The following is a 143,057-nucleotide window of genomic DNA, read 5'->3' on the forward strand; positions in this document are numbered from 1 at the left end:
GATCTGGGAGTCTTAGTCGACCACAAGCTGAATATGAGTCAACAGTGTGATGTGGCAGCTAAGAATGCCAATGCAATTCTGGGCTGCATCAATAGGAGTATAGTGTCTAGATCAAGTGAAGGAATGCTACCACACTATTCTGGTTGGTTGGTCAGACCACACCTGAAATACTGTGTCCAGTTGAAGAAGGATATTGTCAAGTTGGAGCATGTCCAGAGGAGGGTGACCAAAATGTTAAAGGTCTGGAATTCAAGCCCTATGAGGAGAGACTTAGGGAGCTGGATTTGTTTAATCTAGAGAAGAGAAGATTAAGGAGTGACATGATAGCCATGTTTAAATATTTGATGGGATGTCATGTTGAAGAGGGAGCAAGCTTGTTTTCTGCTGTTCTAGAGACTAGGATGCAGAATAATGGATTCAAACTATAGGAAAAGAGATTCCACCTGGGCGTGGTAATCCAGTCAGGGAAAAAGGGAGGCATACTATGTTTAGGGCACCGTTTCCAGCCCCTTCCCCTTTTAGTGGATCCTAAAAAGGGCTGCTCAGTCATGGATACAGCTGCTGAGCTGCTCAACGGCCTCATTCCTTGAGTCAGAACAACTCGCCCATGTGTCGGTTCATGACTAGGGGCTTCACATTCCTGCCACAGTAGCCATTTAGTGATGGCCATGGGGGGAGGGTTGGGGGGGTTGGGTTTGGTTTTTGGAAGACGCCTGTGCGTGAATTTGTTTTATGTGTGTAGATTAGTGCACGCTGACCAACGCACAGTCTTCGCAGTAGGGCTCTGTTCTGATGGCATGAGTAGTCACGACAAACTGGTGGATCCTATCTGCTGCAGCCTTCATCCGCCTTCAGAGCCGTTGTAACACACTGCTTGTTATCACCCGCCTGTTCTGCCGTTGAGGACTTCTTGGATCAATCTTTGTCTAACTCCTTCCCTGTTATGTACTAAGCTTGGATCCTAGAACAATAGGCAAGTAGGATCCTAGAATGCAAGAACTGATTGGCTTGCAGGAAAAGACCAATCAGGCTCCAGGAGGGAAGCAGAATCAGCTAGTCAGACGGGACTCATTGTGTGAATAATGTATATAAAAGCCTGAGGTTTGGGGGGGAATTCAATCACTGTTTTACAAGCTGCAATAAAGAGCATGAAATCACTACAGGACTCTGAGCATATTTAATTTTCTTTGACCTTACCACCTTGGGTGACCCTGCTGGGAGTACGAGATTCCCAATGGCTTCACTCACAAGGGTCATAGGAATGTGCAAGCCCACTCACCATGACAAGTGAGAGAACTGAGATAGATTGCACCGAGCCCTGGTTGTCATTAGACAAAGCGTTCCACCAAAAAGGCTCTGGCTCTGGTTGAGGACAGCTGGATAGGTTTTGGGCCAGGGACCACCAGTAGGTTGCTGTTAGATGAGCGTCACACTCATGGGGGGTGTATTGGAAGATAATTCCCACAGATAAGAAAGGTCACAGACTGTTTAGGGCTTTAAAGATTAGCACCAAAACATTGAACCTGATTCGATACTCCACCTGGAGCCAATCCAGCTGATGAACAACCAACTGAATGTGGGCTCTCCACAAAGTCCAAGTAAGAACTCATGCATCTGCATTTTAGACCATTTGGAGTTTCTGGAGCAGTCTCAAGGGTAGCCCTGCATATCTATCTCTCTCACTCTCTCTCTCTCTATCACATTTATACCCTGCACTCCCCGGCTCAGGTGTACAGCAAGTTAAAGTAGTCTAGTCTGCAGGTGACTACTGCGTGGATCACCATGGCTAGGTTGGAAAGGGACAGGTACGGTACCAATCTCCTAACCTGACATAGATTCAAAAATTCCAGTTTGGCTACATTTGTGACCAATGCCTCCATAGAGACAGAAGCATCCCGGATCACACCGGGACTCCTGATAGCGACTACAGGTGACTATTCCGCCCCATTAAGAGCTGGGAGCTGGCAAACCAAACTGAAATTATTCTGGCCCAGCCATTGGACGCCCATCTTTAATGGATAGAGATTCAGCCGACTCTGTTTCCTCCACCCCAGCACACACACCTAAAAATTGGCCAATATATCCAGGGTAGCATCTGGCAGTAGATCCATGATGTTTGTGGTCAGATCTGTGGTTATGTACAAGATTTTTGAATAAAGGGTGAATTTGGGGTTCCCCAATGCAAAAAGTGTGAGGATCCATGAGGATCCGTGCTTCAAAACCACGTTTTTGAGCCATGGAGTGGCCAGGAAGCTGTGGATCCGTGTTTTTTGTGGTGCAGGCTGTGCCCATGGCCATGATGTGTGATTTGACGGTGAGTTTGGGTTGGCCAATGGAAAATGCGTGAGGATCCATAAGGATCCATGCTTTGAAATCACGTTTTTGGGCCACGGTATGGCCAGGAACCCGTGGATCCGAGTTTTTTGTGGTGCAAGCTGTGTCCCATGGCATGAAGTGTGATTTGACAGTGATTTAGGGGTGGCCCAGTGCAAAAAGTGTGAGGATCCACGAGGATCCGTGCTTCAAAACTACATTTGTGGGCTATGGTGTCGCCAGGAAGCCATGGATCCGTGATTTTTGTGGTGCAGGTTGTGCCCCTGGCCATGATGTGTGATTTGATGGTGAGTTTGGGCTGATCTAGTGCAAAAAGCGTGAGAATCAATGAGGATCCGTGCTTCAAAACCATGTTTTTGGTCCACGGTGTTGCCAGGAAGCCGTAGATCCGAGTTTTTTGTTGTGCAGGCTGTGCCCCTTGGTATGATATGTGATTTGACAGTGAGTTTGGGTTGGCCCAATGCAAAAAGCATGAGGATCCATGAGGATCCGTGCTTCAAAACCACGTTTTTGGGCCACGGTGTTGCCAGGAAGCCGTGGATCTCGGTTTTTGTGGTGCAGGCTGTGCCCCTGGCCATGATGTGTGATTTGACGGTGAATTTGGGCTGATCTAGTGCAAAAAGCATGAGGATCCATGAGGATCCGTGCTTCAAAACCATGTTTTGGGGCCACGGTATGACCAGGAAGCCGTGGATCCGTGATTTTTGTGGTGGATTCTGTGCCCCTGGCCATGATGCTTGATCTGATGGTGATTTTGGGCTGGTCTTGTGCAAAAATCAACAGGATCCATGAGGATCCATGCCTCGGAACCACGTTTTTGGGCCACGGTATGGCCAGGCAGGCGTGGATCTGAGTTTTTTGTGGTGTAGGCTGTGCCCCTTGGTATGATATGTGATTTGACAGTGGGTTTGGGTTGGCCCAATGCAAAAAGCGTGAGGATCCATGAGGATCCGTGCTTCAAAACCACGTTTTTGGGCCACGGTATGGTCAGTAAGCCGTGGATCCGTGATTTTTGTGGTGCAGGCTGTGCCTCTGGACATGATGTGTGATTTGACGGTGAGTTTGGGGTGGCCCGATGCAAAAAGCGTGAGGATCCATGAGGATCCGTGCTTCAAAACCACGTTTTTGGGCCACGGTATGGACAGGAAGCCATGGATCCATGATTTTTGTGGTGCAGGCTGTGCCCCTGGACATGATGTGTGATTTAACGGTGTGTTTGGGTTGGCCCAATGCGAAAAGTGTGAGGATCCATGAGGATCCGTGCTTCAAAACCACGTTTTTGGGCAGTGGTATGAACAGGAAGCTGTGGATCCTAGATTTCTTTGGTGCAAGTTGTATCCCTGGACATGATGTGTGATTTGACAGTGAGTTTGGGCTGGCCCAATGCAAAAAGTGTGAGGATCCACGAGGATCCGTGGTTCGGAACCACGTTTTTGGGCCACAGTATGGCCAGGAAGCCATGGATCCGTGATTTTTGTGGTGGATGCTGTGCCCCTGGACATGAAGTTTGATCTGATGATGACTTTGGGCTGATCTTGTGCAAAAATCATGAAGATCCATGGGAATCCATGCTTCAAAACCACGTTTTTGGGCCACGGTATGGCCAGGCAGGCATGCATCCGAGTTTTTTGTGGTGGATGTTGTGCCCCTGGCCATGATATGTGATTTGACAGGGAGTTTGGGTTGGCCCAATGCAAAAAGCGTGAGGATCCATGAGGATCCGTGCTTCGGAACCACGTTTTTGGGCCACGGTATGGTCAGGAAGCCGTGGATCTGAGTTTTCTGTGGTGCAGGCTGTGCCCCTGGGAATGATGTGTGATTTGATGGTGAGTTTGGGCTGATCTAGTGCAAAAAGCGTGAGGATCCATGAGGATCCGTGCTCCAAAACCACGTTTTTGGGCCATGGAGTGGCCAGGAAGCTGTGGATCCGAGTTTTTTGTGGTGCAGGCAGTGCCCCTGGACATGATGTGTGATTTGACAGTGAGTTTGGGTTGGCCCAATGCAAAAAGAGTGAGGATCCATGAGGATCCGTGCTTTAAAACCACGTTTTTGGGCCATGGAGTGGCCAGGCAGGCGTGGATCTGAGTTTTTTGTGGTGCAGGCTGTGCCCCTGGGAATGATGTGTGATTTGACGGTGAGTTTGGGGTGGCCCAATGCAAAAAGCGTGAGGATCCATGAGGATCCGTGCTTCAAAACCACGTTTTTGGGCCATGGAGTGGCCAGGAAGCCGTGGATCCGAGTTTTTTGTGGTGCAGGCAGTGCCCCTGGACATGATGTGTGATTTGACAGTGAGTTTGGGATGGCCCAATGCAAAAAGAGTGAGGATCCATGAGGATCCATGCTTTAAAACCACGTTTTTGGGCCATGGAGTGGCCAGGCAGCTGTGGATCCGAGTTTTTTGTGGTGTAGGCTGTGCCCCTGGGAATGATGTGTGATTTGACGGCGAGTTTGGGATGGCCCAATGCAAAAAGCGTGAGGATCCATGAGGATCCGTGCTTTGGAACCACGTTTTTGGGCCATGGAGTGGCCAGGCAGCTGTGGATCCGAGTTTTTTGTGGTGCAGGCTGTGCCCCTGGGAATGATGTGTGATTTGACGGTGAGTTTGAGCTGATCTAGTGCAAAAAGCGTGAGGATCCATGAGGATCCGTGCTTCGGAACCACGTTTTTGGGCCTTGGAGTGGCCAGGAAGCCGTGGATCCGAGTTTTCTGTGGTGCAGGCTCTGCCCCTGGACATGATGTGTGATTTGACGGTGAGTTTGGGTTGGCCCAATGCAAAAAGCGTGAGGATCCATGAGGATCCGTGCTTCAAAACCACGTTTTCGGGCCACGGTATGGTCAGTAAGCCGTGGATCCGTGATTTTTGTGGTGCAGGCTGTGCCTCTGGACATGATGTGTGATTTGACGGTGAGTTTGGGGTGGCCCGATGCAAAAAGCGTGAGGATCCATGAGGATCCGTGCTTCAAAACCACGTTTTTGGGCCACGGTTTCGCCAGGAAGTCGTGGATCTGTGATTTTTGTGTTGCATGCTGTGCCCATGGCCATGATGTTTGATCTGATGGTGACTTTGGGCTGATCTAGTGCAAAAATCATGAGGATTCATGAGGATCCGTGCTTCGGAACCACGTTTTTGGGCCAGGGCGTGGCCAGGCAGGTGTGGATCCGAGTTTTTTGTGGTGTAGGCTGTGCCCCTTACTATGATATGTGATTTGACGGTGAGTTTGGGTTGGCCCAATGCAGAAAGCGTGTGGATCCATGAAGATCCGTTCTTGAAAACCACGTTTTTGGGCCACGGTTTCGCCAGGAAGCCGTGGATCCGTGATTTTTGTGGTGGATGCTGTGCCCATGGCCATGATCTTTGATCTGATGGTGACTTTGGGCTGATCTAGTGGAAAAATCATGAGGATCCATGAGGATCCATGTTTTTTAACCATGTTTTTGCGCCCCTGCGCCCCCCCGAAACAGTGGATGCGTGATTGTTTTGATGCTTTCTACAGAGTAAGACATGGTCTACAATATCATGGTGGTTTTATTTAATTTGAATGAAAAAATCATATGAATTCATGAGGATCCGTGTAGATCCGCCTTTTACCTTTTTCCATCAGGGTCCACTCGTGCAGGGCAAACTTAACTATGATTACTCATAAAAGGTATTGAAAAATATGTCTTTCTGTAATAGTTAGCCGTCGATTTGTGTGGGGTTTTTTTTAATTGTGTATATAATTCTGGTAAATCGCTTAGTGTTGTTTTTTGAATGAAACTGAGGTATATAAGCATTTTTAAAAATAAATTTAAAAGTCTATTGCATTCAACGGGGCTCGCTCTCACGTAAATGGGGGTGAAGCAGCCCCACTTAATTAAATAGGACTTACTTCTGAGACGTAGACACGGTTGAGGCTTGCATTGTGAGTGGGGTATCACCCAAATGCGATTTTATATATATAGCAGAAAAAGACTTTGTGGCTCAAAACCTGACACTTAGGTATCCTCACTGAACGCCAGATCCTCACTGAACACCAGCTTGCTTAAGATTTCGCTGCAAGCTCATGGACTGTGATAGTATCAACCCCGCCCCACCCCCTTCACACAGTTTAATTTGATTTGCTTTGACAACAAAGGTGCAAACAAGCTTTTTAAAAACAAACCCTAATGAAATGTGATGCACGAAATGTGATCCAAGAAGAAAAGGAAAGGATGCTTTAAAAAATCATTCGGATTCACTAATTGCTACGTTTGCAATTCACTGTGATCACAAATGGTTGCAAGCCAAGCCTTGCGGTTTATAAAAGCAGATACTTATGAACGCGCAAGCTGAGCTGAACGGCGTTAGGGTGAAATTCATCGTTAAAAGAGGTCTCCTTCCAACGGCCAACTTCCAACATATTTTTTAAAATGTGTTTCTTGTGTTTCTATATACATGCTTAGTTAGGCAAGGGAGGGGGAGGGGCTGCTTAGCCAGATACGGAAATGAAAGAACAAAACATACCTAATTATCGAAAAGGGCACTTCTTTGATTTTATTATATATTTTTAAACTATTTGGGGAGGATTCAAAGCAATCTCTTTAAAAAAGGTAAAAAACAAACATGCAAAGCGAAAGCGAACAAAAAAAGAATTAAAAAAAAATTCAACCGCCCGAACAGGGACTTGAACCCTGGACCCTCAGATTAAAAGTCTGATGCTCTACCGACTGAGCTATCCGGGCTCTGAGAGTGCCTTGTTTCAGGAGTAGTGTAGTGTGTTTTGGCATAGCAAGCCTGCAGGTTCTTGGCACACTGTCCATCCCTTTGTTTCCTCCCGGAAAGGTAAGAAGACAAGAAGAGCCCAGCTGTTGCATCGGGCCAGTGGCCCACCTTGTCCGGCAACCTGTCTTTACATTGATCCAGCCATGGGGCCCATGGGAAGCCCAAAAGCAGGTGGTGGGGAGGAGCTCGGGTGGGGGGGTGCACAGCATTCTCCCCACTTGTGATTCGCAGTAACTAGACCCACTGCCTCCAACAGGGGACAGAGAACGTAGCCACTGCGACTAACCATCGTTCAAAGCCTTCCAAGTTGGTGCCGCTAACTTAGAGCCCTAATAGTTCTGAGATAGAAGAGAGAGACAGCCATTTGCTAACCCAGTGGTTCAATGATTATTATACACATTTTATCAGTTTAAAACTTGAACGGAATTACATAATAACAAATTATTAATACTGCAACACAGCAAAGGGTGGCCAACAACTGTCAGGATGGCCGAGCGGTCTAAGGCGCTGCGTTCAGGTCGCAGTCTCCCCTGGAGGCGTGGGTTCGAATCCCACTTCTGACAAAACCCTATTTTTGGTGCCTTTCCCAAAGAACGGGCTGGAGATACTGTATTCTTCTCCTTCTCCTTTTTGGGCGCACTGTGGATAGCTATCCTTCAATGAAAATTGATTGCGTACAATTCACACACTCCTGTCCGCTATCGCAGTTAATTGCAGTTTTAGTACCCCCAAAATTACTATCATTATTACTGTATGTGACTAAGCAGCTTGCAGATCAGCACAGAATGTAACTGCTTAAATCATTCTGTTTCGGTGTTTTATCGTTTCCTCTCTCTCATTCTCTCCCGTTTTGCCCCACGTTTCGGGCAAATGTGAAATTCGACTTCCTGGTTGATTTGTTTGATCTGGAATGAAGCCTGAAATAGGAATATGGAGTGCTCTATTTATGTAAGCATAATGGCGTGTGTTGATAGGCGAGAGTAAAGTTCAGTAGTGTGATTTCGCCATCTAGCGTTCACTTTCACGATTTTAACATCCCCTATTACATTCAACAGCTATCCAGGAAACAACTCTTTCGTAACTGGCCGGTTAGCTCAGTTGGTTAGAGCGTGGTGCTAATAACGCCAAGGTCGCGGGTTCGATCCCCGTACGGGCCAACTGTTTGTTTTTGGAACCTTTTCCAATGCAATATTGTTAATTCTCTCCGATTTTCACATGCTTTCATTTATTTTTTGACAAAATCCTGCAGGGAGCTGAATGGGAAACTGTATTGTGTAATCCAATGGGTGTTTCTTCAGACGCCTATCTGGTAAATAAAACTAATTTATTTCCCGCTCTGTGGTTATAATAGAGGCCTTCCACTCCGTTGTAATATGTTCATTATATCCGTTGTGATCTGTTGCGTTTTCGGTGTAGGGAGATAATTCAGATTATAAACGCGACGTCATTCCCAAACTTCAAACGAAACAAATACCAGTTAGCTAATTATTTGCTAAAATAGCAATGTTACATCCTGGTCAGGCTTACTGGGACTTTTTCGTGACAAGTGCCTTCTTAGCGCAGTAGGCAGCGCGTCAGTCTCATAATCTGAAGGTCCTGAGTTCGATCCTCAGAGAGGGCATGATATTTTTCAAAAACAAAAAAGTGTATTTCTAAACTAAGATATTTATGCGTAGAGTTAATGCCTTCTTCAGAGGCTGCTGAACACGTCTTTTGTTGACCCATTCTAAGCAGCTCAAAAGAAAGTATAATTTGGGGTGGGGGGTTAGGACGTAAGACGAACCCAGCTGGATCAACCCAATGGGCCCATCTATTCCACCATCTTGTTCTCACAGTGGCCAGACCACGTGAATAAACGCACAAGCAAGACCTGAGTGAAGCAACACTCTCACCCACCAAGAAACTGGTATTCAGAGGCATGTTTGAAACAGCCTCCATGCTTTCTCGTGTTTAAGTGATGTTTTAAGCCTTCCCTGTGCTGAGAGAAGGACCTCCTTTGTCACTTTCACACTAAGCAATAGGTTTACAGAAAAGCTTCTATACAGCATGTACAGATTTAATCCAAGGATGTGGAAAGCTGTTGGCTTTTCAGATTTTGCTTTCCAGATATAATTCCTGCCTGTTGGACATGCTGTTTGGGGTGGATTAGAGTCCCGTAACAAGATGAGAAGGCCACAGGCTCCTCGCCCCTGAACTAAGCCAAACATTTCACTGTGGGTGGGACGCATTTAGATTTTCTCTGCAAAAAGATTCGTATATATCACCCTAGGTAGTAGGACTAAGTCCCCTTCCACCAGATCAGACCATTGGTCAGCAATGCCAATTCAAATACTGTATCTTCATGGCTTCTGGTATGGGAGTCCTTTATTAGTCTAAACCTGTTGCGGCTTCCCCATCCTCCAAAATTTCCGCCCAACGTGGGGCTCGAACCCACGACCCTGAGATTAAGAGTCTCATGCTCTACCGACTGAGCTAGCCGGGCTGCTGGCTAATGGACCTTTTTCCCATCTCTTCCAAGCAGCTGTTTCTCAAAGCAGCTGAAAGATGCCCTTGCTCCCTGTCTCATAAAGGTAGACATGAAAATCACCCATTGAAACTGATCAGCGGTAGATTCAGGGCAAACAGAAGTCCAGCGGTTTGTGTAATTCATCACCATAAATGTGGTGACAGATTATCAGTGGCTTAGACATGCCTGACACTGGCTACCAGTTATGGAAACTAAATGGAACCTCCAGCTTCAGATATGGCATATCTTTTCTTATGGGAGTGGGGCTAGCGAGGAAATACAGTAGCAGTGCTGTTTTAGGAACATTCGCAGGGAAACCAAAATGCTTGTTTACAAAGCTATTGTACTATCAACCTTACTGTATGCTTGTGTACTGTACTGACAAATGCCATCTCCAACTCCTTGAAAGATTCCATCAACCGTGTCTCCGAATTTATTTACACATATCTCGGGAAGACAGGCGAACTAATGCCAGTGTACTGGAAGAAGCAAATATCACCAGTGTCGAAGCAAGGATTCTTCAACATCAACTGCATTGGACTGGTCATGTTGTGTGGATGCCTGGTTATTGTCTTCCAAAGCAACTACTCTATTCCAAAGCTAAAAATGGAAAACGTAATGCTGGTGGTCAACAAAAGAGGCTCAAAGACTCTCTCAAGGCAAATCTAAAAAAAATGTAATATACACACTGACAACTGAGAAACACTGGCCTGCGAGTGCTCCAGTTGGAGAACAGGCTTTACGAAAGGTGTCATAGACTCTGAAGACGCTCAAACTCTGGACGAAAGGGAGAAATGTGCTAAGAGGAAGGCACGCTTGGCAAACCCTCACTGTGATCAACTCCCACCTGGAAACCTATGTTCCCACTGTGGAAGGATGTGTGGATCCAGAATTGGCCTCCACAGTCACTTACGGACTCACTGTTAAGACTGTGTTCATGGAAGACAATCTTACTTGGCTACGAATGATCGCCAAAGAAGACAGTAGCAGTGCTGTTTTAGGGCACTGTTTATTATGGGATTGCTGAATACTTCAGGCTGACCACTGTGGGGAGCAGAATGCTGTGCCAAATAGACCTTTAACCTGACCAGGCTCTTCTGTTATGTCCTCAAGAGCTTTAAACCCTCCCAAATTATATAGTCACTCTGGACCTCTACTAATTTGTATTTACCTCTAAAAACGATTACCCACACATTGGAACTCCTTGCCTATTGACATCAACCAGGTGCCTTCACTGAACTCTTTTCAGCACCCGCTAAAAACATTTTTTTATTTAGGCAAGCCTATTGAGACATGTCAATGTCAAAATTTGTTTTAATTTGGTTTGTTTTTAGCTTACTATTGATTTTAATTATTTGTTGGATGTTTAGATACTTTTAAACTGATAATTTTGTTAATCTTTTTGTGAACTGATTGGATGTTTTACTACAATCAAGTGGTGCATAAATGTTGTGAAATAAATAATTATCTTGCCTCCCAAAAGAAACCCAGGGCAGCAAACACACAAATGATAAAATAAAAAATACACCTAAAAAGAATTCCAAAACAGTATAGGTGTAGACTGGGGAAGAGCTATACTTAAAAGGCTTGTTGGAAGAGGAAAGTCTTCAGTAGGTAGGGCTCAAAGTCAGAGATGGCAGGGACATTGCTAAGTACTGAAGAAAATAAACAGACCTAGAGTAAACCTATTTGCAAAATTAGGGTGACTTCCTGAGTTATGGGGTAGTTACAAGATTTTCTGGGACCTGTATGTTGAATAAAATGCAACATTCTACAAATCAGTAAGACAGTAAATTTCTGCCTGACAGCATTTCCCACATTGCAGAGTGGGGTCTGAAACCGAGCAGCACAGAAAACGCTCAAGAAACTATAGGGCAATTCAAGTTTTTAAAGTAGCAGGAAACAGAATTTACCACTACAGATCTACCTTCAAGTCATGTCCCAAGCTATCTAGTCTCTATAGTTAACCAAAAGAGGCGATGCTTAGCAATATCAGCTCATTTTACTGTGAAAGTAGGTGGCTCTTAAAAGAGCCTTTGGTTTTCTTTTTGGGAAGCCCAATAATCAGTTCTCCGGGGAAGCTCACTTGGAGCTGGTGTACTTGGTGACGGCCTTGGTGCCCTCGGAGACGGCGTGCTTGGCGAGCTCTCCGGGCAGCAGGAGTCGGACGGCGGTCTGGATCTCCCGGGAGGTGATGGTGGAGCGCTTGTTGTAGTGCGCCAGGCGGGAAGCCTCGGCCGCGATGCGCTCGAAGATGTCGTTGACGAAGGAGTTCATGATGCTCATGGCCTTGGAGGAGATGCCCGTGTCCGGGTGGACCTGCTTGAGCACCTTGTAGACGTAGATGGAGTAGCTCTCCTTGCGGCTCTTCTTGCGCTTCTTGTCGCCCTTCTTCTGGGTCTTGGTAATGGCCTTCTTGGAGCCCTTCTTGGCCGCGGGAGCGGATTTCGCTGGTTCAGGCATCTTCCAACTTTCTGCCGACAGCACCGAAGGAAAGAAAGTCGAGTAACAGCCGCGCTGCGAGCTCTCCTATTTATAGGACGCTTATGCAAATGAGGTATCGAAATGCTCTTGTCACAATTGGCTACAATCCTCGCTGACGCAAAAGAAAAAGAGAGGGGCGTGGTCCGGAATTTTGTTCTGCGCGCCGGTGAGCTCTCATTGGCCAACCGTTTCCCGCCGTCCTCTCTCAATGGCTGCATTTCTGAATTCCTTCTGCCGCTGGCGTCCTGCACGATCATTGGGCATTGAGTTCCAGAGGCTGACCAATCAGAACGTGCAGTCTCAAAACCAGGGGAAAGTATATAAGGAGCGGAATCGGGCACAGTTGCTTCATTCAGCATCGGAGGAGTTTGTTTGTGTGCATACTTTCAACGTCATCGCCATGTCTGGACGCGGCAAGCAAGGAGGCAAGGCTCGGGCCAAGGCAAAGACTCGCTCTTCTCGTGCCGGGCTCCAGTTCCCCGTGGGTCGTGTGCACCGTCTTCTGCGCAAAGGGAACTACGCAGAGCGCGTCGGAGCCGGAGCGCCCGTCTACTTGGCTGCTGTGCTGGAGTACCTGACTGCTGAGATCCTGGAGTTGGCCGGCAACGCTGCCCGGGACAACAAGAAGACCAGGATCATCCCTCGCCACTTACAGCTCGCCATCCGCAACGACGAGGAGCTGAACAAGCTGCTGGGCAGAGTCACTATCGCTCAGGGAGGCGTCCTCCCCAATATCCAGGCTGTGCTGTTGCCCAAGAAAACCGAGAGCCACAAGGCCAAAGGAAAGTAAAGCAATAAGAAAGGTGCTAAAAAGTAAAAAAGCCCAACCAACCCAAAGGCTCTTTTAAGAGCCACCTACAACTTCATAAAAAGAGCTGATTTTTCTCTTACTACTTGCGAGATGTAAAATCCCATGCGAAGCCTTGAGGAAGAGTTAGTAATTTATAAAATTATGGTCCTCCCGTTCGCGAGTCTCTTGCTAGAAGGGTTTTACGGCCCCTATAGCAGGCTGCGGTATCTTCCCCGAACAATACATTAAATGTACCGTATATAAAGCTTATAGAGGTTGGTGGGTGTGATTTTTTTTAAAAAATACAGTAACACAAAGAGCTGTACTTTGGGGATCAATGTTTCCAGTAAGAAGGCAAGTTGAATACACTGTTACGGACAGGGAGCTTTGTACATTACTGTAACAAGTAAACGCCACAACTGATACCCAAGTAACAATTTTGAATCTGATTCAAGTTTTCAGTTCGGCACAAAAGTTCTGATGATATAATGTAGCAGAATCTTTTTTCCCCGCTTCCAGTAGTAGTACAGGATAAAGAAAAGGGAGCCGAAGCGGCAGGGACTTAATTGGCTAGTATCTTAGCGCGGGAATTTTGAAAACAGTTTGGACCAATCGTAAAAAGCGCGGGACTTTTGAAAAAAGAATTTGGACCAATCACATACAAGTACGGAAGTTTCCGTCAAAGAAATGCGGCAACTAACCAGGAAATAGTCTCTCTCCCCTCCCCCCCTTCCCCTTTCAGGGAGCACCATAAAGGCTAATAAAGAGATTTTGGGATAAGCTTTCGTGGACCTAACTATTTTTCTGTTAATGTCTGAACTTCTAGAATTCGCTCATCTTCTGCCTCTCCCGCAACATGAAGCTTGTCCCCCCAACATAAATCCTGGCTACGCCCATAGTCATGGTCATGTTGTCCACAGGATCCAAACAAACAAAGATTGCCTCCGACCTATTCGCCGTCAGCTTTTTAACACAATCTTTATGCGCCATTACCTGGGAGGAAGTCTCTTTGAATTCAGCGGGTCTTATTTCTGAGCAACCATGTATAGGATTGCTCTGTGAAAGTATTAAATAGGACAATAGAGTAATTTAAGTACAGTGTAATCCAGAAGTAAATCCTATTGAATTCAATAGATCTTACTCTCAGATTAGGATTGCAGCCTTATTTAGGGTCCCAAATTGTGCGCTTTCTAAATATAGAGAAGTGGTAATGCATTGTACGCCGTCCTTTTGATGTTTGATTGGCAGCTTTTGTATCCTTTCAGATCGAAGCTGCCTAGCTATTACCAGGTGCCTTCTTAGCGCAGTAGGCAGCGCGTCAGTCTCATAATCTGAAGGTCCTGAGTTCGATCCTCAGAGAGGGCACATTTCATTTATGCCCTGCGTGTGTCCTCACCTAAAACATTTTTCTCTCAACAAAGAAAACAGAACACCACGAATTTCCCCGGGTAGTTTTCAAACGTTATTTATAAAATACCCTCTTGCCCGCAGTTTTGTAATCTAGAAGACACAACACAATTGGAAGGAGGTAAACCTCAAATGCAGACACCCTTTTTGTTCGTGTTCTAACACAGAGACATTGGTCAGCGACTAGCTCACCCACCATACAGCTCAAAAATAACCCTAGATGCTGTGATCTCTTAAGTGCCTTTGCAAAACGCGCATCTCCAGTTTAAATAAAATAAAATCCAGAATGAGAGTTGTGCCCGGGATTGAAATAAAGAAAGAAATCCAACCGAAATACAGTTCTTGCATAAACTCTCTTTTTTAGAGTAACGCTATATAGATGGTGATTCAAAACATTGCTTTCAGCAGCCCGGCTAGCTCAGTCGGTAGAGCATGAGACTCTTAATCTCAGGGTCGTGGGTTCGAGCCCCACGTTGGGCGCAGAATTTTTCTCCCCCTTCACTGCTTATTCCTTCAAAAAAACCTTTGTTTCTTCCAAAGCCAACAACTTTTTTTTTTTGCGTTACACACCACACGTCGATCGTTGCTTCAGTTCATTGTACACTGTATCATTATGGTATCTTTAGAGCTGCTTATACAGTATAAAGGAACGTTAAGCTACCTTTTTTGGGGGGAGGGGGTGCTTTTTCATACACGGAAGAAATAATGCGAGAGCCAATCAGGTAGCAGGAAGGAAAGGCAAGGAAATTGTACAGCAGAGTGCTGTAAATAAAACAAAAATGCCAGAAACTGTATTTGGGACGAGGGGAAAAAATATTGAGCTAGCAGAGGATGGTTTCGATCCATCGACCTCTGGGTTATGGGCCCAGCACGCTTCCGCTGCGCCACTCTGCTGCACGGGTATTTAGCCTTCATTAAGATTCCTAAAAACACTGCTCCCGTCTGTGCTTTACATTCTGATTAAGGCTTGAGAAACCTTTCTCACGCTCACCTTGCAGAGACTCCCTGCCTGCTAATTTTGCCTTGGAAGTGAAACCCTTCTGCAGCCACCCGTACAGCGGGACGGGAAAAATAATCCATCTGGAGTTTTGTACGCGCTATGCAACTCTGTATCCTAACCCGCCGCCTAGGAAAGAAACAAGCAAGGAAATCTATTGGGTCAGGGAAGGAATTACAATTCCTTGAGATCTCACCCCAACGGTTCCTCAATGAGCTCCAGGAGGCAAGGTTTCGGATTGCACAGGGCAGTTCTTTCGGCTTGAACCTAAACTCTGCTCCTGTTTTGAGGTGAGGGATGATTTGTGGACACGTTGAGACCCGCAGTGGTTTGGCTACTTTCAGACGTGCGTGTTCCCGTGGAACATGCGTGAATACTTTAAAGTGGGTTTCTTGCACTGATCACACAGTATTGTTTTTAATATTCGGTTGGAAGCCGCTCAGAGTGGCTGGGGGAACCCAGCTAGATGGGCGTGGTATAAATTATTCTTCTTATTATTATTAATTATTCTTCTTATTATTATTACTCTATTGTTTTTAAAAGAATCCTGTCATTTGATTCCTGAGAGGGACTACACGATTATTATTACTTTTACTTGCTTACTTACAAACCCTGTTGAATCAGATCACAGATCCATTTGACCTAGAATCTGCCCCCAACCTCTTCCACTGTGGGGAGCCAGATGGTTTTGTGAAATCGCACAAGCATGGCATAAAAGAAACGAACTTCTGCGCGCCTATAACTTTGGTTGCTAGGCAGCAGGTATATTTAAAGAGATACAATTCCTCTGAACATGGAAGTTCCATTGCACTATCAGAGCTAGCAAGAGCCGCTTTAGCAGGAAGATCCTCGTAGCACGCCGTGATCGTATAGTGGTTAGTACTCTGCGTTGTGGCCGCAGCAACCTCGGTTCGAATCCGAGTCACGGCAAATTGAGGGTTAGGTTTTTTTTAAACCCAGTTCTGAATAAGTGTTAACATGGCACCCTAATAAGTTTATTTATTTAGCAATCTGTATATATCCTTCAACTGAAAGCAGAAAACATCCTATGAAATTAAAAAACAAGATAGGGAATTTTATTTAAAAATAGTAAGAAAAACCAGACATTCAACAAAATTTCTGAACTGTAGATAAAACCAACATATTTTAATAGCAGATATACATAACCAGGTTTCTTTTATTTGGTGATAGCACTTTCTTGTTGCTCATGGCAGTCATTTTTTGCTGTCCCCCCAAGGCATTTTAATCAATATTTATGATTATTTTAAAACACTCACACAAAACCATGGTACAATTATTTTCATCTCCCCTTCCTTCTAGCCACGGAGCTTACTTTTTTTTTATCCCGACCTACATCACAGGATTGTTGCGAGAATAAAATAGGGAGAGGGAGAACGAGCTTGAGTTTGTTGGTGGCAGGGTGTGATAAAAACACAATAACTAGGATATTGTTAGTGTGTGTGAATCAGTTTTAGCTGGTCAGAAATTATTTACTTGCTACATTTGAAAGCACTTTTTATAAACACCAACTTTTCTTGGGTACCTATGTGAACACTGGCTGGCATATGTTGATCTTTATGTGTAAACTAACATGGATGTAACATGGATGTTTCTCCTGTTGTTAGTGGGCTGAGCTCCTCTTTCATTACAGAAGGCACAATTTTTGTGACGTGAACAATTCTTTTATTTATTTTCCCGATAACAGTTATCCTTCAGGTTACAGAGCAGTACCACTTTTCAGACAGGTAAAAATGGTAAATGCAATGGGAAGCAAGATCTGTTGCCATCCTTTGTGGCTATTCTTTATGCCATGGGAAGGCAAACTAAGGCCGGGGGGGGGGCAGATCTGGCCCAATCACCTTCTAAATCTGGCCCGCGGACGGTCCAGGAATCAGCGTGTTTTTACATGAGTAGAATGTGTCCTTTTATTTGTTATGGAAAAATCTAGGTGTGAGGCTGCTCAGTCACCCAGCTCGTCGGGCAGAGCCCACGGGTCCCTGCGGAATAAAGGAAGGGGTCCAGTCAACCCGAGCAAATAGCTGTAGACCAAAGTTTATTGCACAACAGGTTCAAAGAGCAAATTTGAACCCTGAGGATGGGGTGACAAAGACTTTAAAAACTTTCCCACTATATCCCAGAATACAGTTCGTACAGCATCACTGCTACATCATTGCTACATCACTGACATGTCACAGAAAGGGAGGGGTTAACCTTGGCAAACATGTCCAGACAAGTCCTTGGTACAAGATTAGCATAAGCAGACATGGCAGGGCAAGACTCAGGTATAAGAGTAGCATAGACAAATATGTCTTAAGTACCCACCACCCAAAAGTACAATAGAACTTCCTTTGCATGTCTGGACCCCTTGGCAAGTCTGGTGATGAGATTTGGCTTCCATGAGCCCAGCAATTGTCACCTCTGGGAACTTCCTGGAGTCCTTTTTCAAGGGGAAAATAGCTTTGGAATGGAGGGAACTGGCAAAGGAGATGATTTTATATTCTTTTTAAAGCTAGGTAACTTCCCTGAGCTGTCAAGTTGAAAGGATACATTCGGTCATAATATTTGTAATATTTAACTTTAAAGATGTGCCTCCCCCGTAATTTCCATAACATATTTAAAATGCATCTCTGGGTGATAATAATAATAATAATAATAATAATAATAATAATAATAATAATAATAGTTGTTGTTGTTGTTTAGTCATTTAGTTGTGTCCGACTCTTCGTGACCCCATGGACCAGAGCACGCCAGGCACTTCTGTCCTCCACTGCCTCCTGCAGTTTGGTCAGATTCGTGTTTGTAGCTTCGAGAACACTTTACAATGTAATAATAATATAATAATAATAATAATACCTTTATTGTCAATGTACCACCTGTGTACAATGAAATTAACAATTAATTACAATTAAATTATTTGTGGGGCATAGGAATTCGTTCATTTTTTTTCTTTCAAAATATAGTCCGGCCCCCCACAAGGTATGAGTGACAGTGGACCGGCCCCCTGCTGAAAAAGTTTGCTGACCCCTGCTTTATGCCCTCAGGAGTTGCCCAACAGTATTAAGGTTTCATTTGTATCTTTGGACTACAATCCCCATCAGTCTCAGCCACTAGACTGGCCAGGGATGATGGGAGTTGTAGTCCCAAAGATCCAGAAGTCAGCATTTGGGGCAACCTTTCTCAATCTGGGGTCCCCAGATGTTCTTGACCTGCAACTCCCGCCATCCCTGACCAGCCGTGCTAGCTAGGAATGATGGGAGTTGTAGTCCAGTAACACCTAGGGACCCAAGGTTGAGAGAGACTGGTTTTTTGGGGGGAAGGTTGAATTAAAGCATTGTTACAAATAAGCTCCCCCGTCTTGTGGGACGAGCAGTTCCAGGGGCAATTCTAAAGGATTTATCTTCCATAGGATGAGAGAGCTCTGGAGTCTCTCTGAGATATTTGATTTACAGTGGTACCTCAGGTTAAGTACTTAATTTGTTCCGGAGGTCTGTACTTAACCTGAAACTGTTCTTAATCTGAAGCACCACTTTAGCTAATGGGGCCTCCTGCTGCTGCCGCGCCGCCGGAGCACGATTTCTGTTCTCATCCTGAAGCAAAGTTCTTAACCTGAAGCAGTATTTCTGGGTTAGCGGAGTGTGTAACCTGAAGCGTATGTAACCTGAGGTACCACTGTATTTGCAAATTTATGGGCAGATGGATTTTAAGCAGAGGGAGATACGCTCCTCTAAGCCAGTGTTTCCCAACCGGTGTTCCGCGGCACACTAGTGTGCCGCGAGACGTTGCCTGGTGTGCCGTGGGAGGGAGGCGGGCGAGTCGGGCGGCGAGAGGCGGGGCGGCGGTGGTGAGGAGAGGCTGCCCAGCGCGGGGCTCTCGCCGTCTGCCTGCGGCTAGTCATCTGCAATGACTAAGGAAGGCAGCGCGGCAGGTTCCCTCTCCCCGCCTTTCTTTCAGAGATTTATTGCTGCGCTGGAGGGAGCAATGGGATCCGGAGGCCCAGAAGGACAAAGGCAGTTGCCCACGAGTCGGGAGGAGTCTCACTCAAATGGGGCATTGCTCAAAGGGGAACGTCTCCCTCAAAAGGGGAAGAATGTGGTTTGCCCATGGGTTGGGGGGGGGGGGAGAAGACACAGCGCCAGCCACCCGTCTTTTTCTGAGCTGGCTGCTATTGAGCGGATGGCAAGGGAAACAACTGTGGGAAAGACAGCAACCTCCGGGAAATTCTTGGCGTTGGCCTTAAGGCATTCAGAAGTGTGTGTGTGTGTGTGTGTGTGTGTGTGTGTGAGAGAGAGAGAGAGAGAGAGAGAGAGAGAGACCATGTTTATCAGATCTCTCACTTGAATCTGAAACTCTCGAGGGACCCTGTTTTCACACTTTTTAAACATTTTGAATGGATCACTTGTTTAAAATCTCACCACTTTTGTTTATATGGCATTGAAACGCTTTTACTACTGGGCTATGGCATGAAGTATTGTCTGCAAATCCAACCTTTTGGCTTTCTTTCTTCTTCTTCGGGGTGAGGAGAGTGGAGGTAGGTTGGGGAAAAGTTCCCCAAAACTTTAGAAATACTTCCCCAGTGTATATTCTTGCTTTCTTCCAGTGTCCACTGCTACTTACGGTAACAGGGACACCAAAGCTGGCATTTCCAAAGCAAGACTCGGCCCCAGGCAGGATCCTGCAAAGGTTTTTCAATGCAAACTGTTGCAGGCCACCCCAATCTACAAGTGATGAGAGAATCCAGGGGTTCCAAGTGCTTGCGCAGGTTTTGTTTCCCCAGAATGAAGGTCAGTGGAGACTGTGGTGTCTTTAGAACATATGGTTTTATTTACACATCTATGCAACCTGAGCATAAGATGGAGGGGCTCACAGAATTAACCGATCTTCCTTCTCCGTTATGTATGAGCACCAATCAGACAACTGCAAAATGAAAGACAGTAATCAAAGCTTTGGATCCAGCCCAGAACAAGCATGTCTCTAGGTCTCCAGCTTCCATTCTGCTTCTAGCCCAGCTCACTTACATACAACTCTGAGTACCAAAAACACGCACAATCATTTCTGTTAAAAACAAAACCAGACAATGTAAAATACTTTCTTTGTGTTTATTTGATTCCTATTAAAGAGAATTACTTTATATATAGTCAATATAGGCACAGAGTTAATTTTTTAAACATTTTCTAATGGTGGTGTGCCTCGAGATTTTTTTCATGAAACAAGTGTGCCTTTGCCCAAAAAAGGTTGGGAAACACTGCTCTAAGCAGACGGCAGAGTCTGCGTTGCATTAGCAGGAAGCAGCTTGTCCTTCCCTCTGCAAGGCTGGGACGCCATTTTCAGCAAACGCCCGCCTTCCTCTTTGAATCTGTTGTAAACAAAAATTGCCCTTTTCCCTTATGGGGTATCCAAGAGCCCATATAGAGTCCTTACATAGGTTCCCTATTGGTAGGAGAAAATAACAGAGGCCAACCCGAGAATATTGAGAAGCAAAGCAGCTAGTAAGCCTGATCTTTATTGATCTGTTGCAACAGGGTGCTCCCCTCACACGCAGGAGAGAGGAGGAACCCAGAAAAATGGCGCGCAAGGCCTTATAAAGACTTTTGAAATTCCCATCCTGTAGATCAGGACCACCCCCAGAAACATCATACATGCATCACAGAAAAGGCGGTCTTAAAACAGAAATTTGAATGTTGTTTTTCTCCTGTCCTTTATCTCCTGTCTGGCAGGTTACTTGATTGGATTGCCTGGGTAGCCTGGGCAGTCTTTTGTAATGATAAATACTTAGTTCCTGGGCCAGGTCACAGGCTCACACCCTCTTCATATCTTAAATGTGCCATTAAGACAGGATTTGTGAGAAAAGAGACAATGGGGAGGTTTCCCACTTTGACCTTGCAGAGAAAACATTTGCTCAGTTTAGGAATCAAAATGGTTCCAGGTCGGTCTTCCTGTGCTGCTCTATGTACGTACTTGGTTGGTACGCTTATGAATATTACCATATATCTAAGACCTCAAAATTCCTATCAGAAATCCAAACTGCAAACTCGCCATTTCTGGGCCGCCCCCCCTCCCCCGCCCCAAACCACACATCTAGCAGTTCAGAGCAAGCGGAGGCGGCGGCTCCCCGAGTCTGCAGAGTGGTCCTATACTGCCACCTTGTGGCCATAATAGAAAGCAGCAACGGTAAAGATAAAAGGGAATGGGCAGAGACGTGGTTCAGCAGGTTCGCTCCTTTGGATAAACTTTATTTTCATATTTGGAACTACAGCCGATTATAGTAAAGGATTTCCATTTTCAATGCACATGTGATCTTTATGTAGGGTTGTCATGGGTTTTATGTAGGGTTGTCATGTTTCAGAAGATGAAGATCTGGACACAAAAGCTGTTGAGTTTTTTGGGGGGACAATGTTGTTGAGCTTTCCCCCCCAAAAGCACAAAAAAATTGAAATTCGCCAAAAAACAACAACACTTCTGACATGGGTTGCCATACCGCCGGGTTCTCCCAGACATTTTCACCGTTTTGCCAGTGGGGAATTATGCAACGCAGCTATGATAGCCTCCCATTACATCCAGAATTTCCCCGCACTTGGGTCTGTAGCTGTTTCTGGATTACAATTCCCATCATCCCTGACCACTGGTCCTGCCAGGTAGGAGTGATGGGAGTTGTAGTTCAAAAACAGCTGGAGACTCAAGTGTTATAAGAAAAAGACTGCTCTTTTATTCCCTTATGGGGTACCCAAGAGCCCATCTAGACTCCTCTTTTTAGGTTCTCTATGGGTAGGAGAAAATAACAGAGGCCAACCAGAGAATATTGAGAAGCAAGGCAGCTACTAAGCCTGATCTTTATTAAAGCTGTTGCAACAGGGTACTCCCACCACACATGGGGGCGGGGGAGGGGGGAGAGAAGACCTTGAGCACAGTTGTGCAAGCCCTTATATAGACTTTTTAAATTGCCCACCTTCAAACTCCATACCACCCCCAGAAACATCATACATACATCACAGAAGGGGTGGTCTAAAACAGAATCCTGAGTGTGTTGTTTATCTCCTGTCTGGCAAGTTACCTGATTGCATTATCCGGGTTTTGGCCACTCTTTTGTTATTATAATTCCTGAATCTAGGTCACAGGCTCACACCCTGTTCATATCTTGAACGTGCCCTTAAGACAGGATTTGTGAGGAAAGAGACAATGGGGAGGTTTCCCACTTTGACCTTGCAGAGAAATATTTGAGGTCAATTTGTTCAGGACCAAATCTGTGGGGTTTCAGACATGTGGTTTATATATACAGTTATGAACATTTTTTTAAATACATGACCTTAAAATTCTTATGATAAAATGCACTCGAAAGTGTAGCAGAACACCGGCTTTTGACCTAACGTGTTCTAACCTCCCTGCAAACTAATCACTCATTAAATAGCCACTGTCATCCAATCAAATCAGGCTGAATGCTCAATAAACAGGTTGTCTGCCAGTGTGGTGTAGTGGTTAAGAGCGGTAGTCTAGTAATCTGGGGAACCGGGTTCGCGTCTCCGCTCCTCCACATGCAGCTGCTGGGTGACCTTGGGCCAGTCACACTTCTCTGAAGTCTCTCAGCCCCACTCACCTCACAGAGTGTTTGTTGTGGGGGAGGAAGGGAAAGGAGAATGTTAGCCGCTTTGAGACTCCTTAAAGGGAGTGAAAGGCGGGATATCAAATCCAAACTCTTCTTCTTCTGTGTGAAAGTACCTCCATAATACAGTAGTGTCATAACAGGGCATGCACAGAGATTGTGACCACCAACATAGCAGTGGCCCAGATCCCTGCAGGAAGCACACAAGCAAGACCAGGCACAACAGCACTCTCCCCTCCCTCTGGAGGTTCCCAGAAAAGGGTTTTCAGCACTTCTGCCTCCTGAATGGTGCCCTCTATCTAGATCAGGCGTGGGGAATCTCTGGCTCTCCAGGTGTTGTGGAACTACAACCAGTGGCGTAGCGTGGGTTCTCAGCACCCGGGGCAAGGCAAGTAATTTGCGCCCCCTAACCGGGGCAAGGCAAGTAATTTGCGCCCCCTAACCCGTGGATTTTAGCACTCGAGTCTCTTCCGCGCCCCCCCCCAGATGTTGCGCCAGGTGCAGCAGGCCCCCCTGCACCCCCCACGCTACGCCACTGCTCCCACCACAAGTCTTCAGGACAGCCATCTGAAGGCTGGCGCGGGGAGAAGGTCTCTCCGCCCCACCGCCAGGCTTCGGAGGAGGTCCGAGGACAGTGGGGTTCCTGCTTCCTCCAGGAGGGCCGGCCAAACGCGCCCCCCCAAATGTTGCGCCCGGTGCGGCCGGCACCCCTGGCACCCCCCACGCTACGCCACTGACTACAACTCCCATCAGTCCTGGCCATCGGCCATGTGAGCTGCAATTAAACAACATCTGGAGGGTCAAAGGTTCCCCACATCTGCTCTAGATGTTTTGCACTGCACATTCCACCCCCCCCCCCCGAGAATCTTGCCATGCTGGCTGAGGTTCATGGGAGTTGTAGTACGAAAATCCGGAGGGCACCATTTCTGGTACGCTTGTTTTAGACGTCTTGCTGTCATGACCGCTCTATTTGCAGATGAAACAAAACAAAACAAAACAAAACAAAACAAAACAAATAAAATAAATAAAAAAATCCTTCCAGTAGCACCTTAGAGACCACTAATTTAGTTATTGGTATGAGCTTTCGTGTGCATGCACACTTCTTCAGATTTAAGTGCAGAGTATAAACAGAGGAGGGAAATACACTCTGTTAAGCAGACAGCACAGGTCTGCCTTGTTTATTCAGGGAGCGGCTTGTGCATCCGTCTGCAAGGCCATAACGCCGTTTCAGGCGAATCCCAGGCTCCCTTCCACCTCAGATTGCAAACTCCCCGTTTCTCACATGGCCACTCATCTCATGTATCTCATCTCGCAGCTCTCGCAGCAGCGGGGGAGCTTCCTTAAAGAGCGGTCCTGTACTGCCACCTCGTGGCAATAAAAGAAAACAATGATTCAAATCTGCGTTTCTTGCCCTCCCTGTTCGCCCGTTTAAGAAGCCTTCGTAGGGGTTTCTGTACTTTCTGGACAAATTGTGGTGGCAAGTCAACAGGTTTCCCACCCAAATCACTCCACAAAAGCGCTTCAGTTAACTTGCACCCCTGCTCCAGATCAGTTCCTCTTGGATTCATATACACCCACTTAATTTTCCCAAACACCTGCCTCTAAATAAATTAGCTCCAGTCCATTAGGTCCAGTCGTGACCGACTCTGGGGTTGCGGCGCTCATCTCGCTTTATTGGCCGAGGGAGCCGGCATACAGCTTCCGGGTCATGTGGCCAGCATGACTAAGCCACTTCTGGTGAACCAGAGCAGCACACGGAAAGGCCGTTTACCTTCCCGCTGGAGTGGTACCTATTTATCTACTTGCACTTTGACGTGCTTTTGAACTGCTAGGTTGGCAGGAGATAAATAAATTAATTTCCCCTTTAATCATGAAACTACCCAGACCCTGAGATTACCTTCTGAGGCCCTCCTTTGTGTGCCTCCTCTGTGAGAGGTTTGGAGGGTGGCAACAGGAGAACGGGGCCTTCTCTGCAGTGGCTCCCTGTCTGTGGAATGCTCTCCCCAGGGAAGTTCACCTGGCACCTTCATTATACACCTTTAGGTGCCTGGCAAAAACGTTCCTTTTTAACCAGGCCTTTGGTTGATCCAATTTACATCCTATTCCCTTTTAAAATGTGGTGGTTTTTTTTGAAGGGGGGCTATTGGGTTGTTGTTTTTATTTTTATTAGGTATTTTGTGCTTTTATATCTTTATTTTATTCTGTGAACCGCCCTGAGACCCCTGTGTATAGGGCGGTATATAAATTCAATAAATAATTGCAATAATAATAATAATAATAATAATAATAATAATAATAATAATAATAATAATAAATCACCATATTTATTTCCCCAAACCACCTGTAGGCAACATACTATTAAATTAATTCATTTCCCCAAAATTTAATATATTCCCTACTTACTAAGATCACCCCTTTGTTTAATTTTATCTCAATTTTACCATCTGCCAAGAAATACCTGGGCCACTCGGAAAAACCCTACAGAGGGGGTGGGAAACTCATGGCCATGCTGGGCTTGGCTGATAGGAGATTCCTCATCCCTGGCCTATAGGCTTACTCTGAGCAATACCCCCAATTGCGGTCTGCGCCTCCTACCATCCTGGTTAGAGATCATTACTTCTGTACACGGAGCACAATCATCACAGCAAGACTTCTCCCCCTCCTTCTTTGCCTTGCTGTAACCTGGATGGTGGTTATCATTGCACACTGAAAGGGGCTGCACCTTTGCACAATGCAAGGATAGGAATGGTTCATCATCAGCTCAAGTTCTGGCACTGTTGATTTCCATAGACTTATGAAAAATAGAGACACACCTAGCACCCAGCTTCTGAATTGACTTAGACATGTTCAGTGCTTTGCTGTCCAGTCTCAGCTATGCTAAAATTATGGGTCTTTCTCTTGTTTTCTATGGGTAGTTGGCACTTCTACTCCAGAAGGCACGCCCCCCCCCAAAAAAATGGAATCAAAAGTAACTAGGAAGTCTCAAATCCAGGAAATGGATGTGTGACTCTACTCTTTTTATTATTATTTTAAAAATACCAAATCTCTGTGTTGGTCTTCTTGCAGTTGTTTCAGTATTGATAAGTGGATCTTAAGATTCGTTGATTTTGTGCCTTGCTTGGAAACTGACGCATTGGACAATGGACACAAGCTTAGAAAGTGTTTTTTGTTTTTTGTTGTAAACGCAGGAACAGAAATATTGGTATGAAGATAATTTTTAGGACCTGCACTCCAAATTTAAATCAGATTCAACAGTTAGCCCTAAGAGAAAATGAAAATAACGCCAGAAATGTATAGAGATATACTTAGTCTGGATAGGTTTACTACATAAGTCAATGTATAGCAATAAAGAACAGAATATATCAGAACACCTTTCAGCATTCAGAGTTGAACTTTTGATCCCCTTGGCCACTAAAACAGCAACTATTTCATAATCTCAAAACAATAGAACAAAATCCTGAAATAGTATAATTCTATTGCACAGTTCCAGTATATTTACACCTCTTTTATAGTTCTATGCAGATACCAAGAATGTAATAAAACCACAGACTCTTCTATCATTTATGTCTTTCTCCGTATTAGATGTTCTCTGCTGTTCAGCTCAGGCCGCAACACAATAATGTAGCATTTGGGGAAAAAGATGCAGCCCAGCAGGCCAGCACTGGAAGCCAAGATGGAAAAGACTTCAACAGCTACCATATATTTTCCTCTTGTGCTCAGGTAAGTTGGGACAAAGGATACCCAAACACTGCAGAAGACCACCATGCTGAAGGTGATGAACTTGGCTTCATTGAAACTGTCAGGCAACTTCCTGGCTAGGAAGGCCACCATGAAGCTGACTGTGGCAAGGAAGCCCATGTAGCCCAAGACGCAATAGAACATGAGGACCAAGCCTTCGTTACACTGCAGGACTATTTCCTCTGTCATTGTGTGCATGTCTAAATCAGGGAATGGAGGAGAGGTTGCCAGCCACAGAGTGCAGATCCCTACTTGAATTTTGGAGCAAAAGAGGACAACGGAATAAGCCAGTCTTTTATCCACCCATTTCCTTATCCTGGATCCTGGTTTGGTAGCCATGAATGCCAAAACCACCGATATGGTTTTGGCCAAGATGCTGGAGAGGGCCACAGAGAAGACGATGCCAAAACTGGTTTGCCGGAGAAGGCAGGTCGCCTTATTTGGTGTCCCAAGGAACAGTAAAGAGGAGAGAAAACACAAGAGGAGGGAGACAAGGAGAACATAGGTGAGACTTCTGTTGTTGGCCTTGACTATGGGAGTGTCCCGGTGCTTAATGAAGATGCCAAAGACTAGAGCTGTGATCAGAGACAACAATAGTGCAGAGAAAGTTGAAATGATGGCCAAAGTTTCATCAAAGGCTAAGAAGTTTGGAATCTTAGGAATGCATTGATTCTTGCCATTGTTTGGATAGTGATCTTCTTGGCATACAAGACAGGTTTCCATTTCTGGACGGGAGGAAAGCAATGCGTCACAATCTGAACCAGTTACAGCTATTCTTAAAGACAACTTTTGTGAAGAGCCCACCTAGCCTAATATTTTTCTCCAGGGAGCCTTTCAAAACTTCATGCCTGAAACATTTTAAAAGTTAAGTCGTGTTATCAAATCTGGACTTTTTTATGTGAAGGACATATGTTCTTTTTAATTCTTGTTTGCCTCGTTCTTTCCCCACCCCTTTATCCTCATGAATCATTATAGCCAAGTACGTTTCCGAGCACAATTCAAAGTGTTGGTGTTGACCTTTAAAGCCCTAAACAGCCTCGGCCCAGTATACCTGAAGGGGCGTCTCCACCCCCATTGTTCTGCCCGGATGCTGAGGTCCAGCGCTGAGGGCCTTCTGGTGGTTCCCTCATTGCAAGAAGCAAAGCTACAGGGAACCAGGCAGAGGGCCTTCTCGGTAGTGGCGCCCGCCCTGTGGAATACCCTCCCATCAGATGTCAAAGCGATAAGCAACTACCTGACAATCAGAAGACATCTTAAGGCAGCCCTGTTCAGGGAAGTTTTTAACGTGTGACATTTTAGTGTGTTTTTGGTCTCTGTGGAAGCCGCCCAGAGTGGCTGGGGAAACCCAGCCATATGGGCGGGGTACAAATAAATTATTATTATTATTATTATTATTATTATTATTATTATTATTATTATTATTATTATTATTAGAGAGCCAACCCTGCTAATTTTGACAAGACTTTTCAGCTTCTCTCAATAAGCCTTGTTCTTAAAGGAGAATCACAATTTCTATTTTATCTCACTTGCTGGCAGAATGTAGTAACTTCATTTCTTAAAAAAACATATTCTTCAAACTGGTTGAAACTTAAAATTGTATATGTATTATTTATAACCAATGGAAAAAAATGCATAATGCCATCATTAAATCCTTGCCCCGCTTTAATGAGAACAAAATTGCAAAAGAGCTTCTCAGAGATTACTGCAATGTATTGCACTGTTTGATATATCTTAACGTGGCATGGCCTACCCTTCTCATTTGAGACCATCCCATCTGGACATGGAACGCAATCATAGCAGCAAAATTTAACTCCTTCCTTCTTTTTCTTTCCATAACCAGGATGGCAGATGTCATTACATTCTGAAAGCGGTGGCACCTATTCAAATATATTTGAAGAGTTTAATATTCAGAGAACATCTAGGAGCGTTCATCTTACATCAGATAATCTACTAGTAAAGCGGAACACTAATCGTACAAAATACATTCTTCCTAATTGCACAGGTAGCACATTCAGGGTGACAATTACCTAATGTATTAAACATCATCCAAACGGTAGAAGATTAGAATGTTAATACTTAGAATAACCAAGTAGGTTAGAATTCAATCTAATGCCATACCAAAACAGAAATTTTAATCTGTTTTAGTATTTTGACTTTGGTATGTTTTAAAGTAGCTACGTTTCCCCCCTAGATTTTCTTGTTTGGTCTTCTTGTAAAGCACTTTGAGGTTTATGAAACAAACAGTTTATGAAACAAACAGTTTATGCAGTTTATGAAACAAACAAACCAACCAGCCAGCCAGCAAGCCAGCCTCAGGGATTTCACAGAAGAGAATGATGGACAACATCCTCTGACATTAACTGAGTTCTTGTTAGAGATTTTTTTTTCTGGATGGTGCACTTTTAATATTGTTGTCATTTGTATATTTACTGGTAGAACTTTCAGTGCTTCTTAAAGGACAATATCTTCTGCCAGGTGGCTCACAAACATATCTTCATATGAATGTTGGTATTGGAGAGACCTTCTTGGGAGAAAAGCAATGACAAACCTAGACAGCATCTTAAAAAGTAGGGACATCACCTTGCCAACAAAGGTCCGTATAGTAAAAGCCATGGTTTTCCCAGTAATGATGTATGGATGTGAGAGCTGGACCATAAAGAAGGCTGATCGCCGAAGAATTGATGCTTTTGAATTATGGTGCTGGAGGAGACTCTTGAGAGTCCCATGGACTGCAGGAAGAATAAACCTATCCATTCTGAAGGAAATCAGCCCTGAGTGCTCACTGGAAGGACAGATCCTGAAGCTTAGGCTCCAGTACTTTGGCCACCTCATGAGAAGAGAAGACTCCCTGGAAAAGACCCTGATGTTGGGAAAGATTGAGGGCACAAGGAGAAGGGGACGACAGAGGACGAGATGGCTGGATAGTGTGGAAGACAGAAGTGCCTGGCGTGCTCTGGTCCATGGGGTTATGAAGAGTCGGACATGACTAAACGACTAAACAACAACAATTGGAGAGACTGTGCAGTTATTTCCTCACCTGAGTCAAGCCTCTTTGCCATTTGATTCTGTCCTCATCAATGGTGACTTGTTTCCCAGGAGGTGCCTGAGGATCCAGCCTTCCCACTTTGACCCTGATGAAGGACTGATTTGGGAAAGTGACCAAGTTGGTAATATCAAATTCAGCTACTAATTCTCCATGTTCATTAAATGTAATTTCATCTCCAGCGTTGTTGTTGAATGAGATCCTCTGCAGGAATGAATGGAGCTAGGTGGAGAGATATTAAAAATGTATCTGAAGTGCTGTGATATTCTTATTAAGATTGCTCCATAGCTTTCCTGAATGTATTTAAGCGCTTTTCCTTTAGGAGGGAACACGCGTCCACTAGAACCAAACATTCTGCACTATTTCCAACAGTTTGGCAAGTAGGAGGTGCTAACATGAGCTAACTGTACAGGCATGAGAAACCACTTTTTTTTTTTTTACTATTTTAAGGGCTGCCTCTCTCACTGAGGAAGAGACTGATTGTGCTATTTGACAGCTAATTTATCAAAGTTTATTTTCTTAAGTTCTTGCATCTAAAAGTATTTATTTACTTCCAGCTCACATAAAATATCAAAGCAGTGCACAGCATAAGATACCATCAATACTATTCAAAAAGACACAAAATGACTGGTTCATCTAAAACTGAATGTGTCCCCCCCCCGCCCGCTTTAATGTCTATACTTTATCTTCTTCAATTGCTTTTTTACTTTTCATATAAAGAATATATATATATATATATATATATATATATATATATATATATGATGCGGGTGGCGCTGTGGGTTAAACCACAGAGCCTAGGACTTGCCAATCAGAAGGTTGGCAGTTCGAATCCCCATGACGGGGTGAGCTCCCGTTGCTCAGTCCCTGCTCCTGCCAACCTAGCAGTTTGAAAGCACGTCAAAGTGCAAGTAGATATATGGGTACCGCTCCGGCGGGAAGGTAAACAGTGTTTTCATGCACTACTCTGGTTTGCCAGAAGCGGCTTAGGCATGCTGGCCACATGACACGGAAGCAGTATGCCGGCTCCCTCGGCCAATAAAACGAGATGAGCGCCACAACCCCAGAGTTGGTCACGACTGGACCTAATGATCAGGGTCCCGTTACACACACACACACACACACACACACACACACACACACACACACGAAATGGTAAGAAAAGAAAATTATAAGAAAAAGAAAAGCAAACAACTGAATACGCCAGTTGGCATAACAGAATGCTTTACAAAATTAACCATTGCCCCGCTAAATTCCAGAACGTGGCCAGGTTTTCTAGAGGAAAAGAACACTACCGGTACCTGCCAAGGTTTCACATTTTGAGGAGACAGCATATCCGCAAGCACCCTTCTTCTGTGGTTGGATCCAGCTGACTGCATAACATGCAAAGCATGTGCCAAAGCATAGACAGCATTATAGATACTGTAGCTGTGGCCAGTCATGCTCATCTCAAAATATGGAGAAGGGATGCTCTCCAGTATCTCCTCTCCAGTACACACTTTATCAGCGTTCATTGTCTCCGTGGAGTTTGAAACTGAACAAGTGAATGCTTGTTGCCAGAAACTATTTATGAAACCATCTCCATCTGTCCAACCAGGTTTTACATTTTGAATAAATTTTTGGAAGTCTGCAAGCTCCTTTGAGTGAATTGTGAAAGAGATAGCACCGTGGAATATTTGTATATCAGTCCCAAGAGTTTTCTGAATGCTGTGTAATGCAAAATCAATTTGGGCTGTTGTAATCCATACTTTTACTTCAGCGGATTTCTTATATTGAGGAAATAGCCACTGAAACATCTTCAATGCCTTTATAGTACTTGCCAGCCATAAAATCGTCCCAGTTTTTCCGTATATAACAATTGCCTTGGCTTTGCTTGTCAAAAAAGCTGATGATAAAATTTTTGTATCTTTCATCAAATCAAATACGTCACCAGTGAAACGCAGATTGTTTACAACTCTTTCTGTGAATGCTGAACAGATCTCATTCTCAAAAAGCATTGGCTCTATGATCTGCAAGAAATGTTCTCCACCTTCATTATTCATAGTGACGAGCCCAACCCATTTCCATCTGAAATGCAGAAGGAGTTGAATAATTCCCTGGTACTGAAGGGCTTCATTGGGGACCATGCGGTAAAAGGATGGGAACTTAATTAGATTATTTGCTTGTGATTCAAATGAACCATATGAAATCTGAAAAAAGGCAAAGACGTAAGAATGGGAACAAGAATGTGGATCACATTGTCATTTAACTGAATATTTTTTCACAGCGCAATTGTATATACTCCACAATTTTTTTGAGAGCAATGCTTGCACACAAATACACAAACACATATAGTCTTGCTCAACTGTTTCTGAATATATTGATTCCTATTACATTCATGTAGTTTTTATTTTTTATATATTACTGTTTCACCACAAGGAGCCCAGTATAATGCACAATGAAATGTCAGTAAAATATAAAAACACCATAGCATTTACAGCAAATATTAAAACATCTAAAACCATCAAAACCAGAGGTCAGCAACCTTTTTCAGCAGGGGGCTGGTCTACCATCCCTCAGACTATGTGGTGGGCTGGATTTTATATATATATATATATATATATATATATATATATATATATATATATAATGAACGAATTCCTATGCCACACAAATAACCCAGAGATGCATTTTAAATAAAAGCACACATTCTACTCATGTAAAAACACCAGGCAGGCCCCACAAATAACCCAGAGATGCATTTTAAATGAAAGGACACATTCTAATCATGTAAAAACACGCTGATTCCTGGATCATCCACAGGCCGGATTGAGAAGGCGATTGGGCCGCATCCGGCCCCCGGGCCTTAGGTTGACTACCCCTGGTCAAAAATCATTCAAGCAATGTAGCACAACAGTACAATAGCAGTACTGCTGGATGATGATGATGATGATTAATTTATATCCCACCCATCTGGCTGGGTTTCCCCAGCCACACTCTGGGCGGCTTCCAACAAAAGATTAAAAATACATTAAAACATCAGTCATTAAAAACTTCCCTAAACAGGGCTGCCTTCAGTGCCAGATCTGTCTCCACAGTGCCAATGTAGCACCCTGCTTGTGGTTAACGCTTAGCTGGAATGAAATATTCAACGCAGCAATAGAGAAATTAATTTCACCAGAACTACAACAAACAATTTTTTGATTGACTCCTGAACGTGAAGAATGTGGGGGAACTTCCTAGTTTCCCAGGGAGGGATTTTCACAATTGGGACACCAACACTGGAAAAGCCCTGGTCCTTGTTATCACCTATTGGCTATGACGTTTGGTAGGACATTAAGCATGACTCCCCCATCTGATCTCAAACCATGGATCAGTGGGTATTAAGGAAGGTACTCCTTAGTTAATGGGTCCTGAACTGCTTGGGGCTTTGTAAGTTAGCATCAACATAGTAGTAGTAGTAGTAGTAGTAGTAGTAATAATAATAATAATAATAATAATAATAATAATAATAATTTTTTATTTATACACCACCCTCACTGGCCAAGACCGGGCTCAGGGCGGCTAACACTGAATATAAATACAGTAAAAACATTAAAAACAAAACAAAACAAAACAAAACCCAACCCCCCCCCACAGTTGATTAAAATATAAGTTAGAATACAGTTTAAAATGCAGCTTAAAATGCAGCCTCGTTTTAGTGGTAGCCTATAGATCAAAGACATAAGGGGAAGAAAACGTCAAATATTCACCAGGGCCAACTATCCATGCTGGTCCTACATGGGCCAGCAAACAGAGCCGAGGGAAAATTTATATACAAATCCTATATAAGGGGTTCCATAAAATAAAATAATAATAATAAACAAACAAACAAACAAATAAATAAATGAGAGGTGGGGTTAGACTGAAACCAGCCCAAAGGCCAGGCGGAACAGCTCTGTCTTGCAGTCCCTGTGGAAAGGTGTCAAATCCCACAGGGCTGTGATCTCCTGCGGTAGGGCGTTCCACCAGGCCGGGGCCAGAGCTGAAAATGCCCTGGCCCTGGTTGAAGCCAATCTAACCTCCTTGGGGCTTGGGACCTCCCAAGTGTTGTTATTTATGGACCTTAAGGTCCTCCACGGGGCATACCAGGAGAGGCGGTCCCGTAGGTATGATCCCACCTAGCAGTCCCATTTAGCAATCTGTCACATTCAGAATAATCTTTCAACACATATTCTTGAGATCCTCACTATTTCATACACATTGTAGGGTACCTATATTATATTCCCCAAACATTTTCCATATATTTCAGCTGCTTTTGCTTTTCCCCAGGGCATCGTTCCATATTTATGAATCAACAAATTCCTGCTGGAAAGAAAGAAGAAGAATGGATTGCAGTGCCAAGTCTCTCTGTCTCTGATACTCAGGTCTTACCTGTGGAATCTTGTACAGACCCAATATGTCTGCCATGCATGAAGTGGTATCAGAACTCAGTCCCCCAATGACTCCTATTACATTTTTCTGGATGCCACATTGGTAGTTGGGGACAAAGTAATTTGTATCAAAGAGCAGGTCCAGAGTGGCCCTGTAGGTCATCCTTGAATCAGTATAGCTGTCATAGATGTGGAACCCAAGAGTGACATTGGGTAGGATCCTGGGATTCTCATTGATCTCATCAACAGCAAAGACCAAGACCAAGATGTGCTGGTAGAATTTTGTCAGCATTCTGCAAATAAAACGACTTGCTATTTGATGGGAAGATAAGACCAAGTTTCATAAAAAACATTGTTGTCTCCATTTATACACCGCCCACAACTGAGTCACACATCCATCTGTGTTGTAATTGAGGTGATGCAAAGCATATTTCAGGCTGATTGCTAAAAGGAAGACTTGTAGTAAAATAGCTGTGATTCCTTGTATTTTCTTGGTTTTATTCGAAATTTATTTGCAACATAACATAACCCCCCCAATACACAAATCCACCCTCATTAAACGTGAACATAACATACAATGAGCATAACATACAACAATACAAACAACTAAATAAAAGACTTCCTTTATCCTGTATCTGGCCTCCTTATTTGCTTCTTATAAACTGTTTCCTTTATAAATAATTATTAAGATTTTTCTAATTATAACTTAAATATCCACAAAGTCTCCTGCAGACATTAATCGAAACAAGTCCAGGTATGTATTTTAGGGCACTGTTTTGTGAAGTATTCTCTGCATTTCCCCCATGCTTTTTGAAACTCTTGTCTAGTGTGATCTCTAATTGCCTCTGTTAATCTGGCCAGTTCAATATACTCTAACAGTTTGTCTTGCCATTCCTGTTTTGTCGGCACAGTTTCTTTTTTCCAGTTTTTAGCAGTTTGGATCCTTGCTGCTTCCTGCATAGAGGAATATTTTCTGATCTTGCTATACCTGTGTCCGTTATTCCTAGTAGAAAAGCTTCTGTATTTTTCATAAAGGTATACTTAAATATTTTTTAAGCTCATCATATACTGTGTTCCAGAAACTTTTGATTTTTTCACAGGTCCACTAAACATGTATAAGTGTCCCCTCTGTTTTACCACACCTCCAGCACAGATTTGTTTTTGTCTTATATATTTTAGCTATTTTGGTAGGTGTTAAGTACCATCTACAAAACATCTTGATTACCGTATTTTTCGCTCTATAAGACGCACCAGACCACAAGACGCACCTAGTTTTTGGAGGAGGAAAACAAGAAAAAAATTATTCTGAATCTCAGAAACCAGAACAGCAAGAGGGATCGCTACACGGTGAAAGCAGCAACCCCTCTTGCTGTTCTGGCATCTGGGATAGCTGTGCAGCCTGCATTCACTCCATAAGATGCACCCACATTTCCCCTTACTTTTTAGGAGGGGAAAAGTGAGTCTTATAGAGCAAAAAATACGGTAGATTTCCCCTCAATAGAGTGCCATCTAGTCTACCCCCTGAAATGTAGGAATGAGGGGAAATAGCTGTGATTCCTGCATTTCAGGGGGTAGACTAGATTTGTACTCTGGGACCCTCCCAAAGCTGCAATTCTATGATTCTAACTCCGGTGGTCTAAAGGGGAGGTTGGGTGAGCAGAGGGGAATTCTCTGGTTTGTCCAGGAACCCACTTCCCTGCACAATACAGAACCCAGGAAAGCTGCAAAAAGTCCTACCCTAGAACTACTTTTTTCAAAGCAACTGAAGCACCTTACAGTCAGATAGAAAAATATAAAGATAAATGAAATTTAAATGGACCATTTACTTACAAGGGGTTGTCAATCATGACCCGAGAAGGGTGTTCATTGAATAAAACCTTGGGAAACACATAATGGATATGAGACGACATCTCACCAATGAGGAGTTCGCCTGACTCATACCACTCATGATGAATATGTGCAGGATTGCTTTGGGTGCACTTCAAACTATGCTCTTTGCACCCCAGGTTGGGGAGCAGGAACAGCAGCAGCAGCACCACCAACATCCTGATTTCAAACTTTATTCTATGCATGGGCTTTCCTCCCTCTCTGTCTCTTTCCAACATGGTTGCTATTTTCAGCCTGATTTGAATAAGATGGCTTGGTGGCAGCAGAATCTGCCAATGGATTTCTCAAGTGGACATATATCCACTTTATCCTTGATTTGAACATTGTCAGAAAAGCATGCCTTGGATATCAGATAAGTAAACCTGATCTGAAGCTTTAGCTATGTTAGGATTATTATTGATTAAATTTCTCTAGTTCCTCTCTTCTAAAGATCACAGGGCAGTTTACAACATAAACACACAAAATGCATAACATAATAATAATAAATACCACTACCCCCACTACAATGAAAGAAGGAACCTGAACAGCTCAACAGAGCCTGATCACTCTTTTGTTCTTTATCTGATCTGGCCATGGATTACTGAAGTGTTTATAATCATCTTAGCCTTGCTTGCTGATTTTCCCCTGTCTCCCTACCACCTTCTGGAGCTTTGGCTGGGTGAATTGATTACTGTAATCTTAATAATTACAGGGGAAAGAATCACTACTGAAATGCTTTGGGATGATGTAATGCGTCATCATTTGGCGCTCTGCCAAAGGAAACTTATTTGTTAGAGCAGAGATTATGGAGGTGACTGCCAAGGATATCTAGTCCAACCTTCTGCTGATAGAGGGCCTCCACAGCTACAAAACCTATAATACATGACCATCAGAATATTGTTGTGAGTGGTGTGAGATTCCAGGGGGTTCCAGGCACTTGCCCAGGGTTCGTGTTTCCTTTTGGGAATGAAGCATGGTTGAGATTGTGGTGTCTTTACGATATATGGTTTATTAGCACATATATACAACCTGACATAAGGGATGCGGGTGGCGCTGTGGGTTAAACCACAGAGTCTAGGACTTGCTGATCAGAAGGTCGGCAGTTCGAATCCCTGCGACTGGGTGAGCTCCCGCTGCTCGGTCCCTGCTCCTGCCAACCTAGCAGTTCGAAAGCACAAAGTGCAAGTAGATAAATAGGTACCGCTCCAGCAGGAAGTTAAACGGCGTTTCCGTGCACTGCTCTGATTCGCCAGAAGCGGCTTAGTCATGCTGGCCACATGACCTGGAAGCTATGTGCGGACAAACGCCAGCTCCCTCGGCCAATAAAGTGAGATGAGCGCCGCAACCCCAGAGTTGGTCACGACTGGACCTAATGGCCAGGGGTCCCTTTACCTTTACCTTTTATACAACCTGACCCTGCAATGGAGCATCATCACCCCCAAAGGGACTTGTTTTGCGCATAGCCACAGCCTTGGATTATATAGAAATGAAACTTTTTTTTGGAAATAATTTTTACTTTATTTTACAAATTCATTCACATTCAAAATCACAAATATTTAAAATTACACAAGATTCTTCTGGATCTCAAGACCTCCCCCCTCCTCTCCATGGGTTCTTTGTGGTGTCTTTATGATACAGTGGTACCTCGGGTTACATACACTTCAGGTTACAGACGTTTCAGGTTACAGATTCCACTAACCCAGAAATAGTACCTCGGGTTAAGAACTTTGCTTCAGGATGAGAACAGAAATTGTGCAGCGGCGGTGCGGTGGCAGCAGAAGGCCCCATTAGCTAAAGTGGTACCTCAGGTTAAGAACAGTTTCAGGTTAAGAACAGACCTCCAGAACGAATTAAGTACTTAACTCTGTCGGAACTCCGCTTGACCGAGCCGATAAGGCCTCATTTTCCTCCGAGCCGAGCCTTTGAAATCACCTCCGACGTGTTTAATGACCTGAGCCTTTGATAAGGCTCCAAGCCCATTCTATCCAGCAGGGTTCCCAGCACGGGGAAGAATGAGATAGTATGAGCTACATTGTAAAGAGTTTTATTTCTAAACTACGCAGAACAGAAAAGACATCCTCTCTCTATGAAAGCAGAGGAACAAAGGAACAAAGGAAGAAAGGAAACGGGAAACCACTAACGTCCTGTCTCCTTTCCTGTGAGACTCCAATAGTATGGAATCCCAGGAATGTAAACAGAGTCCTGTGACTCCACGCAGCTGCTCAGTGAGAAAGAGAAACTAACATCCCCGAGGTACCATTGTATGTGGTTCATTAACACATATATACAACCTGATATTGTATTGAAGGCTTCACAGCATCAACATCCCAAAAGGGTCTTGTTTAGCCCATAGCCTTGGATTAGATACATATGAAACATTGCCCCCTCCCCCTGTCTCCAGCTTTTCACGTTTTTCCTCCATTTTACATCACTGCCCTCCAAACTCTCTACTCTAAACTCTGGCTTTATCTGTTGAGGGATGGAGCCCCACCCATTTCCCTTCTCACACTGAGCCGCTTAATCCTTCTTAATGACTCATCACCCAGGTGATCACCTCATCAGTAAGGGAGCCTGGCTTATATTTGCTGGACCCTGGGGTTCAGGAAGCTAGCCTGGCTTGATTAACTTTTAACACTTGCTGGATCCAGGGATTAGAGGGACCCCAGTTTAGCACTCCAAACTCATAATAATATGAACAGACCCCCAGCTTACACTAGATTTTCAATATTTTTTAATGGGAAAAAATGACATCTTAGGTTAGAACAATGAAACACAAAACAATGCAACAGAGTATCATGAAAAAAGAACAACACTTTTCTCTATGTGTCTAGTTTTCTACTGCTGGGCTACATCCTTTAACCAATGTAACAACCATAGTTTCATTCCTTCACACGGCTCCAATTCATTAACACCTCTATTATGAGGGTTCATGGTTAACCTACATTTTGTGTTTGTAACTGGATAAGAAGCTCACCAAACCTGCAGTGTACTCTGGGTAATCACCCCCTCTGCTCATGTCTTTCTGACCCTCCCTAGCAATTGCTGTGTGACAGGGGCCTTAATAATTAAATGACTGAAAATGCTGAGTCGCAATGATGATGATAATGAAATACATGAGCAATGGAAACATCCCTGAATGCAGATTTTACAACTCGAGAGCCGTGTCTCCAGAGAGAGGCTAACTCAGTCAAATATAGACACGTAAATTTGGGATGAGTAAAACTATAGCATGCCATGGGGCAAGCCTACCTATGTTCCAACCCATCCTCGTTGCATCACATACATGCCCACTTCTGGTACCCAAAATCCTATAGAGAAGTTCAGATTTTAGCCCTGTTGGTCACTATTCCTATTTCTGGGTCCTGGGTCCAGCATATCCTTTTTCTTTCTTTTGTTTTTCTTTTTATTATTATTAAATATTTATTAGTTAACAAAAGTATGTGCAAAGTCTCTTTTTTCAAGTTACATTTTCTACAGGTCAGTTTCATTTGTTGAGACTTTAGTGTTACATTAGGAAGGAAAAAAAGGGGGGGAGGTGGAGGGGGACCATGGTGGGTGGAGTTGGGGTCTGGTGGCGATGTTTGTCTTTTGCTTAATGTATGTGTGGGGTTTTGTGTTAAAACACCCACCCACCCCACTCACTCATGAAAACAAACCTCACCACAGCCAATCACAAACAAGCAACCACAGCCTAGGCCAACCCCAACCTCTCTCACCACCAAAGGAACACAAGTGAATAGCAAAGAGAACCTACACAAACGACGCTGACACAAAAGTGTCACATCCTTCTGCCCACACAGCTGCAGAAGTTGCTCTAGTCAGTGGTTGGATAAGTAAACTCTGCATTGATCACTATCTTCTTGGGAGCAGAGCTGGCCCAAGACATCTTGGTGTCTGAGGTAAGCCACAAAACGGCATCCCCATCCTCTCCAGGGATACCAACAACATAAGTGAAACTACAAACATGTCTGTTGATTACATATTTCTCTCTATCAGCGGCTTTCTATTGTTGAATTCAGGCCTTTCCAAAATAATGTAACTTTTTAAATTTAGCTTTTTAAATTCATATATCACTTAGTCAAAAAAATACTGTAATACATATATACAACCTGATATCTCATTCATATTAGCTGTCTAATCAGAATAGCTATAGAGTAATGTTGATGTTTCTCTTTCTCTTTTGGAGTTTCAGTTTCTTAAGCTGAACTTTGTACCCACATTAGCTGAATATTTGCCTCAGTTGATCAGAAAGGGCTCTTAAAGGAACAGGCAACCATTTTGCAGTTTAGAAACAAAGCACAAAATTGTTGAAATAGTTTCGTTTGGTCACTTTGTCCTCATTCATTCACATTTTTGACATTTCACTGTAGAATACCAACTTGAAAATCACAGATTCTAATATTATTTATTATTCATCTTTCTTTGTATTAGATGTTCTCTGGTGTTCAACTCAGGCCTCACAAGAATAATGTAGCATTTGGGGAAAAAGATGCAAGCCAGTAATCCAGCACTAGAAGTCAAGATGGAGAAAATCTCCACAGCCACCATGTATTTTCCCCTGGTGCTCAGGTAGGTTGGAATGAAGGAGATCCAAACACTGCAAAAGACCAGCATGCTGAAGGTGATGAACTTGGCTTCATTGAAGCTGTCTGGCAACTTCCTGGCTAAGAAGGCCACAGTGAAGCTGACAATGGCCAGGAAGCCCATGTAGCCCAAAACACAGTAGAACATGAGGACTGACCCTTCATTACATAAGAATATAATTTCTTCACTCATTGAGTGCATGTCCAAATCTGGGAAAGGGGGAAAAGTTGTCAGCCAAAGACCACAAAGCCCTACTTGAATTTTAGAGCAGGAGAGGACAATGGAATAAGCCAGTTTTTTGCCTATCCACTTCCTGATTGTGGATCCTGGCTTGGTAGCCATGAATGCCAAAACCACTGATATGGTTTTGGCCAAGATACTGGAGAGGGCCACAGAGAAGACGATGCCAAAACCTGTTTGTCGGAGTGGGCAGGTTGCCTCCTTAGGTGTTCCAATGAACATCAAGGAGCAGAGGAAACACAAGAGGAGGGACACAAGGAGAATGTAAGTGAGGCTTCTGTTGTTGGCTTTGACGATGGCAGTGTCCCGGTGTTTAATGAAGATGCCAAACACTAGAGCTGTGATCAGAGACAACAGTAGTGCCGAGAAAGTTGAAATGATGGCCAAAGTTTCATCAAAGCCAAGAAAGTTTGGCATTTTAGGAATGCAATTATCCTGGTCTTTGTTTGGATACTTATTTGCTGGGCAACTGAAACATGTTTCCATGTCTGAAAAGACAAATGTTTAGGAGAATTTGAAACTATGAAGAAAATTCTTAAGAATTTTTGTCATCAGGAGTTCACCTAGCTAATGTTATTTACCAGGACAGCTTTCAAAACTTCTAGTCCAAAGACATTTGCCTGAGATATATCAGAAATAAATCTAATGCATCAAATCTGGAATTTCTACATAGAGGACATCTCTATGTGTCAGTGGCCCTCCTCTTTCTTAGAATCACAAGGTGCTCTGTAGTGAAAAGAGAGCAACATTACAGCTGAAATCTTGTGAGCCAAGAGAGGTCCACTGAATGAGACATTCACTCTATCTCCAAACTGCCTTCTTCTTAGAAGTGACCACCACTTCTATTCCATCATAATCTAGTAGAATTTGTATGTAAAATGCATTACATTCCTTTCTAAAAATGATGTCTTCAGGATGTACTAAAGATTACATTTCAAACAATGAGAACAATACAGACATCAAAATTGTAGCCCTTTCACCTCCAGAATTTTAACACCAACAAAATTTTAAGGATCTAAGAATTTGCTAAATAAATTGTGCAGTTTGGTCTATCTTAAGATGACATTTCTCACCCTTTTCACTTGAGTACATCCCGCTGGGACATGGTTCACAATCATAGCAACAAAATTTACTTGTCTCCTTTTTTTTCTTCCCGTAACCAGGGTGGCAGTTGTCATTACATACTGACAGGGGTGGCACCTATCCAAAAATATAAAAATAATTTATTTTTAAAGAAAATGTCTGGGGGGACTTAATCTAACATTAGGGGGTCTATCAGCAAAAGGAGGACCGATAACATGAAACATATGATCTGTATGTGCACAGGTGGCGCATGGAAAAGGTTAAAAAGCAGTTGTTAAGCATCATACAAGCCCAATAAGATTCGGGTAAACATAGTTGGCATAGCTAAACATACAACTTTATTAGAATTCAATAAACTGGCTATGCCAGTTGTAGGAACCACAGCTGTTTCCTTCAGGAATGTCACTTGGTGTCCTTATGACGCAAATCAAGGATTTGGGAATTGGAGGTACTATAGTATAAGTGTTCTGCTCCTACCTGCAGGGTTGTTACTAGAAAGTAATACTAGGAGGGTATTGCTTAGTTCCATGGCTTTTGGGCTGTGTTGGCCCACGAGGTTTCAGGTTCAGTCATCTTTGTGATTCAACATTTATATGGAAGAGGGTCTATTTCCTAGGAATCTGGAGAACAGTGTCACTGAGAAGCAGTGAAGGTGGTGCACTGCTATCTGAAGGTTTTGTTGGACAAGATGGTGGCTGAATCCTTATAAGTCAAAAGTGCTTTGGGTGAGTGGTTTCTCTGTGTCAGATTTATGTGTAGGATCCCTTCTGGGTGGGATTGGAGTCACTGTGAAATAAGACGTTTGTATTCTGGAAGTACTTTGAGATTCCAGCTCATTACTAGGGTCTCAAGTGGCTTCTGTGGTTGTGCTTATGCCCACCTGAGGGTTATACACTAGCTACAGCTATGCCTAGATGTATACCTGCTGCACATAGCATCATACATTTTATTTGAATTATAAGATGTTGATTTTCTTGAGTCAAAACGAGAGTACCCCTAAACATTTTTTTAAGAGAAAAAGCACTGCCTAGATATATACCTGCTGTACATAGCTTCATTCAAACTACAGAAGATTAGGTATAATGTTCATTCTAAGCCCAAGCGATGCTGTAACAAGCTTGGTATTCCATTTGTAACAAGCTTACTATTCTATGTTTAGGGAAGCTTTTAATGTTTGATGGACTACTGTATTTTAATATTTTGTTGGAAGCCACCCAGAGTGGCTGGGGAAACCCAGCAGGATGGGTGGGATATAAATAAATTTATCATCATCATCATCATCAACATCATCATCATCAGATTCCACTAACCGGAGATCTGCCTCTAGGACTTCACAAACAAGAATGGCTGACAACTTTCTCTTGATAGCCACTGGTCATCCTTAATATGAGATTTCTTTTGTGCATGCTGCTCATTTTGTATTGTGGTTCATTTGTTTATTTAGTGATAGACTTACAGTATTCCTTAAAGTATATTGCTTTCTCTTTGGTGGCTTACAAATATGCAATAAATAAAAAGGGAATATTCATACCATAAAGAATATAATATAACACACCAAACAGAATGCAGTCAACATAAGCAGGACAACAAATAGGATGTCTTAAAGTATTGTGCAAGCATGTTCCTACAAGGAAAGCTAATTGTTCAAACAGAGATTATCTCCATTAAAATACTATCCATCTAGACATGAATGTCTTCTTCTAAAGCCCACTTTTCTGTCCCAACAAAAAAATTCCTTCCAGTAGCACCTTAAAGACCATCTTTAAGGTGGTATCTGAAGAAGTGTGCTTGCACACGAAAGCTCATACCAAGAACTAACTTAGTTGGTTTTTAAGGTGCTACTGGAAGGAATTTTTTTGTTTTGACTATGGCAGACCAACACGGCTACCTATCTGTAACTTTTCTGTCCCAGTAAACTTCACATTTAATCAGGTGCTAAGTGAAAAAAAGCCTTCTTGCATCATATTTTATGGGATAACCATGAATGCTGATATTAGATAAATTAATTTCCTCACCTGAGTCAAGCCCCTGTGCCATTCAATCTGTCCATCATTAATGGTGAGCTCTTTGCCTGCAGGGGCCTGAGGATCCAGCCTTCCCACTTTGACCCTGATGTAGGATCTATTTGGGAAAGTGATCAAATTTGTAATATCAAAACCAGCTGCTAATTCTCCGTGTTCATTTAATGTAATTTCATCACCAACAGAGTTGTTGAATGAGATCTTCTGCAGGAATGAGTGGAGCTTGGTGGAAAGAGAATCAAAAGGTCTATAAATTATTATAACATTCTGATTAAGATTGTTGAATAGCTTTCCTAGATGCATTCAATATCTTTATAATTAGGGGTTATAAAGTTTTAATTCAAAGTATAGTTTATAATAGTGTAGAATTGGTAGAACCATTCTTGTTTTCTGCAAATGAAGAAATTTAAACCACACACACCACATATGGAGGAAAAGTTACATGCTGTCATGTTTAAAGACTTCTTTTATGCCCCTTTTACATTTCACTTTTTAATCAGTATTGTGTGATGATATGTTCTTGGATAACTGGGACCAATCAGCACATATGAAAATCTTTGCAGTTGTTACTTCATGCAAATTTCTCATGTCTAAGAGGAAGATGTTCTAAGGATCATATCTGGAGTGGAAATGAGAACAGAAGATTTTTAAAAAGTTAACAGTATTACAAAACCTCCCAATGATTTATGTTCTGCTTAAGGAGCATAGCCTGCAACTCAGTAGGAATCTTCTTTTAGATTTGAGGAGGCCATTCAAAAGCCTCCATAAAAGAAATCAGGTAGGATATGTTGAAGGAAATTCTTTGTAAGCAGGTATTTCTGTCACTTCCTGCTAAATCAAATGACAGACACATCTTCCCAGCAAATAAATTTAAACAATTATGCCTCACCTAAGCAAACTTGCTTGGGATATCTGTTATGACCCACCCCATGGTGACTACGCACCCGAAAGCTACAAAAAGTGTCTAATTAAATGCCATTTGAAATATTGGAAAACACTACTTCCAATTACTTCTCAGCTGCTGTTATTTAGCAGCTATTCAGTCTTCAGCTAGCTGCTAGGTAAAGGTAAAGGTAAAGGTAAAAGTACCCCCGCCCGTACGGGCCAGTTGTGTCCGACTCTAGGGTTATGCACTCATCTCACTTAAGAGGCCAGGAGCCAGCGCTGTCCGAAGACACTTCCGGGTCATGTGGCCAGCGTGATGAAGCTGCTCTGGCGAGCCAGCACCAGCGCAGCACACAGAAACACCGTTTACCTTCCCGCTATAAAGCAGTACCTATTTATCTACTTGCACTTAGGGGTGCTTTCGAACTGCTAGGTGTGCAGGAGCTGGGACCGAAAGACAGGAGCTCACCCCGCTGCGGGGATTCGAACCGCCGACCATACGATCGGCAAGTCCTAGGCTCTGTGGTTTAACCCACATTGCCACCCGCGTCCCTGAGGTAGCTGCTAGTCTGGTGCTTATAAAAGTCTCTCATCCAGAGTTGGTTTAGTAACATTTTAAGAAATATGATAATTCCGTTCTTTGATATTGTATCTATTAAAGTTTATTTCTGTAACTGAATATTTTTCATTCTTTTTTTGTAACTAAATACCAACTCACATAAAATATCAAGTCAGGGCACAATAGTGAACACTTTGTAAACCAAACTCTTTGTAATAGCAAACACTACCTTCCAAGGCTCTATATTCTGAGGAGATCGTCTGCCTGCAGTCTCCATTCTTCTGCGGTTGGATCCAGCCAAGTGCCTATGTAAGGCATGTGCCAAAGCAGACACAGCATTATAGATACTGTAGCTGTGGCTGGTCATGCTCATTTCAAAAAAAGGCGCAGGAAGGCTCTCCAACATTTCCTCTCCTGTACAAGGCTTAGCTTTTTTTGTTGACTTAGTAGAGTCTGTAAGTGAACAACCAAATGTTTGTTCCCAGAAACCTGAGATAAAATCATCTCCCTCTTCCCAGGAAGGATTTACATGTTGCAGAAAATCTCGGAATTCACGAACTTCCTTGGAATGAATTGCAAAAGAGATAGCACCATGGAACATTTGAATATTAACATCAATAACTTTCTGAAGTTCATATAAAATGAAATCAATCTGAGCTGTGGTTATCCATACTTTTTCTTCAGGTAAGTTCTTTTTGAACTGAGAAAATATGAACTCAGATAACTTCATTAACGTTAGAGTAGTTGATAACCATGTAATAGATGCACTGTCTCCATATACAACAACTGCATTTGCTTTGCTTGTTATGAAAGGTGGGGACAAAATCCTTGTATCACGGACCATCTCCAGTATGTTACCAGTGTAACGCACATGGTATTCAATTCTTTCTGTGAATGCTGAACAGATCCCATTCTTGAAAAGCATTGGTTCAATGGTATTCAAGAAATGCTCTCCAGCTTCATTCGCCGGAGTGATGAGCCCAACCCATTTCCATCCAAAATGCAAAAGCAACTGGATAATTCCTTGATACTGAAGAGCTTCTTCAGGAGCCATGTGGTAAAAGGAAGGGAACTTAATTTGATGATTTGTGGCTGCTTCAAATGAACCATATGAAATCTGAAAAAGGAAAAAGAGAACCATTAGAAAAGGATGGAAGAATTAAAAGCAAACCTCTTTATCCCACACATCCCAAATGTAATGATTTTTTTGGGAAAATATCCACCCCCACTTACATAAAAAATACACAATCAATCTTGCTCAATTTCCCATTTCATATGGAGAGCAATTCTAGTTAACATGTCCTGATCTTACATGATCCACTGATAATATGTTCCAAGGATATTATATGATCCCATCTGGATATCCCATTTATCAACCTGGCACTTTTGAATCAATCTTCCCTTACACGCATTAAGCACACATCCTTTGTAACCTTGCCCCTGTCATGCACATTGTTGGAGACCCCCATGCTATAACATCAACAAACCCATACATTTCAGTCCCTTTCAATTGTCCCTGTTATACCACTCCAAAATTATGAATCCATAGACTGCTACTGGAAAGAGAACTGAAGAGTGAATTATAGTGTTACATCTCAATTTTCTGATACCCATAATGTTCCTACCTGTGGAATTTTGTAAAGGCCCAAGATGTCTGCCATGCACAAGGTGACATCAGAGCTCAGTCCCCCAATGACTCCTATTACATTTTCCTGGGAGCCACATTTGTAGTTGGGGACAAAGGTATGTGATTTAAACAGCAGGTCCAGAGTGGTGCGATAGGTCATCTTAGAGTTATGGTAGTTGTCATAGATGTGGAACCCAAGAGTGACATTGGGCAAGAGCTTGGGATTCTCATTGATCTCATCAATCGCAAACACCAGGGCAAGGATGTGCTGGAAGAACTTTGATAACACGCTGTGAATAAAGTGGCATTATTACGTGAGGAAGGTAAATAGTGCACAAAATCTGAGAGATACAGCTTTCGGACTGTTAGGATATATAAGGAGTATATTCAAAGGCAGCAAAGTTAGTAATGAATTAAGTCTTATTGGAAAGAAAGGTCTAATTTTGTTCCTTTAGAATGTTTGGATTGCTCTTTAGTCCAAATCTGCTTTTTTTAATTCCTCAGAATTAAAAAGGGTCAGAAATTTTCTTGATTTTAACTACATCTTCTGCATTTCTGAAAATATTGTTCCTTCTCTTTATACAGTTTCATCTAGAAATATGTAATGTGCCATATGAATGTGCTACGGTTTTTGTAATTATTGCTATATCCGTTTGGCAGCAGCTTTCTCTGTAAATAAAAACTTGTATTAAATGATAATAAAGCTGATGACAGCTGCCATTTTCAATGCAAAGTATCAGGTTTTCGAGAGAATAAAGATACAGCAATGGAGAGTTACACATATTGTACTGTAAATTTCTGTATGAATCTGATCAAACACATGTCAGGGAACATTAGCACACCAACCACACAGCAATGGCGGTGGCAAAGAGTGCTTACTTCTCTGCCACTGTTGCACTGACAAAAAGCAATATGGAAGAGCTTTTATGAGTAGTGAATGGGTATTTGTCATCTGGCCAAGTTAGCATTTCTCTGACATCAGCCTGCTGTAGCAATTTAGGGTGGCACTTTGGGGACAATATCACTCAGAGTCAGACAGTGTTTCATAGCACAGTAGAGCCTGTCAAATGATATCTAGTGCACTCTCTGCTCCACCTTCTCCTCAGAAATTTGGGGTGTTGGCATCCAAAATGCATATGTAAAGGGTTAATTTCAAGAGCTGTAGAACTCTGTGATGTCATACACTTTGTGGCAGTTATGACAGTTATTGCACGTAATTGAAGAGTCTTAACAATGAGAGCAACAGCTATGAACTGTTGTGCTGCTTTCTGCCTCAGAGTTAGCTATGTCTGTCACAGCTTTATCTAAGTTTTAGCTATTTAAGTCTCAGCTACATGCTTTGTATTTAATCTGCAACTGCAAGTATACTGAGTAAATGTTATTGGCTCTTTAAACTTTAAAAAAGAGAGTTTTGCATAGTTTTTATAGGAGAAAAAAGAGAACTAATTGAAGGATCAAACGACCCAGGGCTGACTTTCGCACACTCTGCAAATGTGAACTAGAGTCTAATTCCCACAAGACGTGCATCTGGCAACTTCACTATGTAGCTTTCAGCAAATACTGAAGAGGCAACTCCAGAATCTCCAAGTGTTCCTATTTTCCAGGGATGTCCCTGATAAATCCCGGAATGTCCCACTTTTCCTTCAGATGTCCCTACTTTCTTTGGAGAAATGTTGTGGGGGGGGGTATGGAGTTATCTGACCCCCGAGCCATCTGAAGGCAGCCCTGTATAGGGAAGTTTTTAAATGTTTAATGTAATATTATGGTTTTATATATGTTGAAAGCCACCCAGAATGGCAACCCAGTGTGTTGGGTGGGAAATAAATAGTAAAATTCTTCTTCTTCTTCTTCTTGAATAGGGCGTCCGTATTTTCATCGGAGAAAGGTGGAAGGGAATGAGTCACTGAGTCCTTGAAAGAATGCTAATAGAAGAACAAATGGCCATTTAGTAAGAAAGATCTTGAACACCAGCATGTGTAAACACGTCTGCACTAGTCAAAGTTCATATGGGAGACTGGAAATCACATAGGTAATTTCTTCTTTTAAAAAGCCACTTCATTTATGAATAACTAAGACCAACATTATGGCTCATTTTGTTTTATCTTAGCAGCCAGTCGTTAGGCAAGTTCAAGGCATTCTCCATTACCTCTTGGGGGAGCAGATTGCATGGTTTAACTATGCAGTTTGTGAATAATAGGTTATTTTGCTCGTCTCAAATTTTCCCATATTTAGAAGAAGAAGAGAAGAGTTTGGATTTGATATCCCACTTTATCGCTACCCGAAGGAGTCTCAAAGCGGCTAACATTCTCCTTTCCCTTCCTCCCCCACAACAAACACTCTGTGAGGTGAGTGGGGTTGAGAGACTCAAAAGAAGTGTGACTGGTCCAAGGTCACCCAGCAGCTGCATGTGGAGGAGCGGAGAAGCGAACCCGGTTCACCAGATTAGGAGTCTACCACTCTTAACCACTACACCACACTGGCTCTGATTTAGCTTCATTAGATTTCCCCAAGTTCTAGTATTAGGAAAGAGGAGAAAAGCTTTTCTCTATCCAATTTCACCACACCATACATAATCTGGTACACCTATATAATGTCACCTCTTGCTCACCTTTCTCAGAACTAAAATGTTATAACCTTTTCTCATAGGCGAGTTGCTGTATCCCATGCTTTGTATGTACAGATGTTTCTCATACAGTTTATCAAATCTTCAAATAATTACAGGCTGTCAAATCAATGCAGTTCTAAAACTTCATTCAAAGCATGTTTCAGTCAAATATAAAAATGTAAAGAATGAAAAAAATAATTTTAAAGACTATTTACTTACTGTGGGTTGTCAATCAAGGCTTCAGATGGGTGTTTATTGAATAAAACATTGGGGAAGACGTAGCGGATATGAGATGCTATGCCACCAATGACAGGGTCACCTGGCTCATACCACTCATGTGGAATAGGTACAGGGCTGGCTGTGGTAAAATTAGCACTATGCACTTGGCACACCATGTTGGGGAAGAGCAAGAGAAGCAGCAGCAGCAAGGTTCTACACATGGACTCTTCTTTGCCTCTCTACAATATCATCATCATTATCATCATCAGCCTGATTTGAACAGGATTTCAAATGGATTTGGAGGCAGCTGATTCTGCCAGTTCAGTGCTTAAAGGGACATGCATGCATCTTATCATTAAACTCTGTCGCAAATACCTGCCTTGAATGGTAAATAAGATGATGTGATTTGATATATGACCTGTACAATCACAGAGCCTGGCCTCTCTCCTGCATTATTCTATCTATCTATGGAACACTGGGGTACTATAAACATTTCAGGCTTGCTTGTTGACCCCCCTCCCCACCCCATATTCTGCCTTCTGGAGCATTGGCAAGGTGAATTAATTACTGTAATTTGAATAATTACAGGTGAGACAATCACTTCTTGCCATTTTTTTTACGACCCCACATTGCATCATCATTAGCAGAGCTGCCAAGTAAATATATTTATCACCTCATGGAATTATAGTTTAGGAAGAACAAGGTTTTTCTTGCTTGTTTTGTGTGTGTATGCAACCATGTAATGGAGAAGAGCGAAAATGAGGTTATGTTAGATACTGCTCTGGGTGCTTTCGTGGTTTCTGGGTAACTAGGTCAACTGTATGAATGCAACGGAGGAGGCAAAGTGGATAATATGTGGGGGGAAATTGTAATTTTCTGTTCCTTGGCATGAGGAAAACTTGGTATTAGATTGGTCTGTAAAATGGAATGTTGTGTGTCGAGGTCCCCAATCCACCCCCAAAATAACTCACAACGGACACGTAATTTTTGTTTAAGATTTTTGGCATGATTTTGGCCACAACTTTATTAAAATACAAACCGTGAGTGGTTGTTTAGGCATTGGTTAAGACTATCTGTCCCTCCGCCTGGGGACAGAACTGACTTCTTGGCACCACCGAAAGACAGTGCGGGGGAAAGCAAGTCGGGGAGAAATGCAGCTGAGTCACAGACCCTCAATTCTCACCCGCCTGCTCCCCGAAGGCTTGCCGACCCTAGTCCCATTCCAGGGATTGGACAAAAAGATGGCAAGCCACAGGATTCCTTTGACGGAATTCCCTTTCCGCAGCAACCATGGAGGGGCAGGCCCAGCCTATCCTAACCCCTCCTCCACCAGATTTATAACCAATGCCTAACCACAACCTTACAAGTTGTGACGATTTGCTACGCAGTAGACAAAAACCACCCAGCCGGCCAATTTGCCAGGTGGAAAAATTCCTACCAGGCCCCTGCTCAAAGGCAGACGACTCCATGACAGGCATAGCAAGGTCAATGCAACAACCCCTTACTCTAGGGTGGGTGGGCGGGTGATCCGTTGCACGCAGCAAAAGAGAAAGTACAAGGCTGTGTGCAGAGTATTTAAACCTTTTACCCCTCCCACCAAAATTGCAACATAACTTTTGCCCCAGCAACTCAGCAATCCAATCACTGCCCCCTGGCCATCTTGGAGAACTTACCCAGCAACAAAGGGGGTGGCTCAGTAGACCCCACCGCAACACGTGCTCTCCCTGAAGGAGAACACGCTTTATTGGTATGTATCTTTATCAGTTGAGGAAGTGGGGCCTCACCCATTTGCCATTTCACACCGAGGCCCCTTTGATCCTTTGTTCGCTTAATGACCCGTCACCCAGGCTATCACTTCACGGGAAATTAGCTTGTCTGAATTAGCTTGCTGATTCAGGGGATTAGAGATGTCTAATACACAGTTTAGCGTCCCAAACCCTAATTAAATTCTGACACTTGCTGGGTCCAGAGATTACAATGGTCTGACAACCAGAAGCTCAATATTGCTTCATAAAAATAAATAATAGGTTTAATCATCTCTACTCCTCATTCATATCAGTTGACCATTAAGAAAGTTATTGCATTCTGTTGAGGTTTCTTTTTCCAACTCAAAGTTTCAGTTTCTTCAGTTGAACTTTGGATCTGCATTTGAACTTCTGTCGCGACCATTCTGCAAACCCGGAAATAAAATATTTTTTATTTCATAAATAAAATGTTCACCACCTGATCATAAAACCCCCTCAATTTCATTTGGCCACATTGTCCTAATTAATTTAAATATGTTGATGTTTTGGTGTAGAACACAAAGAACGTGTTTGAAGCCACAAAGTCTTCTGTTTATATCTTTCTTTGTATTGGATGCTACTTGTGGAGGATTGAATGACACGGCCTCTGATGATGTTAAATCAAAGTCAATTTAGATTTTAGTAAAGTTGCCTGTCAGTGTGAAGGCCAGATATATCATTCAGAAGTGCAATAACTTCAGGCATAGAATTCCTGTTCCTAGATTCTGGGTCCAGCACATCCTTAAGCCCACACAGCTGCAGCAGTTGCTCTAGTCAGTGGTTGGATAGGTAAACTCTGCATCAATCACTATCTTCTTGGGAGCAGAGCTGGCCCAAGACATCTTGGTGTCTGAGGTAAGCCACAAAACGGCATCCCCATCCTCTCCAGGGAAGAAGGAATGAGTGAAGATCTCCATCAGGAACAAGTGGGGAATAAAGATCTACATTGGGATCTGCTGCCCCTGAGGATCTTGCCGCCAGAGGTGGTTGCCTCACCTTGTCTCATGGGAGGGCCAGCCCTGCTTGGGAATCATGCAACACACTGTTATCCTCTATCCCTTTATTTTCCCCTTGTGGTGTAGGAACCTATTACTATGAGTTTGAATGCATGAGGATATTACTTTAAATGCATCCATAGTTCTATATATTCTGCACCATACTAATCAATCTATTATTAAAAGATCATTTATTATTTTGTAATAAACCAACTCTGTGGGGAGCAGTCCAATTTGTGAGAGCTCATTTGTGGGCATGAGATAATTTGGGTCAATTCTCAGAGCTGTGTCCAGCTGACTCTAGTAAAAGATCTCACAAGGGAGTTTGTTTTAGGGGTTAGGTAGGTTGCACACACACATGGGGATTCCAATTTACACTTTTAGGACCTCATGTTCCTACATTGATACCAACAACATAAGTGAAACTACAAACATCTCTGTTGATTACTTATTTCTTTCTATCAACTGCTCTCTATTGTTGAATTCAGGCCTTTCCAAAATAATGTAACTTTTTAAATTTAGTTTTTTTAATTCATAAATCACTTAATCAAAAACTATACTATAATACATATATTATCTCTACTTCTCATTCATATCAGCTATCTAATCAGAAAAGCTATACAGTGGTGCCCCGCAAGACGAATGCCTCGCAAGATGGAAAACCCGCTAGACGAAAGGGTTTTCCGTTTTTGAGCTGCCTCGCAAGACGATTTTCCCTATGGGCTTGCTTTGCAAGACGAAAACGTCTTGCGAGTGTTCCGATTTTTCCCCGCTCCCCCCCCTTTTTGTAAGCCGCTAAGCTGCTAATAGCCTTTTAGCCGCTAATCCGCTAAGCCTTTAATAGCCGCTAAGCCTTTAATAGCTGCTAAACCGCTAATAGCTCTAATCTGCTAAGCCGCTAATAGGGTTGCTTTGCAAGACGAAAAAACCGCTAGACGAAGAGACTCGCGGAACGGATTAATTTCGTCTTGCGAGGCACCACTGTAGAATAATGTTGATGTTTCTCTTTCTCTTTCGGAGTTTCAGTTTCTTCAGTTGAAGCTCATGTTTGCCTCATTTGGTCAGAATGGGCTCCAAAAATAACATGCAACCATTTTGCAGTCCAGAAAAAAAGACAAAATTGCTGAAATAGTTTCATTTATTCTCATTTTTTGATGTTTCACTGTAGAATACAAAGAAAAACACCATGGGACCTCAAATTCTAATATTATTTAGATCTTTCTTTGTATTAGATGTTCTCTGGTGTTCAACTCAGGCCTCACAAGAATAATGTAGCATTTGGGGAAAAAGATGCAAGCCAGTAATCCAGCACTAGAAGTCAAGATGGAGAAGATCTCCACCACCACCATGTATTTTCCCCTGGTGCTCAGGTAGGTTGGAATGAAGGAGATCCAAACACTGCAAAAGACCAGCATGCTGAAGGTGATGAACTTGGCTTCATTGAAGCTGTCTGGCAACTTCCTGGCTAAGAAGGCCACAGTGAAGCTGACAATGGCAAGGAAGCCCATGTAGCCCAAAACACAGTAGAACATGAGGACTGACCCTTCATTACATAAGAATATAATTTCTTCACTCATTGAGTGCATGTCCAAATCTGGGAAAGGGGGAAAAGTTGTCAGCCAAAGACCACAAAGCCCTACTTGAATTTTAGAGCAGGAGAGGACAATGGAATAAGCCAGTTTTTTGCCTATCCACTTCCTGATTGTGGATCCTGGCTTGGTAGCCATGAATGCCAAAACCACTGATATGGTTTTGGCCAAGATACTGGAGAGGGCCACAGAGAAGACGATGCCAAAACCTGTTTGTCGGAGAAGGCAGGTTGCCTGCTTAGGTGTTCCAATGAACATCAAGGAGCAGAGGAAACACAAGAGGAGGGACACAAGGAGAATGTAAGTGAGGCTTCTGTTGTTGGCTTTGACGATGGCAGTGTCCCGGTGCTTAATGAAGATGCCCAACACTAGAGCTGTGATCAGAGACAACAGTAGTGCCGAGAAAGTTGAAATGATGGCCAAAGTTTCATCAAAGCCAAGAAAGTTTGGTATTTTAGGAATGCAATTATCCTGGTCTTTGTTTGAATACTTATTTGCTGGGCAACTGATACATGTTTCCGTGTCTGAAAAGAAATGATTAGGAGAATTTGAAACTATGAAGAAAATTCTTAAGAATTTTTGTCATCAGGAGTTCACCTAGCTAATGTTCTTTACCGGGGTAGCTTTCAAAATTTCTAGCCCAAAGACTTTTGCCTGAGATATTTCAAAATTAATCTCATATATAAAATCTGGAATTTCTACATAGAAGACATCTCTATGTGTTAGTGGTCCTCCTCTTTCTTAGAATTACAAGCTGTTATAGTGAAATGAGAGCATTATCACAGCTAAAATCTTCTGAACTGAGAGAGGTTACCTCCCTTTCTAAAAATATTTTCTTCAGGGTGTTTTAAAGATTATATTGCAAACAATGAGGACAATACAGACACCACAATGTTAATCCTTTCACCTCCATGCTTTTAGTGACAACAAAAATTTAAAGACTTAAGAGTTGGCTAAATAAATGGTGTAGTTTGGTCTTAATATGACATTTCTCACCCTTTTCACTTGAGTATGTCCCGCTGGGACACGGATCACAATCATAGCAACAAAATTTACTTCCCTCCTTCTTTTTCTTCCCGTAACCAGGACGACAGTTGTCATTACATACTGACAGGGGTGGCACCTATCCAAAAATATAAGAATAATTTATTTTTTAATAAAATATTTTATGGGACTTAATCTAACACCAGGGGGTCTATCAGCAAAAGGAGCGACCGATAACATGAAACATATGATCCATATGTGCACAGGTGACACATAGAATGGGATAAAATGCCGTTGTTAAGCATTATACGAGCCCAATATAATTTGAGCATACATATTTGGCATAGCTATACATACAACTTTATTAGAATTCAATAAATTGGCTATGCCAGTTGTAGGAACCACAGCTGTTTCCTTCACGAATGTCACTTGGTGTCCTTATTAATTTTTATAATGAATGATTTTAGAGTGTTGTTTGTGCTGTACTTTTGTACTGTTTTATTGTTGTTAGCCGCCCTGAGCCCGGCTTCGGCTGGGGAGGGCGGGATATAGATAAAATTTATTATTATTATCATTATTATTATTATTATTATGCAACTAAAGGATGTGGGAATTGGAGGTACTGTAGTATAATGATTCTGCTCCTACCTGCAGGGCTGTTACTAGTAAGTAATACTAGGAGCGTATTGCTTAGTTGCATGTCTTTGGGGCTGTGCTGGCCCACAAGGTTTCAGGTTCAGTCATCTTTATGATTCAACATTTATATGGAATAGCGGCTATCTTCTAGGAATCTGGAGGACAGTGTCACAAGTATACTGATGACCTGCATCTCTGTCTCAGCTTTCCGTAGGAATTAGGAGAACCAGTGAAGGTGTTGAACTGCTGTCTGAAGGTTGTGCTGGACAGGATGGTGGCTGAATCCTTATAAGTCCAAAGTTCTTTGGGTGAGTGTTTTCTGTGTCTCAGAATTATGTGAATGATCTCTTCTGGGAGGGATGGCACTAAATCTGAAGGAAGAAGTTTATAGGTTGAAACTACTTTGAGATTCCAACTCATCACTAGGGTCTCAAGTGGCTTTTGTGGTTGGCTCTTTATGCCCAGCTTAGGTTTATGCACAAGGTGCAGCTATGCCTAGCATCATACAAAATCCAGGGTATTATAATGTTCATTTTAAGCCCAGGCAATGCTGCAACAATCATAGGATTCTATCAGATTCCACAAACTGGAGATCTCCCTCTGGGACTTCACATAAAAGAATGTCTGACAACAGTATCTGATAGCCATTGGTCCTTCTCAATGTGAGATGTCTTCTGAGCATGTTGCTCTTTTTCGTATTGTGGCTCATATGTTTGTTTAGTGTTAGACCTTACAGTATTCCTTAAAGTATATTGCTTACTGCTTGTTGGCTTACCAATATACCATAAATAGAAAGACAATATCCCTATATTATTCAGTATAATATCTAATTCAAAGCAAAGTGCAATCAACCTCAGCTGGGCAACAAGTAGGCTCTTTTAAACTAACCTGCAAGCATGTTCTCACAAGTTAAGCCATTTGTTCAAATAGAGATTCTCTCCATTAAAATAGTATCCATCTAGATAGGAATTTCCTCTTCTTCAAGACTACTTTTCTCTCCCAGCAAACTTCACATTTAATCAGTGCTAAGTGACAAAAATGCCTCCTTGTTTTCATTGCATTCCATTTTATGGGATAGCCATGAATTTGACAGACTGTGCAGTTATTTCCTTACCTGAATCAAGTCCCTGTGCCATTCAATCTGCCCATCATTAATGGTGAATTCTTTCCCTGGAGGGGCCTGAGGATCCAGCCTTCCCACTTTGACCCTGATGTAGGATCTATTTGGGAAAGTGATCAAATTTGTAATATCAAAACCAGCTGCTAATTCTCCACGTTCATTTAATGTAATTTCTTCACCAACAGAGTTGTTGAATGAGATCTTCTGTAGGAATGAGTGTAGCTAGGTGGAAAGAGAATCAAAAGGTCTATAAAGTATTAAAACATTCTGATTAAAATTGTTGAATAGTTTTCCTAGATGCATTCAATATCTTTATAACTAAGGTTTATAAAGTTTTAATTCAACGTATAATTTATGACAGTGTAGAATTGGCTGAATCATTCTTGTTTTCTGCAAATGAAGGCATTTATACCACACATACCACACATGGAGGAAAAATTACATGCTGTCATGTCAAAAGACTTCTTTTATGCCCCCTTTCCATTTCACTTTTTAATCAGTATTGTGTGATGATATGTTCTTGCAATTTTTAAGAGGTTTTGAACAATCTCTCTGGATGACAATATTCAAGCCCACTACCAATTTATTGAGAAGCTGCAGTTTGTTATTCTAGGATGCGCATCCTACCCTATGTTATTTTTTTAAAAAAAGGTATATTTGAACCTTAAAGATACTTTTTCAACACTGATCATTTGAATAATTAGTTATATTTTGTGCAATGCCAAACGACTCTGCTGCCTCATTACACCAATCTCTCCCTTCTCCTCTGCAAATCAATAGTTGATCTTTCTGATGCTTTTGCTGGTGTTGGCAGTGCAGAGGTTTTTCAAAAAGTTTGTATGGGTGAGTCAGAATGTTCTTAATAAATTCAAAGCGGGAAGGGGATTGCCTATATTTTTTCTATTCTTTGTTAACATCACAAGGTGGCCAAGTGGAAAATGTGCTTGATTTTAATTTTCTTTCTCTTTTTGGTTTATGGCATCCCTATACTTTGCTAGAACAGTGCATACAATCAGAAGGTAGCAAAAAAAAAAAAAAAAAAAAAAAAAAAAAAAAAAAAGACAGGCACACCTTCCTAGCAAATATATTTAACCAATTACACTGCACCTAACCAAACATGGTTTGAATTTCTATTACTACCCACCCCATTTTTACTATGCACCCCAAAGCTATAAAATTGTCTAATTAAATGCCAATTGACATATTGGAAAACACTACTTCCAACTCATTCTCAGCTGCTGTTATTTAGCAGCTATTCTGTCTTCAGGTAGCTGCTAGTCTGGTGCTTATGAAAGTCCCTCATCCAGTATTGGTTCTGTATCATTTTAAGAAATATGCTAATTCCCATCTTTGATATTGTATCTATTATGCTTAAATTTTATTTCTGTAACTGAATATTTTTCATTCTTTTCTTTGTAAGTAAATACCAACTCACATAAAATATCAAGGGAGTGCACAAACACTTTGCAAAACAAACTCTTTGTAACAGCAAACACTACCTTCCAAGGCGCTATATTCTGAGGAGATCGGCTGCCTGCAGCCTCCATTCTTCTGTGTCTGGATCCAGCCAAGTGCCTATGTAAGGCATGTGCCAAAGCATAGACAGCATTATAGATACTGTAGCTGTGGCCGGTCATGCTCATTTCAAAAAATGGTGCAGGAAGGCTCTCCAGCATTTCCTCTCCAGTACAAGGCTTAGCTTTCTTTGTTGACTTAGTAGAGTCTGTAAGTGAACAACCAAATGTTTGTTCCCAGAAACCTGAGATAAAACCATTTCCCTCTTCCCAGGAAGGATTTACATGCTGCAGAAAATCTTGAAAATCATTAACTTCCTTGGAGTGAATTTCAAAAGAGATAGCACCATGGAACATTTGTATATTAACATCAATAAGTTTCTGAAGAAAGTATATTATGAAATCAATCTGAGCTGTGGTAATCCATACTTTTCCTTCAGGTAAGTTCTTTTTGGACTGGGAAAGGATCAACTGAGTTAACCTCATTATATTTAGAGCAGTTGACAACCATATAATAGATGCACTTTCTCCATATACAACAACTGCATTTGCTTTGCTTGTTATGAAAGCTGGGGACAAAGTCCTTGTGTCGCCCACTATATTAAATGAGTTACTAGTGATATGAACATGTTGTTTAACTCTTTCTGTGAATGCTGAACAGATCCTATTTTTGAAAAACATTGGTTCAATGGTATTCAAGAAACGTTCTCCAGCTTCATTAGCTGGAGTGATGAGCCCAACCCATTTCCATCCAAAATGCAGAAGCAACTGGATAATTCCCTTGTACTGAAGATCTTCATTAGGAGCCATGCTGTAAAAGGAGGGGAACTTAATTTGATCATTTGTGGATGTTTCAAATGCACCATATGAAATCTGAAAAAGAGAATAGAGAATACTCACTTCCAAAGGGATGGAAGAATTCAAAGGAAACCTATTTATCTCACATATCCCAAATTTAATGATATTTTGGAAAATATCCACCCCCACTTACATAAAAAATACACAAGCAATCTTGCTCAATTTCTCATTTCTTATGGAGAGCATTCTAGTTAGCATGTCCTGGGCTTAAAATGAAAATATTATATGATTACAGTGGTACCTTGGGTTAAGAACTTAATTCGTTCCGGAGGTCTGTTATTAAACTGAAACTGTTCTTATCCTGAAGCACCACTTTAGCTAATGGGGCCTCCTGTTGCCACTGTGCTGCCGCCGCACGATTTCTGTTCTCATCCTGAAGCAAAGTTCTTAACCCAAGGTAGTATTTCTGGGTTAGTGGAGTCTGTAACCTGAAGCGCCTGTAACCCGAGGTACCACTGTATATGATCCCATCTGGATACCCCATTTACCAACCTGGCACTTTTTAACCAATCTTCCCTTACCTGCATTAAGCACACATCCTTAGTAACCTTGTTCCTGTCATGCACATTGTTTGAGACCCCCATGCTATAACAATGCTATAACAACAACAAACCCATACATTTCAGTCCCTTTCACTTGTCCCTGTTATGCCACTCCATATTTATGAATCAATAGACTCTTACTGAAAAGAGAGCTGAAGAGTGAATTATGGTGTGAAATCTCAATTTTCTCTTATCCAGAATGTTCCTACCTGTGGAATTTTGTAAAGACCCAAGATGTCTGCCATGCACAAGGTGACCTCAGAGCTCAGTCCCCCAATGACTCCTATTATATTTTCCTGGGAGCCACATTTGTAGTTGGGGACAAAGCTATGTGTGTTAAACAGCAGATCCAGAGTGGTGCGGTAGGTCATCTTTGAGTTATGGTAGCTGTCATAGATGTGGAACCCAAGAGTGACATTGGGCAAGACCTTGGGATTCTCATTGATCTCATCAATCGCAAACACCAGGGCAAGGATGTGCTGGAAGAACTTTGATAACACCCTGGGAATAAAGTGGCATTATATCATGGGAAAATAAAATAGTGCACATAATCTAGATTTGAGAGATACAGCTTTCAGACTGTTGGGATATATAAGGGCTATATTCAAAGATAGTAAAGTTAGTAATGAAGTAAGCTTTATTGGAAAGATGGTTGTTGTTTTGTTCCTTGTTTTGTCCCTTTAGAATGTTTGGATTGCTCTTTAGTCCAGATCTTTTTTATTTTATTTACTCAAACACATAGATTGTGAAGAAATCTATACAGAATGGGTCAGAATTTTTTTTGACTTTCAGTTCATCTTCTGTATTTCTGGCCATGTTGTTCCTTCTCTCTATACAGTTTCATCTAGAAACATGTGCTGTGCCATATGGCTATGCTACAGTTTTTGAAATTATTGCTATATCCCTTTGGTAGTAGCTTTCTCTGGAAATAAAAAGGACAATAAAGGCGATGACAGCTGCCATTTTCAATGCAAAGTATAAGTTTTTTGAGAGAATAAAGATACAGCAATGGAGAGTTACACATATTGTATTTCTACCAAGTATGCCTACTTGTGAACTAGCAATGATGGTTGTCAAAGGCTCTGATCCCATGTTTACAAAGCGCTTTGAATACAGTCTTCATTAAACTTACCTCTGCTTCTTTCCAATAAGCATTGGACACCACCATTTTATTTTAATAAATATTCTTACCACACTTCATGAAGGAAACACAGGCTGGCTTTCACTTGCTATGAATCCTCACAAAACCCCCTAGGTTGTAGATGACCCAGAAAATGGAGATTTGAAACTGTATCTCCCTAGTGCTAGTCTGCCATGATAAATGACATGTGGGCAATGAAATAGGAGGGCCGAGGACTAGAACGCAGGTGATGGAAGTTTCCATATGAAACAGATCAAACACACGTCAGGGAACATTAGCACGCCAACCACATGGCAATGGCAGAGGCAAAGTGTGCTTACTCTTACAGCCACTATTGTGCTGAGTTTTTATGCGTAGTGAATGGGTATCTGTCATCTGGCCAAGTTAGCGCTTCTCTGACATCAGCCTGCTGTAACAATTTAGGGTGGCACTTTGGGGACAATATCACTCAGAGTCAGAAAGTGTTTCATATCACAGCAGAGCAAGTCAAATGATATCTAGTGCACTCTCTGCTCCACCTTCCATTCAGATGTGTGGGATGTTAGCATCCAAAACGCATATGTAAAGGGTTAATTTCAAGAGCTGTAGAACTCTGTGATGTCATACACTTTGTGGCAGTTTTGACAGTTATGGCACTGTATTTAATCTGCAACTGCAGGTACACTAAGTAAAGGTTATTGGCTCTTTAAACGTTAAAAGAGAGAGTTTTGCATAGTTTTTATAGGAGAAAAAGGAGAATTAATTAAAGGATCAAACGACCCAGGGCTGACTTCTGCAGAAGTGCATCTGGCAACTTTACTATGTAGCTTTCAGCAACTCCAGACTCTCCAAGTGTCCCTATTTTCCAGGGACATCCCTGATTAAGTGAAGCCTTTCTGGTTTATGATTGTATCCCGGAACATCCCAGTTTTCCTTCAGATGTCCCTACTTTCTTTGGAGAAATGTTGTGGGGGGGGGATATGGAGTTATCTGACCCCCAAGTCATCGGAAGTCAGCCCTGTATAGGGAAGTTTATAAATGTTTAATGTAATATTATGTTTTTTATATGTTGGAAGTCGCCCAGAGTGGCAACCCAATGAGTTGGGTGGGGAATATATGGTAAAATTATTCTTATTCTTATTAAATAGGACGTCCCTATTTTCATCAGAGAAATGTGGAAGGAAATCAGTCACTGAGTGCGTGAAAGAATGTTAATAGAAGAACAAATGGCAATTGAGCAAGAGTAAGTAGAAAATAATTTGAACACCAACACGTGTAAACACATGTGCACTAGTCAAGGTTTATATGGGAGACTGGAAATCACATAATTTTATCTTATTCTTCTTTTATAAACCCACTTCGTTTATGAATAACTGAGTAACTAAGACCAACATTATGTTTTGTTGTGAAGACCTTTCTCAACAGGGGGGAAGCAATCAATTAATAATAATACATGACATGAAATAATAGTTTTGCCTAGTGAAATTTATAGGTTCATTTTGTTGTATTTTAGCAGCCAGTCCTTATGGAAATTCAGGGCATTCTCCATTACCTCTTGGGGGAGCAAATTCCACTGTTTGGCTATTCAGTGTGTGCATAAGTAGGTTCTTTTGCTTGTCTTGATTTTTTCCACATTTAGCTTCATGGGATTTTCCCATGTTCAAGAATTATGAGAGAGGAGAAAAAAATTCACCACACCATACATAATCTGGTGCACCTATATAATGTCACCCCTTGCTCACCTTTCTCTGAACTAAAAAGTCCCAAATGTTGTAACCTTTTTTCATAGACGAGTTGATCTGATCACGTTTTTCCTGCTTTTTCCGAACCATTTCAAGATGTGCAATAAATCTTTTTAGATACGGTTTGCAGAACTGTATACAATATTCCATAATTGGTATAATAGCATTATGATTTGTGTAGTTTTGTTTTTAGTTCCTTAAGGATTTAGTGAGGATTCCTAGCATGGAATTTGCCATTTTTACACTTTATATACACCAGGTCAGCATTTTCAATGAGCTATCCATTACTGTTCCAGTAACTCATTTGTGGTCAATCATCAGCAGTTGAAATGCCATAGATTTGTAAGTGAAATTAAGGCTTTTTTGCCCAAAGGCACATCACTTCACGCATTGGATTGCATTTTTCATTTTACTGCCCTTATATCCCATTTCAAAAGATCCGTTTGGACCTCTTCACAATCCATTTCTGTTTTAAACACCCTGAAAAATTTGGTTGCATCAGCAAACTTGCCACCCCCCTTCTCCCAGCAAACTTGCCACCCCCCTTCTCCTTCTCTTACTCAATCTTCTCTTTGCAGAATTGGATCACTAAATCTTAAGGATTCCTAATGTCCAAGTGAGAGTTTAGACGTGGCTTGTATGCACAGATGTTTCTTATACAGTCTATCAAATCTTTCAAATTAATGCAGTTAATTAATTAATACAGTTTATTAATACAATTCTAAAACTACTCATTCAAAACAAAGTATATTTCAGTCAAATATAAAAATGTAAAGAATTAATAAAATCCTATTAAGGACTATTTACTTACAGCGGGTTGTTAATGAAGGCTTCAGCGGGGTGTATATTAAATAAAACATTGGGAAAGACGTAGCGGATATGAGAGGCAATCCCACCAATGACAGGGTCACCTGGCTCATACCACTCATGTGGAATAGGTACAGGATTAGTTGTAGTAAAATGAGCACTATGCGCTTGGCACACCATGTTGGGGAAGAGCAGGAGAAGCAGCAGCAACAAGGTTCTACACATGGACTCTTCTTTGCCTCTCTACAATATCATTATTATCATCAGCAGCCTGATTTGAACAGCATCGATTTGGAGGCAGCAGACTCTGCCAGTTCAGTGCTTAAAGGGACATGCATGCATCTTATCATTAAACACTGTCACAAAAACCGGCCTTGAATGGTAAATAAGATGAAGTGGTTTGAAATTTTGCCTATACAATCACAGAGCCTGTCTTCTCTCTTCTGCATTATTCTAACTGTCTATGAAACCTTTCAGACTTGCTTGCTGATTCTCCCCCACCCGACATTTTGCCTTCTGGAGCATTGGCAAGGTGACTTAATTATTGTAATTTTAATAATTACAGGGGAGACAATCACTTCTTGTCATTTTTAAGGACTCCATGGTGCATCATCCTTAGCAGATATGTCAAGTAAACATTTGTTGCCACAGGCAATTGTCAATTACGAAGGGTAAGTTTTAACTAGTTTGCCAGATAAATCATTCAGATCAGATGCCAGCCTTGCAAATTGGGACAGGGTTAGCAGCATATTGTGAGGAGCCAAAGTCACAGCTCCTCCTAAAATATGCACCTGGGTCCATCATTCTTTAATTGAACGTATGACCCCACTGTGAATCCTCACGAACCCAAAATTATATATGGTAAAATGAACTTCAAGGAAAAAGCAGTGACTCTACAATCCAAAACAGAAAAGCAAAACTGATGAAAAAGGGCTGATATCCAATTGCATCCATTTATAAATGGGACAAACTTCCATGAGTGGAGAAGAGAAAAAGAGCTATTACACAGTGGTACCACATATGGTTCATGTGCAGAGGGTCTGACATTCAATGCCTAGAATTTCCAGGTATTGCTGGAAGAGACACCAGTCTGAAACCTTATAAAGCTGCTGTCCATCACTGTAGACAATATGGTACTAAATGCAGTAATGGATTGGTTCAGTATAATCTAGCTTCTAATGTTCCTATATTCCCTTCCTTCTCCTCCCTCTGCAGCTTCCCATAGGAGGGTACCCATGGTGTGCAGGAGACGAAGGAGAAACGAGGGGTGAGGGGAGAGAGACTTTCTGCTGGCTATCAGGCAAAGCGTGTTCTCCTTAACCAGAGAGCACGGGTTGCGGTTGGGGAAACATGCCACCTTGCCATGACTAGGCAGATTTGAGAAAATCCAAGCCTGTTAAAGGGTTAATATTGGGTTGCTGGGGAGTTCTGTATGTTGCTAAATTCAGAGGAGGGGTAGAGTCTATAAATATAGGGAGCCAGGGGTTGGACTTCCTCTTGGCCGTTTTGCTTTCGGATCACATGGAGCACTTGGACAATCTTCTCATTGTCTGGTTACATTTCTTTATTTCTTTATTTCCCCTTTCCTTTAATCCTCTCTAGTCCCTTAAATAATTTAATTCCCCCCTTTTCCTGTTCGATTTCCCACCCCACCCCTTACCCTGCCCTGTGGGAAGATTCTCCCTGTATCTGTGGCTTGCCTTTCCCAATAGGGAGAGAGCCCCCGTTAGGGGCTTTCTTTCGCAAAAAGGTTTCCCCCATTTCTCTTGTTGAAATTGTGGGGCTAGTCAGGGCTGTTCCCAGCTTAGCTGGTATCACTTTCGTTTATAGTATCTCCAAAGGTTGGCTTTATGGCTCCCTGTGCCTCCAAGGACTATGAGCACTCTGTATATGCTCTTGAACTATGCTGTTTCTGAACAAGTTTATTTTCTTTAAGTTTGTTTTGCTCTGATAGTGGCGACTGCCATTTTAGAGATGAGCCATCGTGGCTTAGTGGCTAAAGTGCAGGACTAGGACCTGGGAGACAGGGTTCATATACCCCTCTTAGCCATTGTTATAACAAAACAAAACAAACTGCTCCTTTTGAGCTATTCTGTTGCTGGGTAGTTCGGCCCATTTGTGATAAAAGAACTTTGGGATTCTTGAAGGGGTGCTTCCCTCTAAAAGGGCAAGCGGGGTACCTGGACAAGCTGTGGGCTACCTCAACTCTGCTATTTCACTGGAAACATTTATGCCTGGCCTAGCAGGTGATCCTAGGGCCTTGCCCTAGAATTGGATGGCCTGGAAGCGTTTCCGGCCTCAATAGTGTCCCCATGTGGTCCATGAAGCATTGGTTTCACTGGGTCAGCGGATAGTGCCGGTAATGCCTAGGTTGCAGGATTGGTCCCTGTATGGGACAGCTGCATGCTCCCCCATTGCTCTACCTGGACACTTAAGTCCTTTTGGTGGTTACCTCACTGCGAGGGATGTAACGGGCGCCATGTTTGCAATATACAACTGGGAGAAAGCACCTTTGCGTGCCCGCATTGCAGTTTGCTCTGTGCGTTGCAGAGCACGGCGCTGCACGGGCTGCAATTGCATTGCATTGCTAGGAGATTTGCAGTTGCATTGCACGGAGGGTGTGTGCATTGCATGGAGGGTGTGTGTGCATTGCACGGAGTGTGTAGTTGCATTGCACGGAGTTTGTTGTTGCATTGAACAGAGGGTGTGCAGTGCACGGAGTGTGTAGTTGCATTGCATGGAGTGTAGTTGCATTGCATGAAGGGTGTGTGCATTGCAGGGAGTGTGTAGCTGCATTGCATGGAGTGCGTGTGCATTGCATGGAGGGTGTAGTTGTATTGCACAGAGTGTGTTGTTGGGGTTTTTTTTTGCATTGCACGGAGTGTGTGTGCATTGCACAGAGTATGTAGTTGCATTGAACAGAGGGTGTGCAGTGCACGGAGTGTGTAGTTGCATTGCATGGAGTGTAGTTGCATTGCATGAAGGGTGTGTGCATTGCAGGGAGTGTGTTTTGCATTGCACGGGGTGTGTAGTTGCATTGCACGGAGGGTTTGTGTGTGCGTTGCACGGAGTGTGTAGTTGCATTGCACAGAGCGTGCTTTTGCATTGCACGGAGTGTGTAGTTGCATTGCATGGAGAGTGTGTGCACTGCACGGAGTGTGTTTTTTGCATTGCACAGAGTGTGTGTCTGAAAAGGAAGCTGGCTTGGCGGCAGCTTGGTTGGGACTTCTTTAGGGGTTCTGGCCAGCGTCGGCCCTGTAAATTTACATATCATGATGGCAGCACAAGATGCCCCCTGCCTAAGCGGGGGCTGGAAGCTGGCAAGCAATAGCTCAATACCTTTTGCCCTTATTCTCATTTTATTTAGGGATCCAGTTGGATATCGTTGCTAAAACATACCACTTGGCTATGGAGAAGCTGTCTGCCTTGAAGGAAGTTAATTTGTAATACTTCCTCTGTAGCAAGTGATGCTTCACCAGATCCGATCTTGCTGGGTCACTTAACTAATCTTCCCACTAGGCCAGGCTGCCCAGATTTCACCCTTCCCATATCCAAGAATCTCCTGAGGAGTATGCTGATTCTCCAGAGAGGAGGAGGCGTGTTCTGGTCTCTACTTTTTCTGCTCCAGCACCAAGTCAGTCAGTCAGTCAGTGTCGGAGAGGGAGAGAGACTGAGTGTTAGAGATCGTGTGTAGAGATAAGGTTGCTGCTAAGGGCAGCTGCAGACACTCAGTGCAGTGCAGCATTTATTTATACTTAGACCTATTAAGCTCTGTATATAGTTTGTATAGTTGCAGATAGAATGAAGAAGATATTCTACAGAGCTGCACTCCGAGTTGTTTATATACTCTGCTGTACTCTGCTGTGCGACGACTGTCTTTTTGTTGGAGTGAATCCGGTGCTCACAACTCTAAGCTGTGAGTCCACAGCACTTTGACCTGTTCCTGTGCAGAAGGTGGTCTCTGGAAGTGCTACCTAGCTTGCCTAGCCCAGTTGGGGCTGAAGTGGATGAGTCCAGTTGGTGGCACTGGCTCAAGGGCGATGCTGACAGAGGTCCCCTTACCTTTGTGTATGCCTACCAAGTGTGGTGAGGGCAGATATCAGGCGATGGTGGCAATTCCTGAATGTATGCAATAGTAGTTCGCCATGGCAGGATACCTTGAACCCGCTCAGGGATTTTCAGGTTCATGGTGGTGCTGCTGGATCTTTGCCCTTTGGTTTTTATTTCAAGGGCTGCTGGTGTGCAAAGCTATGGTCTCAAGCCTGGTGTGGTGAGGCAATCATGTGACATTACTTTTCTTGAGTTTTCCCCATTGTAGTAGCAGTTCACGTGGCCCGAGGAGTTCAGTGACCATCGGATCTGCTTTTGGTCTGATAACCAGGTAGTGGTGAGCGTCTTGGCAAAACAGTCCTCATGCTGTAGCACAGTCTCTGCCCCTCCGCTCATGCTTTCGAGCTGCGCCACTTAAGGTTTAATATTGTGCTTTCTACTCTCCAAATTACGCTGACACTATCCGATTTTCAGATGAAGCGCTTCAGATCTTGGGCTCCAGACTCAGCTATTGCCAGACTTTTCCAGACCTGTGGCATTTTGACAACAATTAGTAATTTCAGAGAGCGGCAGCTTCCATTTCCCCTTCTGCTTTTACCTCTTATGGGAAGGCCTGGATGGATTTCTTAGCCTTAAGCTGGCAGTTCTCGGCCATTCAGGAAAATTGGCCCCCATCCTCTGAGCAGATCCTGCAGTATTTGGTCCACCTGCTGCAGATTGGGCATGCGGTTATAACTATCCGAATTCAGTCCGCTGCAATGTCTGTTACATGGAAGCTTTATTTTTCAGAGACCCTTGTATAAAGTTTGCAGTGCGCAGGGCCTTGGAAGGTTGGAATAGGCTCCAACCTCATAGGACAGTGGGCAGGAAGTCGGTCAATTTTTACCTATGCAGTATCTGCAACAAGTTAAAACTTGTCTGCGGGTTAAAGATCAAGGTGAGACTCCTTTCAGTAGTCCACTGCATTTTCGCACTGAGGGTTGGGAAAATGGTTGTTGGAGCCAGCACGGGGCTGAGAGTCTGGAGGCTTATTGCTTCAGGACTTTTCCTTATCCTTTGGAGCTTGTCATTAGAGTTGGTAACTCTAAAACAGACTTAGTGGGCAGGAGTGCCATAATCAGGCTTCCCGCCACAGGTGAGGAGGGCCCTTGCCCCGTTATGGATAACAGAATATTTGGCTTTTTATTCCCTGGGGGCTGGCCCACTCCTAGTGCATGAAAATGGGTTCCCGTTAGCCCGGCATCAATGTGCTTACGTCGTGCACCAGTTATTACAGCCTGCGGCTTGCTTACCGCTGAACACTCCTCATTCCTTACGATTGGGTGCTGCTGCAAAGGCTGCACACTGGGTGCCTGTCAGTAGACAGGATTGTGAATACGGGTCATTGGAAGTCTGACGCTGACAAGGGTTATATCAGGAAGTGTCGCAATGATGTCTGTGCTGATGCTTGTCTGTTATTTCCTTTTTTCATAGGAGCAGCTGTGCACATTTGAGCCACAGCATTGTACGTTTTATTCCTGGGGTGTCTAACGAAATTGCTGATGCTCTGTCCCGTTTTCAGATGGAGCGGTTCAGACTTCTGGTTCCAGAGGCACGGATACGTCCGGAATATTTCCCTGATCATCTCTGGAACCTTGGCAGCAATTAGTTTTGCAGGGAGTAGCGGCTTCGGTTTCCCCTTCTACCCTTAGATCTTACAAAAAGGCTTGGACCGATTTTTTTTTGACATTTTCGCGCCAGACAACCTCTAATTTAGAAGGTGTTCCCCCCACCTCCTCGCAGGTGTTGAGTTATTTAGCACATTTATTTCAATTGGGGTGGGCAGCAAGAACTATTAAGATACAGGCGGCTGCCATTGCCTTTTTCTGTAAGACATTTTATGATAAGGACCCATGTGCGAGGTTTATTGTGCGCAGGGCCCTCGAAGGCTGGGGCAGACTTCGTCCATCCCAGCCAGCCTCTCGGTGCCCCATTTCCTTTGATTTGTTGAGCAGGATGCGCAAGAGGCTGAGGGTGGTGTGCTGGTCGGGGTACGAGGCTCGCCTTTTCTCGGCTGCCTTTTCTATTGCCTTTTTTGGAGCTATGAGAGTGGGTGAACTGGTATTTGAAGACAACAGAGATGGTCGTTCCAGGGGCCTTTTGCTCAGGGATGTGCAGCTAACCCCCGCAGAATTGAGAGTCACAGTCAGAAATTCTAAGACTGATCAGAAGGGTAGGGGTGCCGTCATTCGTCTCCCTGCTATGGGAGAGGCAGGCCCTTGCCCTGTGAAGGATGTCAGTAAGTACTTAGCAGTACGCGTCACGGGTGATGGGCCTCTGCTTAGACATGAAAATGGGTCGCCCCTAACGAGACGCCAGTTTGCACAGGTGATGCGTAAAGCGATTCTCGCTTGTGACGGCACGTCGGATGGTTTCGCCCCTCACTCCTTTAGGATTGGGGCTGCAACAACGGCTGCTCATTGGGGTTTGTCGGCCGCCAGGATAAAGGATTTGGGGCGCTGGAAGTCGAATGCCTTTCGGGGCTATGTTCGTTAGTACTCTCGGACTCTTATACTGTTTGTTTTTGTTTATCTCAGGTCTGGCGGCTGTTCGCATCTGGTTGGTAGGGCACAGCATCATCCATTGGGCTGGTGTCGCAGCACGGCAGTCCAGGCTGGGTCCAGGTCTCGGCTTCCCTCCACATGTGCAGCTGTCGTGGCTGTCCAGGCGGGGAATGCGCTGGTCTGAGTTCCTGCCAAGGATTCGGAGGCAGTTGCTCTTGGAAGGGCCGCCCACGGCTATCGTGGTGCAGCTGGGTGAGAACGACCTGGTATCCGTGGACTGTCTTTCACTTCGTGCTGCAATTTTGAGTGACTTGGAGATGCTGCGAACATTGGTGCCGTCAGCTAAGATATTTTGGTCTAAGCTATTGCAACGCCGCATTTGGTTGGGCAGTCGTTGCCCGGCAGCCACAGAAAGGGCCAGGAAACGCATCAATTCTGCGGTGGCTAAGAAGATTTTTGAGTTGGATGGTGATGTGATTTCCCATCCGGCGATACTGTTTCAAGCTACGCCCCTTTTTAGGGCTGATGGGGTGCATCTTTCTGCCTCTGGGAACGAGGCTTGGCTAGGTGCAGTGGTGGCTAAGCTAAGGGCTTGGCTGGGGCTGTGAGTGGTTTGGCGGTGAGCTTGAGGCTCCATGGCGGTTAGGCATTGGTTAAGGTGGTTCTTGGAGGGGTAAGTGCCTACCCCTCCAAATGATGCGAAGGGAATTCCGTTAAAGGAATCCAGGGGCTTGCCATTCTTTTCGTCCTTGTCCCTGGCATCGGACTTGGGCCGTGCAAGCCCCAAAGGAACATGAGGGTGAGTAGTGAGGGACTGATGCCCAGCTTCATTTGCTCACCCAATACTTGTTTCCCACTAAGGCTTCCGCTGGTGTCCGGAATGCCTCTGGCTTCCGCTGGTGTCCGGAATGCCAGCTCTGTCCCTGAGGGCATGGACAGATAGTCATAACCAGTGCCTAAGCAACCACTCACATATTTTGTATTTAAATAAAGTTGTGGCCAAAATTATGCCAAAAACCCAAACAAAAATTGATGTGTGAAGTGTGAATTATTGGGGGGTGGCAACTGTGGGACTCAACACGCAAAGCGTGTTCTCCTTAACCAGAGAGCACGGGTTGCGGTTGGGGAAACATGCCACCTTGCCATGACTAGGCAGATTTGAGAAAATCCAAGCCTGTTAAAGGGTTAATATTGGGTTGCTGGGGAGTTCTGTATGTTGCTAAATTCAGAGGAGGGGTAGAGTCTATAAATATAGGGAGCCAGGGGTTGGACTTCCTCTTGGCCGTTTTGCTTTCGGATCACCCGCCCTCCCTCCCTTTAATAGGTGGTTTTCCTGATCGCTTGACCTTGCTATTGCCTGTCATGGTGTCGTCCGCCTTGGTGCGGGGGCACAGTAGGAATTTTGCCATTGGCTGATTGGCTGGTGCCATTGGTTTTCGCCTACTGCGTAGCAAATCGTCACAACTTGTAAGGTTGGCGGTTAGGCATTGGTTAAGGTGGTTCTTGGAGGGGTAAGTGCCTACCCCTCCAAATGATGCGAAGGGAATTCCGTTAAAGGAATCCAGGGGCTTGCCATTCTTTTCGTCCTTGTCCCTGGCATCGGACTTGGGCCGTGCAAGCCCCAAAGGAACATGAGGGTGAGTAGTGAGGGACTGATGCCCAGCTTCATTTGCTCACCCAATACTTGTTTCCCACTAAGGCTTCCGCTGGTGTCCGGAATGCCTCTGGCTTCCGCTGGTGTCCGGAATGCCAGCTCTGTCCCTGAGGGCATGGACAGATAGTCATAACCAGTGCCTAAGCAACCACTCACATATTTTGTATTTAAATAAAGTTGTGGCCAAAATTATGCCAAAAACCCAAACAAAAATTGATGTGTGAAGTGTGAATTATTGGGGGGTGGCAACTGTGGGACTCAACACGCAATGGCTTTTCCCACCTGCCTTGCCCCACCCTTCAGCCCTAGGAGCCTTTCACAGATCATGACTTTAAAAACAGCAGATGCAGGCTTTGAGTCATTTGATATTGCATAGCATCCATAGTTTCATTCCTTCACACAGCCCCTATTCTATTATGAGGGGTCATGCTTGACCTACATTTTGTGTTTGTAACTGGATAAGAAGTTGGCCTAACCTGCAGTGTACCCTGGGTAATCACCCCCTTTGCCTGTTTCTTTTCCAATCCCCTCTAGGAAGTTGCTGTGTGACAAGGGCCATAATAATTAAATGACTGAAAATGCTGAATTGCAGTGATGGTGATAATAAAATAAATTAGCAACGGAAACATCACTGAATGCAGATTTCAGAACTTGACTTTGTCCGAATCTCTGGAGAGAGTATTCCTCAGTCAAATATAGATAGCTGAATGTGGGATGAGTAGAACAATAGCTGGTCATGTTGGGTGTGCTGACTAGCCAGGAAACAAGATGTACAAAACTTCCTTAAGGTAGGAAATCCATTCAGGAGAACTCTCTTTAAGAAAACCTTCCTTTACTGCAATCTGTCATGTACAAAAGAATCTCATCTTAGTGCCACCTATGCATCAGCAGCCCACTTCATTATATCACTTATACACATCCTCTTCTGGTACTCTTAACGTAAGCCCAGCAACCTTCCACACATCTTCCTGCTACTCTCTGAGCAACATTTGTACTACACTGGATAGTGTACCTAGGGGCTTGGTAGGGATTCAGTTGCCTGTCTGTGTGAAGCCCAGATATATTATTAAGAACTATAATAGCTTCAGGCATAGAATTTCTGGTCCTGGGTCCATCAAATAGACCTATGTCCATGCAGCTGCAGCAGTGGCTTTAGTCAGTGTTTTGATTGTTACTCACGATCTTCTTGGGAGCAGATCTGGCCCAAGATCTTTTGGCACCTGATGTAAGCCACAAAAGGGCATCCCCATCCTCTCCAGGGAAGAAGGAGTTAGTAAATATCTACAATAGGAACAAGTGGGGAATAAAGATCTACATTAGGATCTGCTGCCCTTGTAGATCTTGCTGCCAGAGGTGGTCACTGTTACAATATGAGAACATCGCAGCTGCAAACAGCCAGCTTGTTGACATCATGTGATGTGACTAGCTGTGGGAATCTTCCCGGAAGTTCACAGACTTCACAAAGCTGTGTTCAGTGTGTAATATGAGACCTTCCTGTTGCGTTTGTAAAGGAAGTCTTGGTGACTTGCTTGAAGGAGTCTGAAGTGATCGGACGTGTTTTCTTGTAGAGTTGTACGGTCAGAAATAAACATGATGTAAAAGGACTTTCTGACTACTCTTCTTTCCCCTGCGAAGGGGGAGAAGTGGGTGTGCATTTTCCACGCTGGGAAATGTCGCCTATCAAGATCTACCCTGGACTTGCGGGGAAGCCAGCCAGGGAGGTCACCGGTAAACAAGCTCCGGGAGCAGGGAAGAGGGGCCAGTCTCTCCCGTTAAGGCTTCTTTCCCCCTTGCCTCATGGGAGGGCCAGCCCTACTTGGGAATCATACAACACACTGTTATGCTGTATCCATATATCTTCCCCATGTAGTGTAGGAAGTTATTACTATGAGTCGGAATGTGTGAGGATATTATTTGAAATTATTTTAAATGCACCCATGGTTCTATATGTTCTACACCAGGCTTGTCCACCTTTCAAGATACTGAGATCTACTCCCACTATAAAAAAACTGGCAGTGATCTATGAAAGTTGTTCAGCTTACATATTTACATATTTCTCCCTATCAGCTGCTCTCTATTGTTGATTTCAGGCCACACTAATATAACATAGCTTTTTTATTTAGCTTCTTAAATAATCAATATATCACATAGTCAAAAAAATTTACTCTAATACTTATCCTCTAGTCTTTGTTCATATTAGCTGTCTAATCAGAATAGCTGTAGAGTAACGTTTCTCTTTCTGTTTCAGAGTTTCATTGTCTTCAGTTGAAGTTCGGAAGCTGATGTGAACATTTGCCTCATTTGGTCTGAATGGCCTCTTAAAATAACATGCAACACTTTTGCAGCCGAGAAACAAAGCACAAAATAGATGAAATAGTTTCATTTGTTCACATTGTCCTAATTCATTCACATTTTTGCTGAAATAGATTTATTTGGTCACAAAGTCCTAATCAGGGCTTTTTTCTCTAGCCGGAACTCATTTCACCGTAACCCATTTTTGACATCTCTCAGGTGGGTGCTGTTGCCATTCTAAGAGAATGAGTGAGATATTCATTGTGAGTTCCAGCACCCATTTTCCTATTTTTTTATGTTCCAGTGTTGAAAACTAAGAACAATCATGGAAGCACAAATTCTTATATTATTTATATCTTTCTTTGCATTAAATGCTCTCTGGTGTTCAGGTCAGGCCTCACTACAATAATGTAGCATTTGGGGGAAAAGATGCAAGCCAGTAATCCAGCACTAGAAGTCAAGATGGAGAAGATCTCCACAGCCACCATGTATTTTCCTCTGGTGCTCAGGTAGGTTGGAATGAAGGAGATCCAAACACTGCAAAAGACCAGCATGCTGAAGGTGATGAACTTGGCTTCATTGAAACTATCAGGTAACTTCCTGGCTAGGAAAGCCACAGTGAAGCTGACAGTGGCCAGGAAGCCCATGTAACTCAAAACACAGTAGAACATGTGGACGGACCCTTCATTACATAAGAATATAATTTCTTCACTCATTGATTGCATGTCCAAATCTGGGAATGGGGGGAAAGTTGCCAGCCAAAGACCACAGAGCCCCACTTGAACAATGGAGCCAGAGAGGACAATGGAATAAGCCAGTTTTTTGCCTACCCACTTCCTGATTGTGGATCCTGGCTTGGTAGCCATGAATGCCAAAACCACTGATATCGTTTTGGCCAAGATGCTAGACAGGGCCACAGAGAAGACGATGCCAAAACTTGTTTGTCGGAGTGGGCAGGTTGCCTCCTTAGGTGTTCCAATGAACATCAAGGAGCAGAGGAAACACAAGAGGAGGGACACAAGGAGAATGTAAGTCAGGCTTCTATTGTTGGCTTTGACGATGGCAGTGTCCTGGTGTTTAATGAAGATGCCAAACACTAGAGCTGTGATCAGAGAAAACAGTAGTGCCGAGGAAGTTGAAATGATAGCCAAAGTTTCATCAAAGCCAAGAAAGTTTGGTATTTTAGGAATGCAATTATCCTGGTCTTGGTTTGGATACTTATTTGCTGGGCAACTGATACAAGTTTCCATGTCTGAAAAGACAAAATGAAATTATGAAGAAAATTCTTTTTTTTTTCTTTCTCATCCGGAGTTCACCTTGTTTAATGTTCTTTACCAGGACAGCTTTCAAAACGTCTAGCCCAAATATGGAATTTCTACACAGAGGACATCTCTGTGTTTTAGTGTTCCTCCTCCTCTTTTTTGGAAATCTATGTAAAATGCAGTATGTTCTTTTCTAAAAAATGCACCCCTGTTTAGGGAGGTTTTTAATGTTTAAAGTTTTATTCTGCTTTTAGTCCTCTGTTGGGAGCCTCCAGGAGTGGCTAGGGAAACCAAGCCAGATGTGCGGTGTATAAATAATAAAATTACTATTATTATTTATTATATTGTAAACAACAATAATAATGATATAGAAATCCATTACTTAACCCTCCCCACAGCAGAATTTTAATGACAACAAAATTTTAAGGCTCTCAGAATTTGCTAAATTAATTGTGCAGTTTGGTCTATCTTAACATGACATTTCTCACCCTTTTCATTTGAGTACATCCCGCTGGGACATGGATCACAATCATAGCAACAAAATTTACTTGTTTCCTTTTTTTTCTTCCCGTAACCAGGGTGGCAGTTGTCATTACATACTGAAAGGGGTGGCACCTATCCAAAATATTGGAAGAATTTAGTTTTAAAAATGTTTTGGAGAGTTAATCTTATACCAGGGGATGTATAAGCAATAGGAGGACCAATAATGCGAAACATATGCTCCATATATGCACAGGTGGCACATACAATGGGATAAAAAGCAGTCACATAGCATCAAGTGAAGGCGCTGCACTGTTGTCTGAAGGTTGTGTTGGACAGGATGGTGGATGAATCTTTATGCGTCCAAAGTTCTTTGGTTGAGTGGTTTCTGTCTCTCTGAAGGGATTGGGCTCATTATGAAGGAATATGTTTGTATTTTGGAAGTACTTTGAGATTCCAACTCATCACCAGGGTCTCAAGTGGCTTCTGTGGCTAGGGGCTGCTTATGCCCATCTTAGGTTTATGCACTAGCTGCAGCTATGCCTAGCATCATGCAAACTCCAGAAGATTATAATGTTCATTTTAAGCCCAATCAATGCTGTAACAAGATTAGCATTATATCAGATTCCACTAACTGGAGATCTCCCTCTGGAACTTTACACAAAAGAATGGCTGACAACAGTATTTATTTAGTGTTTATTTAGTGTTAGACCTTACAGTATGTTTATTTAGTGTTAGACCTTACAGTATTCCTTAAAGGACATTGCTTACTCCCTGGTGGCTTACAAATAAACAATATTAGCAATTTCCCTATCCTATACAATATAATATCATATACAAAGGAAATTGTGATTAACATCAACTGGGCAACAAGTAGGATCTCTTAAACTAACATGCTAGCATGTTCACACAAGTAAAACCAATCGTTCAAATATAGATTCTCTTCATTAAAATACTATCCATCTATAACCATGAATATTGGCATTTGAGAAATTAATTTCCTCACCTGAGTCAATCCCCTGTGCCACTCAATCTGTCCATCATTAATGGTGAGCTCTTTCCCTGCAGGGGCCTGAGGATCCAGCCTTCCCACTTTGACCCTGATGTAGGATCTATTTGGGAAAGTGATCAAATTTGTAATATCATAACCAGCTGCTAATTCTCCATGTTCATTTAATGTAATTTCATCACCAACAGAGTTGTTGAATGAGATCTTCTGTAGGAATGAGTGGAGCTAGGTGGAAAGAGAATCAAAAGGTCTATAAAGTATTATAACGTTCTGATTAAGATTGTTGAATAGCTTTTCTAGATGCATTCAAGATCTTTATAACTAAGGGTTATAAAGTTTTAATTCAAAGTATAGTTTATGGCAGTGTAGAATTGGCTGAATCATTCTTGTTTTCTGCAAATGAAGGAATTTATACCACACACACCACATATGGAACAAAAGTTACATGCTGTCATGTCAAAAGACTTCTTTTATGCCCTCTTTCCATTTCACTTTTTAATCAGTATTGTGTGATGATATGTTCTTGCATTATTGGGACTGGTCCGGGACATATTAGAATCTTTGCAATTGCTTCTGCTTGCCAATATCTCACTTCTAAGAGGAAGATGGTCTAAGGATCATATTTGGAGTGGACATGACAATTGAGGGGTTTTAAAAAGTTAATGGTATGACAAAACCTCCTAATGATTTATGTTCTGCTTAAGGAGCATAGCCAGCAACTCAGTAGGCATCTTCTTTTAGATTTGAGGTGGCCATTCAAAAGTCTCCATTACAGAAATCAGGTAGGATATGTTGAAGGAAATTCTTTGTAAGCAGGTATTTCTGTCACTTCCTGGCAGTTGGAGGATGGATGGCAGCTAATGGATTGAGGTTGAATCCCGACAAGACAGAAGTACTGTTTTTTGGGGACAGGGGGCAGGCTGGTGTGGAGGACTCCCTGGTCCTGAATGGGGTAACTGTGCCCCTGAAGGACCAGGTGCGCAGCCTGGGAGTCATTTTGGACTCACAGCTGTCCATGGAGGCGCAGATCAATTCTGTATCCAGGGCAGCTGTCTACCAGCTCCACCTGGTACAGAGGCTGAGAGCCTACCTGCCCGTGGACTGTCTTGCCAGAGTGGTACATGCTCTAGTTATCTCCCGCTTGGACTACTGAAATGCGCTCTATGTGGGGCTACCTTTGAAGGTGACCCAGAAACTACAACTAATCCAGAATGCGGCAGCTAGACTGGTGACTGGGGGCCTCCACCGAGACCACATAACACCGATCTTGAAAGACCTACATTGGCTCCCAGTACGTTTCCGAGCACAATTCAAAGTGTTGGTGTTGACCTTTAAAGCCCTAACTGGCCTCGGCCCAGTATACCTGAAGGAGCGTCTCCACCCCCATCGTTCTGCCCGGACACTGAGGTCCAGCGCTGAGGTTTTGAACAATCTCTCTGGATGACAATAATTAAGCCCACTATTCTTGAGACTCTTGAGAGTCCCATAGACTGCAAGAAGATCAAACCTACCCACTCTTAAGGAAATCAGCCCTGAGTGCTCACTGGAAGGACAGATCGTGAAGCTGAGGCTCCAATACTTTGGCAACCTCATGAGAAGAGAAGACTCTCTGGAAAAGACCCTGATGCTGGGAAAGATGGAGGGCACAAGGAGAAGGGGATGATAGAGGACAAGATGGTTGGACAGTGTTCTCAAAGCTACAAACATGAGTCTGACCAAACTGCAGAAGGCAGTGGAAGACAGGAGTGCCTGGCGTGCTCTGGTCCATGGGGTCACAAAGAATCGGACAAGACTAAACGACTAAACAACAACAACAAACAAATTTATTGAGAAGCTGCAGTTTGTTATTCTAGGATGCGCCTCCTAACCCATATTACTTTTTTTTAAAGGTATATTGGGAACTTAGAGATACTTTTTCAATATTGACAGTTTGAATAATTAGTTATATCTAGTGCAATGCGAAATGACTCTACTGCCTCATTTCACCAATGGCTTCCTTCTCTGCAAATTAAGAGTTGATTTTTCTGATGCTGTTGCTGGTGTTGGCAGCACAGAGAAGGTTTTTCAAAGTTTGTATGGGTGAGTCAGAAAGTTCTTAAGAAACTCAAAGAGGGAAGGGAATTGCCTACATTATTTCTTATCCTTACATAACATCACAAGGTGGCCAAGTGGATAATGTGTTTGATTTTAATTTGCTTTCTCTTTTTAGCTTATGGCATCCCTATACTTTGCTAGACCAGTGCATACAATCAAGAGGTAGGAAAAGGAAAAAGAAGACAGGCACACCTTCCTAGCAAATATATTTAAACAATTATGCCACATCCAACCAAACTTGGTTTGGATTTCTGTTACTACCCACCCCATGGTTACTATGCACCCCAAAGCTATAAAAATTGTCTAATTAAATGTCATTTGAAATATTGGAAAACACTCCTACTATCAAGGCAGTGCACAATAGAGAACACATTGTAAACCAATTTTTTTTTATATAGCAAACACTACCTTCCAAGGCTCTATATTCTGAGGAGTTCGTCTCCATGCAGCCTCCATTCTTCTGTGGTTGGATGCAGCCAAGTGCCTATGTAAGGCATGTGCCAAAGCAGAGACAGCATTATAGATACTGTAGCTGTGGCTGGTCATGCTCATTTCAAAAAATGGTGCAGGAAGGCTCTCCAGCATTTCCTCTCCAGTACAAGGCTTAGCTTTCTTTGTTGACTTAGTAGAGTCTGCAAATGAACAATCAAATGCTTGTTCCCAGAAACCTGTGATAAAGCCATTTCCCTCTTCCCAGGAAGGATTTACATTCTGCAGAAAGTATCGGAAGTCATGAATTTCCTTGGAATGAATTGCAAAGGAGATAGCACCATGGAACATTTGTATATTAACATCAATCAGTTTCTGAAGAACGTATACTATGAAATCAATTTGAGCTGTGGTAATCCATACTTTTCCTTCAGGTAAGTTCTTTTTGGACTGGGAAAGTATGAACTCAGTTAACTTCATTATAGTTAGAGCAGTTGACAACCATATAATAGATGCACTTTCTCCATATACAACAACTGCATTTGCTTTGCTTGTGATGAAAGTTGGGGACAAAATCCTTGTATCATCCACCATATGAAGTATGTTATCTTTGAAACGCACATGGTGTTCAACTCTTTCTGTGAATGCTGAACAGATTCCATTTTTGAAAAACATTGGCTCAATAGCATTCAAGAAACGTTCTCCAGCTTCATTAGCTGGAGTGATGAGCCCAACCCATTTCCATCCAAAATGCTGAAGCAACTGGATAATTCCCTTGTACTGAAGATCGTCATTAGGAGCCATGCGGTAAAAGGAAGGGAACTTAATGTGATCATTCATGGATGCTTCAAATGAACCATATGAAATCTGAAGAATAAAAAAAGAGAACCATTCCAAATGGATGGAAGACTTCATAACAAACATATTTATCACACATGTCACAAATTTACTGATCTTGCTCATTTTCCCATTTCATATGGAGAGCATTTCTAGTTAACATGTCCCGATCTTATATGATCCACTGATAATATTTTCCTAGGATCTTATATGATTCCATCTGGTTGGCCCATTTACCACCTTGGCAGCTTTGAATCAATCTTCCCTTATATGCATTAAGCACACATCCTTAGTAACCTACCCCCTTTCATGCACATTGTTAGAGACCCCCATGCTATAACAACAAACCCATACATTTTAGTCCCTTTCAATTGTCCCTATTATACCACTCCAAATTTATGAATCAATAGACTCCTTCTGGAAAGAGAGCTGAAGAGTGAATTATAGTGTTACATCTCAATTTTCTGATACCCATAATGTTCCTACCTGTGGAATTTTGTAAAGGCCCAAGATGTCTGCCATGCACAAGGTGACATCAGAGCTCAGTCCCCCAATGACTCCTATTACATTTTCCTGGTAGCCACATTTGTAGTTGGGGACAAAGCTATGTGTGTTAAACAGCAGATCCAGAGTGGTGCGGTAGGTCATCTTAGAGTTACAGTAGCTGTCAAAGATGTGGAACCCAAGAGTGACATTGGGCAAGACCTTGGGATTCCCATTGATCTCATCAATCGCAAACACCAGGGCGAGGATGTGCTGGAAGAACTTTGATAACACGCTGTGAATAAAGTGGCATTATTTCATGGGGAAATAAAATAGTGCACATAATCTAGTTTTGAGAGGTACAACTTTCAAACTATTGTGGTATATAAGGACTATAAGGAAAGGCAGCAGAGACTTCCGGGGTGGCGCCACTGGCAATGGCGGACTCCCTCTGAACTGGAGGGACTAGCTCCGCATGAAATGGGTCTTTTCCGCTGCGGTGTAGTGGGGACCCTTCTGGAAATCACAGGCGGATGAAGCCTGTGACCGTGGGACTCGGCGGGCACCCTTAGTGCCCCCCAACCCGCTAAGGAACCCATAAACGGGCTTCGAAGTGAAGAGGGGGAAGCGGGGCGGTGCTGTGAGTCAACTGCTTTTCTGCGGAGCGAAGCCACATAGCCGTTGCCGAAGAGCGCTGCCTTTTTCCTGGGACAATTTGGCATTTAAAACAACCAACCGTGAGTACTGGAACATTGAATATTTGGATTTCAAATAAAGAACTGGCGAAACTAAAATGAATTTGGACTTAAAAATTTACCCCAATTTGGTACTGAAACAGAAAGGATCAACCAGGAAGTCACCCTTCCATTTACCTGTAGCCAGAACAAAGCAAAGACAATGCAAACTAGAGCCTTAAAAAAAAACACTTTTAAAGGATCAATCTTCACCATTTAAAATCGTTGAATCCCCCTTCGGTAGCAAGAGAAGAAGGGGGACTCTTTCTGAGCTGTTTAAACCTGCAGAAATGAAGTTAAAGTAAGGTATTTTTCCATCGCCCTGACCCTGGAGCGGGGTGTCAGAATTGACGTTTGAAGCTCATTGACCAGAAACAAATGCTTTTGACAGATAGTTAAAAGAAGAGAAACGTAGTTATTCCATTGTTTCCTTTCGTTTTTTAAAAGAACAAATATTGACAAAGTATCGTAAAAAAGAATTTTTGTTGCTATTGTTTTCAAGAGAAAGAACAACTAGAAGCTTTTCCCCCTAGTGGGGAATTGTGAAATTGTAACCAATTCCTGGGAATTCCTGGGAACTTCCAGCTGTCACTGATTACAACTGTGGGAAAGGACTTGGTGACCTTGCAGAACAATGTCTTCAGAAGCACTGTTGGGTACTTTCTGCAAAATAAATGCCCTATTAGATCAGTTAAGCCAGAAGATGGACCTTATGACTAATGCGACCAGATCCTTTGAGCAGGTTGTCGGAAACTATAGGGAGCCCACTCAGGAATCAAAACAGGAGCGTGCCATGACAGAACAACTGAGAGAAGAGGATCTTGCTGAATCTTGGGCGCCAGAGACGAAGGGAGCTGCGGCCCAGCAGGATTACAAACTTTTGGACTTGGTAAATGAACTTGGAAAAAATCAGACTTGGAAAGATAAAATCGGTTTGGAAATGGGGGGCTGGATAGACCCCCCTCCACAGGGAGATTTGGACTTTTCAAGTCTGGAAAGGGGTCGCCAGATGTCTGGAGTTGTGTGGGCTCCCAACTTTGAAGGGAATCTGGAATATGCTTGTAATTTTTATATCGAGCCTGGATTGGACTATGGAAAAGGGACTGTTTTGTTGAAAAAGGTCAAAAACACTACTAAGCTGGAGTTCTCACGAATAAAAGGGAAATATAAAGAAGAGCTATGGAAGGGACATGGAAGTGACCTAAGAGCCTCGGATATAAGAATCCCAGGTTAATGTGCTAGATTAATAGGATAAAAAGGACTGACAAACACGGGACCAGGAGAAAAGGACGCTGGATGAAGACTGGACTCTTTCTTTTTATTTTTATCATTAGGACTGTTTTACAAAATTGATGAATGTTAGCAAAATGTTGAAATGAAATTATTTGGCTCATATAAAAATGTTAAAAGAATTACGCAAGAATTCTTGCGTAAAAAAATATAAGGAAAGGCAGCAAAGTTAGTCATGAAGTAAGTATTATTGGAAAGATGGGTCTTGTTTTGTTCCTTTAGAATGTCTGGATTCCTCTTTAGCCCAAATCTGTTTTTTTAATTCCTCAAACACATAGATTCTGAAGAGACCTATACAGAATGGGTCAGAAATTTTCTTGAATTTAACTTCATCTTTTGCGTTTCTGACCATATTGTTCCTTCTCTGTATTCAGTTTCATCTATAATCATGTGCTTTGTCATATGGTTATGCTACAGTTTTTGAAATTATTGCTGTATCCCTTTGGCAGTAGCTTTCTCTGGAAATGGAAATTTGTATTAAATGATAATAAAGCTCATGATAGCTGCCATTTTAAATGCAAAGTACCAGGTTTTCAAGAGAATAAAGATACAGCAATGGAGAGTTTCACATATCATATTTCTACCAAATATGCCTACTTGTGAGCTAGCAATGATGGTTGTGAAAGGCTCTGATCCCATGTTTACAAAATGCTTTGAAACTATTCTCCATTACTAATTTACCTCTGATTCTTTCCAATAAAAATGAACACAAGTATTTGACCCCCGCCCCCAATTCATCAAGGAAACACAGGCTGGCTTTCACTTGCTATGAATCCTCATAACACTCCCTAGGCTGTAGATAACCCACAGTTTTATCTATGTAAGAAGTTTTAGCTATTTAAGTCTCACCTATCTGTGTTGTACACTTTTTATCTGCAACTGCAAGTACACTAAGTAAAAGTTATTGGTTCTTTAAACTTTAAAAGGGAATGTCTTGCATAGTTTTTATAGGAGAAAAAAAGAGAACTCATTAAAGGATCAAATAACCCAAGGCTGACTTCTGCACGCTCTGGAAATGGGAACTAGAGTCTAATTCCGACAAGAAGTGCATCTGGCAACTTCACTACGTAGGTTTCAGCAAATACTGAAGAGGCACCTCCACACTCTCCAAGATTCCCTATTTTACAGGGACGTCCCTGATTAAGAGAAGCCATCCTGGTTTATGATTGGATCCCGGAATGTCCCAGTTTTCCTTAGGATGTCATTTTGGACTCACAGCTGTCCATGGAGGCGCAGGTTAACTCTGTGTCCAGGGCAGCTGTCTACCAGCTCCACCTGGTACGCAGGCTAAGACCCTACCTGCCCGCGAACTGTCTCGCCAGAGTGGTGCATGCTCTAGTTATCTCACGCTTGGACTACTGCAACGCGCTCTACGTGGGGCTACCTTTGAAGGTGACCTAGAAACTACAACTAATCCAGAATGCGGCAGCTAGACTGGTGACTGGGAGTGGCTGGCGGGACCACATAACACCGGTTCTGAGAGATCTGCATTGGCTCCCAGTACTTTTCCGAGCACAATTCAAAGTGTTGGTGCTGACCTTTAATGCCCTAAACGGCCTTGGTCCTGTATACCTGAAGGAGCGTCTCCACCCCATCGTTCAGCCCGGACACTGAGATCCAGCTCCGAGGGCCTTCTGGCGGTTCCCTCATTGCGAGAAGTGAGGCTACAGGGAACCAGACAGAGGGCCTTCTCGGTAGTGGCGCCCGCCCTGTGGAACGCCCTCCCATCAGATGTCAAAGAGATAAATAATTACCTGACATTCAGAAGACATCTTAAGGCAGCCCTGTTCAGGGAAGTTTTTAATATGTAACGCTGTACTGTTTTTAACACTGATTGGGAGCCACCCAGAGTGGCTGGGGAAACTCAGCCAGATGGGCGGGGTATAAATAATATATTATTATTATTATTATTATTATTATTATTATTATTATTATTACTTTCATTGGAGAAATGTTGTGTGTGGGGGGTATGGAGTTATCCGACCCCCGAGCCATCTGAAGGCAGCCCTGTATAGGGAGGTTTTTGAATGTTTAATAAAATATTATGTTTTCATATATGTTGAAAGCCACCCAGAGTAGCAACCCAATGAGTTGCAGAATTGGATCACAAAATCTTAATGATTCCTAATGTCCAAGTGAGAGTTTAGACGTGGCTTGTATGCGCAGATGTTTCTCATACAGTCTATCAAATCTTTCAAATAAATACAGTCAATTGATTAATACAGTTTATTAATACAATTCTAAAATTACTCATTCAAAACAAAGTATATTTCAGTCAAATATAAAAATGTAAAGAATTAATAAAATCATATTAAGGACTATTTACTTACAGTGGGTTGTTAATGAAGGCTTCAGAGGGGTGTATATTAAATAAAACATTGGGGAAGACGTAGCGGATATGAGATGCTATGCCACCAATGACAGGGTCACCTGGCTCATACCACTCATGTGGAATAGGTACAGGATTAGTTGTGGTAAAATGAGCACTATGCACTTGGCACACCATGTTGGGGAAGAGCAGGAGAAGCAGCAGCAACAAGGTTCTACACATGGACTCTTCTTTGCCTCTCTACAATATCATTATTATCATCATCAGCCTGATTTGAACAGCATCGCTTTGGAGGCAGCAGACTCTGCCAGTTCAGTGATTAAAGGGACATGCATACATCTTATCATTAAACACTGTTGCAAAGACCGGCCTTGAATGGTAAATAAGATGAAGTGATTTGAAGTATTGCCTATACAATCACAGAGCCTGGCTTCTCTCTTCTGCATTATTCTAACTGTCTATGAAACCTTTCAGACTTGCTTGCTGATTCTCCCCCACCCAACATTTTGCCTTCTGGAGCATTGGCAAGGTGACTTAATCATTGTAATTTTAATAATTACAGGGGAGACAATTACTTCTTGCCATTTTTTAAGGACTCCATCTTGCATCATCATTAGTAGAACTGTCAAGTAAATATATTTATCACCTCATGGAATTATAGGTTAGGAAGAACATGATTTTGCTTGTTTTTTGTTGTTTTTTTGTATGCAGCCATGTAATGGAGAAGCGAGAAAATGGAGGGAGGTAGATACTGCTTCTTGTGCCTTTGTGGGTACCTTGTCAGCAAGGTGTTGATGGAAGCAACATGATAACTTTCTATTTGTGTGAGCAGCAAGTTCTCACCAAGAACAATGGCTTCTGGGTACCTAGGTCAATTATATGAATGTAATGGGGGAGGGGAACTGGATAATTTTGGGGAGGGGATGTCTTTGCCATTTCACACTGGGTTCCCTTTGATCCTTTGACACATCACCCAGTCTATCACTTCATGGGAAATTAGCTTATATTAATTAGCTGCTGATTCAGATGATTAGAGATGTCTAGTACATAGTTTGGCATCCCAAACCCTAATTAAATTCTGACACTTGCTGGGTCCAGAATTTATAGTGGTCTGGCAACCACAAGCTCTATATAGCTTCATAAAAATAAATAATAAGTTTCTGTTTTCATCTCAAAGTTTCAGTTTCTTCAGTTGAAATTTGGATCCGCTTTTCAACTGTTTTTCACATTTGGTCAGAACAGCTTCTTTAAAGAAGAGACAACCATTTTGCAATCCAGAAATAAAAGATTTTGTATTACATAAATTGATTTACATATGTTGATATTTTGACTTAGAATACAAAGAACATGTATGAACCCAGAAAGTCTTCTGTTTATATCTTTCTTTGTATTAGATGCTACTTGTGGAGGATTGAATGGCATAGCCTCTGATGATGTTAAATATAAGTCAATTTAGATTTTAGTGAAGTTGCTTGTCAGTGTGAAGCCCAGATATATCATTCAGAACTACAATAGCTTCAGGCATAGAATTTCTGGATCCTGGGTGCAGCACAGCCTTATGCCTACATAGCTGCAGCAATTGCTCTAGTAAATGGTTGGATAGGTACAGGTAAACTCTGCATCGATCACTATCTTCTTGGGAGCAGAGCTGGTCCAGAACACTTTGGTGCCTGAGGTAAGCCACAAAATGGCATCTCCATCCTCTCCAGGGAAGAAGGAATGAGTGAATGTCTCCATCAGGAACAAGTGGGGAATAAAGATCAACATTGGGATCTGCTGCCCCTGTGGATCTTGCCACCAGAGATGGTTGCCTCACCTTTCCTCATGGGAGGGCCAGCCCTGCTTGGGAATCATACAACAGTTATCCTCAATCCCTTTATCTTCCCCTTGTAGTGTAGGAACTTATTACTTTGAGTTTGAATGCGTGAGGATATACACCCATGGTTCTATATATTCTGAACTATGCTAATCAATCTATTGTTAAAAGATCATTTATTCTTTTGTAATAAACCAACTGTATGGGGAACAGTCCAGTTTGTGAGAGCTCTTTACTGGGCATAAGATAATTTGGGCCTATTCTCAGAGCTGTGTCCATTTGACTCCAGCAAAATAGCTCACAAGGCAGTGTGTTTTAGTATCAGCGAAGCTCAGATACTGACAGGAGGAGAAGAAGCAGGCACAGGGAGAGGACAGTTAACAGCAGAAAGCAGAGAGGAGGGGGAGAGCAACTGTAATCTGAGCTCTGACCAAAGGGACAGTCAGATGTGTGAGAACTCCAATAGTTGGCAAGACGTTGGAATGCAGGAAACGCTCTCTGCCAAATCTCAGGATTTCAAAAGTGGCAGAGACACACGAAAGATACTGGAAGAGAAGATGGGGGCTTCCGTGCTGGGGAAGGGGGAGGAGCTCAGTCCGTGCAACTCCATCTTCTGGGGAGGACAATGTGTAGAGGAGCGCCATCTAGTTTGTTGTTTTAGCAATAAATCTGAAATAATTAACAGCCAGAGTCATCTCGTGTTTGTGGGAGAAACCAAGCCGTAATATTTAGGGGTGAGTTAGTTTGTAGACACAAATGGGGATTCCAATATACACTTGTCCGACCTCATGTTCCTAAACTGATACCAAGAACATAAGTGAAACTACAAACACATCTGTCATTTACATACAGTGGTACCTCGGGTTACATACGCTTCAGGTTACATACGCTTCAGGTTACAGACTCCGCTAACCCAGAAATAGTACCTCGGGTTAAGAACTTTGCTTCAAGATGAGAACAGAAATTGTGCTCCGGCGGTGCGGCAGCAGCAGGAGGCCCCATAGGCTAAAGTGGTGCTTCAGGTTAAGAACAGTTTCAGGTTAAGAACGGACCTTCGGAACAAATTAAGTACTTAACCCGAGGTACCACTGTATTTCTCTATATCAGTTGCTCTCGATTGTTGAATTAAGGCCTCACTAATATAACATAGCTTTTTTATTTAGTTTCTTAAATAATTAATATACCACTTGGTAAAAAACAACTCTAATACTTAACTTCATTTACGTTAGCTGTCTAATCAGAACAACTATAGAATAATGTTGATGTTTCTCTTTCAATTTCAGAGTTTCATTGTCTTCAGTTGAAGTTCAGAAGGTTATGTGAACATTTGCCTCATTTGGTCTGAATGGCCTCTTAAAATAACATGCAACAATTTTGCAGCCCAGAAACAGAGCACAAAACAGCTGAAATATTTTCATTTGGTCACATGTCCTCATTCATTCACATTTTTGACATTTCAGTGTTGAAAATTAAGAACATTCATGGAACTACAAATTTTTATATTACTTATATCTTTCTTTGCATTAGATGTTCTCTGGTGTTCAACTCAGGCCTCACAAGAATAATGTAGCATTTGGGGGAAAAGATGCAAGCCAGTAATCCAGCACTAGAAGCCAAGATGGAGAAGATCTCCACAGCCACCATGTATTTTCCTCTGGTGCTCAGGTAAGTTGGAATAAAGGAGATCCAAACACTGCAAAAGACCAGCATGCTGAAGGTGATGAACTTGGCTTCATTGAAGCTGTCAGGTAACTTCCTGGCTAGGAAAGCCACAGTGAAGCTGACAGTGGCCAGGAAGCCCATGTAGCTCAAAACACAGTAGAACATGTGGACGGACCCTTCATTACATAAGAATATAATTTCTTCACTCATTGATTGCATGTCCAAATCTGGGAATGGGGGGAAAGTTGCCAGCCAAAGACCACAGAGCCCCACTTGAACAGTGGAGCCAGAGAGGACAATTGAATAAGCCAGTTTTTTGCCTACCCACTTTCTGATTGTGGATCCTGGCTTGGTAGCCATGAATGCCAAAACCACTGATATCGTTTTGGCCAAGATGCTGGAGAGGGCCACAGAGAAGACGATGCCAAAACTTGTTTGTCGGAGTGGGCAGGTTGCCTGCTTAGGTGTTCCAATGAACATCAAGGAGCAGAGGAAACACAAGAGGAGGGACACAAGGAGAATGTAAGTCAGGCTTCTATTGTTGGCTTTGACAATTACGGTGTCCTTGTGCTTAATGAAGATGCCCAACACTAGAGCTGTGATCAGAGAAAACAATAGTGCAGAGGAAGTTGAAATGATGGCTAAAGTTTCATCAAAGCCCAGAAAGTTTGGTATCTTAGGAATGCAATTATCCTGGTCTTTGTTTGGATACTTATTTGCTGGGCAACTGATACATGTTTCCATGTCTGAAAAGACAAAATGAAATTACAGACAATTCTTAAGAATTTTAGTCCTCAGGAGTCCACCTAGCTAATGTTCTTTACCAGGGTAGCTTTCAATCTTCTAACTCAAAAACTTTTGTCTGAGATATTTCAAAAATAGATCTCATGCATCAAATCTGGAATTTCTACATAGAGGATATCTCTATCTTTTAGTGGCCCTCCTTCTCTTTCTTAGAATGCCCTGTAGTGAAAAGAGAGCAACGTTACAGCTGAAATCTTGTGAGATGATTTCAGATGTCTTCTTCTTCGTGGAGTGACCATCACTTCTATTCCATCAGAATTTAGTAGAATTTGGATGCAAAATGTATTACGTTCCTTTCTGAAAAAATATTTTCTTCAGGATTTTTTAAAGATTATATTGTAAACAATGAGAACAATACAGAAATCAATTATTTAACCCCCCACACCACAACAAAATTTTAAGGACCTCAGAGTTGGCTAAATAAGTTGTGCATTTTGGTCTATCTTAAGATGACATTTCTCACCCTTTTCATTTGAGTACATCCCGCTGGGACATGGTTCACAATCATAGCAACAAAATTTACTTCTCTCCTTCTTTTTCTTCCCGTAACCAGGACGGCATTTGTCATTACATACTGACAGGGGTGGCACCTATCCAAATATATAGGAATAATTTTGTTTTTAAAGGTTTTATGGGATTTAATCTAACATCAGGGGATCTATCAGCAATAGGAGGACCAATAATGTGAAACCTATGATCCATATGGGCACAAGTGGAACATAAAATGGGATAAAAAGCAGCCGTTAAGCATTATTAGATTTGAGTATATCTTAGCGGTTTTGCTTCTACTTGCAGAATTACATGAATGTTCTACTAGGAGCATCTTGCTTAGTTCCATGGTTTTGGGGCTGTGGTTCCCCATGAGGTTTCAGGTTCTTTCATCTTTGTGATTAAACGTTTATATGAAACAGTTAGGGGCTATCTTCAAGGAATCTGGAGCACAGTGTTCATATGTATACTGATGATGAACACCGGTATCTTAGAATTCCCTTGGAATGAGGAGAAACAGTGAAGGTGCTGCACTGCTGTCTGAAGGTGGTGTTGGACAGGATGCTGGCTGAATCCTTATAATTCCAAAGTGCTTTGGGTGAGTGGATTCTGTCTCTCAAAAGGATTGGGATCCCTTCTGGGAGGGATTGGACTCACTGTGAAGGAAGACGTTTGTAGTGTGGAACTACCTTGAGATTCCAACTCATCACTAGGGTCTCAAGTGGCTTCTGTGGCTGGTCTGCTTATGCCCCTTTTAGGTTGATGCACTAGGTGCAGCTATGCCTAGATGTATACCTGCTGCACCTAGCATCATGCAAACTCCAGAAGATTATAATGTTCATTTTAAGCCCAAGCAATGCTGTAAGAAGCTTAGCATTATATCAGATTCCACTAACCGGAGATCTGCCTCTGGGACGTCACATAAAAGAATGTCTGACAACAGTATCTGATAGCCATTGGTCCTTAATGCGAGATGTCTTCTGTGCATGTTGCTCTTTTTCGTATTGTGGCTCATATGTTTATTTAGTGTTAGACCTTACAGTGTTCCTTAAAGGACATTGCTTACTCCTTGGTGGCTTACAAATAAACAATATATAGAAAGGCAATTTTCATATCATATACAATATAATATCACATACAAAGCAAATTGTGATTAACATTAGTTGGGCAACAAGTAGGATCTTAATAATAATAATAATAATAATAATAATAATAATAATAATAATAATAATAAATAAAATTATTTATATCCCACCCACCCCAGCTGAAGCCGGGCTCAGAGAGCCTAACAACAGTAAAATGATAAAACATTCTAAAATCTAAACTAACATGCTAGCGTGTTCCCACAAGTAAAGCCAATTGTTCAAATAGAGATTCTCTCCATTAAAATACTATCCATCTATATATGAATTTCCTCTCTATAAACCCTACTTTTCTCTCCGAGGAAACATCACATTTAATCAGGTGCTAAGTGAAAAAAGCCTCCTTGTTTTCATTGCATCCCATTTTATTTGGATAACCATGAATGTTGGCATTTGAGAAATTTATTTCCTCACCTGAGTGAAGTCCCTGTGCCATTTAATTTGTCCATCATTAATGGTGAACTCTTTGCCTGCAGGGGCCTGAGGATCCAGCCTTCCCACTTTGACCCTGATGTAGGATCTATTTGGGAAAGTGATCAAATTTGTAATATCATAACCAGCTGCTAATTCTCCATGTTCATTTAATGTAATTTCATCACCAACAGAGTTGTTGAATGAGATCTTCTGTAGGAATGAGTGGAGCTAGGTGGAAAGAGAACCAAAAGGACTATAAAGTATTATAACATTCTGATTAAGATTGCTGAATAGCTTTCCTAGATGCATTCAAGATCTTTATAACTAAGGGTTATAAAGTTTTAATTCAAAGTATAGTTTATGAAAGTTGAGAATTGGGAGGACCATTCTTGTTTTCTGCAAATGAAGGAATTTTATACCATACATGACACTGATTGATAATTTTTGAATACATTCGAAAGAAAGGTTACATATTGTCATATTAAAAGACGTCTATTATGCCCTTTTTCCATCTCACTTTTTAATCAGTATTATGTTATTATATGTTCTTGGATAATTGGGACCAATCAATCACATATTAAAATATGTGCAATTGTTTCTCCATGCAGATACTCTAACTCTAAGAGGAACGTGTTCTAGGAGAGGGGAGATGACAACTGTGGGTTGTTGTTTTTTAAGTTAACGTTATGACAAACCCCCTCTTTAATTCATGTTCTGCTATAAGAAGCATAGCCTGCAGTGCAGTAGAAATCTTCATTGTTTGTTTCTTTAACAGGATACCTTTTATTTGTTTTATTTATAACTAAATACCAACTCACATAAAATATCAAGGCAGGGCACAATAATGAACACTTTGCAAACCAAACTTTTTGTAACCGCAAACATTACCTTCCAAGGCTCTACATTCTGAGGAGATCGTCTGCGTGCAGCCTCCATTCTTCTGCTGTTGGATCCAGCCAAGTGCCTATGTAAGGCATGTGCCAAAGCAGAGACAGCATTATAGATACTGTAACTGTGGCTGGTCATGCTCATTTCAAAAAAAGGCGCAGGAAGGCTCTCCAACATTTCCTCTCCGGTACAAGGCTTAGCTATCTTTGTTGACTTAGTAGAGTCTGCAAATGAACAATCAAATGTTTGTTCCCAGAAACCTGAGATAAAATCATCTCCCTCTTCCCAGGAAGGATTTACATGTTGCAGAAAATCTGGGAAGTCACGAACTTCCTTGGAATGAATTGCAAAAGAGATAGCACCATGCAACATTTGTATATTAACATCAATAACTTTCTGAAGTTCGTATAAAATGAAATCAATCTGAGCTGTGGTAATCCATACTTTTCCTTCACGTAAGTTCTTTTTAGACTGGGAAAATATGAACTCAGATAACTTCATCAGCTTTAGAGCAGTGGACAACCATGTAATAGATGCACTTTCTCCATATACAACAACTGCATTTGCTTTGCTTGTTATGAAAGCTGGGGACAAAATCCTTGTCTCTCTCAGCATATCAGTTATCTTACCAGTGACATGCACATGGTATTCAGCTCTTTCTGTGAATGCTGAACAGATCCCATTTTTGAAAAACATTGGTTCAATGGTATTCAAGAAATGTTCTCCAGCTTCATTAGCTGGAGTGATGAGCCCAACCCATTTCCATCCAAAATGCAGAAGCAACTGGATAATTCCTTGATACTGAAGAGCTTCATTAGGAGCCATGTGGTAAAAAGAAGGGAATTTAATTTGATCATTTGTGGCTGCTTCAAATGAACCATATGAAATCTGAAAAAGAAAAAAGACAACCATAAGGAATTGATGGAAGTATTCATAACAAACCTATTTATCCCACACATCTCAAATTTACTGTTGTTGGTGTTTTTTTTTTTTGGGGGGGGGGAGGAACCCACTTCCTCTTACATAAAAAATGCACAAGCCATCTTGCTCAATTTCCTATTTTATATGGGGAACATTTCTAGTTAACATGTCCTGATCTTATATGATCCATTGACAATATGTTCCCAGGATATATGTTCCCATCTGTATATCCCATTTACCATCCTGGCACCTTTGAATTAATCTTCCCTTAAATGCATTAAGCACACATCCTTTGTAACCTTGCCCCTGTCATGAACATTGTTGGAGACCCCATGCTATAACATCAGCAACAAATCCATACATTTCAGTCCCTTTCAATTGTCTCTGTTATACCACTCCAAATTTATAAATTCATAGTCTTCTACTGGAAAAAGAGTTGAAGAGTGAATTATGGTGTGAAAACTCAATTTTCTGATACCCAGAATGTCCCTACCTGTGGAATTTTGTAAAGACCCAAGATGTTTGCCATACACGAGGTGACCTCAGAGCTCAGTCCCCCAATGACTCCTATTACATTTTCCTGGGAGCCACATTTGTAGTTGGGGACAAAGGTATATGAGTTAAACAGCAGATCCAGAGTGGTGCGGTAGGTCATCTTAGATTGATAGTAGCTGTCATAGATGTGGAACCCAAGAGTGACATTGGGCAAGACCTTGGGATTCCCATTGATCTCATCAATCGCAAACACCAGGGCAAGGATGTGCTGGTAGAACTTTGATAACACGCTGTGAATAAAGTGGCATTATTACCTGGGGAAAGTAAATAGTGTACAAAATCTACATCTGAGAGAGAGAACTTTTAGAGGAAAGATGGGTCTTGTTTTGTTCCTTGTTTTGTTCTGTTAGAATATTTGAATGACTCTTTAGCTCAAATCTTTTTTTATTTTATTTCTCAAAGACATAGATTGTGAATATACAGAATGGGTCAGGAATTTTCTTGACTTTCACTTCATCTAGAAATAACTGCTGTGTCATATGACTATGCTACAGTTTTTGAAATTATTGCTATATCCCTTTGGCTGTAGCTTTCTCTGGAAATGCAAACTTGCATTAAATGATAATAAAGCTGACGGCAGTTGCAATTTTCAGTGCAAATCATCAGGTTTTCAAGAGAATAAAGATACAGCAATGGAGAGTTTCACATGTATTTCTACCAAGTATGCCTACTTGTATGCTAGCAATGATAGCGAGTGTACTCTCTGCTTCTTCTTCCCCTCAGAATGTGGGATGTTAGCATCCAAAATGCATATGTAAAAGGTTAATTTCAAGAGCTGTAGAACTCTGTGAGGTCATACAAGTTGTGGCAGTTATGACAGTTGACAGTTATGGCAGTTAACTGAACAGTCTTAACAGTTGGAGCAGCATTGATGAACTGTTGTGCTGCTCTCTGCCTCAGAGATGACCAGAACTGTACATAATATTCCATAATTAGTATAATAGCATTATGATGTGTACAGTATTCCTTTTTAGATGAGGTGACCGGAACACAGTATTCCAAGTGTAGTCGCACCATAGATTTTTGCTTTTTCTGAACCTTTCCCAGATGTACAATGTATCTTTTTAGATGAGGTGACCAGGACTGTACACACTATTCCATAATTAGTATGATAGCATTATGATTTGGGTGGTTTTGGTTTCAGTCCCTTAAGGCTTAAGTGAGGATTTCTAGAATGGAATTTGTCATTTCTACAGTTTCTATACACTGAGTCATTATTTTCAATGAGCTATCCATTACTGTCCCAGTAACTCATTTGTGGTCAATCACCCCCAGTTTAAACACCATAGACTTATAAGTGAATGAAGGACTCCCCCCCCCCCAAAAAAAAACATAGATCACTTTACAGATTGAATTACATTCATCATTTAACTGTCTATACATCCAGTTTGGCAATTCATTTTTGTTTTAGGCACTCTGAAAATTTTTGTCACGTCAGCAAATTTGGCTACTTTATTTCTTAGGTTTTTATGCTGCCCTGTTCTATTCTTACTCAATTTTCTCTTTGCAGAATTGGATCACTAAATCTTAAGGATTCCTAATGTCTAACTGACAGTGCAGACATAACCTGTATGCACAGATATTTCTTATATCATCCATCAAATCAATACAGTTCTAAAACTATTCATTCAAAACAAAGTATATTTCAGTCAAATATAAAAATGTAAAGAATGAAAAAAATAATATTAAGGACTATTTACTTACATTGGTCTGTCAATCAAGACTTCAGAGGGGTGTTTATTGAATAAAACAGTGGGGAAGAGGTAGCGGATATGAGATGCTATCCTACCAATGACAGGGTCACCTGGCTCATACCACTCATGTGGAATAGGTACAGGATTAGTTGTAGTAAAATTAGCACTATGCACTTGGCACACCATGTTGGGGGAGAGCCAGAGAAGCAGCAGCAGCAAGGTTCTACACATGGACTCTTCTTTGCCTCTCTACAATATCATCATCATTATCATCATCAGCCTGATTTGAACAGCATGGATTTGGAGGCAGCAGATTCTGCCAGTTCAGTGCTTAAAGGGACATGCATGCATCTTCTCATTAAACTCTGTCGCAAATACCTGCCTTGAATGGTAAATAAGATGATGTGATTTGATATATGACCTGTACAATCACAGAGCCTGGCCTCCCTCTCCTGCATTATTCTAACTGTCTATGGGACACTGGGAGACTATAAACATTTCAGACTTGCTTGCTGATTTTCCCCCACCTCACGTTTTGCCTTCTGGAGCATTGGCAAGGTGACTTAATTATTGTCATTTTAATAATTGCAGGGGAGACAATCACTTGCAATTTTTTACGGACTCCATGGCGCATCATCTTTGGCAGAACTGTCAAGTAAACATTTGTTGCCTCAGGCAATTCTCAATTAGGAAAAGTAAGATTTTACTAGTTTGCTAGGTAAATCATTGAGATCAGATGCCAGCCTCGCAAACTGGCGCAGGGCTGGCAGTGAGGCGTGAATAGCCAAAGTCGAAGCTCCTCCTAAAAAATGCACCTGGGTCCATCATTTTTTAATTGAACCTTTGACCCTTCTGTGAATCCTCACCAACCCAAAAATATATATGGTAAAATGAACTTCAAGGAAAAAGCAGTCACTATACAATCCAAAACAGAAAAGCAAAACAGATGAAAAAGGGCTGATATCCAACTGCATCCATTTATAAATGGGACAAACTTCTACGAGTGGAGAAGAAAGAGAAAAAGAGCTATTACACAGTGGTACCACATATGGTTCATGTGCAGAGGGTCTGACATTCAATACCTAACATCTCCAGGTATTGCTGGAAGAGACCCCAGTCTGAAACCTTATATTATTGTACTGTATTATTATTACTTGACCTTATATAAGAGTTAACTTTTGCACTGTATCAATTTAATTAATTTTGGACCCTCGCTGCAATTATCCGAGGGACGCTAGCCTGGTTACCTCTATACCCTACCCCTATAGTATATTAGGAAGACTTAAACTCAAATATACAAATGCCGAACGGCTCTAAAAAGGGGGTGGCAACACCAGCGGAAAGGAGGCCTTCAAGACAAGAAGAGGGGAAGGAGGCAAGAGAAATCAGAGATTACGATAGCTTGATGGCCGAAATAAGAAAGGAATTTAAAAATAATGAACAGTATATTGAGAGAAAATTGATAGAGGTTCAAGATACCTTAGATAAGAAACTGGAGGAAGTGGTGGGAGAATTGACAGGAAAGGTTAAGGATCTCTCGGTAAGAACTAAGGGTTTGGAGGATTCAGTGAAGAGGGTGCAAAAGGATGCGAAAGACAGTAAGAAAGAGATGGACAGGATTAGACTAGAAGTTAAAGAGATAGGAGCAACACAGGAAGAGTTGTTGGACAACATGGCTATGACGCAGATGCGCCAGAATCAATCTAATTTAAAATTTAGAGGAATAGCAGAGGACTTAAATGAGAATATCCGAGCTAAAGTGGTGAAAGAGCTGGCAATATGGTTAGATAGAAAAGAAGAAGAGATAAACCATGGTCTGGTAAACATATTCCGAATAAGAATAAAATCGGCAAAAGCCAGAGGGAAAAAATTGCCAGGAGATGTAATAGCCATGTTTAATTCATTGGAGATAAGAAATGAAATTTTGAAATTTTGAAACAGAATTATGTTAAAAGGTTATATATTGGAGGAAACCCAATTATTATTTATAAAGAGATTCCTTCGAGATTTCTTCGAAGGAGGGACCCATATAAAAAATTAACAAATCAATTGAAGAAAAATGGGATCCTGTACAGATGGGAGTTTCCGGAGGGTATTTCATTCTATTTCAAAGAAAAAAAGTTCAAACTGTCTACCATCTCAGAACTACAAAAATTTGCAAGGAGATATGAGAAGGACCTGGGGAAAATGATGGGAGAGGAGGAGGTGGGGAACCAGCAGGGGGAAGAAAATGGGGGGAGTGAAGAAGAAGAAAGAGAGGAGAGCTCAAAAGGAGAAGGAGAAGAACCAGAGAAAGGAGACAAAGAACAGTAGATTGCACATAGGTTTGATAAGTTAACTTATATTACAGAACAGATGACGCTAAAAATACTAAACTGGAATGTGAATGGGCTGAACAATAAAAATAAAAGGAATCAGATTACGCATGTATTATTGAAAAAGAATTATGACTTAATATGCCTCCAAGAGACGCATATAATAAATAAGCATAAGAGATTATTATGTAATAAGAGACTGGGAGTAGACTTTGTGACATCAGATAGAGTGAAGAAAAGAGGGGTGGTATTATATATTAAGGAAAAATATGAGCCACAACTATTATATAAAGATGATCAAGGGAGAGTAATCATTGTTCAGATGGTGTTTCAGGGAGAAAAAATAATTGTTGTTGGAATATATGCTCCAAATGATAAAAAATCTGCCTTCTATGCTGAATTAAGAGATAAATTGATGGAATGGATGGATCAAAAAATGATTTTAATGGGTGACTTTAATGGGGTGGTGTCTCCAAATTTAGATAAGTTAACAAAAAAACAAGAAAAGAAGGAAGGTAAATTACCACGATCTTTTTTTGACATGGTAAATAATCTGGGATTAATTGATGCATGGAGACTCAAAAACCCCACTACAAAACAATACACTTTTTTCTCAAACCCAAATCAGAGCTGGGGACGAATAGATAGCATTTGGATCTCGAAGGAATTAACTCAGAATTTAATTAAATCAGAAATTCTCCCAAGAATTATATCTGACCATAATGCGGTTTACAGTGAGCTGAAAGGCAAGGATATTAAAACAACTAGATGGAGAATGAATGAATTTCTATTTAATGATCAGAAGATCGTAAATAAGGCAATAGAGACAATAGAAGATTACCTTAAATGGAATCTAAACGGGGAAACTGCTATAGAGACGGTGTGGGACGCAGGAAAGGCAGTTATGAGGGGCTTTTTAATACAGAAAAATAGCCAAGTAAGAAAAGAAAAAGAGTCAAAGAAGGAACAGATCCTAACACAGATTATGGAAAATGAAAAAAAATTAACCATCAACCCCAGTGAGGAGATTGCAAAACAGAATATAAAGATATTACAAGCTAAACTTTCTACAATAATTGATCAAGAGGTAGAATGGAAAATTAAAATGATGAACCAGAGGACATTTGAATCCGCAAACAAGATAGGCAAATATTTGGCGTGGCAAATAAGAGAAAGAAGAAAACAAAACACGATTAGTAAGATAAGGGAAGGAGAAAGGATTGTGGAAGAGCCAAAAGAAATAAGGAAGATATTTCAAAAATATTATAAGGACTTATATAAAAGAGGAAAGGAAACAAAACAAGAAATAGAGCAGTTTTTGCAAGAACATCATCTAAAACAAATCCCAAAAGAAGAAAAAGAGATACTAGACCAGGAAATTACCCAAGAAGAGATAAAGAAGGCTATTAAAAAGATGAAAAACGGGAAAGTGCCAGGCCCAGATGGGCTCTCAGCCAAATATTATAAAACACTAAGTAACCAAATATCCCCAGTGTTAGGTGAAGTGATGAATAATATATTAAAGGAAGGAAGGATCCCGAATACCTGGAAGGAAGCATATATTACTTTGATTCCCAAAAAAGAGGCAGATACTTTGGAAGTGAAAAACTATAGGCCAATTTCACTACTAAATAATGATTATAAGCTATTTGCAGATATAATGGCAGAAAGACTAAAAAAGGTTTTGAACAACAGAATACATAAAGATCAAACGGGCTTCCTCCCAGGGAGACAATTAAGGGACAATGTAAGGAACTTGATAGACATTATTGAATATTTGGATATGAGCATAGATAGACAAGCGGCCTTGGTATTCATAGATGCTGAAAAAGCGTTTGATAACATCTCGTGGGATTTCTTGAAGAAAAGTTTGGAAATGATGGGAATGGGAGAGAAATTTAGAAAAGGCATAGAAGCTATATATAAGGAACAGAAGGCAAAATTGGTAATAAACAACACCACAACAGAATATTTTAGTATATATAAAGGAACTAGACAAGGCTGCCCCCTGTCCCCTCTATTATTTATAACAGTATTAGAAATACTAAACGAGAGACTGAGGGGGGCAACAGAAGTCACAGGAGTCAGGGTAGGAAAGAGGGAATACAAAATCAAGGCCTTTGCAGATGACATTGTACTAACCTTAGAAGACCCAAAAAACAGCGTAAAAGAAGCTTTACAAAAAATTGACGAATTTGGAGCCGTGGCAGGACTTAAGGTAAATAAAAACAAAACCAAAATGTTAGTTAAAAACTTAACAAAGGAAGAAGTGATAGATCTAGAAAGAAAGACCAAAATTGCGGTAGCTAAGAAAGTGAAATATCTTGGGATCTGGGTTACAGCTAAGAACATAAATTTATATAAGGATAATTACGATGCTACCTGGAGGAGTATAAAGAAAGACATGGAAATTTGGGGGAGGATGAAACTCTCCTTTCTGGGGAGGATAGCTGTTGTTAAAATGAACATTCTACCCAGAATGTTATTTTTATTCCAAACCATCCCCATACTTAAAGGCCTAAAACAATGTAAAGAGTGGCAGAGAGCCTTGGCAAAGTATATTTGGCAGGGGAAAAGGCCACGGATAAAAATGAAAATTTTGATAGACAAAAAAGAAAGAGGGGGTTTTTCTCTCCCAGACCTAAGCTTATACTATGAAGCGGCTTGTATATATTGGGTAAAAGATTGGATAAAACTAGAGAATAGAGAGCTACTGGACCTGGAAGGCTTTAATAATTGGTACGGATGGCATTCGTACCTTTGGTATGGGAAAGTGAAAGTTCACAAGAGTTTCTTAGACCATATTTTTAGGGGACCATTATATCAAGCATGGGAAAGGAACAAAAACCTCCTTGAAAGAAAGACCCCATGGTGGATTTCACCAATAGAGGCCTTAACGATCAAGAAAATAAATATGGAGGAGATAAACGCCACCTATGAAGAAATGTTAAGAAAAACTGACCAAGGGCCCAAACTTAGACCTTATGAAGAAATAAAAAATTTATTCACTGGTTGGCTGCAATACCACCAGGTGAATGATTTGTTAAAAGAGGATAAGAGGAAGGCGGGTTTTGATGATAAAAAATCAAAATTTAATATAGAAGTAATAGAAGGCAAAAATAAAACCCTGTCCAGAATTTATGATATATTACTAGAGTGGTACACAAAAGACGAGGAGGTGAAGGAGGCAATGATTAAATGGGCAATTGACTTTGGTTATAATATTGATTTTGAAAGGTGGATAGAGGTTTGGAATTGTAACATAAAGTTCACAGCATGTATGGCACTGAGAGAAAATATCTGGAAGATGCTATATAGATGGTACCACACCCCTGTGAAATTGGCCAAAATGTATAGATTAAAGGATAAGAGATGCTGGAAATGTGGCGAGGTGGAGGGTGACCTATATCATTTATGGTGGACATGTAAAAAGGTGAAAGGCTTTTGGGAATTAATTTATAATGAACTTAAAAAAATATTTAAGTATACCTTTCCCAAGAGGCCTGAAGCCTTCCTGTTGGGAATGATGGATAAAGAAATTAAAAAGGAAGATAGGACGATATTCCTCTACGCCACCACAGCAGCGAGAATTATGTTGGCACAATATTGGAAAGTGGAAACCATCCCCAACATAAAGGACTGGCAGATTAGAATGGTAAACTATGCTGAGCTTGATAAACTAACAGGTAAAATAAGAGATCAGGATGAACAGAAATTTCTGAAAAATTGGAGTAAATTTTGGAAATATATTGGAATAAATGCTTAAAGTGAACTGACGGGGTTAGAACAATACAACCAGTGAGTGAATTTAAGACTATAGATTGAAAATCAAATACGTAATGGAAGGAGATATTTGATACTTATCAAAAGGATGGAGGGAAGTTCAGATTGTGTGTTTTTCTTTTTTCGGATGTGTGGTTTTTCTTTTTTCTTTCTTTTTTTTTCTTTGTAATTTTTTCTTTGTATTTTCTTATATGTCTGTTTTTTGTGTATAACTTCAATAAAAATGCATTTAAAAAAAAAAAAGAAACCTTATCAAGCTGCTGTCCATCATTGTAGACAATATGGAACTAAATGCAGTAGTGAATTGGTTCAGTATAAGCTAGCTTCCCTTCCTTCTCTTCCCTCTGCAGCTTCCCATAGGAGCGTACCAATGGTGTGCAGGAGAAGCAGAGGAAAGAGAAACGAGGGGTGAGGGGAGACTTTGTGCTGGCTATCAGGCAATGGCGTTTCCCACCTGCCTTGCCCCACCCTTCAGCCCTAGGAGCCTTTCACAAGACCATGACTTTAGGAACAGCAGAAGCAGGCTTTCAGTCATTTGATGTTGCATAGCATCCATAGTTTCATTCCTTCACACAGCCCCTATTCATTAACACCTCTATTATGTAGGTCTATTATGCTTGACCTACATTTTGTGTTTGTAACTGGATAAGAAGTTGAATGCGGGTGGCGCTGTGGGTTAAACCACTGAGCCTAGGACTTGCCGATCAGAAGGTCAGTGGTTCCAATCTCTGTGACAGGGTGAGCTCCTGTTGCTCGGTCCCTGCTCCTGCCAACCTAGCAGTTCGAAAGCACATCAAAGTGCAAGTAGATAAATAGGTAGTGCTCTGGCGGGAAGGTAAACGGCGTTTCCGTGCACTGCTCTGCTTCGCCAGAAGTGGCTTAGTTATGCTGGCCACATGACCCGGAAGCTGTACGCCGGCTCCCTCAGCCAATAAAGCGAGATGAGCGCCGCAACCCCAGAGTCGGTCATGACTGGAGCTAATGGTCAGGGTCCCTTTACCTTTTAAGAAGTTGGCCTAACCTGCAGTGTATCCTGGGTAACCACCCCCTTTGCCTATATCTTTTCCAACCCTCTCTAGCAAGTTGCTGTGTGACAGGGGCCTTAATAATTAAATGACTGTGTATATGACAAAGTGCAGTCAAAGAAGGTTATCTTAAAGAGAGTCCTCCTGAATGGATTTCCTACCTTAAGGAAGTTTGGACACCCAACATGACCAGCTATTCTACTCATCCCACATTTAGGTATATATAGTTGACTGAGGAATACTCTCTGCATAGGTTCGGACAAAATCTCAGGTTCTGAAATCTGCATTTAGTGATGTTTCCACTGCTAATATATTTCATTATCACCATCACTGCAACTCAGCATTTTCAGTCATAAACCAAAACTGTGGGGAACAGTCCAGTTTGTGAGAGGTCATTTCTGGGCATAAGGTAATTTGGGCCTATTCTCTGAGCTGTGCCCAGTTGACTCCAGCAAAAGATCTCACAAGGGAGTGTGTTTTAGGAGTTAGGTAGGTTGTGGACACACATGGGGCTTCCAATTTACACTTTTAAGACCTCATGTTCCTAGATTGATACCAAGAACATATGTTAAACTACAAACACATCTCTCATTTACATATTTCTCTCTGTCAGTTACTCCCTATTGTTGGATTCAGGTCTCACAAATATAACATAGCTTTTTTATTTAGATTCTTAAATAATTCATATATCACTTAGTCAAAAAAACCCCAACTCTAATACTAATACTCTCTATTCTTCATTCATATTAGCTGTTTAATCAGAATAGCTACAGAGTAATGTTGATGTTTCTCTTTCAGAATTTTAATGACTTTTACTGAAGCTCAGAAGCTGAGGTGAACATTTGCCTCATTTGATCAGATTGGCCTCTTACAATAACATGCAACAAACAGTGCACAAAAAAGCTGAAATATTTTTATTTGGTCACATCGTCCTCATCCATTAACATTTTTGACGTTTCAGTGTTGAAAACTAAGAACAATCATGGAAGCATAAATTCTTATATTATTTATATCTTTTTTGTATTAAATGCTCCCTGGTGTTCAACTCAGGCCTCACTACAATAATGTAGCATTTGGGGAAAAAGATGCAAGCCAGTAATCCAGCACTAGAAGCCAAGATGGAGAAGATCTCCACAACCACCATGTATTTTCCTTTTGTGCTCAGGTAGGTTGGAATGAAGGAGAGCCAAACACTGCAAAAGACCAGCATGCTGAAGGTAATGAACTTGGCTTCATTGAAACTGTCTGGCAACTTCCTGGCTAGGAAAGCCACAGTGAAGCTGACAGTGGCCAGAAAGCCCATGTAGCCCAAAACACAGAAGAACATGAAGACTGACCCTTCATTACATAAGAATATAATTTCTTCACTCATTGACTGCATGTCCAAATCTGGAAAAGGGGGAAAAGTTGTCAGCCAAAGACCACAAAGCCCTACTTGAATTTTAGAGCAGGAGAGGACAATGGAATAAGCCAGTTTTTTGCCTATCCACTTCCTGATTGTGGATCCTGGCTTGGTAGCCATGAATGCCAAAACCACTGATATGGTTTTGGCCAAGATACTGGAGAGGGCCACAGAGAAGACGATGCCAAAACCTGTTTGTCGGAGAAGGCAGGTTGCCTCCTTAGGTGTTCCAATGAACATCAAGGAGCAGAGGAAACACAAGAGGAGGGAGATGAGGAGAATGTAACTGAGGCTTCTGTTGTTGGCTTTGACGATGGCAGTGTCCCGGTGTTTAATGAAGATACCAAACACTAGAACTGTGATCAGAGACAACAGTAGTGCCGAGAAAGTTGAAATGATGGCCAAAGTTTCATCAAAGCCAAGAAAGTTTGGTATTTTAGGAATGCAATTATCCTGGTCTTTGTTTGGATACTTATTTGCTGGGCAACTGAAACATGTTTCCATGTCTGAAAAGACAAAATGAAATTACGAAGAAAATTCTTAAGAATTTTTGTCACCAGGAGTTCAACTAGTTAATGTTCTTTACCAGGGTAGCTTTCAAAACTTCTAGTCCAAAGACATTTGCCTGAGATATATCAGAAATAAATCTAATGCATCAAATCTGGAATTTCTACATAGAGGACATCTGTATGTTTTAGTGGTCCTCCTCCTCTTTTTTGGAATCACAAGCTGCTCTGTAGTGAAAAGAGAGCAATATTACAGCTAAAATCTTCTGAACCGTGAGAGGTGCAATGAATGAGACATTCATTCTCTCCCCAAACTGCCTTCTTCTTAGAGGAGTGACCATCACTTCGATTCCATCACAATTTAGTAGAATTTGGATGTAAAATGTATTACCTTCCTTTCTAAATATTTTTTCTTCAGGATGTTTTAAAGATTATATTGCAAACAATAAGAACAATTTAAAAATCCATTATTTAACCCTCCCACACACCAGAATTTTAACGACAACAAAATTTTAAGGACCTCAGAGTTGACTAAACATATTGTGCAGTTTGGTCTATCGTAACATAACATTTCTCACCCCTTTCATTTGAGTACATCCCACTGGGACATGCTTCACAATCATAGCAACAAAATTTACTTTTCTCCTTCTTTTTCTTCCCGTAACCAGGACGGCAGTTGTCATTACATACTGACAGGGGTGGCACCTATCCAAAAATATTGGAAGAATTTTTTTAAAAAAATGGTTGGGTGGTATTAACCTAACACCAGGTGATATATAAGGAATAGAAGGACCAATATCGTGAAACATATGGTCCATATTTGCACAGGTGGCACATACAATGGGATAAGAAGCAGCTGCATAGCATCATACAAACTCAAGAGGATTATAATGTTCATTTTAAGCCCAAGGAATGCTGTAACAAGCTTAGCATTCTATCTGATGCCACTAACTGGAGATCTGCCTCATGTATTTCACACACAAGAATGACTGACAACACTTTCTGATATCCGTCGGTCCTTCTCAGTGTTAGATGTCTTCTGAGCATGTTGCTCTTTTTTGTATTGTGGTTCATTTGTTTATTTAATGATAGACCTTACAGTATTCCTTAAAGTATATTGCTTATTCCTTGGTGGCTTACAAATATGCAATAAACAAAAATGGAATTTCTAAATCGTATACAATATAATATCACATACCAAGCAGAATGCAGTCAACATAAGCTGGACAGCAAATAGGGTCTCTTAAACTAATGTGCAAGCATTTTCCCACAAGCAAAGCTAATGGTTCAAATAGAGATTCTCTCCATTAAAATACTATCCATCTACATATTAATTTCCTCTTCTTAAAGTCTACTTTTCTCTCCCAGCAAACTTCACATTTAATCAGGTGCTAAGTGAAAAAACGCCTCCTTGTTTTCATTGCATCCCATTTTATGTATGTTCCTATGTGATGCCAATAAAGGTTACTTGATTGATAACCATGAATGTTGGTATTTGAGAAATTAATTTCCTCACCTGAGTCAAGCCCCTGTGCCACTTAATCTGTCCATCATTAATGGTGAACTCTTTCCCTGGAGGGGCCTGAGGATCCAGCCTTCCCACTTTGACCCTGATGTAGGATCTATTTGGGAAAGTGATCAAATTTGTAATATCAAAACCAGCTGCTAATTCTCCACGTTCATTTAATGTAATTTCATCACCAACAGAGTTGTTGAATGAGATCTTCTGTAGGAATGAGTGGAGCTAGGTGGAAAGAGAATCAAAAGGTCTATAAAGTATTAAAACATTCTGATTAAGATTGCTGAATAGCTTTTCTAGATGCATTCAAGCTCTTTATAACTAGGGGTTATAAAGTTTTGATTCAAAGTATAATTTGTGACAGTGTAGAATTGGCAGATCCATTCTTGTTTTCTGCAAATGAAGGAATTTATTCCACACACACCACATATGGAACAAAAGTTACATGCTGTCATGTTAAAAGACTTCTTTTATGCCCCTTTTCCATTTCACTTTTTAATCAGTATTGTGTGATGATATGTTCTTGCATAATTGGAACCATTCAGGGACATAATAAAATATTTGCAATTGCTTCTCCAGACCAATATCTCACCTCTAGGAGGAAGATGGTCTAAGGATCATATCTGGAGTGGACATGACAACTGAGGAGTTTTAAAAAGTTAATGTTATGACAAAACCTCCCAATGATTTATGTTCTGCTTAAGGAGCATAGCCAGCAACTCAGTAGGCATCTTCTTTTAGATTTGAGGAGGCCATTCAAAAGTCTCCATTACAGAAATCAGGTAGGATATGTTGAAGGAAATTCTTTGTAAGCAGGTATTTCACTTCCTGCTAAATCAAATGACTGCTGTCTCATTTTCGGCAAACCATTGCTATTCTAATCTATCACTTGAATATACTCAAAAGCAGATAAAAGAACTTTGGTCAGAAGAATCCATTGGAAGTGTTAAGTCTGGTGATAAATTGTTAAAATGAGCATGAACAGGATCTCCTTATTCACCTGGATAACAGGACATTTTAGAAACAAATTTTCAGAGATTTTGAACAATCACTCTGAATGACAATATTTAACCTCAGTACCAGTTAATTGAGAAGTTGCAGTTTGTTATTCTTGGGTGCTGCCTCTACCCTTTGTGTTTTCTTTGAGGTACATTGTGACCTGAAACATATTTTTTCAAAATTGGTATCATGGATAATTAGCTTTATCTAGTGCAATGTCAAACTGCGCCACTGCCCCATTTCCCCAATGGCTCCCTTCTCCTCTGAAGAACAAAAGTGTATTTTTTTCTTGCTGCTATTGCTGGTTGTGGCAGTGCAGAGAAAGCTGGTGAAAAGTTTGCAAAGTTTGGCTGGGTGAGCTTGAAAGCGCTTAAGGAATTCAAAAAGGGAATGGAATTGCCTATTTCCTTTCTTATGTTAACATCACAAGGTGGCCAAGTGGAGAATGTGCTTGAATTTAATTTTCTTTCTCTTTTACCTTATGGTACCTAGTTGTGTACCAAATGCAATAATATGAGTAATTTTTCACTCACTTGATCACCACTTTGTCTTGGTGAGTGGGCCTGCACATTCCTATGGCCTTTGTGAACAAAGCTGTCGGGAGTCTTGTACACCCAGTAGGGTCACCCAAGCTGGTAAGGTCAAAGGGGAAGATCTAGACAAAGAATGATCCAAAAGTCCTCAGTGGCAGAACAGGTGGATGATAACAAGTGGTATGTTACAATGGCTGTGAAGGCGGATGAAGGCTGCAGCAGATAAGAATCTACCAGTCATCGTGATAATCATGCCATCGGAATAAAGCATTCCTGTGAAGACTGTGGATTGGTCAGCATGCACTGATCTACACACATAAAACAAATTCACACACAGGCATCTTCCAAAAACCCATCCCAAACCCCAAAAGTCCCATGGCAATTGGCAAATGGTAATGGGGGCAGGACCTTGAAATCTGGAAGCCCCTAGTCATGAACTGGCACATGGTTGGTGGATACAGATTCAGTCACTCTGACTCAAGGAATGAGGCAGTTGAGCAGCTCGGCAGCTGTATCCATGACTGAGCAGCCCTATTTAGGATCCACTCTGCTCACCCCAAAAAGGGGCTAGAAAAGGTGTCCTAAACATAGTCTGCCTCCCTTTTTCCCTGAGTGAATTACCGTGCCCAGTGGGGTCACCACCCAGCGGTCATAAAAGACAATTGAACATTGGAACATGAAATATATGGACTTTGTCAGATAACACAGATAATGAATGTCCTGAATGCGGAGCTGCATCATTGCAAGAGAGCTGCGACATTTTTACATCGATATTGCAGCACTTCAAGAAACTCGAAGAGCAGGTGAGAGTCGACTGAAGGAAGAAAAAGGAGGAAACACATTATTCTGGAAAGGTCTACCTGAGCAAGAACATCGAATACATGGAGTAGGCTTTGCTATCAAAAACAATCTTGTGAAGCTCTTGTCAGAAGACCCTACCAGCATTAATGAACAACTTTCTTTCTTCTTTTTTTTTAAATAGTTTTTATTACATTTTTTCAGATACAGACAAAGAACAAAAAGAGAAAAAAGGAAAAAAGAAAAATGTGAAAAAAGAAAATAAAGAGAATCATACCCCTTCAACAGCTTATTCCAACTTTCCATCGGACTTCCCCACATCTCCCGCACAAAGCATTCCCAACAATAAATTTATCAGCAAATTGTAACCTTGTTTCATGTGTTTCTTTGGCACTTTCGATTGCAATTTAAGTTTAAATCCCTTATTGTCCATTTACTCTAGAAACAAAATGTATTATCCTTTTTAACATTTAAACTTTGATCCCTTCAATATTATTATCCAATTTCATAAATATTGCACTCTCATTGCTGGGGCTAGCATTTCAAATTATGCGTCACTTTATAGTTCATATAACTTATAAAATTTTTGCAAATAGTTCTTAAATTTTTTTCCAGTCCTCCTCCATTGCTTCTTCTCCCAGGTCTCGGATTCTGGCAGTCATTTCGGCCAACTCCATGTAGTCAATCAGTTGCGTTTGCCACTCTTCCAGCGTGGGTAAATCTTGAGTCTTCCAATGTTTGGCGATCAGAATTCTTGCTGCAGTGGTAGCATACATAAAAAACGTTCTATCCTTCTTTGAGACCTTTTGGCCGACCATACCCAAGAGGAAGGCCTCCGGTTTTTTCGGGAAGGTGTACTTGAACACCTTTTTTAACTCGTTGTAGATCATTTCCCAAAAGGCCTTCACTCTTGGGCAAGTCCACCAAAGGTGAAAGAATGTTCCTTCAGCCTCCTTGCACTTCCAACATTTATTATCAGACAAATGGTATATCTTGGCGAGCTTGACTGGGGTCATGTACCACCTGTATACCATTTTCATAATGTTTTCTTTCAAGGCATTACATGCCGTAAATTTCATACCGGTGGTCCATAACCTTTCCCAGTCTTCAGACATAATATTGTGACCAATGTCTTGAGCCCACTTTATCATGGCTGATTTAACTGTCTCATCCTGTGTATTCCACTTAAGCAGCAAGTTATACATTCTCGATAAAACCTTGGTCTTTGGTTCTAACAACTCTGTCTCAAGTTTCGATTTTTCCACCTGGAATCCTATTTTTTTATCCAACTTAACAACCTCGTTAATTTGGGCATAATGGAACCAATCTTGCACCTTATCCTTTAAATTTTCAAAGCTCCGCATCCTCCAATTGTCACCAACTTTTTCTATTAGTTCCCAATATTTCGGCCAGCCGGTCTCCATATTGGGTTTTTTCCACGCCTTAGCCTCCACTGGTGATAACCACCTCGGAGTCTTACTTTCAAGTAAGTCTTTGTATTTCAGCCAGACCATGAAAATTGCTTTCCTGACAATATGGTTTTTGAACATTCCATGTGTTTTTGCCTTGCCGTACCACAGATAAGCATGCCATCCTAATGAATTGTTAAAACCTTCCAGGTCTAGGACATCTATATTCTCTAATAAAATCCAATCTTTCAACCAGCAGAAGGCTGCCGCCTCGTAGTATAACCTTAAGTCTGGCAGGGCAAACCCCCCTCTTTCTTTTGCATCAGTTAATATTTTAAACTTTATTCGGGGCTTTTTGCCCTGCCAGACAAACTTTGAGATGTCCCTCTGCCACTTTCCAAAACATTCCACTCTGTCCACGACCTGCAAGGTTTGAAATAGAAACAACATTTTTGGCAAAACATTCATCTTAACAGCAGCAATTCGGCCCAGCAAGGAAAGCTTCAGTCTCGACCATGTTTCCAAATCTTTCTTAACTTCTGACCAACATTTCTCATAGTTATCCTTAAACAAGTTCAAATTTTTAGGCGTCAAGTTTACCCCCAGGTATTTCACCTTCTTAACCACAACTAACTCTGTTTCCTTCTGAAACCCCTCTATTTCTAAAGGCGTCAAGTTTTCCCCCAAAACTTTAGTCTTTTGTTTGTTCAACTTAAATCCTGCCACCCGACCAAATTCTTGTATCAGTTCCAGAACTCTTTTTGTACTAGATTCTGGCTCCTGTAATGTTATTACTAAGTCATCTGCGAATGCTTTCAGTTTATATTGTTTCACTCCGACCGTGATCCCCTGTATTTGCCTGTCCCTCCTAATCATGTTCAGCAAAACCTCCAGGACTGATATAAATAGTAGGGGGGATAGGGGGCACCCCTGGCGTGTTCCTTTTTCAATATGGAACTCCTCTGTCACCACATTGTTCACTATCAACTTAGCTTTTTGTTCTGAGTAAATTGCTTCTATACCATTTTCAAACCCTCGTCCCACTCCCATCCCTTCCAAGTTTTTCTTCATAAATTTCCAAGAAATATTGTCAAAGGCCTTCTCAGCATCGATAAAGATTAACACTGCTTTAGTGTTAATATTTGTTTGTAAAAGTTCCAGAATATCGATAATATTCCGAGTATTATCACACAAATGCCTGCCAGGAAGAAAGCCTGCTTGGTCCTTATGAATTACTTCATTTAAAACCTTTTTCAATCTACTTGCCAAGATGTCTGCAAATATTTTGTAATCCACATTTAGGAGTGAGATGGGACGATAGTTCCTAAGTTGAGTCTTTTCAGATTCCACTTTGGGTATCAATGTGATGAAAGCTTCTTTCCACGTTTCCGATGCCCTTCCTCCCCCCATAATCTGGTTGCAAACCTCCATTAGTGGTAAAGTCAAATAGTCTTTTAATATCTTATAGTATTTGGAGGTAAGCCCATCTGGGCCTGGAGATTTGCCCAGCTGCATATTTTGAATGGCATCCTCAATTTCCTGTTGTGTTATTTTACAGTCCAAAATTGATCTCTTCTCCTGAGACAATTCTGGTAAACCATTAAGTTTCAAAAATCGTTCAATCTCAGACATTTCCTCAGGCCCTTGTGTATACAACTTTTTGAAGTATTTCTGGAAACACTTTCTAATTTCACCTGGTTTCTGGATATTTTTCCCTTCCACCTCTAGATTGGTAACGTAATTTAATTTCTGTCTTTTCTTCAACTGCCATGCCAGCAGTTTCCCACATTTGTTTGCCGACTCAAAGGATCTTTGTCTCATTTGTTTAATTTTCCATTCCACTTCTTGATTTATCAATTTCAAATATTGTGCCTGATGGAATTTAATTTCTCGCAAGATCTCTTTAGATTTTGGTTTAGATCTCAACCTTTTCTCTCCATCACTTATCTTCTCTAATATTTTATCCTTTTTCCCATTCCAGAGTTTCTTCTTGATTGTATTTTGTTGTATCAGAAACCCCCTCATTACAGCTTTACTGGCGTCCCAGATTGTTCTTTTTTCCACTGAAGTGTTCAAGTTGATTTCAAAATAGTCCTTTAAAGTTTTTTGGGCCTTCTTTACGATCTCTTGATCTCTAAAGAGGGTGTCATTCATTTTCCATCTAAAGGAACCGGCTGGAGTAAGTCTCAATTCCATTTTCAGGGCGTTGTGGTCGGAGCAAGTCTTTGGGCAGATTTCCACTCTTGTAGTCTTCGATGCCAGCCCTCTAGTTGTCCAAATTTGGTCGATTCTCGTCCATGATGAGTGGGCCTCAGAAAAGAAAGTTCCCTCTCTACCTAGGGGGTTCCTTGCCCGCCAAATGTCAATCAAGTCCATATTGTCTGTCAGTTCAAAGAAGGTTTTCGGTAGTCTGCCGTCCTTAGTTATTTGGTTTTGTGACTTATCCATCAAAGTGGAGACCACCCCATTCATGTCTCCCATCATAATGATGTTTGAATAGTCCAGATAGTCCAGTAGTGTCTCATGTAGCTTCTTGTAAAATTCTGCTTTCCCCTCATTTGGTGCATAAATTCCTAATATCAAAACTTTTTCTCCTTGAGATTGTATTTCAATTGCCAAGATTCTCCCTTGCTCATCTTTAAACAAAAATTTCGGTGCTAGGTTCTCCTTAGCGTAGATCACCAGGCCCCTCTTTTTTACTTTGTCTGATGAAATAAATTCTTGGCCTAGTCTTTTGTTGATTAGTACTTTCCTATGGAGCCTAGTCACGTGCATTTCTTGCAAGCAAATTATATCCAAATTTTCCTTTTTCAAAATATGGAAGATCCTTTTTCGCTTTTCCGGGGAATTTGCGCCATTAATGTTCCAACTATACAGCTGCAGAGACATCCTGTATCAATCTGTTGTTGATCTTTATGGGGTGTCCTCCTTTTTGTCCAAGTCCGAGGGAGATGGTGTTGGTTCCGGTCCAGGCTGTGGCGGAGGCCAAGGGACTGCTATTCCCTTCTGAAGATCTTCTCCGTTGTCGTGCAGGAACTTCTGGTTGTCCTCTTTAGACTTAATTCTAACCTTCTTTCCTTTGTATTTAAATGATAGGCCTTGTGGGAACTCCCACCTGTAAGGTATTCCGTTGCCTCTCAAGAGTCTTGCTAGGTCAGTATAGATGGCTCTGAGATCCAGTAGTTGTTTTGGTATGTCCTTGTAAATTTCCGTTCTTCTATCCTGGATCTCAAGTGATTTATTAAAATGAAGATCAAGTATTTTGTCTCTCTCCTGTTTAGTCTTTAGGATGATCAGGCAGTCTCTAGGTCTGTCCTTTCTGGTAACACTTCCCAGTCTAAATGCCGATGTTATTTTAAAGTCTTCGTCTTCCTTTATTCCCCAAAATTTGGAGAATTCTGCTGTCAAAAAACCAATCAAATCTTCTTTTTCAATCTCTGGGATAGAGCGTAATCTTAAATTATTTTCCCTGTTTCTCAACTCCACCATAGACAGGTAGGCCTGCTGGTCACTGATGTGCTTGTGTAGTGGCCTTACCTCTCCTTTCAATTCATCCACTTTTTGAATTGCTCGGTCAGCTTTTTCGTTCGCAGCTTCAGCCAATTTCCGGTTCTCAGAAGTAGCGTCTTTTAGATTCCCAATTTCTTGTGAGTGCTGTGCCACTTGTTCAGATAGCTTTGTGATAGAGGATGTGGCTAAATCAATTTTTGATGTTTGGTCATCAACCTTCTTATTTAAAATTGCAAATTGTTGTAACATCTCCTTCAGAAGTGTATCCGATCCACCTGCAGCCATATCCTCTATTGCTGGTTGTTCAGCTTCCTTAAGTTCAGCTGTTGTTGAAGGTTCAGTTCCCTTCAATTCAGCTACTGTTGGAAGATCAATTCCCTTCAATATAGCGGGGACTGATGATCTACGTGACTGAGAAGTCAGAGTTGTTTGCACAAGCTGGCCTTTTGTTGCTTTCGCTTTTGCAGATCTTGTTTTCGGTTGGCCACTCATTCCCCACCTGTCTATGAGTCAAGGTCAAACTGTCAAAAGTTCCATGGGAAGGACAGACCTCAGTGTAGATAACAACAGCGGAGAGACAAAACAAGGTTAGTTCCCAAGGAATTGTAAATCCCAATCTCCACTAGAGGGAGTACAGTTGGAGGGAGTAAAGTTGGAGTTCAGGAAGGAAGGAAAAAAGTTATGGTCGCCATTAAAGTTCCTGCAGCTAAATAACTTTCCAATAGTCCTTAAAACTTTTTCCACTGGCAGAGCCCTTCCAAGATTGCCACAAGTATCACCTCTCAAGGTGCAGGATACAGTTACTAGTTATATAGTCCAAAGTTGCCTCTATGTATCTGTTTCAATTTTATAAGTTGTATCAGCAAAAGACAGTCTTTTCCCCTGCCACCCCGAGGCTGGGTCTTAAACTTTAAAGATCACCAAAGGTGAAGGTTCCCAAATTGCTTCCACACTGTAGGGTAAATTAATAAAAAAAACTTGCCTTTCATTTCAAAACCTTAGCACTGTCAGACGCATAATGCTTCCACTTTAAAATCCTTTTTCACTGCATCCAGCCTGTCAGTTCCTTTGCCTTTGATCTGTAAGCTTTGCCGGAAGACGGACTTCCTGTTTCTCGTCACTCCGCTTTCAGCCAAATTCAAAATCTTGAAGATCTTAAGAATCTTAAAATTGTAAAGTCCCAATTACTCACGGATTGTGGGTTTCCGAAATTGAAGGTTTCAGGAAGAAAGGTCAGCGCTGAACGGCAACAGCAGCGCGGCTTCACTCCGCTGACTGCGAAACGACCCTCAGTGCCGCTACCCCCTCCGCGATCCGGAGCCCCGTTACGGGGTCCCTTCAACGTTTCAGGAGCTGCTTCTGGCACCCGCCGGGCCTCGGGACCACAGGCTACTACCCCCTGTGGTTTTCCTGAGTGGGTCTCCGCTTCGCCGTAGCGGACGACCCGTTTTCAGCGGAGCTCCCCTCTCCTTACAAGGAGCAGGCAGCCATTACCGAACGCGCCGCCTCCGGAAGTCATTAATGAACAACTTTCAACCCTCCAAATAAAGCTCACAAAAAACCATCAGGCTACTATTCTAAGCACTTATGCATCAACACTGGATGCTGATGAAGACATTAAAGAAATTTTTTACTCTCAGCTGGATACCATCCTATCGGAGACGCCTAAGGAGGATAAGGTTATCCTCCTGGGTGATTATAATGCAAGAGTTGGGTGAGATTTCAATATGTGGCCTGGGACTATTGGGGAAGAAGGAATTGGCAACAGCAACCAGAATGGAATCTTACTTTTGACGATATGTGCAGGGCACAACCTTGGTATTACCAACACACTCTTCCAACAAAAAAATAAATCTAAAACATATTGGAGACACCCTCGGTTAAGCCACTGGCACCTCTTTGACTATGTTCCGGTAATTGTCCGACCTGAAGATCAATGCGATGTGCTCCTTACCAGAGCTATGACGAATGCTGATGACTGATGGACAGATCACTGATTAATACACTCCACAATGGCTATCAAGGATAGGCAGGCTTCAAGGAAGGAAACCAAGGCACAAAATGAACACTCAAGTCCTTCAAGATCCTATTAAATGGGATTGCTTCCAAGTGACTCTTAAGGACCATTTGCTTTTGGAAAGACTCTCCTCCCTGGAAGAGAGGGGAGTGGTTGTGGGCGGGAGACCGAGCCCCGCCCCTGGTACGGGGCATTAGCCCCCTCCCCTCCTACCTGGCTGGCGCCCACGCCCACCGGAGGTGGCCAACCAGGTGCCTCCGGGGGGCGTGTGTAGCAGCTTAATGCTGTGGTGCTATAAGTATTAAAACATTCTGATTAAAATTGTTGAATAATTTGCCTAGATGCATTCAAGATCTTTATAATTAGGGGTTATAAAGTTTTGATAATATGACAGCAAAAATCACAGATAACAATGGCTCTCAAAGTAAACCATTCACAGTGGGATCATGTGTTAAACAGGGTTGTGTTATCGCCCCAACTGTATTCATTATTTTCATTGCCATGATCCTACACCTTGTTGAAGGGACACTCCCCTCCAGAGTAGAAATCATATGTGTCAGGGGTTCAGGAGCAGAGGCGAGGGCAAGGGAGGAAACAGAGAGCGAGGGGGAGGAGTCCGAAGAAAAGATGAGTGATGACGACGACCCGAGATCTCCGAGTCTTTCCAGTGAATCAGAAGATTCACAGAAAGGAGCGCCAGTGGTCAGAGCAAGGGGGGAGCTTAGGGCGGCACCCCAGGAAGAAGGGTCCAGAGAGGGTTCAGAGGGCAGCAGTTGGAAATCGGGGCCAGCGTCACCAACAGAGCGCAGTGGGGAGGAAAGGCGCCAGGTCGAGCTCTGCCAGATCGAGCTCTGGCAGCTCGCAGCAGGGGGGAGGGCATGAGTCAGGAGTGGCCACACCTCCATCGGAGAGAGAAGAAACGGTCAAGCGGAAAGTGGAAGGTTGGGCGCGCGCGCCAAGTTCAAATGCACAGGAAGGCGGCGCAGTAAGCAGCCCAGAAAGGGAGCCAGGTCCCAAAGCCCGACGCAAGGAGACAGAAGGGTCCGGGGGGTCAGCGTCAGAAGAGTCCAGGAAGGAAGAGACCACGGGGGGCAGAGGGACCCAGAGAAGAACGGTCAGGCGGAAAAGGTGGAGTAAGGCTAGGGTATTAAGTTGGTGTACAGGGGGCGGAGACTCAGACGGAGCTTCGTCGGTCTAGCTTATAAGACGTAGAGCTGCACGCGGCAGCTTGAAAATGGAAACTGTAACTCAATAAAGACTTTTATAAAGTGAACGCTGGCTAGCGTGATCCTCTGTGAGCTAGGATCTGGGAGCAGCTCTGACAATATGGAAATCATATGAAAACAGATGGAAAGATCTTTAATCTTAGCAGGCTGAAAGCAAAGAGTAAGGTTACCGTAACTTCCATCATAGAGCTTCAGTATGCTGATGACAATGTAATGTGTGCACATTCAGAAGATGACCTACAAACCATCCTAAATATCTTTGCAGAAGTTTACATAAAGCTTGGCCTATCACTCAACTTACAAAAAACCAAAGTGCTGCACCAACAAGCACAAAACAACCTCTCTGCAGCACCACAAATCCAACTCAATGGTGTAACATTGGAAAATGTCAATCACTTCTCCTACCTGGGCAGTTATCTCTCCACAAGGGCCAACACTGATGTCTAAATCCAACATTGTCTGAGCTCTGCAAGTGCAGCTTTCTACCAATTGAAGTGTAGAGTGTTTGAGGACCAGGACATTCTCAGGGAAACCAAAATGCTTGTTTACAAAGCTATTGTTCTACCAACCTTACTGTATGCTTGTGAAACATGGACCACTTATAAACACCGTCTCCAACTCCACAAAAGATTCCATCAACAGTGTCTCTGAAAATTTTTACACATCACTTGGGAGGACAAGCGAACTAATGCCAGTGTACTGAAAGAAGCAAAGATCACCAGTGTTGAAGCAATGATTCTTCAACATCAACTTTGTTGGACTGGTCATGTTGTGTTGATGCCTGATCATCGTCTTCCAAAGCAACTACTCTATTCTGAATTTAAAAATGGAAAGCAAAATGCTGGTGGTCAACAAAAGAGGTTTAAAAACTCTCTCAAGGCAAATCTTTAAAAACGTTGTATAAACACTGACAACTGTGAAACACTGGCCTGCAAGCGCTTCAATTGGAGAACAACCTTTACCAAAGGTGTCATGGGCTTTGAAGACACTCGAACTCAGGATGCAAGGGAGAAACGTGCCAAGAGGAAGGCATACTTGGCAAATACACACCATGATTACTTCCCGCCCAGAAACCAATATCCCCACCGTGGAAGGACGTGTGGATCCAGAATTGGCCTCCACAGTCACTTACGGACTCGGTGTTAAAACCATGTTTATGGAAGACAATCTTACTCAGCTATGAGTGATCGCCAAAGAAGAAGAGCAATAATATGACTGAAAGCAGACCCAATTTCAATAGAAACTTGAATATGACTGTGTAGGTTCCACTTTTGGTTGGAAGTGATGTATGTGCCTGTGGGACTAGCTCCTCTCACACTAACCAATTCTTTTTACTCCAAGTGGAAAAAAACAATTAAATTATTAAATTTGGGTTTTTCCATCAGCGATATCCTAACCCAAGTAAATGATAAAGCAAAAATGAATATTTCACAGAGAATCAGACATATCAAGCTACAAAATCACTTAGCCCTAGCTGATTTATATCCCATGCTCAGGACAAACAGATTGGGACTGGTACTTCCCAAATATTTGACAAATTTGGCTATCCTCAAATTTAGAAGGGCATTTATGCCTTCTGATCTATTGGAAGGCAGATATAGAAAGATTTTTCACGGCAAGCAGATCTGTCCACGTAAGAGCCGTCAAGCAGAAACAGTGAACCATATTCTATTCCATTGTAGATTTTATTCAGATTTCAGAGCATCCCTCATAATCTTGCTTGTACAAAAAGTGCCAGGGAGGATAGAGGAACACTATTTAAATTACCTCCTGTCCAACCAGAATTCTTATGTCACCAGAAATGTAGCTAGATTTGTGAAATAGCCATAAGTAAAAGAAAGCAAAAGATTACATAGCTGCATAAATCGTCATAAACTGGTACAGTTCTTAGTTAAATCTTTTATTATTTTAAACTCTTATGGTGTTTTATTCCACTGGACATGTATTTCAAGTACACTTAACCACTATATTGCTTGTTAAACCCCATACTGATCATTTTTATTGTTTATGTAGAGAATTATCCATAAATTTTGATTTAATATGCTAGCTGTTTGCCATAATAAACATTGATTGAGCTTATGGCATTATATCCCAGCAAATGTATTTAAACAATTATGCCACACCAAATTTGGTTTGGATTTCTGTTACTATCCACTTCACAGTTACTACCAGCCCCAAAGCTTCAACAATTGTCTAATCAAATGCCACTTGAAATATAGGAACAGCATTCATTCCAACTCTTCAAATATTTGCTGTTATTTAGCCACTATTTATAGCTACCGTAAATACCAACTCACATAAAATATCAAGGCAGGGCACAATAGTGAACACTTTGTAAACCAAACTCTTTGTAACAGCAAACACTACCTTCCAAGGCTCTAGATTTTGAGGAGATCGTCTGGCTGCAGCCTCCATTCTTCTGTTGTTGGATCCAGCCAAGTGCCTATGTAAGGCATGTGCCAAAGCAGAGACAGCATTATAGATACTGTAGCTGTGGCTGGTCATGCTCATTTCAAAAAATGGCGCAGGAAGGCTCTCCAGCATTTCCTCTCCAGTACAAGGCTTAGCTTTGTATATTGACTTAGTAGAGTCTGTAAGTGAACAACCGAATGCTTGTTCCCAGAAATCTGTGATAAAACCATTTCCATCTACCAAGGAAGGATTTACATTCTGCAGAAAGTATCGGAAGTCATGAATTTCCTTGGAATGAATTGCAAAGGAGATAGCACCATGGAACATTTGTATATCAACATCAATTTTTTTTTGAAAAATATTTATTACGAAATCAATTTGAGCTGTGGTAATCCATACTTTCCCTTCAGGTAAGTTCTTTTTGGACTGAGCAAGTATGAGCTCAGCTACCTTCATTACGTTTAGAGCAAATGACAACCACATAAGAGATGTACTTTCTCCGTACACAACAACTGTGTTTGCTGCGTTTCTCATGAAAGCTGGGAAAACAAAACTTGTGTCACGCACCATATCAAGTATGTTACCAGTGAAACGTAGATGGTATTCAACTCTTTCTGTGAATGCTGAACAGATCCCATTTTTGAAAAACATTGGTTCAATGGTGTTCAAGAAACGTTCTCCAGCTTCGTTAGCTGGAGTGATGAGCCCAACCCATTTCCATCCAAAATACAGAAGTAATTGGATAAGTCCCTGATACTGAAGTCCTTCATTAGGAACCATGTGGTAAAAGGAAGGGAACTTAATTTGATTATTTGTGGCTGCTTCAAATGAGCCATACGAAGTCTGTAAAAGGAAAAGTCCAAGCATTCTGAGTGAAAGAATTCATAACAAACCTATTTATCCCATAGATCTCCAATATACTGATTTTATGGAAAACACCCACCCACACTTACATAAAAAATAAAAACACAGTCTTGCTCACCCCCCTGCCCTGTAGATATTAATTCCCATTATTACAGAATCAAAGCAGATTCCTACATGTAGATGTTACTTTACTTCAAGTATAGGAGAGCATTTACTCTTTTTAAATTTGCTGCTTTCAGCACCACAAAATTAAAAAGCAGTAAAATACAAAAATACCATATCAATCACATCCAGCAAAAAACAAAAGAACTAAAATGAAATGAAACAATACAGAACACCATATAATACTGGCACTGCTAGAAGTGTCTCCCAAATGCCGAATGACAGAACAGTAACTAGAAAACATGGTTTTCAATTAGCCGTTGAATGTGAACATTTTGCAGAAACAGCATAGTTCCCCAGAAAAAGAATTTCCCAATTCTTATGGAAAGCATTCCTAGTTAACATGTCCTGATCTTACATGATCCACTGATAATATGTTCCAAGGATGTTATATGTTCCCATCTGGATATCCCATTTCCCAACCTGGCACCTTTGAACCAATTTCCCTTTGTAACCTTGCACCTATCATGCACATTGTTTGAGACCCAATGCTATAACAGCAACAAACCCATACATTTCAGTCCCCTTCACTTGTCCCTGTTATAACACTCCAAATTTATGAATCAATATACTCCTGCTGGAAAGAGAGCTGGAGAGTGAATTATGGTGTGAAATCTCAGTTTTTTGATAACCATAATATTCCCACCTGTGGAATTTTGTAAAGACCCAAGATGTCTGCCATACACGAGGTGACCTCAGAGCTCAGTCCCCCAATGACTCCTATTACGTTTTCCTGGTAGCCACATTTGTAGTTTGGGACAAACGTATATGAGTTAAACAGCAGATCCAGAGTGGTGCGGTAGGTCATCTTAGCATCATAGTAGCTGTCATAGATGTGGAACCCAAGTGTGACATTGGGCAAGACCTTGGGATTCTCATTGATCTCATCAATCGCAAACACCAGGGCAAGGATGTGCTGGAAGAACTTTGATAACACGCTGTGAATAAAGTGGCATTCTAGATCTGAGACTTTTGGGATATAGAAAAACTATAAGGACTATATTCTTTCCTATGAGCCATAGACATGACCAGTTTATTTTTCACATTTTTCACCACCTTTCAGCAATGAAACATAGGCTGGCGTTCTCTGTTCTCTTTGCTCTCCTTGAATCCTCATGACATTCCCTGCTATGCAACTAGAATGCAGGTGGTGTAAATGTCTGTCTGAAACAGGTCCATCAAATGTGTGAGGTAACATTAGCTCACCAACCACATGGCAGCGGCGAAGAATGCTTACATTGTGGCAGAGCTTTTATGAGTAGTGAATGGGTATCTGTCATCTGACCAAGTTACCATTTCTCTGGCATCAGTAATGGTGCATGAATGAGCTATCCCAGGAGCTCATTCCTGGTCACTCAGCACCAATTCAAATGCCATAGATTTATAAGTGAAATTAAGACTTACTTTTTTTTGCCCAAATTCAAATCACTTCACTCATTGAATTTCAGTTGTCATTTTACTGCTCGTACATCCAGTTTGGAAAGATACATTTGGAGCTCTTTGTAATCCATTTTTGTTATAATCAATCTGAACAATTTGGTCACATCAACAAACTCGACTGCTTCACTTCTTCGGTTTTTATGCCACCCGCCTTCTCCTTCTCTTACTCAATTCTCTCTTTGCAGAATTGAATCACTAAATCTTAAGGATTCCTAATGTCCAAGTGAGAGTGTAGATGTGACTTGTATGCTTAGATGTTTCTCATACACTCTATCAAATCTTTCAAGGCTGTCAAATCAATGCAGTTCTAAAACTATTCATTCAAAGCAAAGTATATTTCAGTCAAGTATTAGAATGTAAAGCATGAATGAAATAATATTAAGGGCTGTTTACTTACATTGGTCTGTCAATCAAGACTTCAGAGGGGTGTATATTAAATAAAATATTGGGGAGGATGTAGCGGATATGAGATGCAATCCCACCAATGACAGGGTCACCTGGCTCATACCACTCATGTGGAATAGGTACAGGATTAGTTGTGGTAAAATTAGCACTATGCACTCGGCACACCATGTTGGGGAAGAGCAAGAGAAGCAGCAGCAGCAAGGTTCTACACATGGACTCTTCTTTGCCTCTCTACAATATCATTATCATCAGCAGCCTGATTTGAACAGCATGGATTTGGAGACAGCAGATTCTACCAGTTCAGTGCTTAAAGGGACATGCATGCATCTTATCATTAAACACTGTTGCAAAGACATGCCTTGAATGGTAAATAAGATGCAGTGGTTTAAAACTTGACCTATATAGTCACAGAGCCTGGCCTCTGTAACCTGCATTATTCTAACTGCCTATGGAAGACTGGGATACTGTAAATATTTCGGACTTTCTTGTTGAGTCTCCCCCCACCCCGCATTCTGCCTTTCAGAGCTTTGGCTAGGTGAATTAATTATTGTAATTTTAATAATTACAGGGGAGACCATCACTTTTTGCAATTTTTAAAGGACTCCATGGTGCATCCAGAACTGCCAAGTAAACATATTTATCACCTCAGTGAGTTATAGATTAGGAATGGTTCTCCAAAATCATCTAGTCCAACCTTCTTGCTGATACAATACATCCATAGTTATGAAACAATTGATAGACAGGCATCAGACATTTCCCTAAAAAACCCTCTATCAAAATACAGTATTTTTTAGAGATCAACCAGCCCTAGCTTCCCCCAATTTGCTAATTTGCTACTACTGGGGCTTCTGTACTCTCTCATGTATGTAACTTTGTTGGGACACTTTTACCACCCCACTAACTGGATCTTGGGAACAGAGCTGGAACTGTTCCAGCATGTAGGGACCCTGGGAAATGACGCACCGTATTTTTCGCCCTATAGGACGCACTTTTCCCCCTCCAAAAATGAAAGGGAAATCTGGGTGCGTCCAATGGGGCGAATGCAGGCTTTTGCTGAAGCTTGGAGAGCGAGAGGGGTCAGTGCGCACCGACCCCTCTCGCTCTCCAGGCTTCAGGAACACACCCGCAGACTAGGCAGCCCTACGGGAGGTCCAGCGGGGATGTCTAGGCTGCGGATAGCAGTCTGCTGCCCAGCATGAGAGGCGCCCTGAAGCAGAGCGCCCCCCGCAGCAGGCAGGAGTTCCCCGCAAGGCTCCCCACGCTGCGGATAGCAGCCTGCTGCCCAGCGCGAGGGGCGCCCTGAAGCAGAGCGCCCCCCGCGCCAGGCAGACATCCGCAGCGTGGGGAGCCTTGCAGGAGTTCCCCGCAGGGCTCCCCACGCTGCGGATAGCAGCCTGCCGCCCTGCAGGGGGGCGCCCTGATGCAGAGCGCCCCTCGCGCGGGGCAGACATCGGCCAGCCCCACAAGCTCGGGGGACAGCAGGGAGGCGCAGCGCCGCCATCCCGCTGTTCCTCGACCTGGTTCTGTTTCCCCGACCTGCTTTTGGGGGGGGGAAATAAAGGGAAATTTTTCCCCTTTATTTCCCCCCCAAAAAACTAGGTGCGTCCTATGGGACGGAGCGTCCTATGGGACGGAGTGTCCTATGGGACAAAAAATACGGTAAACCATGACACCTAGCCACTTTAGAAACAATACATTTTTATTGTCTGAGGCAATCTGATATGCATGGGAACCTCTCTGGCAGTGCACTCCCTACTGATGGGTGGTCCCATCAGTAATAGTGAACACAATGTGCTCCAGGTCTTGCTAAACTGCAGCTCCCATCATCCACCCATTTACATCCATTTCTTAAATGATTCAGTATATTTAAAGGACATGGTTGGATTGGTGATTAACACAGTGCAATTTCTTTATGGGCTTCTTTGATGTCGTAAAAGGCACCTTGAGAGTGTCAGTGGACAAACAATCTGGGTCCTTATTGCTGGATTCTCATCATACTTGGGTTCTTTCCTGAACAAAAAGTGAACGTATTTATTGCCAGACTGGCTCCGCTCAACTGCCTTTAACTTCTGTAGCTTCTGGACTGGCACAGCCAACTGTAGGCACTGGTATGGTTGCTAGTGCAATTCGGCACAGGATGAATAACAAGGTCTCAGGCAAAATTAAACTAGAATTCAATATGCTTTACTAAAAGTTTCATTTTCCTTTTTTTCATTAGGTTTTCACATAATACATTTTAAGAACACCATATGTTAACCATTCTTATTTTTCTGGGTTTTTTCCCCTGTGGCTTCCCATATCACTCAATAAGACATTATATCTCCATTCTCTGTACTGTCCATTCATTTCTAACATTACACAAAGTATAAAATATAAGCCTAAAAATAACATATTCTTCTTGTTCTGTTACTCAAGTTATAAATCCATCTCATATTTCGCTCCTTGCCTGTGCTGGTGTGAAAGCCCCTCCCCCATTTTCTGACACTGAACTTCCTCCTACTGGCTCTGGTGGCTTGTAGGGCTCTTCACCATCCCTGACCCCCTGCTCCTTCTGACTAGCCCCATCCCCCTGCTCTGCTTCGTGCTTCAGTTCCCTGTCTTCCTCTTCTGCCAGTTCCTGCTCAGAACCCTCCCCTGCTACTGATGAAACTGCACATTCTGGCTCTTCCCTGACAATAGGGTGCTATCTGTTTGTGTCCATCCATGAGTAGAAAAGACTTCCATATGTATAGAAGTGAAGGGTCTTAGCTCACTGGTATGTTCTTTTCAAGGTTCTCACAGGACCAGTGGTCAGGGATGATGGGAGTTGTAGGCCAAAAACATCTGGAGACCCAAGGTTGAGAAAGGCTGAATTAGAGCATAGTAGTGAGCTATGTAGATAGGAAGAAGCATCAATCCTGTGGGGTGGGATGTCTGGCACAGAGGAGAGTCAGGTCGCATCAGGCTTTTACATTCTCCTGATGCTTGCCTAAGAACTCCCACCTCTGATCAGGAGAGTTTCAGGAGCTCTTGGGAAGAAACGGGGGGGGGGGCACACCTGTGGCTGCAACCGAATAAGAGGAAGGGGACATGTAGACATTCATTCACACAATGTTGGATATCACCCACAGTTTCATTCATACACACAGTGTCAATTCATTTACACCTCATATATTACTATGCTACATATCAATAAAAGAAATGATAAGGCATTCTTTTCTGTTATTTAAATCTTTTCAGGAAATTTCATTTCTAGGAAAACCTTGGTAAAATGACAATGCCAACAAGTCTAAATAGCCTAAATCCCAACAAAATGGACTCCCTCAGGAGTTAGGATGGCCATCTGTCATGGATAGTTTAGTTGAGATTCCTACATTGCAGGGATTGGACTAGATGACCATTGAGGGCGGAACTCTACAGTTCTGTGATTTGATGAGAAATTACAAACTATTCTGTCATTACATCTTTCTCCGTATCAGCTGCTCTCTGTTATTCAGCTCAGGCCTCACCACAATAATGTAGCATTTGGGGGAAAAGATGCAAGCCAGCAGCCCAGCACTGGAAGCCAAGATGGAGAAGATCTCCACAGCCACCATATATTTTCCTCTGGTGCTCAGGTATGTGGGAATGAAGGAGAGCCAAACACTGCAGAAGACCAGCATGCTGAAGGTGATGAACTTGGCTTCATTGAAGCTGTCCGGCAACTTCCGGGCTAAGAAGGCCACAGTGAAGCTGATAATGGCCAGGAAGCCCATGTAGCCCAAAACACAATAGAACATGAAGACTGACCCTTCATTACAAAGAAATATGATTTCTTCCGTCACTGAGTGCATGTCCACATCTGGGAATGGGGCTGAGGTTGCCAGCCAGAAGACACAGATTCCTACTTGAACAATGGAGCAGGAAAAGACAATGGAATAAGCCAGTTTTTTGCCCACCCACTTCCTGATTTTGGAATCTGGCTTGGTAGCCATGAATGCCAAAACCACCGATATAGTTTTGGCCAAGATACTGGAGAGGGCCACAGAGAAGATGATGCCAAAACTTGTTTGTCGGAGAAGGCAGGTTGCCTGCTTAGGTGTTCCAATGAACATCAAGGAACAGAGGAAACACAAGAGAAGGGACACAAGGAGAATGTAAGTGAGGCTTCTATTGTTGGCTTTGACTATGGCAGTGTCTTTGTGCTTAATGAAGATGGCAAGCACAAGAATTGTGATCAGAGAGAATAAAAGTACAGAGAAAGTTGATACAATGGCCAAAATTTCATCAAAGCCCAGGAAATTTGGTCTCTTTGAAATGCATTGATCCTGGTCTTCATTTGGATACTGACCTGCAGGGCACCTGACACATATTTCCATCTCTGTAAATACAATGTACAAGAAAAATGAAAGAACCATGATTATGTTAAAGGATTTTATTATCAAAAGAGGGGGAGATTTTTTGAAACCATACATAATTGTGCATAATTGCCAGTCAGTAAGGGGTTAAGAGACACAGGGCTGTAAATTTTTAGAAAAGACTTTGATATCACATCTTCACTTTTCCAAGAAGGGAAGAAGTATGTATTATTTCCAGATCCCTCCCCACCCCAACCCCTAATAATATATCAAGCCATAATATACACATTCTCTCTCCTGGAAATTTAAAGGCAACAAAACTGCCCAGAATTTACTAAAATAAATTGTATAGTTTGGTTTATGCTAACACGGCATCTCTCACCCTTCTCATTTGAGAACATCTCATGTGGACATGGATCACAATCATAACAGCAAAACTTCTCCCCCTCCTTCTTTCTCTTCCCATAACCAGGACGGCAGTTGGCATTACATAATGAAAGTGGCAGTTCCTTATATAGGATATAAGATAAGAAAATGTTTGGGGTAAATTAATCTAACATATGGTGATCTATTAATAAATAATGTGAAATGTGAAATTCATATTTACACAGGTCCTTTGGGGAAAAAAAACTTTCCCTTTTCTTCCAGTGAAATACAAATTTAATTATGTATTGAGGAACTGCTTCCTTCCCCCACTCACACCCCATCTTATTGGATAACTATGAATGTTGCCATTTGAGAGCCAGTGCAGTTCTTTTCTCACCTGAGTGAAGCCACTGTGCCACTTGATTCTGTCTGCATTGATGGTGAGCTCTTTGCCAGGAGGTGCCTGAGGATCCAGCCTCCCCACTTTGACCCTGACATATGATCCATTTCGGAAAGTGACCAAGTTTGTAATATCAAAGCCAGCTGCTAACTCTCCGTATTCATTTAATGCGATTTCATCACCAGCACTATTATTGAATGAGATCTTCTGCAGGAATGAGTGGACCTAGATGAAAAGAGAACCACAAGGTCTATAAAGGCAGGGGATGGGTGGGTGGGTGGGGGACACCCTAGTCCTGAATGGAGTAATTGTGCCCCTAAAGGTTGGGTTGCCATATGTTGAGAATTTCCCAGACATATCCGGAATACTGCAGTCGGAGGTGCAGATAAATTCTGTGATACAGGTTACTGCAGCAGCTCCATCTCTACCTATGTTTCCTTGGTTCTACATACACCAAGAGATAGCACTCCAGGCCTTCTCCTTAAACGTCCCTGGTAAATGCCCCTGTTTGCAAGTCCTGTTCATGAACTTCTGCTTATGAGCTGCAAAAGAGACTGCAAGCAGTTAAGCAGAACTGAGTAGAAGTGCTTGTTTTCTTATCCATCACTGTCACTCAGACCTTCCCCCCACCTCCCTCTGTGTTTTTTTTGTGGTATGTTGTATATTGGGAACAAGGTTACTCTTTCAAAAATGGTAACTCCTGCTTTTGAGGGTGATGGCAGCAGAGAGGCTGGTTAAAGGTTTGCAAGGCTTGGGTGGTTAAGGCAGACATTTGTGTGTTGGGGAGATTGCATATTTTCTTCTTTACCTGAGTTTAATATCACAAGGAGGATGTGCTTGACTTTCATTTTCTTTGCCTCCTGGAATCCCTGCATTTTACTAGTTCACTGTAGCATGACCCCCCAACCCCCATAGTCAAATAGCCTGGCTCTGTGTGCTGGAGTTACCGTGGAAACCAGAAATTTCCATGGACACTGCATCTGGTTTTGAGAAACTACAGAAAGTCACAAGGGTCATTTCAGACAGTTTGACGTGCACTCGACTTGGCCAATTTGTGCTGTTAACAGTAGGTAAGAGGAAAAACAGACAGGCACACTTAAGCCACAAGTTTCTTAACAAAATCCGTGTCCCCAACCAAAACCTGGTTCAGGTTAATGTTACTGCCCACTGCCCCTATCATATAACAATTGTCAGTTTAATTGCCACTTGATATTTAGGACGACCCTTAGTTCTAACTGTATAAATTGCAGCTGTTATTTGAGAGCATCTTAAAAAGCAGAGACATCACCTTGCTGACAAACGTCTGTATAGTTAAAGCTATGGTTTTCCCAGTAGTGATGTATGGAAGCGAGAGCTGAACCATAAAGAAGGCTGATCGCTGAAGAATTGATACTTTTGAATTATAGTGCTGGAGGAGACTCTTGAGAGTCCCATGGACTGCAAAAAGATCAAACCTACCCATTCTTAAGGAAATCAGCCCTGAGTGCTCACTGGAAGGACAGATCCTGAAGCTAAGGCTCCAATATTTTAGCCACCTCATGAGAAGAAAAGACGCCCTGGAAAAAGACCCTGATGTTGGGAAAGATTGAGGGCACAAGGAGAAGGGGATGACAGAGGACGAGATGGTTGGACAGTGTTCTCGAAGCTACTAACATGAGTTTGACCAAACTGTGAGAGGCAGTGGAAAGCAGGAGTGCCTGGTGTGCTCTGGTCCATGGGGTCATGAAGAGTCGGACTCGACTAAATGACCAAAAAACAACAAGTTCTTCAAGTAGTTGCTGTTATTTTCTTGCTTATGAAAACATATGTAGTTTAAATTATTTTTATTCATTTTCTAATACCCATTTGGATACCACAACAAGGTTTAATTTTAGTTCTCAAGGTCTATTTTTTTATTTCTTTACTGATAGTAAATTGTCAATTCACATAATATAATCAAGGCAGTGCACAACAGTGCACACTCTGTAAACTGAACACTTTGTAACAGGAAACCCTACCTGCCAAGGTTCCAGATTCTGATGAGAGAGTCTTTCTCCACTCTCTGCTCCTTTGTGGTCAGCTCCAACCAAATACATGAACTGTAAGGCATGTGCCAAAGCATAGACAGCATTATAGATACTGTAGCTGTGGCCAGTCATGCTCATTTCAAAAACTGGCGCAGGAAGGCTTTCCAGCTTCTCCTCTCCGGTACATGTGCCATCTACGTATTTTGACACAGTGGAGTTTGAAACTGAACAACGAAATGCTTGTTCCCATAAATCGTTGATAAAACCATCTCCATCTGCCCAATAAGGGTTTACTTGCTGAAGAAAACCTTGGAAGCTGTGAGTCTCCTTGGAGTGGATAGCAAAGGAGAGAGCACCATGGAACATTTGTAAGTTAAAGCCTAAATCTTTTTGAAACATATCTAATATGAAATCGATTTGAGCTGTTGCAATCCATACTTTTCCTTCAGGTAACTTACTATATTCATGATATAGTAGCAGATTTATCTTGATTGTCATTGCAGCACGTGACAGCCATGAAATAGACTGACTTTCTCCATATATAATAACAGCAGTGGCTTTGCTCATTATGAAAGCTTGTGTGACCAGCTTCGATCTACGCTTCATATCATCTATCATATCAAGGATGTTACTGCTGAAACGCTGATGGTACTCAATAGTTTCCGTGAATGCTGAACAGATCTGATTCTTGAAAAGCATTGGCTCAATAGTCTGCAAGAAACGTTCTCCAGCTTCATTATCTGTGGTAATGAGCCCAACCCATTTCCATCCGAAATACAAAAGTAACTGGATAATTCCCTGATACTGAAGTCCTTCATTGGGGACCATGCGGTAAAAGGAAGGGAATTTGATTTGATTATCCATGGTTCGTTGAAATGAACCATATGAAATCTGAAAAAAAGGAAAGAACCAAACTGTCCAAGTGGAAGCAAGAACTCACAACACACCCATTTATCTAAATATAAATCTTTTTTAACCAAATGTACTCATTTTAGGGACAACACCAATCTCTTTACATAGAAAAATGCACACAAATAATTGTGCTTAATAATTTCTGTAGCTATTCATTCTTAATATATTGAGTCATCGCATTTGTACACATTGACTGTCTCCAAGTATTTGGTGCATTTATTATTGCTGGTTGTTACTGCTTTCTGCACTAATTGCAGATTCAACAAAACTCCAGTGTGGAGCTGGAGCAACAGAAACCACTGATCCTGCTCTTTTGTTCTATAACCCTTATAGTGATGGTAGAGAGAAGTTGATACTCCATCTATTAAGAACTCTCCTGAAAAGGTATTCTGGGAACTCCAGAAGATCTCTGGAAGAGTATGTATGTTGTAGGTCTGTGAGTGCAATAAACCATATATCAGTAAAATACAAAAATAGGATGGCAAACATTGCCAGCAAACGTTAGAGCAACTAAGATGAACTCAAACAATGCAGCAGAACAGCACAAAATAGTCTTCTCAATTAACCTCTGAAAACCAACAATGCTTTATAACATCATACATCCCCACGTGGGAAATCTCATAATTCTTAGGGAGAGAGACATTCTTAGTTGTATATACTTCCAGGGAGAACATAGTCTGTTGACAGCTTGTTGACAGAGATAATTGTGTGGTGACTCGCAATAGCCAAGTCTTGGCTGTTGAATTTGGTCTGGGCATTTGGGTCTGAAGACTGGGAAACTGCTGCTTTGCAGAATGAAGAACAACTGGAAGTCATTGCAGAGTGAATAATTTGAATAATCATTTTCATGACAGGTGGGCCTTCCTCTTTTATTTCATCTCTCTCTCTCTCTCTCTCTCTCTCTCTCTCTCTCTCTCTCTCGCCTTCTGCTTTGGGCCAGTATTGGGAGTATACACAAATGAAAGTGATGGTTGGTTGGTTGGTGAACCATCCTATATGAAAAGCAAAGAAGGGAAGATCTCCAAGGGTGGAAGACTGGAATAAGAAATAGCTCACAGTTGAACTTCCGGTTCAGCGCGACTCTAGTGCAGGCGGGGATCTCTTCCTCGCGGAGGATCCTGAGCTTTCCGGAGAAAATAGGGGTTCCACAGGGCGCCGTGGTCCCCTGAAAAGTGTCTGGAGGGTGTCCAGACACACAGGTTCCCGCAGAGCCAAAACGCGGACCTCTCGGCCGTCAGGTAACTCCGGTTTCGGAGCGAAGAGTACGGCGGGGGGAGAAGCAGGCGAGGGAAGCCATAGCTGTCTCCGGAAAAAGCGAAGCCCCGAGCCTGCATGAGAAGTGCTGGATTCTCAGGGGAAAGAAACTCGAGCCCGACAAGAGGATAAATAATTTGGACATTACAAAAGGAAAGGCTCGGAAAAAAGGCAGTGAAAAAAAGGGCTCAAATCTTACCTGGAGTCGTTACAAACGCAAGGAGCTAGACAAAGCGGAGAGAAACGTGAGTGACGCTGGCGGTTAAAGTTCCTTTCTTCTTTCCAACTTTCTTTGTTTGCATGGGAGGATACTAAATAACCAGTAGAAGAGGAACTTGGAAGGGGAACAAAGAGACAACTTTTCGCTACTTTAGGCTACCTTTTAGTCCTCCTGGTGAAGGGGGAAAGAGGCGAAACTAAGCATAACTTTCTTTTGAAATTCTGCGCACCCGGAGATTCCATTTTGTGAGGCTTGGGCTCCATTACAAACTTTTCGAGTTGCTTTTGGGAGAGGGAGGAAGAAGGCACTTTTTGTTTTTAAGTGCCAACTTACACCCCCCGGAGTCTATGTTTATTTAATCTTAAAGAACTCTGCTAAGTTTAAAGACTTAAAGACTTAATACACGCCACTGTTTTTTTGTGAGCAAAATTAAAAGAGAAATTGGATAGCTTTCTTTTCCCTCCTCCCTCCCTTTTTTTCGCGCTCCCTTTCCCTGGCTTCCTCCCCACTTGCCTGGTATCAGACCTCTGGTGGACGGGGGAGAAACTACAACCTGTTTTTTCTTCCTGCCTTTTTGCTTTGGTTTTTTATATATATATATATTGTTGACGGTTTGAAGTCTTTGTTAGCCTCTCTGTGGCTGGGATTTAGCCCAATTGAGGGCAAGAAGAATAAGAAATGACTTTTAAAAAAAACAACTTATGGAATAAACATCTTTATGAGGATTAGCCCGTTTGGGGGCAGGAAGAACTGAGAGTTGACTACTTGTTGGAGTACAGCTGATTACTCCTTAGCATCGACAAAGCTGTCTGGAGTTGCTGGGAGAGTTGTCCACTCATTAGAGTTAAAATATTTGAAGACTTTGGGAGGTTGATAAATTATTTTTTCTTTTTTTTCCCTCTTTTTCCTTTCTCCCGGTTATTCCCTGGGCCTTTCTCCCTTTTTGTTGGAATACCCTACTTGGTGGTCTAGCCCAGTGGCGGCAATAAGAAGAGAACACTAGACTCCTACCCAATTTTAATCAAGACTATTTAACATATTCTATTCCATACCCCACCACAAACTTAACAGAACTGAGTGTATGGAACTTCAGTGGATTTGAAAGGACTAACAGGACTTCTATAAAATACTGTTAAATTGATGGTTACGCCTTGACTGAGAAAGGGCAACTAGGATACTGAAATAGGTTTATTATTCTACTCAGTTGGTGTATTGAGTTATACCTACACAAAATACTTACACAAAATGTCTCATGTACCAAAGAAAGGTGGGAATGGGGGGACACCAGTAGAAAGAAAGGGATCTAAACAAGAGACAGATTTTAGATCGGAAATATTAAAAATGTTTGCAGAAATTAGGCAAAGCGAAAAAAATCTGGAAACAAAAATAGAACAGGTCGACTCCAAAATTGGGAAAATGGACAAAAAAATAGATGAAACAGTGAATGAGTTGAAGGGGCAGATTAAAGAGGTATCCAAAAGAACCCATGCGTTAGAAGAAGGGATGAAAAGGACAAAATTGGAAATGAAGGATTTAAAACGGGAAGATGACAAATTTAGGATAGGACTCTTGGAAACTAATAAGATACAAGAGGAAATGTGGGATGCGATCTCCATGGGTGAACTTCGGCAACGGGAAGTAAATTTAAGGATGAGGGGGATACCAGAAAACCAAGGTGAAAATATTAGACAAAAACTAACAATAGAATTGGCACAATGGCTGGGGTTACAAGCTGAGGAAGTGGCGAGTACCATACAAAATGCCTTTAGATTAAAAGTGAAAACGACCAAGGCGAGGAAATTTCCAGGGGACTGTCTTATAACTTTTAAGGATATAGACATGAGGAATTTGGTACTCCAAAAAAACAGAGAAAAAAGACTATATATTGATGGTAGTTATATAATTGTTTTCAAAGACATACCAATCAGACTGTTGAAACGGAGAGATCCCTACAAGCCACAGGCGCAAATTCTCAAAAAGAACAATATAGAATTCAAATGGGAATTCCCAGAGGGAATCTCATTCACCTACAAAAATAAGAGGCACAAATTAACTAGCCCAGAAGAAATAGGGAAATTCCAAAGGAAATATAAAGAGTTGTTAACGGAAGAGGAAGAAGAGGTCAGGGGAGCAGTAGGAGGGGTAGAGGTTAAGGGTCTGAAAGACGCGGGGGAAAGGGGGAAGGTTGGAGAGGGGCTGGAGGAGGAGGAGGGGGAGGAGGGGGGGGAGGAGGGAGAGGAGGAAGAGGAGAGATTATAAGGAATTTAAGCAGAGGGAAAAGTATTTTTGTTAATGGAGAAAAATATGGCATTAAAATTATGGAACTGGAATATAAATGGATTAAATGAAAAGAAAAAAAGGAATAAAGTGGAACAATTTCTAAAGAAAAAAAACTTAGATATCATCTGTTTGCAAGAAACGCATGTAGCAAAAAAACACAGGAAAATCTTGATAAATAAAAGACTTGGAAACGAATTTATATCTTCGGATAAAGGGAAGAAAAGAGGAGTAATTTTATATATTAAAAACAACATAGAAGCTCACCAAATTTTCAAGGATGAAGAAGGAAGAATTATTGCTGTTCAAATTAATTGGCAAGGTGAAAAAATAATAATTGTCGGAATCTACGCCCCTAATGGAAATAAAACTGATTTCTACAAAAATTTGGAGGAAAGATTAATGGAATATGTGGACCAAAAAATAATTATGATGGGAGATATGAATGGGGTTGTCTCAATTGAAATGGATAGACTGAGAGAAAGTGGCTCAAAAGAAGGGAAACTACCCCAATCATTTTTTGAAATGACTAAAAATTGTAATCTAATAGATATCTGGAGGTTGAAACACCCATTGGAAAAACAATACACATTTTATTCAGAACCAAACCAATCATTGTCGAGAATTGATCAAATTTGGATGTCGAACGAGCTGACTCTAAGGACCCTACAGGTGGAAATAGAACCAAGAGTAATCTCAGATCATAACCCGATTAAGTTAGAGATCAAAAGTTTTGAAGAACGAACGTTTAGATGGAAGATGAACGATTACCTTTTTGATGATCAAAAATTTGTACAACAGGCACAGAAGAAAATGAAGGAATACTTTGTGGATAACTGTAATAAAGGTACGAAAATGAATATAGTGTGGGATGCAAGCAAGGCAGTGATGCGTGGCCTTTATATACAACAAAACTCAATTAAAAGAAGGAATAGAGAGAAAGAAAAGGAAGAAATTCTAAAACAAATTATGGAATACGAGCAAAAGTTAATCAAAAAACCAAATAATATGAAAATTAGACAAAGCATTAAGGCCTTGCAAACCCAATTTGCTATGATAATGAATAAGGAGGTGGAATGGAACATTAAAAGAATAAGACAAAAGAATTTCGAATTTGCGAACAAATCAGGAAAATGGTTAGCCTGGCAGATTAAGAAGAGAAAAGAGCAAAGTATAATAAATAAAATTAGAATGAAGGAAGAAGAGATCACCAACCCTAAAGGTATTAGGAAAGGATTTTTGGACTTCTATAGCCAATTGTATAGGAAAAAAGAGAAGAACAATATAAGGAAAATAGAGAGATACTTAAAAGAGAAAAAGGTGCAAAAGATCCCGACAGAGGCAAGAGACAGATTGAATGCCCCGATAGAAGAAGAGGAAATTAAGGTGGTTATATCAGAACTGAAAAACGGGAAGGCCCCAGGGCCAGATGGCTTTACAGCAAGGTACTACAAAGAACTGAAAACAATTCTGGTAACACCGCTGAAAGAAACAATGAACAATATATTAAAAGAAAGAGACATCCCAGAGACCTGGAAGGAAGCATATATAACTTTTATCCCGAAAGAAGGCGCGGACTTAACACAAGTAAAGAATTATAGGCCAATCTCCTTGCTTAATACTGATTATAAAATCTTCGCAGGAGTAATAGCAAAGAGATTGAAAAAAGTATTGCAAGGAATTATCCATGAAGACCAAACGGGTTTCCTTCCTCGAAGACAGATAAGAGACAATGTGAGGAATATAATAAACATCTTGGAGTACCTGACAGTGAGCAATGAGAGAAGAGCAATGTTAATGTTTGTAGATGCCGAAAAGGCATTCGATAATATATCATGGGATTTTATGTTAAAAAATATGGAATATATGGAGATGGGAAACGAGTTCTTTAATGGAATTAAGGCAGTATATACAGAACAAAGGGCAAAGCTGATAGTAAATAACGTAACAACAGAAGAAATTAAAATATCAAAAGGAACTAGGCAGGGCTGCCCGCTCTCGCCATTGCTATTTATCATGGTTTTGGAGATCCTTTTGAATTCGATTAGAGAAAATAAAAAGATAAAGGGGGTGACAGTAGGAAAAAATGAATATAAAGTGAGAGCCTTTGCGGACGATTTAGTTATAATGGTGGAGGATCCGACGAACAATGCAACTGAAGTCTTAGAGGAAATTGAAAAATTTGGTGAGGTGGCTGGTTTTATATTGAATAGGGAGAAGACAAAAATTTTGACAAAAAATATCGACCAAACAATGATAGAGGTGCTACAACAACAAATAGGTATTGAAACTGTTAAAAAGGTTAAATACTTGGGCATATGGTTAACAACTAAAAATATTGACCTATTCCAAAACAACTATGTACCGGTATGGCACGGAATTAAGAAAGATTTGGAGAGATGGGGAAGGTTAAAATTATCCTTTTGGGGAAGGATAGCAATGATCAAGATGAACGTGTTGCCAAAGATGATATTTCTGTTTCAGATGATCCCAGTATTAAGAGGAGTTAAGATCTTTAAGGAATGGCAAAGAATGATATCAAGATATATCTGGCAGGGCAAAAAACCAAGAATTAAATATAAATTATTAACGGATGTAAAGGAAAGAGGAGGTTTTGCCCTGCCAGATTTGAAGTTATACTACGAGGCATCATGTCTTTGCTGGATAAAAGAATGGATAAGATTAAAAGACACAAAATTGTTGGATTTGGAGGGATTCGATAATCGATTCGGATGGCATGTTTATCTATGGAAAGAAAAGAAAAAAGGCCACAAATCGTTTGAAAATCACATCTTCCGGAAATCCCTAATTGAGGTATGGGATAGATATAAAAACATATTGGAAAGGGGAGTGCCACACTGGTTATCTCCATTAGAGACCATGGCAATTAAGAAAATTAATATGAGGAGTAATTGGGTTACATATGGTGACTTGGTCATGAAAGAAGGGGATAAATGGAAAATAAAACCATATGAGCAAGTAAAAGAACAAGTATATGACTGGTTACAATACCTTCAGATAAGGGACATGTTTAATAAGGAGGTTAAAGAAAGAAGATACAACGAAAAAGAATCGAGATTCCAATTAGAAATTATTAACAATGATTGTAAGATAATATCTAAAATGTATAAAATCCTATTGGAATGGCAAACAATGGATGAAGAGGTGAAAGAGGTAATGATCCATTGGGCCAGGGACTTAGGATATAGTATAGAGCTGGAGGAGTGGCAAAAAATATGGACTGAAAATCTGAAATTCACGGCATGTATAACGTTGAAAGAGAACACCATGAAGATGGTGTATAGATGGTATATGACACCGGCTAGGCTTGCTAAAATGTATAAAGTTTGTAACAAATGTTGGAGGTGTAAGGAGAAGGAGGGCACATTTATGCACATGTGGTGGGAATGTAAAAGGGTGAAGGGGTTCTGGGAAACAATACATATCGAGCTAAAGAAAATGTTGAAGTATAATTTTGTAAAGAGACCAGAGACTTTTTTACTGGGAGTAACTAGAAATGAAATAAATAAAAGGGACAAAAAACTTTTTCAATATGCAATAACAGCTGCGAGAACCCTACTGGCTCAGAGATGGAAAAATGAAGAAACACCGACTTTGGAAGAATGGAGAGCAAAATTAACAGACTACGCAGAATTGGATAAATTAACCGGAAAAATTAGATTTCAAAGAGATCATAAATTCCTGGAGGACTGGGTAAAATTTAGGGAATATTTGGAAACTGTGTGTGAGGATCATACAACGCTAGTGTGCTTTAAAGAAGCTTTGTGAAAAAATAAGGAATATTGCAAGAAAGAAAATGAAGGTAGGAAAATGTACCTAAAGGTGATACTATAGTTAAGGAATGCGTAGGTAGAGGAATAACTATGGAAGACTACTAGAGGATTTGAGGGAGGTCCAATAAGTGTAACTATGTGATGTGGAAATTGTTTGTTTGAAGATATTAAGAAAACTTTCAATAAAAAAAATATATATAAAGAAATAGCTCACAGTTGAGAGCTGTGAGGATCCACCTCTTTCTGTTTGAGAGAAGGGTTATGATTTGAGCCAGCTGAGCCAAGCAACAGCTAAGGATCCAGGAATACCCGCAAGCTATTAGCCGCTCCTTCAGAGAGAATGTAACCCCAGCAAGAGCAGGCCAGCTCCCATTCATCTGGCCAGTTCACTGACTCTCAGCCAGTCTATTACTGAGGCATGACATTGGTCCAGAACACCCACTGAAGTGTAAAGAGAAGTAGTGCAACGTGTTATCAGTATATTGCTGACAACGTACTCCAAAACTCTGGATGACCCCACTCAGTGGTTTTGTGTAGATTTTAAACAGTTTGGGAAATAAGGAACCCAAATTGAAGGCTCCACAAGACTCTGGAAATGACCACCCAAATAGGACTGGAACCACCTCAAAGAAGTGCTGTCCACCCACAATTCGGAAAGCTGTTCCAGAAGGACACCGTGGTTGAGGGTATTGAAAACCACTGAGAGGTTGAGGAGAATTAACAGGGACACGTTTCTCCCCTCTCTCTAGTCAATGTGTTCTGAATTATTTATGCCTCTGTAAGCCAATACTGACATCATGAATTTACATGGGCAGCTCACAAGCAGCAAGTGCAATGCTTTCAGGATTGTTGAATGCATCTAGGTGCCCTATTTACCAACCTGGTGCGGGGTGACAAGTCTCATAAAACCAGCATGCTGAAGTCTAATTAATGCATGGAGGGGTTAATGCTATAGAGCAAGTTGTTCTGCCAGGCTGGGTCCCCCACCTCACCTCGGGGGGAGGGTAATCAAGCCTATTTTTGTCCTTCAGTCCACCTGAGAAGCTTAGCATGTAGAGAGGTCTGAGTTAGCTCACATCACATGGCTCTAACAGGCCATACAAATTTAGGGACTTTGACAGCTGAAACGAAGCCAAGTTACTGCCTGTGTTTTCTGACTTGGGGAAAAGGGGACTATTTTGGAACTCACAAGGTCATACTTTAAAAGTCTTACAGCTTATATTTCAATGGTTTACTTTGCTGCATGTTTTGTTATTTTAATTCTCTGCTGGGATTCTCTCACTAAAGAGTACTTGCCCCAAACCTGCAACTTGCCATCCAGGGAATCCTCCTTTCTATATTTTATTTCTTACCTTGCCACCAACACCTGGAACCTTTCAAGCGATCTTCCATTACATGCAATAAACATGCATTCTTTGGAACACTTTTGGACACCCCTACACATTGTTGGTTGCCTATGTTATACCTCCCCAATATATGCATATATTGCAGCCTCTTTTACTCCTTTGATTTCACCAGTCCATATTCAGGAAGCAGCAGATCTCTAGCAGTAGAAGAAGGGAAGAGTTTCTCTTTTTTTATTCCCATATTCTACCTGTGGAATCTTGTGAAGACCTAAGTTGTCTGCCAAGCACAAGGAGGTCTCTGAGCCAAATCCCCCAATGACAGCTGCTCCATTCTTTTGGATCCTACATTACCCTTTTCCAGTACCCATTTCAATTTAACCAATAAATTTATGCATCAACAGATTACTAGTGGAAGGAGAAAAAAGTGAATTCTGGCATGAAATATCAGTTTTGTGAATATCCACCTGTGGAATCTTGTAAAGACCTAAGACATCTGCCATGGATGAGGAGGTGTCAGAGCTAATTCCCCCAATGACTCCTACTACTTTTTTCTGAATGCCACATATGTAGTTGGGGACAAAGTGATGTGATTTAACGAGCAGATCCAGAGTGGTTTGGTAGGTCATCCTTGAATCAAAATAGCTATTATAGATGTGGAATCCAAGAGTGACATTGGGCAAGATCTTGGGGTTCTCATTGATCTCGTCAACAGCAAACACCAAGGCGAGGATGTGTTGGTAGAACTTTGTTATCACCCTGCAAATGAAGTGAGTTACCATTTCATGAGGGAATTAAACAGTGCATGAAATTCAGAACTGAAGGATTCACCTGCCTGCCTATCCATCTCTATCTTGGCTTCTTAAAACAAGCTGTAGGCAATTGACTGAGGAGGTGTGGGGATCGATCAAAGCCTTGTTGGAGGATGGAGAGACACTATCTTCTGTGAAGCAGGAAATGGTGTCCCCTCCTTCATAGACTTGCCCAGAATCAAAAAATGTTAAACAACCGTTGCCAAGTGGCAAATATTCCACTTTGGGATGCTTGGCAGAGATTGAATCCCTTATCTGGATCCTTTTTCAGTCTGGCTTCTAAGAAGTTTTAAGGGCCTTCTCTGTAGCAACCCCTAAGGTGTGGAATCCCCTCTCCACATAAGTATGTCTGGCAAATTCACTATCTAGCTTTCAGTAAACATTGAAGATGTACCTCTTTACCCTAACATTTGAGACCTGTGAAATGTGTTTCCAGGATCGACCATCTTCCTGTGACACTATTGCTTTAACTGATTTTAATACTGAAATTTAAAATGTTGTGGCCCACTCTGGCTCTTGATTGACTGTTTAATGAACACTGCCTAATTAATTTCCCTGAGTTCTAGTATTCTGAGTGAGGGAGACAACTTTTCCCTACTGACTGTCCCCACATCATACATAACCTTAAACATATTGATCATGTCACCTCTTGCATGCCTTTTCTCTAACTTAAAAAGGGGAGATGTTCTATCCCTTTTATCATTCTGAATGTAATTTCTAAAGTTTTTCCAGCTCCACAATATCGCCTTTTAGGTGAAATAACCAGAACTGTACATTGTGTTCCAAGTTCAGTCACACCAGAGATTAGTAGAACTGCATTATGATATTGAAGTTCTGTTTCCAGTCCATTGAGGGCTGCTTGCTACAATGAATTTGCCATTTTCACAGTTGCTGCACACTGGGTGCACATTTTCACTGAGGTATCCACTCCAAGATCTCATTTCTGGTCAATTGCCACTAGTTCAAATGCCCCATGTTTATTTGTGAAATTAATAATCTTTTTTGGTTGAATAAACCTCATCTTACACTTGTTTATACAGTGGTACCTCAGGTTAAGTACTTAATTCATTCTGTCACGCCGCCAGAGCACAATTTTTTGCTTCATCCTGAAGCAAAGTTCTTAACCCGAGGTAATATTTCTGGGTTAGCGGAGTCTGTAACCTGAAGCGTATGTAACCCGAGGTACCACTGTACTTTTCCAGTTTACTGCCTTTTCCAGTTTACTGCCCCTGCCCCTAATCTGCAGTCTGGAAACTGCTTTGTGCTCTCTCTCTCTCTCTCTCCCTCCCCCCCCCCTCTTTAACAACTGACCATTTGGGCATCATCAACAAACTTGACTACCTAACTGCTTGGCTATATGTTACAGGGTATTTTTTGTTTCTTTGTTATGCACTTTTTCTTTTCCTGCTCTCTCTTTTCTGTGTCTTTCCAGAAAAATGTGAAACACCTTCCATAAAAAACCTTTTTCTAAAACTAGCTCCCCCCCCAAAAAAGTGATCAAAGTACTATAAAGAACACATAAAATAATGTTAACCACAATTTACTTACACTGGAATGTCAATAAAGACCTGAGAAGGGTGTTTCTTGAAGGAAAGCTTGGGGAATAAGTAACGGATAAGAGACACTATTCCACCAATCACAAGGTCACCTTCTTCATACCATTCATGTGGAATATCCACAGGATTATTTCTACTGCAAACAACAGTATGCACTTGGGGCACCATGTAGGGAAGCAGCAAGAGAAGCAGAAGAAGTAACATATTGATCACAAATATCCTTCTACACATATATTCTCCTTTATCTCTCTACAATGTTGTGACTATCATCAGCCTGACCTGAATAGGAAGGATTTGGTGACAGCCAGCTCTGGCAATGCAGTATGTAAATGGACACGTATCCACATTCTCATTACCTTCAACACTGTCACAGAAAAATCCATGAGTCCTAAATAAGCTACAGTGATTTGAAATCTGTCCTTTACAATGAAAGAGGGGGAAAGATTGAAATAGCAGAGCCTATTTTGATTTTTTATTTCTCATTCTGCCTTGTGCAGCTTTGCCAGGTGGATTGATTATAATAATTTTAATAATTACAGGGGAGATAACCATTTGTGCAATGTTTTTGGACTATGGTGCATCATCAGTAGGAGAACTGCCAACCTAAACATATCTGTCACATCACAGAATCATAGACTAGGAAGAGACCTCCAAGGTCATCATAGTAAAAAAAACCATTTATGGTCAGGCATAATACCCATTTATGGTCTTCCTATAATACCTTGCTTTACACACACTCTCCTATGTAACATTGATCAGACACTCCCATCCACCCTACTAAGTGGATATTTTGGGGAAATGTGGGAGAGAGTCGTAACCATGTCCAGATGTCTGGATCCAAGGGAATACAGTCTAACCCCTTTTGAAAAAACAAACAAAGAATGAAGCAATATGACATGCATGAGGACATCTCTGCCATCATTCTCTGTGGTAAAAAATGTAGTTCAGAAGAATGACAGGATGGTCCCATCCATGTAAACAAATGATAGACAATGTTGTTCCCTCTGGATTTTGCAGCACAACTTCCTTCCTCCCTGATAATAATGGTTTGTTGTAAACGGATGGGAGTTGTAGTCCAACAACAACTGGAGGGGAACAGATTGACAACCTCTGGTGTTAGGGAAAGTTTGGGGTGTAGAAATAGGCTTCCTCTCTGATGTGATCTTTATCTGCCAGGGATGTGTCATATAATAAATCCTTTTGAGTCTGGCGCAGTTGCTAAGGCAAGAACCATGATTTCCCGACTCCTATGCAAACCTCACATCAGTCCAGAAATGAGATTCAAGGTGTTTAGATGTCCTGGTTCACCATGAGAGCTTTTAGATTGGTTTGAGGTGTGTCACATGATGCGTCATGTGATGCTGCCTGGCATGTGCTGGGTAGGGGCGGCACACACAGAGGGCAATCTCTGTGCTTGCTCGTCCCAGCCCCAGCCCGGCTATTGGGCTGCCAGACTGCTGGGCTGTGGCTGGGACGAGTGAAGCAAGATCATACACGCTTGTCCCAGTTGCCACGTGGCTCCTGGACTGCCAGGCAGAAGCTGGGGCTGGGGTGTGTAGAGAGCGCCCAGCCGTGGTGGGGCGTGGCATCCCCCTAAACATTGGGGAAGCTGAAGCCCCCTCTGCCCCCTATACCTGGTGCCACTGATTGTTCTTGAGTCCTTACCAGAGAATAAAGTGAATCTCTTCATTGCCTAATTGCCTCCACTTAGTGGTCTTTAACTCTAGTTTCTGGACTCACACAGCCAACCATATACACTGGTTTAGTTGCTAGTGCAATTAGGCAGAGTGTGGATAACAAGGCTTCAAAGTTGAACTAAAACACAATTAGCTTTTAATACAGGGTGCTTTTGTAATGTGGCAATAGAAACAATGACTGTGAAGAGATCTTTAAAAAAAGAATTTTATTTTAAAACAGTTGAGCACTTAAACTGAAGAGCACACAAATATAGCAAGACTCTTCCCAATAAACAGTGCTTAGATCTGTTCCTCGAATCAGACAACCTACTCTGCCTCACACTGCTATTTATATATATCATATTTCTCAACCTTCTGACCAATCAGAAGCATAGTAGAGTTCTGCTTAGGTTCCCATTAGTCCAAACTATAGCTGGCTCTCTTGTGTATTTTTATGTATCTCATAAGAAGAGTTTCAAGGAAACAATCATTATCCGAAAAACAAACACAACAAGATAGGTGAC

The 143,057-nt window shown here is 41.8% G+C and overlaps 10 protein-coding genes and 2 long non-coding RNA genes across 17 annotated transcripts; 3 read left to right on the forward strand and 9 right to left on the reverse strand.

Annotated features, from left to right (window-relative positions):
• Window positions 1-11,564: 11,564 nt before the first annotated feature.
• On the reverse strand, window positions 11,565-12,065 carry LOC310691465 (histone H2B 1/2/3/4/6-like). Its single transcript, XM_083471282.1, has one exon. The coding sequence runs from the start codon at window positions 12,042-12,044 to the stop codon at window positions 11,664-11,666; it is 381 nt and encodes a 126-aa protein (XP_083327408.1). The 5' UTR covers window positions 12,045-12,065; the 3' UTR covers window positions 11,565-11,663.
• Window positions 12,066-12,253: 188 nt separating this feature from the next.
• On the forward strand, window positions 12,254-12,955 carry LOC310691459 (histone H2A type 2-C-like). Its single transcript, XM_083471273.1, has one exon. The coding sequence runs from the start codon at window positions 12,274-12,276 to the stop codon at window positions 12,853-12,855; it is 582 nt and encodes a 193-aa protein (XP_083327399.1). The 5' UTR covers window positions 12,254-12,273; the 3' UTR covers window positions 12,856-12,955.
• Window positions 12,956-26,108: 13,153 nt separating this feature from the next.
• LOC310691449 (vomeronasal type-2 receptor 26-like) lies at window positions 26,109-27,504 on the reverse strand. Its single transcript, XM_083471243.1, has one exon. It carries the CDS (start codon window positions 27,312-27,314, stop codon window positions 26,415-26,417), a length of 900 nt encoding a protein of 299 aa, XP_083327369.1. The 5' UTR covers window positions 27,315-27,504; the 3' UTR covers window positions 26,109-26,414.
• On the reverse strand, window positions 27,426-34,457 carry LOC310692610 (vomeronasal type-2 receptor 26-like; the record flags this gene model as incomplete). Its single annotated transcript, XM_083473553.1, has 5 exons — window positions 34,027-34,457; window positions 30,936-31,823; window positions 29,629-29,856; window positions 28,342-28,468; window positions 27,426-27,439 (listed from the first exon to the last, which is right to left on the reverse strand). The coding sequence occupies exons 1-5, from the start codon at window positions 34,315-34,317 to the stop codon at window positions 27,426-27,428; spliced, it is 1,548 nt and encodes a 515-aa protein (XP_083329679.1). The 5' UTR covers window positions 34,318-34,457.
• Window positions 34,458-38,599: 4,142 nt separating this feature from the next.
• LOC310691397 (vomeronasal type-2 receptor 26-like) lies at window positions 38,600-44,499 on the reverse strand. The gene is made up of 3 exons (XM_083471172.1): window positions 43,814-44,499; window positions 41,789-41,915; window positions 38,600-41,203 (listed from the first exon to the last, which is right to left on the reverse strand). Exons 1-3 carry the CDS (start codon window positions 44,120-44,122, stop codon window positions 40,293-40,295), a joined length of 1,347 nt encoding a protein of 448 aa, XP_083327298.1. The 5' UTR covers window positions 44,123-44,499; the 3' UTR covers window positions 38,600-40,292.
• An 847-nt stretch (window positions 44,500-45,346) lies between these two features.
• LOC310691406 (vomeronasal type-2 receptor 26-like) lies at window positions 45,347-48,029 on the reverse strand. 2 transcript variants are annotated; one of them, XM_083471179.1, is made up of 2 exons: window positions 46,874-47,255; window positions 45,347-46,380 (listed from the first exon to the last, which is right to left on the reverse strand). In XM_083471179.1, exons 1-2 carry the CDS (start codon window positions 47,048-47,050, stop codon window positions 45,436-45,438), a joined length of 1,122 nt encoding a protein of 373 aa, XP_083327305.1. In that variant the 5' UTR covers window positions 47,051-47,255; the 3' UTR covers window positions 45,347-45,435. The 2 variants fall into 2 exon arrangements, with proteins under 2 accessions (XP_083327305.1, XP_083327306.1); XM_083471180.1 differs by having other exon boundaries at window positions 45,349-46,380; window positions 46,889-48,029.
• Window positions 48,030-53,687: 5,658 nt separating this feature from the next.
• LOC310691369 (vomeronasal type-2 receptor 26-like) lies at window positions 53,688-60,978 on the reverse strand. The gene is made up of 5 exons (XM_083471146.1): window positions 60,869-60,978; window positions 58,322-59,209; window positions 56,817-57,044; window positions 55,079-55,205; window positions 53,688-54,606 (listed from the first exon to the last, which is right to left on the reverse strand). Exons 1-5 carry the CDS (start codon window positions 60,902-60,904, stop codon window positions 53,705-53,707), a joined length of 2,181 nt encoding a protein of 726 aa, XP_083327272.1. The 5' UTR covers window positions 60,905-60,978; the 3' UTR covers window positions 53,688-53,704.
• On the forward strand, window positions 58,657-79,297 carry LOC310691478. Of its 4 annotated transcripts, none has more exons than XR_014518504.1 (6): window positions 58,657-58,776; window positions 62,005-62,099; window positions 63,971-64,076; window positions 72,187-74,163; window positions 74,334-74,453; window positions 79,188-79,297. It is a non-coding gene; the product is annotated as an uncharacterized lncRNA (long non-coding RNA). The 4 variants fall into 4 exon arrangements; XR_014518505.1 differs by having other exon boundaries at window positions 72,187-72,440; window positions 73,901-74,453; XR_014518503.1 differs by having other exon boundaries at window positions 72,187-74,453.
• Window positions 79,298-80,083: 786 nt separating this feature from the next.
• On the forward strand, window positions 80,084-83,280 carry LOC310691490. Its single transcript, XR_014518520.1, has 2 exons — window positions 80,084-80,942; window positions 82,723-83,280. It is a non-coding gene; the product is annotated as an uncharacterized lncRNA (long non-coding RNA).
• A 2,913-nt stretch (window positions 83,281-86,193) lies between these two features.
• On the reverse strand, window positions 86,194-101,783 carry LOC310691356 (vomeronasal type-2 receptor 26-like). Its single transcript, XM_083471124.1, has 7 exons — window positions 101,623-101,783; window positions 95,287-96,401; window positions 93,521-93,812; window positions 92,107-92,994; window positions 91,219-91,446; window positions 89,637-89,763; window positions 86,194-89,115 (listed from the first exon to the last, which is right to left on the reverse strand). Exons 2-7 carry the CDS (start codon window positions 95,505-95,507, stop codon window positions 88,214-88,216), a joined length of 2,658 nt encoding a protein of 885 aa, XP_083327250.1. The 5' UTR covers window positions 95,508-96,401; window positions 101,623-101,783; the 3' UTR covers window positions 86,194-88,213.
• A 473-nt stretch (window positions 101,784-102,256) lies between these two features.
• On the reverse strand, window positions 102,257-118,883 carry LOC310691448 (vomeronasal type-2 receptor 26-like). Of its 2 annotated transcripts, none has more exons than XM_083471242.1 (3): window positions 118,686-118,883; window positions 105,824-105,929; window positions 102,257-105,012 (listed from the first exon to the last, which is right to left on the reverse strand). In XM_083471242.1, exon 3 carries the CDS (start codon window positions 104,303-104,305, stop codon window positions 103,403-103,405), a length of 903 nt encoding a protein of 300 aa, XP_083327368.1. In that variant the 5' UTR covers window positions 104,306-105,012; window positions 105,824-105,929; window positions 118,686-118,883; the 3' UTR covers window positions 102,257-103,402. The 2 variants fall into 2 exon arrangements, with proteins under 2 accessions (XP_083327368.1, XP_083327367.1); XM_083471241.1 differs by having other exon boundaries at window positions 105,824-106,051.
• Window positions 118,884-125,038: 6,155 nt separating this feature from the next.
• Window positions 125,039-129,553, reverse strand: LOC310692611 (vomeronasal type-2 receptor 26-like; the record flags this gene model as incomplete). Its single annotated transcript, XM_083473554.1, has 4 exons — window positions 125,039-125,940; window positions 126,300-126,426; window positions 126,681-126,908; window positions 128,837-129,553. The coding sequence occupies 4 exons, from the start codon at window positions 129,551-129,553 to the stop codon at window positions 125,039-125,041; spliced, it is 1,974 nt and encodes a 657-aa protein (XP_083329680.1).
• Between the last annotated feature and the right edge of the window lie 13,504 nt (window positions 129,554-143,057).

The sequence above is a fragment of the Podarcis liolepis genome (genome assembly GCF_965112155.1).
Source record: "Podarcis liolepis genome assembly, chromosome: 13".
In the NCBI taxonomy this organism is placed as follows: domain Eukaryota; kingdom Metazoa; phylum Chordata; class Lepidosauria; order Squamata; family Lacertidae; genus Podarcis; species Podarcis liolepis.

Coding starts and splice junctions, on each gene's coding strand:
- LOC310691465 (XM_083471282.1), bottom strand. CDS start 12,044: ATGCCTGAACCAGCGAAATCCGCTCCCGCGGCCAAGAAGGGCTCCAAG.
- LOC310691459 (XM_083471273.1), top strand. CDS start 12,274: ATGGCTGCATTTCTGAATTCCTTCTGCCGCTGGCGTCCTGCACGATCA.
- LOC310691449 (XM_083471243.1), bottom strand. CDS start 27,314: ATGGAAACCTGTCTTGTATGCCAAGAAGATCACTATCCAAACAATGGC.
- LOC310691397 (XM_083471172.1), bottom strand. CDS start 44,122: ATGCATCTAGGAAAGCTATTCAACAATCTTAATCAGAATGTTATAATA. Junction 41,916..43,813: donor GGCACAGGGGCTTGACTCAG/GTGAGGAAATTA, acceptor ATTTTTGGATAG/GTGCCACCCCTGTCAGTATG. Junction 41,204..41,788: donor GATGTACTCAAGTGAAAAGG/GTGAGAAATGTC, acceptor TTGTCTTTTCAG/ACATGGAAACATGTTTCAGT.
- LOC310691406 (XM_083471179.1), bottom strand. CDS start 47,050: ATGACCTATCGCACCACTCTGGACCTGCTGTTTAAATCACATACCTTT. Junction 46,381..46,873: donor CACAGGTAGGAACATTATGG/GTATCAGAAAAT, acceptor TTCCTTTTTCAG/ATTTCATATGGTTCATTTGA.
- LOC310691369 (XM_083471146.1), bottom strand. CDS start 60,904: ATGGTGGTGTCCAATGCTTATTGGAAAGAAGCAGAG. Junction 57,045..58,321: donor AGAATATAGCGCCTTGGAAG/GTAGTGTTTGCT, acceptor CTTTCCACCTAG/CTACACTCATTCCTACAGAA. Junction 55,206..56,816: donor GGCACAGGGACTTGATTCAG/GTAAGGAAATAA, acceptor ATTTTTGGATAG/GTGCCACCCCTGTCAGTATG.
- LOC310691356 (XM_083471124.1), bottom strand. CDS start 95,507: ATGTGTAGAACCTTGCTGCTGCTGCTTCTCTGGCTCTCCCCCAACATG. Junction 92,995..93,520: donor GTCTTTACAAAATTCCACAG/GTAGGGACATTC, acceptor TTTCTTTTTCAG/ATTTCATATGGTTCATTTGA. Junction 89,764..91,218: donor GGCACAGGGACTTCACTCAG/GTGAGGAAATAA, acceptor ATATTTGGATAG/GTGCCACCCCTGTCAGTATG.
- LOC310691448 (XM_083471242.1), bottom strand. CDS start 104,305: ATGGAAACATGTTTCAGTTGCCCAGCAAATAAGTATCCAAACAAAGAC.